General features: G+C 32.1%; 10 protein-coding genes, 2 long non-coding RNA genes, 3 other non-coding genes and 1 pseudogene across 26 annotated transcripts; 10 read left to right on the top strand and 6 right to left on the bottom strand.

Moving 5' to 3' along the window:
* Positions 1-3392: 3392 nt before the first annotated feature.
* On the bottom strand, positions 3393-14957 carry LOC118043507 (protein ACTIVITY OF BC1 COMPLEX KINASE 8, chloroplastic). 5 transcript variants are annotated; one of them, XR_012170296.1, is made up of 22 exons: positions 14339-14957; positions 13444-13579; positions 13046-13215; positions 12775-12895; positions 12540-12640; positions 12337-12435; positions 10874-10984; positions 10689-10768; positions 10463-10532; positions 9210-9283; positions 9040-9109; positions 8837-8925; positions 7817-7941; positions 7240-7320; positions 7096-7156; positions 6928-6982; positions 6707-6805; positions 6481-6570; positions 5829-5888; positions 5608-5729; positions 5182-5396; positions 3393-3860 (listed from the first exon to the last, which is right to left on the bottom strand). XR_012170296.1 is itself a non-coding variant. In XM_073410400.1 (21 exons), exons 1-20 carry the CDS (start codon positions 14828-14830, stop codon positions 5613-5615), a joined length of 2301 nt encoding a protein of 766 aa, XP_073266501.1. In that variant the 5' UTR covers positions 14831-14957; the 3' UTR covers positions 3393-3764; positions 5608-5612. The 5 variants fall into 5 exon arrangements, 3 of the variants coding, with proteins under 3 accessions (XP_073266501.1, XP_073266500.1, XP_034907411.1); XR_012170297.1 differs by having other exon boundaries at positions 3393-3764; XM_073410400.1 differs by lacking the exon at positions 5182-5396 and having other exon boundaries at positions 3393-3764.
* An 11754-nt stretch (positions 14958-26711) lies between these two features.
* On the bottom strand, positions 26712-34437 carry LOC118043508 (somatic embryogenesis receptor kinase 2). The gene is made up of 11 exons (XM_035051522.2): positions 33924-34437; positions 32851-32983; positions 32682-32753; positions 31493-31636; positions 30468-30539; positions 30302-30373; positions 30099-30211; positions 29585-29716; positions 29165-29506; positions 28514-28908; positions 26712-27335 (listed from the first exon to the last, which is right to left on the bottom strand). The coding sequence occupies exons 1-11, from the start codon at positions 34015-34017 to the stop codon at positions 27021-27023; spliced, it is 1884 nt and encodes a 627-aa protein (XP_034907413.1). The 5' UTR covers positions 34018-34437; the 3' UTR covers positions 26712-27020.
* An 8362-nt stretch (positions 34438-42799) lies between these two features.
* LOC118043509 (somatic embryogenesis receptor kinase 1) lies at positions 42800-46242 on the bottom strand. The gene is made up of 8 exons (XM_035051523.2): positions 45996-46242; positions 45581-45713; positions 45387-45458; positions 44623-44766; positions 43826-43897; positions 43656-43727; positions 43501-43571; positions 42800-43044 (listed from the first exon to the last, which is right to left on the bottom strand). The coding sequence occupies exons 1-8, from the start codon at positions 46087-46089 to the stop codon at positions 42968-42970; spliced, it is 735 nt and encodes a 244-aa protein (XP_034907414.1). The 5' UTR covers positions 46090-46242; the 3' UTR covers positions 42800-42967.
* Positions 46243-54752: 8510 nt separating this feature from the next.
* On the top strand, positions 54753-55726 carry LOC118043594 (nuclear transcription factor Y subunit B-1). The gene has a single exon (XM_035051615.2). It carries the CDS (start codon positions 54842-54844, stop codon positions 55514-55516), a length of 675 nt encoding a protein of 224 aa, XP_034907506.1. The 5' UTR covers positions 54753-54841; the 3' UTR covers positions 55517-55726.
* Positions 55727-62384: 6658 nt separating this feature from the next.
* LOC118043503 (protein CPR-5) lies at positions 62385-66926 on the top strand. The gene is made up of 5 exons (XM_035051513.2): positions 62385-62850; positions 64302-64358; positions 64718-64753; positions 64867-65592; positions 66145-66926. Exons 1-5 carry the CDS (start codon positions 62509-62511, stop codon positions 66667-66669), a joined length of 1686 nt encoding a protein of 561 aa, XP_034907404.1. The 5' UTR covers positions 62385-62508; the 3' UTR covers positions 66670-66926.
* LOC118043504 (protein HEAT INTOLERANT 4) lies at positions 66882-72873 on the bottom strand. Its single transcript, XM_035051514.2, has 14 exons — positions 72439-72873; positions 71959-71997; positions 71819-71872; positions 71639-71702; positions 71424-71482; positions 70542-70666; positions 70371-70430; positions 69367-69425; positions 68989-69068; positions 68747-68785; positions 68254-68316; positions 68121-68168; positions 67911-68039; positions 66882-67372 (listed from the first exon to the last, which is right to left on the bottom strand). Exons 1-14 carry the CDS (start codon positions 72610-72612, stop codon positions 67325-67327), a joined length of 1041 nt encoding a protein of 346 aa, XP_034907405.1. The 5' UTR covers positions 72613-72873; the 3' UTR covers positions 66882-67324.
* Positions 72874-74110: 1237 nt separating this feature from the next.
* On the top strand, positions 74111-74192 carry LOC118043624 (small nucleolar RNA snoR64a; annotated as a pseudogene).
* A 221-nt stretch (positions 74193-74413) lies between these two features.
* Positions 74414-74501, top strand: LOC118043626 (small nucleolar RNA snoR20a). Its single transcript, XR_004686672.1, has one exon. It is a non-coding gene; the product is annotated as a small nucleolar RNA snoR20a (small nucleolar RNA).
* An 855-nt stretch (positions 74502-75356) lies between these two features.
* Positions 75357-75441, top strand: LOC118043630 (small nucleolar RNA R38). The gene has a single exon (XR_004686676.1). It is a non-coding gene; the product is annotated as a small nucleolar RNA R38 (small nucleolar RNA).
* A 570-nt stretch (positions 75442-76011) lies between these two features.
* Positions 76012-77076, top strand: LOC118043511 (uncharacterized). Its single transcript, XM_073410336.1, has 2 exons — positions 76012-76333; positions 76559-77076. The coding sequence occupies exons 1-2, from the start codon at positions 76012-76014 to the stop codon at positions 77074-77076; spliced, it is 840 nt and encodes a 279-aa protein (XP_073266437.1).
* An 11402-nt stretch (positions 77077-88478) lies between these two features.
* Positions 88479-101263, top strand: LOC118043506 (E3 ubiquitin-protein ligase RKP). Of its 5 annotated transcripts, XM_073410417.1 has the most exons (12): positions 88479-88796; positions 89094-90364; positions 90593-90738; positions 91772-92596; positions 93896-94056; positions 95624-95861; positions 96468-96551; positions 98309-98593; positions 98699-98830; positions 99191-99390; positions 99903-100107; positions 100537-101263. In XM_073410417.1, exons 2-12 carry the CDS (start codon positions 89236-89238, stop codon positions 100837-100839), a joined length of 3708 nt encoding a protein of 1235 aa, XP_073266518.1. In that variant the 5' UTR covers positions 88479-88796; positions 89094-89235; the 3' UTR covers positions 100840-101263. The 5 variants fall into 5 exon arrangements, with proteins under 5 accessions (XP_073266518.1, XP_073266517.1, XP_034907407.1 ...); XM_073410416.1 differs by having other exon boundaries at positions 88479-88751; positions 89094-90738; XM_035051516.2 differs by having other exon boundaries at positions 89094-90738.
* Positions 101264-103923: 2660 nt separating this feature from the next.
* LOC118043589 (uncharacterized) lies at positions 103924-105926 on the top strand. 2 transcript variants are annotated; one of them, XM_035051608.2, is made up of 5 exons: positions 103924-104408; positions 104512-104562; positions 105038-105171; positions 105304-105395; positions 105485-105926. In XM_035051608.2, the coding sequence occupies exons 1-5, from the start codon at positions 104091-104093 to the stop codon at positions 105661-105663; spliced, it is 774 nt and encodes a 257-aa protein (XP_034907499.1). In that variant the 5' UTR covers positions 103924-104090; the 3' UTR covers positions 105664-105926. The 2 variants fall into 2 exon arrangements, with proteins under 2 accessions (XP_034907499.1, XP_034907500.1); XM_035051609.2 differs by having other exon boundaries at positions 103926-104408; positions 105496-105662.
* A 2869-nt stretch (positions 105927-108795) lies between these two features.
* LOC118043590 (uncharacterized) lies at positions 108796-111608 on the bottom strand. Its single transcript, XR_004686668.2, has 2 exons — positions 111120-111608; positions 108796-109543 (listed from the first exon to the last, which is right to left on the bottom strand). It is a non-coding gene; the product is annotated as an uncharacterized lncRNA (long non-coding RNA).
* A 10444-nt stretch (positions 111609-122052) lies between these two features.
* LOC118043567 (uncharacterized) lies at positions 122053-122973 on the top strand. The gene is made up of 3 exons (XR_004686656.2): positions 122053-122462; positions 122563-122603; positions 122714-122973. It is a non-coding gene; the product is annotated as an uncharacterized lncRNA (long non-coding RNA).
* Positions 122974-133166: 10193 nt separating this feature from the next.
* Positions 133167-141777, top strand: LOC118043608 (4-alpha-glucanotransferase, chloroplastic/amyloplastic). 3 transcript variants are annotated; one of them, XR_012170389.1, is made up of 17 exons: positions 133167-133620; positions 133704-133766; positions 133977-134065; positions 134166-134226; positions 135153-135231; positions 136278-136414; positions 136503-136661; positions 136762-136838; positions 137571-137710; positions 137782-137813; positions 137900-137974; positions 139418-139490; positions 139609-139697; positions 139967-140011; positions 140105-140257; positions 140509-140749; positions 141591-141777. XR_012170389.1 is itself a non-coding variant. In XM_035051632.2 (16 exons), the coding sequence occupies exons 1-16, from the start codon at positions 133273-133275 to the stop codon at positions 140611-140613; spliced, it is 1725 nt and encodes a 574-aa protein (XP_034907523.1). In that variant the 5' UTR covers positions 133167-133272; the 3' UTR covers positions 140614-140886. The 3 variants fall into 3 exon arrangements, 1 of the variants encoding a protein (XP_034907523.1); XR_012170390.1 differs by lacking the exon at positions 141591-141777 and adding an exon at positions 141096-141521; XM_035051632.2 differs by lacking the exon at positions 141591-141777 and having other exon boundaries at positions 140509-140886.
* A 93-nt stretch (positions 141778-141870) lies between these two features.
* TRNAL-AAG (transfer RNA leucine (anticodon AAG)) lies at positions 141871-141951 on the bottom strand. The gene has a single exon. It is a non-coding gene; the product is annotated as a tRNA-Leu (tRNA).
* Between the last annotated feature and the right edge of the window lie 2228 nt (positions 141952-144179).

Here is a 144179-nt window from a genome sequence, read left to right as displayed (position 1 = left end):
ATAGATCTAGTAAATTGTTAAACTTGTTTCCCTTAGACTTAGCTACATAACAAACTAAAATGGTTTAGAGGTTGTTACATATCCATATTATGACCATAAGTTTCTGACTTAAGACTATTAACATGAATTATTTATGTCATAAATAATCATCTCCCTACATCTAAAGATGTGCACTCTTAGAGGACTACTATATTTTTATCTCATTAATGATCTGTAATAGATATTTGTTTTTTATTAATGATATATAAAGAATATTTATCCCTCATTAATGTCATCAGGAGAAAATAATTATTTGGTCTCTCCACTCTATCAAAATAATAAGGTTCATGAATTATAAATACCTGTTTAACCACTCATGTAAAAGGTTCACATTTTCTACTCTTCAAACATTCATATCTAAACTCTTAGAGCATTAATTAATCATACCAAAACAAATACTTTTGTTCTTAGAATTTAATTTTTTTTCATTTATTACAATTTTTTCTTTAACAAAAAAATCATTGACCTTATCATCAAAAAATCTCTAAACCAAAATGGAATGTTTTAAAGGTGTCATAATTTCCACCATTAATCATATACTTCTTGGGCTATGAAGAAAAAAAATATTAATATGAATATATGACTAATTACTATTCAAATATCAAATAACATAATTTATATGCATACTAGATTTTGTTATATTATCATAATATAGAATATAATTAAAGCAGATGATCATAAGTAAGAAAACATGTCTATGGCTGGGGAACGTAAATAGCTGACTAATATTCTTATGCGCTTAATTAGTTAATTTTATCGATGCTTCATATATATATATATATATAAAGTTAACGTTCAAATTAAATGATTTACACGCTACAATCCTTCTTCTTCTTCTTTTTCTCATAAAACATGTATATATTATTTGAACATGAAATCAATACTTCTGAATAAGTCATTTTGCAAATGGTTCATGGAATCTATAGCTAGAAGGAGCTTTCCTGGCTTATTTTACTAACTAGCAAGAGAATATATACAGAGAGATAATATGGGTCCTAATATATTATTAATTGGAGCTGTAGTCAAAACCTAGCTAGGAAGCAAATAACAAAAAACCTGACTTAATTAGGCCCAAAATGGAAAAAACCAACCTTGAGGAGACCAATGCACCAATACATAACCTAAATTACCTGGTGCAGAGATGTGAAAAAACATCAAACTTTTACGCTTCAAACATATTTTTTAAAAAAAGCACTTTCCAACGCATTGTAAACGCCTTATCAAACACCGTTTAAAATCTCTAGTAATTATCAATGTTGTTAGAGCTTATCCTGTTTAAAATATAATTATAATTGTTTTTTAAAATATTTTTTATTTAAAAAAATCTTAAAATAATATTTTTTTATTTTTTAAAATATTATTTTTAATATTAGTGCATCAAAATGATCTTAAAATATTAAAAGATATTAATTTAAAACAAATAAAAAAATAAAAAATTTAATTTTTTTAAAAATATTTTTAAAACACAAAAACAAATAAAATTACATGTGCTCTTGAGACCTCAATCACCATCACTTGTAGAGGTAGCCGTTGGGGTTAACGTAGGGTTATCTTTTGTGGTTGCATCGATTGACAACGAACACTCGACTCCTTGTCAAGCCTCAAATCTGGGGCGAAGCATTTGCACAATCTAAAACAACCGTGAGGCAATGCAATAACGAGTTAGGCTTTTGCTAAAATAAAAAAAAAAAAAAAAAAAAAAAAAAACCCTCCTCATTGCTCTTAGGTATTATTACTTACATCTCATTCCAATTTTTTCGTAACTCAATGTAATATGCTAGCACAAATAATATTGAAAATAGAGTATCAAAACAAAAGCTAAAAGATATCATGTATTCACTATGCACAATCTTAAAATTTGATATAGATTCGCATAGTCAAATGATTGTTTTCCAAATAATATTTTAATATTATCTTGGGTATTTTGTAATTAGCAAGTAAACTAGAGGGCAACTTAGTATTTTAAAATATTAAATATTATAAATAAATAAAAAAGTTATTTGCAAAGTGCATAATACGCGTAAGTGCATACGAGGCACCCATGCTCTTAGCTAGTAACTGCAGCATATACCGGCAACCAAACAGTCAATTGCCATGTCATCTAAAGTGTCAAGTGGTGGGCATCAAATGGGATGGCATGTGTCAGGTGGTTCGCAATGGTTGGTTTTTTTCTCTCCTCTCTCTTCCTTTCTCACTCCTCGAGATTCGCAAGGCCAACTACAATTAAAAGTATCCTCCCATTTTTTTTTATACGATGATTCTAGTCATATCACCTGACTCATGGATATGAAATGTTAACTTGGCATTAGTCTTTTTAATTTTTTTAAAGTTGATTTTTTTTTTTTTATTTCAACCTTGAATATTAAGCTTATTAAATATTGAACTTTTTATTTTATTTTATTTTATTTGCTATGAGGATGGCTCCACCTCACGATACGAGTCACAGTTTACCATACTAATTTAAGATTGGCTCAAGGATTTTTTTGTTATTTTTTAAAAAAAAAAACTTAATTTTGTTATTTGACATTGAATTATATTTTAATCAAGTTTTATGATTGTTGTTTTTTGCAAGCGTTTTTTTCCTACATATCATCGTCAACACTTTTTAAGTTTAGATTCAATTCATTTACCATCATTGTTTTTTTCTTGTATAATTAAATTAAATCATCTTATTAAACCAAATAGTATCTATAACTCAAGTCGTTAAATTTATTTTATTTTAAAAATGCTACCAGTGCTTAAATATAACTTTTTTAAGTTTAAAAAAATCAACTTATCTAACTACAAAACGTGGAACGAAGAGATGGCTGAAAGCTTATTTCTTGTTACTAATTATACATGTTATAATATTATGTGCTTCATTTCTAGAGTATAACCAAAAGAGGTTTCTAATAAAAAAAGAGATGGCCGAAAGCTTATTTACATTGAACGAAGGTAAGAGTTTGTATTTGATTCTGTAGAATATGAGGAACTAAAGCAAGATTGATCTCAAAAGAACAGAGATTTGTAGTTGATTTCTACACTTTTTACGTTGACTAACGTCTCTGTTTTAATAAATAAATAAATAAAGTTTTTCGTTGATTAGGGTTTTTTTGTCCTGAAAAACACATAGATTGAAAGGTTTCAAGGACTTCACGTGTACAATTGCATGGGTTGAAATCTAGCCCCCATTGACAAATATCCAGATTAAGAGGTAATTGAATGTATGTTTAAGAGTGTTTAATAATAAATTTAAGAGCTGAAACAATTGGATTAACAAGTAAATATGAAAGTTAGAACTTGCTGGATAAGTATGCAGCCAAGATGTGATAGATTCAGAAGAAAAGTCTTCATAAGGACATGAAATTTGGATCGATCGCAAACAGAACTCATTATAACTCATACTTAGCAAAAATGATTACATTATATTATAGTATTATACACGGTTTATGGACATGCCAACTCGTGGAATTATGACAGAATGCTTAACTACTCGCAGCATTGATTGTAGGTATGGCTAATACGCAAATCCCTTCCTAATCCCTCACCATCAGGGCTTAAACTGATGCTTCTAATGGGACGAAAACTTACAGCAACGTGGCTTTGTTGGCGGCATGATAAAAATTCAGAATGAAGAAGATACATTCTTGGCCAACTTCCGGACAAACACAGCACAGGTATTCCGCCTTGATGTCTTCATCACAAATCTCCACACTGGAGGTATTGGCTCATCCATGAACTAGGAACTGAGAGCATCAAATAACATGTTCATCAAGCTCCATCCTTGAGATGAGGAAACTTGCAATCAAGAGTTTCAAATGAGCTGACTCTCTACTCTAAATCTGCAAGGATTCACTGAATGAATCAGCATCACAAGGAAGTGTCCTTGAAGGTAAAAGTAGAATCTGATGTGATGTGGTGGAGAAAAAATTATGATCATTTGTCTTTCCACGACATTGTATCATCACATTTGGTTCTAACAAACATATCTAAGTGGAAACATCCACAGAACTCCTCACTCAAAAGGTGGATAGCCATGCAAGCAAACTTGATTTCATGGAAGCATGTTGATATACAAATTAGAAGATTCACATTTTTTTGTGTTGCAGCCAGATTATCAAAGATGATAGTGCTTCTAAATGGTAATGCATGCAGTATCTTCAAAATCATGTTGGTATTGTGAGATCTACGGCTAAAATATCATCACAAGAAAATCCATAAACTTATTTATAACGCAAAGGGTAGTGTGTTGCTGGTGGTTCTACAGTTGAAGAGAGAGCAGTATGAGAGATAAAATACAGCTGATCTGAAGTGACCAGTAATGCGCTTAGATGCTTTAGAAGCCTATGATACTAGATTAACTTGGAGGTGAATGCTTGTCTAAAGGGCCTTACAATCACTTATGGATGAGAATCTAGGAGTGCAAAGGAACTCAAAGCTACTCTTCTTAAGAAAATCCAGGGTGTACTTTGCCTCGTTCAGTTTAGAATCTAGTCTTGTCTATATCTCCTCTTAGCAGACCAGAGGCTGAAGATTGTTCACCGCAGATGGTTTACAGGAAAACCTCCAAGGGAAGCATGTGTGTGAAGCAGCAAGCATAGATGTTTCTAGAAACCTATTTCAAAGTTTTGAACCTGGAAAACTCAAGCTGAGAATTATAAGATGCTTTAGGATTCTCACAAGTGTCACTATAGGCTAATTCAGCAGAATGTTTGGTACTTTCTACTAAAAGCTTCTAACACAAGCTACTTCTGATGGCTTGAATTGTATGCTTATCTTGAAGGAATTAAGATCTCTTGAAAAAAAAATTATATAATTTTTAACTACTGCTACACCAGGAGTTCTGTTAACAACATCACTCTCTCAGCTAGCACTCCTAGAGAACATATCATTCAGAGCAAGTTTAAGCAAGCAACATGAGTCATGAAGCACAGCCAGCATTCAAACCTAATTCTTAAGGTCTTAACAGTCAGCTTTTATTTGGTGATTTTCATCATCATAGGAATTTTACTCTCATGTTCCGCCACCTAATTTGAGATTGATATAAGATAACCAAGAATACCTGTGAATATATTTATATAGCTGGAGAGCTACAGACAGTATTTGGTGTAATCTATATGCAGTCTCTTAGCTGAATAGACAATCTTTCTGTCCTGCACTCACCTCTCTAGCAGCTCTGAATGTTTGTGGGGAATATCATTAAGAAGCACACTGCTCATTGTAGATAATCCCTCACAAGTCACTTGACTATCCCTGTTTTATGGTAATTCCACAAGGCATTTGATGCTTTATTACAGAACAGTATACGCAAAGTTGCTGATCTCACTTGTTAAAACACTTGGGTCATGTACCATCAATGGTCTGTTCAGGCTGTTTCACTAGAAAAAGATGAGAGAGGGATGGATTAAGGGAGTAACTGATCGATGAAGTTAAGGTCCTAATTGTAAAAATAAATCAGCAATCCATACTTCATACTTATGCAACTCCTACTCTGTGTCATCCGATCTAGTCTCACACATTATACAATTCTGTATCAAAGAAGTAGAAAAAGCCAAGAGAAAGGTGCATAATACAGGAATATTTACTTACTCGAGTTAAGCAGTTCCTGTTATCAACCTTTCCTGTTGATCTAACTTTTTCACCTTTAAAACGCCAAAGAGGACTTGGAAACTGAAGAATGCACAAAAGATGGATGCCGCAATGGCTGGTACCTATCAAAGATAACACATTCAAACAAATGACTGGATGAAAATCAAGAAGAAAGATGCAAAATGATGCATAGCAAACATAAATTAGAGCTGGTGGCTTACTCGAATGGAATTGAGATATAAAATAGTTGCAAGGTTTACTAGACTTCCAACAGCTACAGCCTGTTGATTGGTCAAAGAGGATGTTAAAAAGAGTATACATCCAGATCCGCACCAAAACACATTGAGTAAAATATTTCTATTTCTGAAATATAGGGGGAAATAACCAAATAATACATATTACGCATACAAGTATGCTCCTCATGTTTCAACTAAAACATGAGGTGGCAAGCCTGACAACTCCTAGAATACTAGACATGCTAACATGCCATAAATGCATACGATCATAAATTTAGATTTTTTACTATACATTCAACAATTAAGTTTCCAGCATGCAGAAGCAGCAATGATGGAGAAAATGTAAACGATGATAATCTTGTTTAAGCTTCTTCACAAAAATACATAACCAAGGTTAATCTTGTTAAATTCTTCTATCCCTATTTATAAAAAGTTTGACATGACTGGAATAATGTGTCATGTCCTGAATTGAACTTGCAAATTTCAACAGAAGTTTAGTCTGAATATGTCAAAAAATTACTAGTATACTCCGTGATCAAGAGGAAAATATAGCATTGCACTCAATTGAACCTACAAGAAAGATAAACCAGAATATGACAAGATCGACTTTATGAAGTCCTAAGATAGATAAACTCACACTCCCTACTGTCTTCTGGACAGCTGCAACACGCTGGAATGCCCTCTCAGCCTCCAGGGTTCGAACTCGGAGCTTCAAATCACCTTGCTCCTGCAATGCAGTGTTGATTGCTAAGTAACATGTTGAAGACATGATGTCGAAGACATGGATCCACAGGCCTACTATAAAGCACTAGAATTATTTAGAACACTCAAATTAAAAGACACCAAGGATTCCTGAATCCTACCAATTGTTGGATAGTATCAGCAAGCTTTTGAACTCTATCAGCCTGTCTAAATAAGTTGTAGAATGCACGAGACTGCCTGTCCCACCTTTTTCTGAAGTCCTGAAACATTTACAGGATTGGTTATGAAAATGAGACTTACTATTATGTCCAACATCAAGGTTAGAGCAGATTAAGATGGTCCTATTTTATCTTCAAGAGAACTAAATAAATAAAATCTCTACCTTCAAGAGAACTTCAACTCCAGCTTCGCGAAACTTTAGCAGCTCAAGTGCATAGCTGAAATATATCGCATGCAGGACAAGTTAGACATATAATTTACATAGCCAACCTAATTTCAGAAATTTCCAGAGAATGTTTAGAAAACTGTAACAGCAGCAAAACAAACTCACGGTTTTGCAATCTCCGTAATATCAAACCGAGGGTCAAGGCCTTTCCCAATGCCATCCAATACTGCAGAGAATAATTTCCTTGTCTAAGGTTAATGTTGCGCATAGCATTTCATACAATGACTCCTCCAAATTACAGTACTTCACCTGAAAATGCTCTCACAACAAATGTGAAAGTGGCAGGAAAACGGAAAGGTTGATCTGCTGCAATGGATAATAAATCTTCCCCTGTTAAGAGAACATAAACACATGAGATGCAGTTATCTAAATATTCACAAAAATCTTGTGAAAGCTATACAATTTGCAAAATCTTATCATAATTAGATAATTTGCACAATATGCTGGGCCATTAAGTTCAATAATAGGATAAGGCTATGCCATAACAAGACTTGAACTTAAGTATACCAGATTGCGAAATAAACTCATCTCAGCTAAACCTCAATCCAAAACTTGCTGGGGAGGGCCACAAGGATCCATATCCTAAGATTGAGAAATAAAAACTGGAAAATAAAATGAACAAGGACAACTTGAACGGAGGAGTGTAAGTGACTAATAGACACTCACGTATGGTATGCATATCTTACAATAGTTGCTTTTATGCAGATGCCAAAAGAAGGAGAAATGATCTCACCTCTTGCTATTTGGAAACAAAATGCACTATAAGTTAAATCTAGAAAAGTGTGAAACCTCATACATATATATAGAACCACACTGCAGGAGTTACCTATTGCAGCCAGACGTTGCTTCTTTTTCTCTATTTTTTCATCCTTGCTCAATGGCTTTTTAAAGCCGAGTTGTGCTGTTTCCATTTCTCTCTCTCTTCTTTGAGCAGCGAGACGCTCTTCAAAACTGCCAAAGTTTGAAATTAGAATTTGGAGGTTATAAGAGGTTGAACAAAGAAATATAGATCACTTATTAGATGATCCAAAGGTAGTTTCAACATTCCCACTTTGGTCCAATGTGCAAGTCAAAACATCAGTACACTGTCTGGCTTTTCTATATCACTGTATGCATGTTATTCAAAATGAATGTCAGCTTATCTCCTTGGTCTTTAGTAATGACTATTCCTGGCTCTTCTTCTTCAGAAAATTCCTCAATCTTGAGAACCTCTCTTTCAATCTTTCAATTGAATCTCAACCTTGAGACTTTGAAGTAAGAGCATGATTGAGTGGTTATGTCATCTTCCTCCAAATGAGACAATTGTCTGTCATTTACACTCAGATCTCTGATTTTGCTCATACCCGTTGAGCATCTAAACCTCAATAACAGTAAAGGCAGGAGCAATACTTCAATTAAGATCCTCTTTCCTTGTTCAATCTGGCTAGAGACTAACCCTTGATCTATCAAAGCTGCCAGCCCAATTCCCTTCTTCTGTTGGGCAGTTGAGGCTCAAACCTAAATTATCATTATTATTCATTTTCATTTTCATTTTCATTTTTCATTTTTCATTTTTCAATGGGAATTATGATGGTATGACAACTTTGAGCAGAATTCCTTCCTATCAAGCACAACTCAAATGATCCCTATGAATATTCTGTCTTGCATCCAAAGGTGTCTACAATTAGTAACAGCCTTATCCTTCCCTCGTATTTATTTTTTGACTTTGAGATTGTTCCAAATTCTACCCAAACCAGCAGTAGAGGATTAGTCAAATCTGACCAATGTCTTATGCTGAAACAATAATAAAGATGGTGATGACAATCAAAGCGAGAACCCAAACAGTTATCCCTTTCTTTCAAAGCACCTATTGAGAAAGAATAGTGCAGTTCGTCTGACAGCTGTCATGTCTCCAGTAGGCACAAGAACACCCATTTGGATCATTGCCTCAAGGACCTGCACTAGCATAGAAAAGCATCACACCATGTGAACTGTGACATGTTAAGTTTGTATAACAAGAATAAGGACACCTAGACATGGCCATGAGCCACCATTCTTAAGCACAATCACCTTATCCGGATCCCTTTCATAAATTCCATAGAATGCTTCCAGCAACCCTTCTCGAATGTTTGGACTGATACTGCAATATACGAAGACAAAGGACAGTCATAATACAAAACTTGATAATGGACTTGTTTGGCATACTAATTGCAGATAGCCAGCAGAGGATTAGACAGTACCTTCCCATCATTCCAAAATCATAAAAGATCAACCTTCCTCCATTGACATCATCAACAGCAATATTTCCTGGATGCTGCACAGAAAGAAACAAGACCTGATCTCATACTTGTGAACTTTAGATGCCATTAAGGAATCATGATACGAAAGGACCACATCTTCCTCATCTCCAAAAGGAAAAATAATCATAAAAAGATAGTAGGAAGACTTTGAAGACAGTACCCTGCCTATGAACACATATCCAAAGCTGTTCGATTGGCACAGATGACAATATGGAGGGGAAGGATATCAAAACAAATAATTCATTCAATTCATATATTCCAGAATCCAGATATAATCCACACTTTCCTTTACTGTTCAAGAGGACAACTTCTTTTTCCATTTATTGGGCTGGAAATTTATTGGCACAACCAGAGGAATGTAGCTTCAAATATTTAAGAAGCACATGTCAAAGGCTACGTTCACTTTTGATATTTACCACTCTCTTCTTTTAGGCTTCAGCTGAAGTTCATTGACTTCTCCCTGTCCCACTTTCTTTGAAATTAGATTGTGAAATCAATTTCTAATTCTAGCTATCTCTGACCTCCATATTTCAAATAAAATCTGGTCTACACATAGGATGCACTAAACCAAAACAAGTCCATTTCATGATTCAACTAGATAAGTTATCCAAATTCATACAACATTTAAAAAATAATGATGCATTTATTTTGAATTTAAGGGAAAAAAATGCATAGTTGAAGAAACTGTGTTATAATTAAAGGACTCTAAATTCCTATAAGCATCAAGTAAGGTAACCTTTAATACACTGTGCAGTAGGAAATTAAAAAGAAAAATAAAGGTTCTCTCTTCAGATGATTAATCGAGCATCACCTACAGACATTTCGAAACAATAATAAATAGGATTGCTATGTAAAGTTTCTCATGAAAAATGCAATTATAGATCAGTGCATGTAAATCACACCTCAAGATGTGGAGGCATAAGATCAATCATGCCTTCATTTAAGCCATCTAAAACACTTGCACCTTCAGCATCTCCAGCAGAATTTTCTAGATCTTTTTTTTTTAATTTATGAAGTAAGCCTTCCAATAAAGGCCTAACAAGCCCCTGAACTACTTTCTGTGTATTTCCATATAAAAGTACACTAAGCTCAAATTAAATGTTCACTTTCTCAAACAATTTTGTCATATTGAGAATCCCAAATAGCAAACATTTCAAGCACCACCAAAAATCGGAAGTGGCAATAAAACTCACAGGGTCGGCATGGAAGAATCCATGAGATAGAATTTGTTCCAAATAAGATTCAACCGCATATCTGCCCAATCTGCAGGACATTATAAAAGATGACAATCATTTCAGCTGACAATAAAGTAATTTTTCACAATACTAAATTTGACAATTACAAGCATTGAAAGCATAAGAATTAAAGGTAGCATGAGACATGATTTCACCAGGTTCAATAACAGGAGATTATCTTAACCTTTTGCGATCAACACCCAGTTGATCTAATGCTTGAATTTTGTTTATTTTGATCCCTGGGACATATTCCATTGTCAGAACCTACATTCAGATAAATAAATAAAGGAGCAAGCGGTTACAAGTAACTTTAGAGATAATGTTTTTATAAGAAGAAAAAAAATTAAGTTCATGAGTACTAATAGGAACCTGCGCCGTGGTGTATTCCCAATATATTGCTGGGACTTTAACATACTCCATCTCTTTGAAATTACTGGCAAACAGTTCTGCATTAGAAGCTTCCATAGTATAATCAATCTCCTGAAAATGTCAAATATTATTAGCCATTGCAATTATAAAATGGTAATCTGAAAATTGAACTAGAATGCAGCTACATAATAATTTAGGTCAGTGACCACTTAGACACTAAGACCTGCAAGTTAAATCACAATTAAAGTTTAGAACTTAAATTTACAATTTTATTGAATTTCCTTAAAACACAAGGAATTAATCTAAAAAGGCATTTCTAGTCATTTTTACGTGATTGCATATGTTAATTCTCTGTGATATCCTAGCTTCAAAAGTTTGATACATTTCCAACCCATCAGCACTTTTTTGGTGCAAGTACCAATCAACTTGAAGTCCTCACGGTATTTGTTTTCATTTTGCACCAACCATGTGCATCTGCCTATGTTGCACTACCATTGAAATAGTCCTACAGATTGCCATAACTAAAGTTGTACTCAGTAATACCTTTTTGGCTTCATCTAGCATAAAAGCAACTACGCAAATTATGTTCTCTATGTTCTGTTAGAGCTCATTTATGTGGTTAAATCATAGGCTGCCATGTCTTTTGATGCAGGGCGCAAATTTCATAAATTTGGACATAATTATTGTTATTGTCATATTTATTTAATTGTTAAGGTTTTCTAGATTTCGTTACCTATATTTGATTAGACAATTGGTTTATTAGAACATTAGTGATAGCTCTAGAGTTCTATTTTTTTATTATTATTATTTTGCTTTACTATTAAGTTTTATTAGGGTTTTCTAGTTTTTTTGTTTATAGAGTTGTATTAGCTAATTGACACTAAGAATTAATGAATAAAAATTAAGTTATTTTACAGCTCTGTTGTGATTTCTTTTTAAGGATTTTTTTAGAGCAAACAAACATATCCATTTGAATCTTTGATCACTCATTTCATGAGGCCTTTCTGCTGTCTTACTGCTCATGCATGTCAAACATCCTGACTTTAATAGACTAAAGATTGTAAAATTTTTGTTTCATGAGCATCCTAATGACCATTTAATTTGCAACTTTATCATAGCCATGTCTTTTATTACAACCACAACCAATATTGTAGAGGTCTTCCCTTCTGTCTTCCTATCCATCCACGTCCCACATCCTGATTTCAACTTGACTAAGATGAGTAGGATGTTGTTTTATGAAGCATGACTGTCCTAGTGCTCATTTCATTTGCAACTTTATCATTGGAAGAAAAATTCATCAAAAACCTCAAATGAGTGAACTTACTACACCAACTTAACTGAAAAACATTAATTATTGCAAAAAGAAAAAAGGACTTGGGAAATTGGAGGGAGTAAAAGAGTAAATGCCACTTGTATCTTTCTAAGCAACCAAGAAGATGAGCCCATAAAGGCAATATTGTTACCTGGTACAAGACGTTCGCACATTCATCATATATTGCAACCCAGTCCCTCTTTGCACCATCTGACTTTGGGTCAACCTTTTGAAGGTATTCAGCTATTACCTGGAAAAAATCAGCAACTTTTCCATGCTCCGTATATCAAAAGACTCATGGCCTCACCAAAAGTGAAGTACGTAAATAATTTCTTAAGTATAATGGAAACTAACCCTCAGGTTTTTTAGGTCAATATCAAAAAGATCCTTGAGACCGGGTCTTTGGACTTTAATCACAACTTCCTGTCCTTTCAATCTTGCACGGTGAACTTGGCCTGCATTAAGAAACAGAGGGAGAGAAAAAGGAAAAGAAAGAAATTGCAACGTTACAGAAATGGTCGAGGAATGTTAATCAGCAAATTGCAAGAGTTTCCCCATCAAAAACCAACCAACATGAAGAAAATATTACCAAGACTTGCAGCAGCTATGGGTTCGTAGTCAAACCGATCAAAGATATCATCCACTGGAGCTCCAAGCTCTTCCTCAACTATAGAAACAGCAGTCTCTGATGGAAATGGAGGAACTTGATCCTGCAAGAATACATCAATTTAAACCATTCCAAACAAATCATGAACTCCGAAGGAGGAAGAGGTAGACTATAGAAGAAAATTGAACCAACTAAAAGAAAATACAAACAATGGGAAGCCGTTTTGCTAAATATTATAAGAAAGAATCTAGACCTGAAGTTCAGACAATTGATCAACGTATTCTTGAGCAAGAATGTCCACTCTTGTGGAGAACTGCTGGCCAATTTTTATGAATGTTGGACCTAATCTTAATATGCTTTCCTTTAACCACTTGGCAAGGGCCTTCCTCCTCACCATTTTTTTCTCCTCCGTCATTCCTCCTGCTAATTTCATTTGTATAATTAGACAGGCCAGAAAGTTAAAAAGAGGGAAAAGCTTAACAGGTGAAATTTAGAGGCCAGTCATCCTGAAAAATTAACCATGACTATGCATGAAAAATTAACCATATCTATGTGTAAAATCATGGGTTATTGAGAACGTCAGGCACATAAATGCAACATGAAGTATAAATAACAAGAGCAACCAATACCAATCAATTAGAGATCACTGACCTCGATAAGAGAATTTCTGGTTGTTCAACCAAACCTTGAAGATAAATGTTAAAACAGATCCCCATATTTCCAAAGTCCTTTGTATCGTTGAATAGGTCTTGAATCTACTCCATCTCCCACCAGGTGCAACAGAAACCTGTAAGACCCATGTATTGTCATACAAAAAGGGCAGTGTTTCAGAACCCATATTTCATAGTAAGAGCACATGTGCTCAGACAGGATGTGATGACATCATAATGAAGCCTGAAATAAATAGGAGAATATAAATGCTATCCAAATAACTTTCAATGACCACTACTAAGACAATACAGGACTAGATACATGCATAGAAAACATAAGCAGAAACAAAAAAAGCTCGCAATCTTGCTCAACTATAGTTAGTGTAATTCTTCTATCACAAAGTCTCATATCTAGCATAACAACTAACCACATGCCCTAAAAAGTATCAATCTGTTGATAAACAGCCAACTGGTGGGGCACATTTCCTAAAATGACCATCAATCTCTACTTCTCTGGTAATCCATCCATACTTGTATCCTATTATATCTGTGATACAGAGGATAAACTCGAACCAGGCATACAACTATGACTATCTAGTCCAATGGCAAGCATAATTACAATGTACAACGCACAATGATTGTAAATACTTTCTCTTTCGTACAAATTGAGAGATGCTTGTTGCTTGCTCTTCCCTTTCCTTCACCCTCTCAACCCAGGTATGAGCTAAATTTCAAGCCAGATTGCGCAGTAAAATGCGACTTTAGCAGTTAAACTAGCTAGCAACCTGGCAGGCATAATTTCTATGAACCACCAAAACTCTAAGACCCATTTCTTTCCTATGAAACAAAATGATCAGGCACAACTTCTCTTAAATGATCAAAAAAGGAAATAAAACCTCAATCTGTTGTTGACCGGCACGCTTAAACCAAGCATCTTCTTTCCCGATTTCCTCTATCCTCTTCTGCCTTCCTTCCTCCTTCGACCCTTCCTTCTTCTCCTCCACCAAAATCTCTGCTGTCGCCACGGCTGCAGCACCATTTCCATTCACATACTTCACCAAACTCTCATTACTACTACTCTCTCCCTCTTCCACACTCACCAATCCACCATTTACATACCTCTCCACTGATCCATTCACTCTTCCGTTTCCATTTCCATTCAGTTCCTTCAAAATTTCTCGCTCTCTCTCCTCGATCACTGCAGTATCCTCCTTCAAAGCTCGAATTACTGGAGTTCGAAGAGGAAGGTTGAATTTAGTTTTTTTAACAGAAAAGTTAAGTTTAGAGAGAGAGTGTCTAGAAAGAGAAAGCAGGTGGTGGTGATGTTTTGGAGTTCTGGTTTTTGGGGAGAGAAAGATGAGCTCCGGTAGAGGTAAAGAAGAAGCCATTAATGCAGATTTTGATTTTCTTATTTCAAAACCCTAATATTCATTTTTTAGAGAGGGGGTGGGGGAGGGGAGTGTCCTAAGAGAGTTTGTGGTGTGAGAGTGAGGTAGAGGGAAGCTGGAGAAGGAGAAGAACAAAACACAGAGACTGTCTTTGTTTTTTAATCATAGAAATTATAGTGGTACTTAAAAGTTTGAGAAACTACATATCAGTCTTCAACTTTATAAATAATTCATTTGGGTCCTAAAATTAAGCAGCATTGTCCTAAATGAAATGGAACCGGTTGTATTGGTTAAAAGCAATTAACAACTTTTAGGGTTGATTTTTTTTTTTTTTTCATCCGAATTAGAACATCTCTTGGAAAAAATTAGATCATACATGGAAGTAATTTCGAACCAAAATCTAATGTTTGGATGTAGATAAACTTCAACATAAAAGATCAAGTTATGTAGTTAATTTTATATTTTATTAGGTTATGTATGGTTTTTGCTTTAATATTCATAATTAAAAAATGATTATGTTCTGTTTATACTAAAGTATGCATATGATATTTACATTTTCATGATTAAAATAGCAAATTTAAAATTTATTTTTATTTTTATAATTTTCAAATATTTTAATTAAAAATTAGAAAAACATTAGCTTACAGGGTAGTGCTACGCTATAAATCAAATAAAAGAATAAACATGATAAAAATTTCAGATCATAGAGAATTATTTAGCATTGTTATTAAACTCGATCTAATATATCAATCTTAAAACCTCATAATCTGATTATTTGTCTAACTTAGTTTTAGAATTAAATCATGTAGGTATTAGTCCAATATAATTCAATCAACCAATTCAAAAACAACATTAATAACTAATAAAAATAAATATATGGATAAAATTAAAAAAAATAATGAAATTGACAAGAAAAAAAAAATAACTCAACTTCTTATCTAATTTGAATTTCAAATAAATCCACATGAGAGTTTTATCTACATAACCTAGAATAAAAATTAAAAAAAAAAAAGGAGTTTTACTGTAAGCTCAATTAAGTTTCCAATTTTTTCCAATATTTAGATAGTAGGGTAACAAGAATTATAAAATAAATATAAAATTATTTGTTGCCGCTTGCAATCGGAGGAAAACCAATCAACTAAGGTAGTGCTCGAATAGAAACTTTTAATACCTAAATGTAAGCATCTATACAGTTAGATGGCTGTTTTGTAGTTTTCCATGAAACTAGGAAATCATGTCAAGACGACAGCAACGAAAAGAGAGAGGGAGGGAAAGGGGTGGAGGCAGGGAGAACACGTGGCAAGTGGGAAGATGGAGCAGGAAGATTGCGCGGTTCTTACTGGGTGAGGGAGTTCGGTTCTAAGCCACACAAGGATAGTTTTGGCTTTTGTTGGATTTTTTTTCGACGCTTTTTTGCCTACGTGTCTTTTGTTTAGGATTTATTTTAAATGACAAGAATTATTTTAGGGAGTAGAGAGGCTATCTCAAAAGATATCTGGTAGGGCGGTATCTTCTTCTTCTAGTTTCGCAGACACCAAAGAAAATACCAGTCTCCACCGTCATATTATATTATAACTTTTCTCATAACTTATTTTCATTAAGGTGTGCAAGAATTTAATTTGTTCTATCCAGTTTTTTAATTTTTTTTATTTAATCTCTATGGTTTAAAATATTTATACTTCAATTTTAAACTTTATTTTTTATTATTATTTTCAGTCTCTAAATGTTAAAAAAAGAAAAAAAAAAGTCATTAGAAAGGGAAAAGAAAAGTAAAGTTTTCAAACAATCACATTACACTGATAAAAAAAAAAAACCAATTTTGATGTTGATTGGTTCATCTTCAGGAGAGGTATTCAATGAAGTTGTTTTGAATCTATAATCATGCCAAAAAATAGATCGAGAATCTAAAAGATTTTTTTATTCAATTTTATTTTATTTTTAAAACTAATTAAGGGTATTTTGGAGTTGTAAATGTGGTTATTGAGGTTTGAAGTTTTGATGTTCCCAAGTTTTTATCATAGTGGAATCTTGTACATATTAGATGAAAGAAAAAGAGTTGTAGCCATTTCATATAATAATAAACAAGAGTTTATATATATTTGATAGTTCAAAATGAAAAAAAAAAAAATCTACATCACCACTCATAAAAGACATTGTCTCTATTGATTATATTTATAATAAAAACAGTAATTGTATCCAAATACTCTCAGTACTTCACCACATTATTTCTAACCTAAATAGCCTATTATTACAACCTTTCAGCTTGATGAATTACTCGTTTAATTTGCTCTATTATTGGTATTATCTTGTCATGAAATAATATATTATCGGTGATCAGGACATCATTATTAGAAGTTAAGGCCTTGTTACTTCTATTAAGCACTTATAGTTCCTTTTCTAACTGATTTACTTTAGTCATTGCCCTTTACAACTCTTCCCTCTCAATGTCAAGCTTGACTATTTTGAAGTTAATTTGAACATTAAAACTTTTAATATAGTCTTAACACCTTTAACAATCATGTTTGCTCCCTTTTTATCTTGAAGTATAAGCCCTTCAACTGCTTAGCTCTTCCTTTTGAATCTCTAGTTCAAATTGCACCACCACAAACTGCTATTTTGAAGATTCAACCCTTTTTTTATAGTCTTTAGTATCATATTTGGTAGCTTTTCTAGCACTAATCTCTTCCTCAACCCCTATGTATTGCGATCAAACTCTTTTTTCTTCCTCTATATTAATCCAATCCAACCAATTTTTCTCATTTTCAGTGTTTAACTTCTTCCTTATGTTCTCTCTTTCCTTTTTCAAAGAGGCTATGATTTTCTTGTTAGTATTTATCTTCCTCATTTTATCTTTCTCTTCCAGTAGTTTTTTCAAAAGTTATTGTTGCCTTTGGTTGTTGTAGAGGTTGATTCTAGATTTTTCCAACTGTTCTTTCAGCTCGTCTTCATTACTAACCATTTTTCTCTTTAGCCCTTCCTCAATTATCTGCGAAAGCCCCACTTCAGATTCAAAGGTTTGGGATTCATGGCTTCAACAATCATAGAAAGTCTTTCATTCCTCCAAATAGCATAATTTTGGTTAAATATGAATTCAGTCATATTCCTTTTTTTTTTTAACCATAAGAAACCTTTTTTTAATCTAGTCTAATAAGGCCCGATTCTTCAAGAGACAATTGATTTCTAAATAAAACAATAAAATTAGCTAACTCTAGAGTCCTAAGAACATATTGTATTCTCCTAAGGTGTTTGGTCACCAATGCATGTGCATAATAAATATAGCTAGTTACCTAGATCAAGGAGACCTATATTTTGCTACCACAACTTATTATTCATGTTGTATTATTCATTCATGGTGTTTTTTATTTGAAGTTGCTTTGTGGCAGTGCAACATATTTCGCTACTTGTGCTCTCTCATCCAAGTCCTTCCAAGATTCATCTATAATAATCTTCAATAGTCTTTAGATCAAACCATAAGCAAATATTGAAAATATCTTTGGGGGTTTTAATGTGGCTAACAATCCATAAATATAACATTGGAATACAACTTCTTATGACTTCTTTTTTGCACATCCCATAATGATTAAGTGATAGCATGATTTTTTTCAAAATTGCAACAGAATGGTTGATTTTAGTATGTTTATATTCTACTAATGCATTTACAGCTCCTAGACTAGTGACTCTAATGTCGGATTAAAACAAAATTAGCTTAAATATGGCAAACGCTACTACTATCTTGCATCTTTTATTTCTTAGTTTTCCTATTTTTATGTTTTTCTTCATTTTGACTTCAATATTTTTCCATCTAAACCCTTCATTAGATATTCTACACTAGTTAACCTTACCTAAACACAATAATCTAGTTACTTTAGAAGCAATATTCTTAAATCTCTATCTGCAATAAACTTTACAACTATCTTTTGAAAAATCTAGAATCCTACTATATTCTTCAAATGTATGTGTCATATCAATGTTTTCAAAGGTAAAACACCTATATTTAGGATCCCAAAAATAAAATAATGATTTTATGGTTAGGTTTGCTTTAAATGCAATATAAATATTTAGTATAATTTACCTATAAGCAGGTTCTAGTCATTAAGTGAAATATGAGTAAGTTTTCTACCTTATCTAAAAGTCTTAAATCTATCCAATGGCGGTTCCTATAAGAATAGTATAGGGGTATTGCTATAAATAGTTAAGGCACACATGTAAACCATTACCAAGCAAGCATTCATATATGAGTTAGTTGTTTTATGAGCTTGAACCTTGACCGATGGTCATAAGACAAACCGTTAATTCCCTATCTAAGTTGGAAAATTATGTGTGCTATAACAAATTAAAGCATGTTATACATGAAGGTATTAATCTATATCCAATATACAATGCATGAACAATATATGTAAAATACATATTGAAAATAAATACACTAGCCAATCAAATTAATATACAACAAATAGACAAGCATAAAAGCTTAGTCCATAAAAAACTACACAATGGAGTTGTCATTATGTTGTACGTGTATAACATCATGACAATTATCCTTCTAGATCAAATTTTGGTGGCGTGGGAAGAACAAGAAATTCTTGTCCTTTTTATAGTTTAAAAGGTTTGGAGTCGCCACCTAGTATTTTCATCATTAGAAACCTTAATTGGTCTTTAGAGTCTAGATAAGAGAACTAGTGGTGTATAAGGAAACAATATCACCTCTAATACACCATACTTAAGGCATCATTGTGTTGTTATAACATTGGTTTGTCTATTGATCAAAGTAGATCCACCTCAATAAGATAAACCATGATTTTATAGATCAAACATGACCATTCTAAAACCAAAACATAGTTTTGTATTTATTTCTTTTAAAATATCACGAATACATCTTACGAATAAGTTTGTAATCCTTGATGTTAAAAATAAACAAGGTGGTGTTTTTATATTTTTTGAAAATTAAGCCAAGTCACCATGGGCTTAATAAACAAGTTACTAAGTCCATGATGCATGCAAAATATAGAAAATATTCTTTTGAATATTTTTGGTATTTTTTTAATTAAAATGTTAAATCATACAATGCATTTTGTTTTTTGTTTTTGTTTTTTCCTTGTATTTTTTTTTTAGATAAAAATGCTACATATGGATTTTTTTGGAGTAACTTGGCCATATGAAATTTTAAAACATAAATGTATATATTAATTTTTTAAAAAGATATATTTTTTTATAAAAAAAAAGTTTATTTAATACTAGAAAAATGTCTTACATAGATATTCACAATAAAAAATATTAAATACAAAGGAGGTAAAATGGTATAAAATACCTAAAATTAATTACAAAATGGTTCCTAAAAAAATATGAAGATTGATTAAAATTAAAAGAAGGGCATGTTTGGAAAAAAAAACATTAAAAAATAAAAATACAAGGTTGAAAAAAATGGTAGGGTATGTTTGTCAAATACATCCTCAGCTAAAAATCACTAACTTAAAAAATATCCTAAGGGTGTTTTTCGTAAACACGCTTTAATGACCCAAAAATATGTTTTTCCCTTGACAAATTTTTTATTGCCAAACATAGTCTTATGTCTTAAAAGGTTCAACCCAGTCACATTGATTAGGCTTCCCAGCCTGGCCCATAAATCGAAGGCCCAAATTAATCATATGGACTAGGCTTTTCAGTCTAGCCCAAGCTCATAAACAGAACCCATAATCAAAACAAAAATAGAAATGACCAAACAAGAAATATTGGTTGAATATCCTTATGAACACAAAGAACACAACATGAACCCAGAAATTCAATCAAAGCTAAAGACTAGATTGTATCAAATCATGAGCATAGAGAGATAAAATATGGATAAGTGAAGCCAAAAGACTTATTCAATGAAAATATATGCCATAGATTTCAAGAGTTGAATCTCAACAGCCTTAAGCCTAACCCAAATATTCAAATTCATTAAGGATCAGTTGATCCAAACCAAACCTCAAATGGATAAAATATAAGCAGAGAATAATCATGTATAAGTTTAAGCTTCAATAAAAACACATAAGACAAGCCAAAACTTTATATTGCAAGAAAATCAAATTGACAACTAATAAACACCAACCTAGAAGCCCAGAAAAACCCAGAACATGCTCTAAATCCATAAATTGACTAAAATCCCAAAATAACAGCTTAAACATAACAACTTAGTTCAAACATATTCTTAATGACTTGTTTAAACCATAAAAAACTCAAGAAAACAAACAAAAAAGCAATGTAATAGTTAAATCAAACAAACCTTAGATCCTCAAAAATTTATTTCTAAACACTGTTACTATATTTTGACAACACTTGTTTTCAACTATTATTATCATGAACATAGCTTATTTAAACCTTAAGTCTCATAAAAAATAGCCAATGATCATATTTTTGGTAAATCACTTGCCAACAAATGAAATCAAAACAAATCTAGTGATTGACTTAAACATCAAAGCATATTTAGCTGTGATTTAAATCATCTTTACATTAACAATTCTAAAACATCAAACTATGCTTTCAATACCATTTTGAACATACATTTCAAAACAATGCATATTACTTAAAAACATGATTTGATACATTAAAAAACTTATATTGTCCTTAAACTAATAACTAACCACAATAAATGAATAATAAACATTCTATTAAGAATTTAAAAGACGTTAATAAGGAGTGTGCTCATTGAGCTATACCCTCTCATTAAAGGTAAGTAATATACATTAAGTCATAATGTTGCTTTCTTTTCTAGATTGTGTTTGCTTCTTCTTCTTGTTTCCAACTCCTTTTCAACCTTTTATTCTTTTGCTCATTTTCCTTTCTTTTTTCTCTCATTTTCTCACTTTTGCTAACTATTTTTTCTAGAATTTCTCTCTTGTTATCCTTTGGAATCTCTCTCTCCATCCCTTTTTCTTCTTTAGAAAAACATAAACTAAAAGAGGTTGAAACAAAATCAGGAAGTTACAAAACCATTCACCATTTTCATGGTTTTTTTTTTCCAAAGGTAGGTTGTTATGGAAGATTCCCCCCTCTCTTCCCCTACAAGTTATGGTGCCTGGTTTCCTTTTGTTCTCTATAAAATAAACCCTATCAAGAAAAAGCAACCTCAAAATTGGTTGTTTTATGGGTGACTTTATTTTTCAGTTAAGGCTAACTAGGTAGGATACTTTGACAAATTAATCTTGGAGATTGGGATATAAACATGTCATTAACATACCTGAAACATGTAGATGAGATTTATATCTATTACTGAGAATAAACCACGCTTGATTTAGAGGTCTAGAATTGTATATCCATTGATTGGAAGATTGTCCCTCAATCAATTTGAATATGTTAAGGCAGAGGAAACTGACTGGGGACAAGATATTATCAAGTTCATCAAGATATACAGGATATAAACGCTTAATGAAGATGACTAATCCTTGTAGAGAAAGTGTTTCTCATATATCATCATTTTGCACTTGAAATGGCAATAAATCCTTAGCTAGAGTATGTTTTATAATAACATATCTAATAATATAAGATACCTTTAATTTATGGTAAATATTCATCTTAAGTGCAGGCTTATCACATAAATAAAATGATTGATTGATGAGTTTAACTACTAAAATTGAGAAGACAAAGAGAGGGCTAAGCTTAGAAAAAAGATGTTGGTTCAGTCCAAACTGGAACACTACTTAGTTATTGGATCATAACTAGAGCTATAGAATTTGGATTTAGGTCTGCTATATATGGATGGAAAGCTAAGACACATGTCTAAAACTTTCATGAGGAGTCCAAGATTCAAAAAGGTCGTTTTCAAGTTCAAATTGTAGCAACAACAGAGAAGTCTAAATATGTCATGTAGCTCAGACACTGCTCAGCCCATATCTCGAGTTATAGAAGTCCTAATGCACTGATTTTTTTTGTGTTAGAAAGCTGAGACAATTTCCTAGAACTTTCATAAAAAAAAATGTGTTCAAATTCTGATGTTAGCAATGGTGTTTTGTTCAGACAATAAGATAAATATTGTCACCAAGTCAAAATATAGCCACCCACTTAACAATTAGTCATTAAATCAATAGTTTCAAATTTTAGCATATAAAAAAAGGTATTTTCCATGCATTTAAGCATCTTGGTTGTTAAAATCAAGATCTTGCTCTTGCTCTTTTTATTTATATTTTTGTAATGTTTAAGTTTTATTTCATGTTATATTTTCCTTTACTATACTTATGTTCTTGTGTTGTTTATTTATATTTATCTTCTTCATTATGTTTAGCTAAGTTTATTATGTCAAGGTAAAAAGGTTTCACTAAATATATATATAAACTCAACATGGATTTCAATGTTCATATCCAAGAAAGTTTGTTATTAATATGTCTTATCTTTTTATCTTACTAATTCTTAATACCTTGCTTGTTAAATGGTTAGTCTAAATTTGTGTTGTATAAAACTTGATACAGTAAATGCTTGGCACTTTCATAGCCCACCGTATGGTATAACCTACACATGTGCTATGAAAGAAACTTGATTTGTTGTTAACATAAGTTAGCATCATGAATTCCTAACAATATTTAAAAGTTTGGTGTTACTTAAATAAGATAATTAATATGATCATGTTAACAATTTATAATGAACTATTAAGGATAAATCATCCGATTGGAACCTTCTTTGTGTATGGTTTCCAGTTAATTAATAAAAAAAATTTATACTATACTTATTTATAATACCATTAGTGGATCCTCTAACCTTGATAATTGTTTTATCATTGTTTAATCCTTACATTAATATCCCATAAAATTCTCATAAACTCTTTGTTTTATTAAATATATATTATTTTTAATTTATATAGTTCGCCTCCCTGTGTTTCGACCTCGGTCTTGCTGGATTATTTATTACTTCGACACTCTTGCACTTAGGATCAAACATCAATTTTTTGGTCATGTCACTCATCAATCAACCTTCTCGGTAGAAAAAGAAAAAGAAGAAGAGCAGTGCTTGAATGAAGCATTACTCATTCTTTTTATTAAAACCCAAATGACACGTCGCCTATCCTAAACCCTAAAAATTAGGGTTTTGAGAATTTCCATTCTAGTCCATGTACTTTGATTTCTTACGTATGAATTCTCTATTAACCTGAAAACTTTTTAATTCATACAATCGCATCCTTAAAAATGTTGATTGGAATCCTCTAAGTCGCGTGCCTTTTATAAATGGGTCTTTGGTTTTTATATTGTGCAACTTGGCCCTCACTTATCCATTAAATTTTAATTTATCTTAATTTGACCCTTGATTCCGTCAATTCTAGTCCCTAAATGTAAGCATGTTTTATACCATGGTCTTTGGTTTTTAATTTTTTTAATTGAATCCCTAAATGGCCTTCAAACTTTTTTTCTTCACAATTAAGCCCCTAAATTGATTGATTAACTTATTAAAATTCAAAATTGGTCCCCAAAACTTGTAACTTAACTAAAATTAGGCCTTCAAACTTAGTTTTTTTTCTCAATTAAGTCAATTAAATCCATTAAAAGTTTAATTAAGTCTTAGGTTACATTACTTTTTTTATTTCAATTTAAATTAGTACCCTCTCTTTATGATTTTTTTTAAATTGTATTGTTCTTTTTTTTAAGTAATAGTTATTTTAAAATTTATTTTGTATTTTTATAATATTTAAAATATATTATTGTAATTTATATTTTTTTTTATTAACAAAAACTAAAACAATTAGGAGGCAACCACCATTCATATGAACAATGAACCTCTTGCCTATTTTTTTTTAATTTTCAAACTTTGTTTTTTTTTTTTTTTTTAATTTCATCTTTTTACAGTCTAATTAACTAGGAAACAACTATTGTTCAGATGAATAGTGAACCTTTTGCCTAGTTTTGTTTTTCTAATTTTCAAACTTTGTTTTTTCCTATTACCCAATTGTTTTTCTTTAATTTTCAAACATAATTTTTTTTATTTCTTTCAATTGCATCCTCTTATAGTCTAATTATAGGAAATTAGGTTTTAAATTTTAATAAAAATATAAAATTAAATGATAAAGAATTGAAATGTAAAACACAGAGAAAATACATGGCTCACCTCAAATTCATGACAATTTTTATTTTGGTTCAAAAATTCATTTGTTTGTTTTTTAGTCATTGAGTTAAAAAGAAGAGAGAAATTTACTGGAAAAATGTGAAATAGAGAGATAAGGATTGGTTATTGTGATTCCAGTCCATTTGATGAGGGGAGTTTGATGGTAACAGGTGTTTTTTGTAAACATGAATGAAAAAGGAGATTGATTTTCATTTTGGTTTTCTGGGTTCAACTAATTTTGGTTTTCTTGGGTGATTATGGGGCATTTGTTTTTAGCTTAGTAGGTGGTTTCTAAAGGCTTTTATAGTGTTTAATAGATCTTTTTGTTTTGTGAAAATGTATTGAAAAATGCTTTTTTAACCCAAAAAATCCCACCTTGTAATTTTTCAACTAGTATAGTGGTGGCTGAATTTTGAGCTGGACAGTAGTTGGCGACGCATTGTCTATTTATATTTTTTTTCAAAAACTTTAAGGTGGACAACATGTTGTGTGCCTCTTAAAAAGGAAAAATAAATAAATATAGCCTAGGAGCACGGGCCTAACACAAGCCCAAACACCTCAACTTTTCTTAAGGCTCTAACACGTAGACTCACTTAGGCTTACACACTTGGCCTGGCATGTTTTTTTTTTAATAAAAACTTCAACATTAGGTTTATGATGAGGTTTTTTTAATTTTATTTTTTAATATTAAATTGATTTTGAATTGGTTTTTTATTTTTATCATATAATTAAAAAAAAATTATTGAATCTATTGAAATCCAAAACCCAACTTACAAGTTTAACATGTTAGCTATAATCAATCTAATGTGTCATCATCTCTAGTATTTAATTAATATTAACAACTCTTTCACATTTGATAATTCATTTATTTTTAAAATTTATATTATTGAAATTAAATAGCATCTTCACATTTTCTAATTAAAAAAACTTTATATAATAAAACACATTTGTAATATTGATATATTCTTTTACTATGTTAAAAACTAATCTAAAATTATATCCGCGATGCAAATCACTAGAAATTTAAATCCAGTGTGTTAGAAATTTAAAAACAAATTGTTTTATGTCTTAACTTATTAGGTAATCAATAAATAAAAATAAGCACTCAATCGCTAGACAAACCACTAGAATAAATCACTAGCTACAATTGGATATTCTTATGAAAGCACTTTAATATAATTTTTTATAATTATTTTATACCAACACCATGTTGCAGCCGGAATGGTGTTATTTTAAATAGCTAAATTAATAAAATAACATTTTAAATAGTATAAATATAGTTTTTTTTATTATGTATATTTCAATATAAAAAAAACATTTGAAAATAGAAAGAAATAAATGCTTTATCTTTTTTTAATAAGTTTGTTGTCTTTTTTTTTTTTTTACATGACTACATTTAATTAATTAATTTTTTTTTTTTAGCTTTACCTTGTTGGTTTTGATTTTTAAAAAAAGATATGAAATAAACAGTAATTTGTTTTAAATAAAAAAAACAACATTTGAAGATTTCATTTAACACACCCTTGGAGTAGCTCTTAGCGCAGGCTATACAAGACTTGAGGTCATTAGTTCGATTTCCTCTGGGAGCAAGCACATCTACTGCATTGTGACAGGCAATATCACAATTTTATTTTAAAAAAAATAAAATAAAAGGGTCGGACGCAGGCAACATGTCGTTTGGCCCCTTAATACAAACAAAAAAATAATAAAAAGGAAAGAAAGAGAGAGTAGAGCCAGGTGCATAACTTCAAAGATTGAAAACACCAAGAAACTTTAAACCAAGGAAAATTTCCCCGGATAGAAGAAGAAAGGAGAATGTGCGGACAAAATAAAGCATTGCTTTCCGATCGGTCATCATACGAGCTTTTGCTATCGATTAACTACATTAATGTTACAAGAATAAAAGAGCACAAAGCATTCAGTACATTCATACTTTCTGCCCTGCAGTTTGCCTTGTAAGATCCATAAACGTACCCCAGAAGGATTCATATGCACAGATTTTTAATATATATTCCTAAGGCGACAACATTGGGTTAACTTGAAGATTAGAGACAAGAATGCAAAAGGGGGCATAGCAAAAACAAAAAATAAAAGTAAATCATGGATTTTCTTATCTATCGAAAAGGTATGATCATCTCGGACCAGACAATTCTACAGCATGAAGGTTGTCAGTGGAATCGAGGAGCCATTCGGAGTTTCGAGATGGGGCCAAATCAATATCCTGGTGGACAACCTCTACCTTCTGCCATTCCTCCCATCTCTCTGCCAATCCATCACCTTCAAGCATCCTCACCACCTCTGACATCTTAGGCCGCTCCATAGGGGAGCTTTGGGTGCAGAGCAATGCTACTTGTATTAGTTGTTCCACCTCTGAATCGACATAATTGTTCTGCAGGTCTGGATCCACCAGCATTTCCAACTTCTTCTCTTTTAGAAGTGCTTTAACCTGCAAAACTTGCAGAAGTTTTGATCAGTGAACGAGCATTCGAGGCATAGATAAGTCCAGGAGAAAGTATGAGAATTATCAAAGAGGTGCACCAACAATCCAGCAACAAGCAGGAAGTTTGCATCTGTTAAAAGATATGCACCCACACATGCTGTGACTCCGCAGCCAAAGTAATTATTAAAGGCATGAATTTTTCACCAATTTATACGAGTAATGAAACTCAAATAATTTATAATCGAGATGAGCTATAGTCAAAGCCCATTTGGATGTCATATGAGAATTAAGTTCATACTGTTCTCTTGAACAAATCCCTCGGTGATAGGTATGGATGAGTCAGTTCAAGAGCTAGCCATCATTGGAGAGGAAATAAGAGAAAATGCAGAAATAAGAGAAAATGCAGAAATAAGAGGCATTCTAGGATGACAGTTTCCAAAACTAATAGCAAATCACCATATGAATGATGATGATAGCACCAACTACCTTTGAATCAGCTATCTAAGGTAATAAGTTTACGCCCTAGATGCTATTTAAAGACTAATTCCATGAGATAACCAAATAAACTTTCCATAGTAGAGTTCAGGCAGAATGCCCAGTCTACAGGATATAAGGTTTCTCTTATATCATATGGTGAAATATAAGGCTTCTCTTAAGGCAAGATAGTGAGTTCAAGCAGAATGCCCAGTCTACACATATGACATGGAGAAGAGTCTCCAAACTTTCCCTCAAGCCTTACAGGAATTTGAATGATCAAAGCACCCCAAGGACAAAAAAAAAGAAGAAGAAATTAAGCTAAGAGATAACAGGTGGTAAGAAACCAAATCCTGTTTCTTATCAACTCAATAAATTTCAGAACACTAAAATTTTTGGGGATATAATCACCAGAGTAACTAGGACACAATGAAAACATTTGAGTTGCAAAACTGGGCATGGTTTTCTGAAAAAGGAGAAGGGAATAAGCAGAGACAGCACAGCAATGTGAAACAATGATCCAACTGACCGAAGCCATGAGCATTATTTAATGCATCCGTGCACAAAACAAGATATATATATATCCAAAGCTAACATTGTCAAACCAAGATTAGAACATCATTAATCACTACAAAATAAACTCCTGCAGTTTGAACACTTGTACAAGAAGCATCTGATAAATAACAAGCGGGAAGGCGTGAATTCATTACCCAATCGAGTAGCATAACATCATCATCATTGGCAAGCCTTGCAAGATCAAATGCCCGCTGTCCAGTGATAAGCTCTAAGAGCATGATTCCATAACCAAAAACATCAGTCTTCTCGGATGACTTTCCCGTGGAAAGATATTCAGGGGCTATATGCCCAATGGTTCCACGTACAGCAGTTGTGACATGGGTATCTTTGTAGTCCATGAGTTTAGCCAACCCAAAGTCACCAACAACTGCCTCAAACTCCTCATCCAATAATATATTTGCAGCTTTCACATCACGATGAATGATCTTCGGGTCGCAGTGATCATGCAAATAAGAAAGACCCCTTGCAGACCCCAATGCAATTCTCTTCCTACTCGACCAATCAAGAGGGGCTTCTGATGTTGGACGTTCTACAAGAATACATAAAAAAGGATCATGAGTACCAATTTCACATAGTAAAGGTGTTTTAAGTTAAAATCCCCTTTGATATAAATGAATTAGAGTGGTAATAGAGATATGACAGCAGCAGAAGCTGGAATGAGCATTAAAGCTTAGCTTTAGTGTAAAAATCACATAAACGAGTAAACCAAAGCAGTTGGATGAGGTCTATAGCATAATGATAGCAGAGATAACCTAAATGAATGAGAAACAACCAACAAGTAGTACCTCTTAGACAGGATGCAACACTTCCATTAGCCATGTATGGATAAACAAGCAGCCGTTCTGTAGGTGTCATGCAAAACCCACGCAACCGCAGGAGATTTCGATGCACAGCCATGCTGATCATTTCTACTTCTGTTTGAAACTGCAACTCCCCTCCTGGCGTCCGCTCCTCTTTAAGTCTTTTTACTGCCACCAATGTTCCATCAGCCAGGCGTCCCTTGTACACCTTACCAAATCCACCTCGGCCAAGAATGTTCTTGTTGCTAAAACTATCTGTTGCAACCAGTAGTTCTCGCAAAGAAAACCTTTTGAGCTGTCCCAAGTGGACTTCTGGATCTTCTTCAGCTGGAGAAAGAACAGAGTTAGAAGAACATCTCAGATCCAAACATTAAAACTAGTCTATTTTGAAGGTGAGGCACAAACCAGGTACATCAAAGAAAAGCTCTGGTGGTCTCCTTCGCCTCCAATACGCGAACCAAATAGCTGGCGCTGCAAACAGTAAGGCAGCACCAGCAGCCACTCCTCCAGCAATTGCTCCAGTGGGGTTGCCTTCTCCTGAAATTATAATGTAGTTCAGTCTCCTAAAGCAAATTTGTCAGAACAAAACACACTTCAACACATTGATTTCAACATAAACACCATTACAACAATAATTTCCACTTCCCAATAATAGGAATAGTCTTAAAAGAAACACTTATTTTTTAGAATTGGTAATTACAACAAGGCTATTAGTGCAACAAGTGGCAGCTACAACATAAAATAAAGCAAAAATCTTGAAATGCATGAGCAGTTATAGAAATGATGGTAGTGGATTAAAAGTAAATCAAACGCCAACTATTCCCACGGTAAGACACAATACGAAGATGATCAAGCTGAAAATAAGAAAAATATAATAATATGATATAATTGTATATTCACTGTGAGTGAAAGTGATTACCAGGATAAGAATCAGTTGAAGGTGGAACAAAAGGAGGTGGTGGGGCAAATGGTGGAGATCCAGGGCAAGGCTTCCCCGTAACTGGGCCACATAGGTCCAAGTTATTTGCAAAGCTGTTTAAGGCAATTACTAATTAGCTAATGGTTCAATATTAAACATCCAGAATTCCAGATATAGGACATTTCAATTGTAATCTAGAAAACCTGATGGGAGTAAATAATGAAAATGAGCCATTATCTGGTACAGGTCCTGAGAGACGATTATTTGACAAGTCCCTGCAACCAAATTTGCAAAATGTTGGTATCACATCATTATAACCAACACAGTACTGATGGCTGAAAAAGAAGAGAGTTCAAGATGGGTGCTTACAAGACTTGAAGGGCAGTGATATTTATCAAGGACAAGGGTATTGAACCTGACAAGCTATTGTTGTTGAGTCGGCTATCCTTACAGAGACGTGCAAAACAAAAATGTTAAGTTTCATTTCCACCACTTTAGTATATACTCATTATTAAAATCCTGCTGGAACCAACACATGTGCAAACACGCACAACAGAAGTTAGAATTTAATAAAATTAGGAAAGAAAGTGGAATGGCTCAGCCCTGAAGTTCTAATCTACTCAAGCAGAAAACAGAATCATGAAATCACCTGAAGGACAATTTAAAAACTACACCAATCACGATGGAGACCTTTGCTGATTACTCATATGCTAACTTGCAGCAAATGACACATACCAAGTTCCCTAGTTAAAAATTAATAAATGGACTATTTCACTGCTTTCCTTAAACATAATAAACCTTCAAGTTAACTTTCATAATTACAAGTGAGGGTACTCCAATATCAAGGACGGTTCACTTCAATCTGCAGAACAGTCTCACATGCATGGCAACATTATACTACTTGAGTTAACACTGCCACGTGCCCCCTTTTACTATTGGCAAGCACAATCAAACAGGAAAAAAAAAAAGGAAAAAAAAAAAGAAATAATTGAAGTTCATGTGTACTATTGCAAATGTGTAAGACAATACATGGCATCCTAATTATGATGCTTGATATTCATAAACAAAATTAATCTTTGTCCTAACCAATCCTTTCTAATAAACAACCAAACTATATATATAAAAAAAAAACTAGTAATGAATTCCTTTGTGTTAAGCAATAATGGCCACTTCCTTTCACTATTGCTCATGGATGAAATACTTCATCATAACATAATTATGATGCTAGACATTTGTCAACAGATTAAGCTTTGTGGCTCAAAAAAAAGAAAAAAGCTTTGTACTAAGCACTCTTTTCCAAAAAACAAAGTATATGAAGTTCTAAAAAGTAGCAATGAATTCAGTAGAGAGATAATTAAATAAGACAAGGCAAGGCCAAGGATGCTGATTCATACAGGAAGCGTAGTTTTGTCAGTTTGCCCAATGTGTTTGGAATAGGACCACTGAAACTGTTCAGGTATAGATCCAAGCTAACCAAGTTTGTCAGATTCCCAAGATCACTAGGAATTGGTCCACTTATGTTGTTACCATAGAGTTCCCTGACAAAAAAAAACGGATCACAAATCAATAAAACTTAAAAGAAAACATATGATGTTAAAGCAATACAAACTAATAAGATGGTTCAAGAAAAGAATATCATTCAGCACATATTAGACACACTCTCTCTCTCTCTCTCTCTCTTATATATAGGATATTATAATAATTATGCTAAGTTCCTTCATTAAACCAAATAATCCAAAAAGAAGTCAAGATTCTCAAGAATCCTATGTGGTTTGTATTTTGCTATGAGTAAAAAGAATGTACTTCATACTCATCAAAACACACCCTATCCAGCTGTTGTTTGAACTTATATCTTCTTCAATGTTGTTATTAATAATGATCATTCAAAATTTGCCATAATTCAAAATTTTAAATCTAATTGTTGTACATAGTGATGACCTCCAAATTTATGCAAAATACAGAATAGAACATTAAATACATGGAGATAATCATGCTCTGGGTGGGCTAGCTAATTCCTTAAATTCACAGGATCCATTTCTCCTCTAAAATCAAAGCAACCTTAATTAACAACTAACTCAATAGTTAATTCAATTAGATTAAACAGGTAAGCTATGTGATAACTCAGTACCATGTTAAAACAATTAGCTAAAATAACTTTCTAAAAAAAAAAAGTATTTGCAAGTACAATATAAAAATTCCCCACTCAACAACTTTATATCAGGAAGATTAACTATGTTTCCTAAGACTTCATTTTCTCTATCTACCCATGTCCATTCCCCCCTCCCCTCCCCACTTTTAGAACAGGTACAAAAGTAGCCATTCATACTACGGCAACTGGCATATTAACAGGCATCACCGATTATGTATATCTACAGATAACAATATTCACATAGAAGAATCCATTTCAAGAAAGTAAGGATGATTAGAGAGGTAGCAAACATTGAACATAAAAATTGTCAATCAAGAATGCACAAAATAATGTAATTCAGAGTTAACAGAAGCATAGAGAGAAGAAGCAGTTAACCACAAGAAATAGACACAGCATTAGAATGCAGATAATAAACACTCTTAAGGATGACTTACAGGTACTGTAAATTCTTAAGCTGGCCAACCTGCGGGACCAATTGACCAGATAATGCTGCATTTCCAAGGTCACTGTGGGAGACAAGAAATGACACCTTTAGCATATCGAAGATCATAAAACAAGCAGAGTCTCTTTTAACAAAGTGATTCATTACACAAGGTTGCTTACACTCTAATAACACTATTGTCATTGTTGCATGTAACATGAAACCATGTACAGGGGTTAACAAGGGTAGGATCCCAGCTCTGCAGGACATTGTTAGGATCTTGTAGATTTATCCGTAGATTATGCAATGCATCACCTGCGTACAGATGCAAACAATTTTAATCACAAAATTGTGAGATGAAGATCAACCAAAGGAAGAAAAGCAACAATGAGATAAAGCACACTTCTAGAGCTTTGAGGCACAGTCACTCAACGTCACATCAGCACTAGATTTCACCATCTTTGATATCCTCTAACAAGAATTAAATTACCCATTACACCTGACTATGTTCTACAGAATTTGGGAAGATGTACTCTTTCAACCATCTAATGCCATGAGAAGAGGATCACTTTCACAGAAATAAATAACAAGTCAATTTCTTCAGTTGCCTAATCTAGATACCTCAATTAAATCTCCGTATGCTACAAGCCCATCTCCGACTGCATTAAAACTCCTCTTTCTTATCTAACTCAAAGCAAAAGAACCTCGCATAGCACTTTGAAGCAAACAAAAATTGAACCGAGGCAACAACTAACTGAAATTTTGGAACATTCAGCCCATTCAAAGAAAATGAGTTACCAAATCCTTCACTGTAAAGCTTCTCATGTAAGAACTTAACCTCAAAAGGGGGGAAGGTATTTTTTAATGACGGTAATTAACAGAGTCCCTTTGATCTGATATGAAAATGACATCTTAATTTAAAACACACACCATAACAAGTCCTAAAATCCAAACTTATTACACATAACCTGTCACAATCCAATAAAAAAAGTTTCTTAATCGCACATCCTGTCACTGAAACACCATGAAAATAACTCACAACTAATCCAATCAATCTCCATAAACAGAATAACAAAGCATTAATTACGCATTCACTTTTCAAAATAATTCTATATAGCCTGCAGTCAACAACCTAGCAACATAAAAAAGCAAACAACCACACTCAATAACTCCGCATATTTCCTAGGGCCACAACAATTAAATTTCAAAACAAGAGAAACCCACAATTAATATGAAAAAATAAACATGTAAGAACCTTCCATATTGGCAGAGATCCTTGAAAGAGGGAGTACGAATAGCACCAGGATCATCCACAGGGTAACCACGGAAACCCCAGTTTCTCTCTCCATTAAACTTGACAAAATGAACACTGACACAAACCCACATCACCAAAAAACCCAAATCTTAGTACCTCATTTTAAAAACACAAAAAGAAGTAAAATCTCACACTCATAATCCTCCACTCCCCACCCGAAAAAACCATTATTAACGAAGACTAATAGAAGGGTAGTTTTCAAAAGCAAGTCTAGTAGTCTTCATGTAAAAAAGGAGGTTTAGATTAAGCAGAGAGGATTTTTTGTTAATGAGATGAAAGAAGATTCTTGAAAATCTTCTTTTTAAATAAATGCTTCAACTTTAATGCACTTTTTGGCCAAAAAATAAACAAGGAATTGGATTAGTGTATCTTTTTGTTGTTGTTAAGCTTTTTATGCCTATGGAGAGAGAGGAGGGGGAGAGAAGGTGGCGTGCAGTGGTGCAGTGCCAACTTGGGTCCCAGTCAAAGCATGCAAATGGTAGGGAGGAAGTGCAAAAGGTGAAAATAAAAGTATCATTTGATCCTTTTTGTTCTTACAAAATAGTTAGTTGACCCCTTTATCTTTAAAGATCCAATATTGCATCCCTCTAAGATTACCACCCCATTCATTTTTTGCAGTTGGAAAGTGCTTTTAAAAAACTTTATATTTTTTATTTTAAATAAAAAAATTTTTATTATTTTTAGATTTTTTTGATGTATTGATATCAAAAATAAATTTTAAAAAATAAAAAAAATACTATTTCAATATATTTTTAAATAAAAAATATTTTAAAAAGAAATTGTTATCACAATATCAAATAGGTTGTATATTTATTTTGAAACTTATTCCTTTAATTAGCTTTGAATAACAATTTCATTGTTTTTTCCCCTCCAATAATCCTTGATATTTAGTAAATTAAGCAAAAAATACCTTAGGATTGGTAGTCTCGACATTCAAAAAAGAATTAACAGTCAATCTGGTGGACTAACATATAATGCTTTAAACAAAGAGTGATTAACTTGCAGAATCGTAAGAAACAGAGGACCAAGCTAGTAATTTACTCAAAGTGAACTCCGTTTTGAAAGTCAAAGGACAAGAAGCTGGGGTCCATGGTGCCAACTCGGATTTGGTCAAAGAAACTCTCATTACATTCTTGGTCCGAATACGCATGATTATCTACAGCATGATATTTATGATACCATGATAATTATAAAACCGTCTCAAGCACTATCTTTCGGTCAGAATTGAAATTAAACAGGAGGATAATTCAACAGAATGAATTTCATGTATAATCATGCGTTGAAGGTGAAGTTTAAAATGTGTTCATGAATAAAACTAATTATAATTGATGGTTCAATTATATATATAACTCTAAAATGAAACATTGAAATGTTTTGAAATCAAAATTTATCGTTACAATAAAAAAACAAAAAGTAACCGAAATAAAATTGACAATTTTTAAATTTAATTGATAATATAAGATTAGAGTTCAGGATAAATGAATAATGACAAATGTTATTGATGATCAACACCAAAAATAACTATAAAATGATTTGAATAAAATGATGAGTTTAGGGTCTAATAACTGAAAATATTTGTTTGTAAATACTTTTGACAAAGGTAATTATCTAATGTTTTTATTGGACTCACTACTTGCACTCTATATCTATTACCTATTAAGTGCTCTCTATTCATATTTTAATTTTATACTTGTTTTTTTTTAAAAAAAAAAAATACTCCTTATAAATTACTTCTATACTAAAAGATTTGAGAATTGTTATGGAGTTTCACTGTTCATATAAACAGTAAAACTTCTATTTTTTCTTCTTTTTCTTTTTTCAATTTAGCTCCTCTTAATTTTTTACATTTTCTTTTTTAAAAAAAAAAAATCATCCTTTTTTTATCTACATTTCATCCTCAAACTTTTTTTTTAACAAGCATTCAAGTTACTTTTGGATTGACTAAATAGACTAGATCAAGTAAAGATAATTTCACATGATTTAATTTTAAAACTAAACTAAAAAAGGGAGTCATATCAAAAGGTTTTTTCCTGTCAATCTCGTCATTGTTTTCTCTTAATTTTATCGTCAGATTTTTTTATTGGCTAGCCATGTTGCTTTTGAATTGACTAAGTTGATTAGGTCACGTCATGATAACTCCCACTAGTTTAATTTTAAACCTAGTTCAAGTAAGAAATTGAGCCAAAGGGTTATTTTATGCCTAGTTCATCCTCTCTTTTTTTCAATTTCATTTTCAAACTATTTTTATTGGTATGGCAAGATGTTTTTTGACCAATCAAGTCGATTTTGTCATGTCAAGGCCCACATAATTTAACTTTAAGTCTAGGCAGGTTTCAAAGTTGACATGATAAAATTTTATGATGATCAAAAAGTAATTAGTGACATCCTATTAGTTACTCCATGAATCTATATTGAAAAAAGAGACAAACACACAAAAAAAAGAGAGAGAGAGAGAAAGTGAAACTCAATCCAAAAAAATGATAAGAATATCTTTACCTTGAATTTTTTCTCTTATGTTTGTATCTATTTTTTTTAAAAAAAAAAAATGGGTTCAGATAATAATTAATAGAATCCCACTAATTATTTCTTGAGTACCATAAAAATTCATGTTGACCCTCTAAGTTAGGTTTAATAAAAATAACAAATAGTTCACCATGTAATTTTATTACATTCAGAATTTTATTAATCTAACCTATAATGTAGCACAAATTTGTAAACTAATCTAATTCTAAATAACTATGTACTAGGATTAAATTCAAATAAGATAAACACTTAAATTAGAGAATTATGAAAACAGGGAAAAGAATATTAAAAGTTAATTTATTGTTACTAGCTACTAGACATAATATCAATTTAAGATATTATATTGACGAAGAACTTTATTGTCGAACCAAAAGATATTAAGGGTTGGTATTTTCATCTCTATTGTATAAAAAAAAAAACAAATTAAATTCACTAGAACTAATCACTTTTATTGATAATTATCATAATTTATTGTATAAAATAAAAAAATCAATTTAAATTTTAATAGGATTCCTTTTCTTATTAAGTTAATTAATAATTTTACTAATTATCAATGAAAATAATAATTTAAATTTCCTTAACTTAATAGATTAATTAAGAAACCATGAATGAAATAGATTAGTTATAATCAATTTAAAATTCAATAAAATCTATTAATAGATTGGTTGCGATCTATTTAAATTTAACTCGGTAAGTTAATTAATGCTATTAAAACAATTAAGAATAAAAAGATGTTAGTTGTTTTGGTAACTAAATTATTTTGAAAAATATTCCTGATAAAGAAATTATAAATGAAAAGCATTAGTTGTAGTCAATTTATTTTTTTAATAAAATCTTTAATAGGTATCAATTTAAATTTTAATAGAATTTCTTAATTTAATAGGTTAATTAACAATTACAAAAACCGCAAAACCTCCATTCTTTTTTCTGCCAAAACCTCCATGTGTTTACCATCTATCCCTCTAGACCTTAAAACTGACTTTTTTTCACCGTTTCCTCACCTTTTTTCTGGCCAAAATCAAGCTCTAATCCACCGGCCACCATCAAACTGGTCACTTTTCTCGACTTTTCTTCTATTTTCTAGCCACCCCACCACCTCAAACATTCTTCAGTCATCAAAACTCAAGTGTAACCACAAACCTACCACTTTTCATCTAAAAATAACACTAAAACCTCCGGCCACCACCACCGCCAAACACCAACTGTGAGTTTTTTTATTTTAAATCTTTTCTTTTTAAATGACTTGCACATGCCCGTTCATCTAAGAGATATTTTTTAAATGAAATTATTCATGTGCAAATCAACTTGACTTTTTTTTAATGATTTTGTCAAAAAAAAACAAAAAACCCTAATATATATATATAATCCTAAATTTTCCCGGTTATTGATTTTTTTCACTTCAATTCAAACTTTGGTCATACCATGTCTTACCAAACCATTGACGAAAGATACTTAATGCATTTCTTTGCTATTATAATCTCATATTTATATTTTTCAAATGAATTTAGCATGTTTGGTTTTGTGTTTCAAAAATATTTAAAAATAATAATTCTTTTTATTTTTTAAATTAATATTTTTTTATACTTTCATATCGTTTTAATATGTTAATGTTAAAAAAAAAAACTAAAAATAAAAAAAATATTTTAATATATTTTTAAATAAAAATATACTTTAAAAAATAATCATTATCGCAATACCAAACATACTTCACATTTAAATCACCAAAAGAGATAAAAGAACCGAAGTAAACCTTATTTTTTTTCCTTTGTTTGGTTTCAATTTCATGTTTGCCATCCAAGTCTCTACATAAACTTTTTTTTTTCCACGTTAGACCAAGAGGAACAAATTACGTTGTTTTTGTAGGCAATGTTGGATAGGATGACATCATGATTGGAGAATGTTCCAAACGAGCCCCTGCTTTTCTGTCAATTCAACAAATAAGCCCTTGTAAAAACTTTCATGAAATTTACACCACTCATAACATTTGATCAATGAACCCAATTGTACTTGGTTATAATCAATAGCCTCTCCTAATATTGGTTACTTTCGTTATTATTATTATTTTTTTACATTTGGGTTAAAATGGATTGAATGTGGGAAATATAGGGTAAATTTGATGAAAAAAAATAATTTACAAAAACTTGTTAACCAAACTGGCAGGAGATAAACTATAGACCTTTTCATAATTATTCCAATAATGTTTTTCTTTCAGATAACCGCAGTACCTCCTTAAAAATCTAAAATGTAAGAATTTTCTTTAAAAAATAAAGATGAATAAATAATTGCTTGATCTAACCATAGATTAGATCCTATTTCTTTTTCAAAAAAAAAAAAAAAATAGCATGTCTGGGCTTGTTGCGCGCCCAGCCTATGCATGCCAGAACGGTAGGATTTTAGATTTTTATATCAATGCAACGTTGCGGGATAATCTTTGAAGTTAATTTTTATTTAATTACAGAGTAATTAAAATAAATATTCCATCAAGGTTTAGAAGATTTTAATTTTGACAGAGAAAATATATTTTTTTAAGTGGAAGTCCAAATCTTTTTTTTTTACAAAAAAATATTTTTTATTTATTAACAATGTTGGTTTTTTTTTTTTTTTTTTACTTTTTGTAAAACACAAGGTAATTAAAATAAATATTTTTTAAAAAAAATTGAATTATTTCTAAATGCAAAACTCCCATTTTTATAATTAATTTATCTTTTTGGATGAAAACATATTTTTTATCAGTAGCATATTATTAAACAAAAACTTATCATAATTTAAAAAACAAGTTTCAAAAAACAATTTTTAAAATAGTGTTTTCATAATTTTTATATTGATGAATTAAAAAAAAAAGAATAATTAATTTATAAAAACTATATAAAAATAACAAAAAAAATATATATGGAGTCCATTAATTTTGTATTGCGTGTAATTTATGTAGAACTTTATTTTGTTGAACTTTTATGTAAAAATCTTTATATTCATCATCTAAGTTATATGATGCATGAATGAAATTGATGTAAGTAATTGACTAATTGTTTCTTTATTTAACTTGCTTTTTAAATTTTATAAAATGAAAGTTTGGAAAAGCGTTTGGTTACATGATAACTGCTTTAAACCCATAAGGTTGGACTTTATAATTAGTAATCAAACAATATGGATGGTATCAAGATAATAGTCATATATATATATATATATATATATATATATAAAATTAGGTTTTCTTCTTATTATTCTGAAATCCATGTGAATAGCGTTTGAAAAGTTAGGGTTGTTATAGCAAGGGAGAGGGAATAAGGGCTATCAAGGGTTCTGTCCTCTTTTTAATTTTATTTACTTTTTATTTTTATTTTCATCTCTTCTCTTTTTATTTTATTAATGTCTATCACTTTCTCTTGATGTTGTTTTTTTAGCACAATGGTTGTGGGGGGTTTTTGATTGTGGTCCCCCTTAATTTCTTAAGATTCATTACTATTTTTAGCACAAATTTTTTGTCATTTTCTCTTTAGTTAATTGGCATCAAGTAACTCATTTTATTTGGTTTCTCATTTCTCTTCTTCTAAACTTTAGCCAATTTGATTTTTCTCATTCTTTTTTATTAATTACTTGTCTCCCAGAACCTTCTTTTTATTATTTTTATTGTTTTATACTTTAGCCCCTAGTCTATTTTGCTTCATATTTTATTTTTCATTTTTATTTTTTTTTATTTGAAAAGAAAATGTAACATCTATTTGATACGAAAAGCAATCAAGAATTATAAAATGGAAGCGAATGAGTTGAAAACATATTTTCTTGAGTTTGTTTTTTTTGAAAAGAAAATTGAAATTTATGAAATGGGAGCAAATGCATCAAAAATATATTTTTTGAATTTGTTTTTTGCTTTTTTTAAAATATTTTGAAAAAAATTGTGATCTAAAATTGTTTTTAGGCAAACCACATTTTTATTGATCATCTCGATTGTTTTTAAACTCATTAAGTTAATCGGGTCATATCGAGTCAATCCTTACATGATTTAATTTAGAAATTGGATTTCATGATTTGTTATCATTGATTTTCTGTGGGTTATCATGGTCTTAAAAAAATCTCGATATTGGATTGATTCTCAATTTGTTTTTAGAAAAATCAATTTGAAATCGAGTTTCATGATTTATTTTAAATTTTTTTCTATAAGATTACTGTGTTATGAAAAAAACATCTCTATTTTAGATCGATGCTCGATTATACAAAAAAGGATATGATTTTATTGTTTGTAGGTATTTTTTTTTAGGTCCTTTGATTTTTTTAATTAAGTTTTTTTTTTATTTCCATGCTTCAATATTGCGTTAATTTGAAATTAAGCTTGATGATTTATTTTAATTTATTTTTTATAGGGTTATCACAATTTAAAAAAAAAATCTGGATATTGAGTTCATGCTCGAATTTGAAAAAAAAAAATTATTGTTTGTAAATATCTTTTTTTTAAGGTTGTTTTTCTCTCTCTTTCTTTTTGTAGATTTCTTTTTTCATCTTCATTCTTTGGTATTATGTTTATTAAAATATATACTTCATAATTTATTTTAATTTACATTTGATTTATAAGTTTTTTAAATGTAAAAAGATGAATTATCTAATTCAAGGATTGGATTTGGAAATATCCCCCGCGTGGGCGGGAAGCAAATAATTGTGCATGTGGACATATGATTTAGCTAATTTGGTTGTTAACTTGGGTAATGAGGTTATTTAGTTCACAAAAACACCAAATTCTATAAAAGATAGAATGTGAAGGGATTTTTGTACAAGGAAAAGTAAAGTTGCAAAATAAACAGATAGATTATTTAATAAGCCTTTTTTTTTTTTCATCATATTTTTTTTGTTTCAGTTATTTTTTTTTAATTTTCTTGATATAATTAATTTTTTGATTTTTTTTCTTACCCCTAACACAAACACAAGGTGCTGTATTCATAAAATCTTAATAAATTCTCTTAAAAAAAAAAAACTCCTTAGAAACCATACTAATTCCTTGAGGCTGTACTGAATTGGCCTGAGGGCGCCCAAAATTCTTATGAAGAAAAAGGAATATAGTAGAGCTAGGCACTTACTGGAGGCCCACAGCTTTGTGACACAAGAACTAATCGGGCAAGGAAAAAAAACTAAGGAGCTCAACATTGCACAAACTTGATCTCCTTGAGAGAAAAAAAGAAGAAGAAGAAGAAGACAAACCTTGCTCCTTGTTTCTCCAATGCATGAGAATTTCCAACGCCATGAGAGGAAAACTCTTGTGCCTTCTTTAGGCCGCAGCCTATATGGAAATCCAACTACGGGGGCAGAAACTAGGAAAGCAGCCTCTCCCCCTGCTGTCCAAATCATCCCATGTATATTTATGATAAAACATTTTTTGTTTTTTGTTTCAACAGGCAGAAGGCAAAGCAAGAACATTAACTTGTCAGGAATATGAATAACAGAAGCAATGCTAGAAAAGCTCACTGTTGCAGCCATAACATGCAGAAGAGAAGTTAAAAGAGAAGAGAGTGGTAGAATTCAACGAGGAACTCACAGGAATCTTAGGGCATGGAGGTTTGTGAGTGGCATATGTAGGTATTGAACCTTGCAGACTGTTATCGTTGAGGCTGCTATATGGAGTCGGGAATGCAACAATTACAACAATGATCTTAAGTTCCATTACTATCAGTAATTGCAGCAGAAAAAATCGAAAACTACTAAAGGAACAAAAACAAACACACTGAATTTAGGAATTAGGAGGCTGAAAAAGGGACCATATCGTCTGCAATATCATTTGGACAGTGGAATGCATTATTATCAATTTATCTAGGTTAAAGACTTTTTCAAGAACCTGCATCATGCAGCGTCTCTTACGTGCTTCGACGAAGTTCCTTTCTATTTCTTAGCAAATGTTTAAATCAGTATTTAATGTTCGCTATAAACCAGACCTTCAATTAACATTTCGCGTATTTCTGGAACGATAGAGATGCATTAATATGTGCGAGATATTCATCATTTATCATGTTACTACTTTGCAGATAACGAAAAGACCTTCTGAAAGAGTAGTTTAGGAGACAGCAAAGGTGGAGGTGTGTTCATACAGGAACCGCAATTTTGTCAGATTTCCCAATGTGTCTGGAATGGAACCATTGAAATTGTTCTAGTCAAGATCCAAGTTCAACAAGTTTGTCAGATTCCCAATATCACTAGGAATCTGTCCACCTGATAAGTTGTTGCCAGAAAGTTCCCTGTCATAGAAATATTGTTCTAATTCAAGCACAAGCAAATATGGCTTTCATGGACCTGTCTCCTACCATAAATAAATAAAAAGCAATTCTTGACTTTTATTTCTCAAATGTGGGGTTCTTTGCTCTCAACCCAATCACATGAATTTCCGCCGATGAATTGATCAGCTTTCTAGGTGGACTGTAAACCAGGTTCATCAAAGGAATCCTTCTGTGGTTTCCTGTGTCCCCGCCAGCATGCAAACCAAATTACCAGAGCAGCAAATAGTAATACCACACAGCAACCACCCCTCCAACTATTGCTCCAATATTGGGCTTACTGTCTCCTGAAATGAAGAACAAGAGCGTTATATAGTCAGTTTTCTCATGCATATTTTGTCATAAAAGCCCTCCTTGTCGTTTAGGTTTAAACAGACAGAAGCGACAGTAAAATCTCAAGAACATTAATAAACATAATGCCGATAATCTTCTTCTTTTTAACTCGTCTTGTCCTGAAATGTCAAAATCTTGCAATAAAAAGTTAGTGCTCAAGGAATTTGATGGTTCATACTTCTGTACTCCACTCAGTACTCTTGCTATACTTTGGGAAACGGTTTATGGCTGTCAAGACAGAAGTTCTTATTGCTAAAAACTTGAGAAGTTAAACTATACTGGTTAGGAAAAAGAGAAACAACAGAATACAAGCAATTCCGATAATCAAAGAACAGTGAGTGGTTCGTGGTCATTAGGCTAATTAATCTGGGATCACATCTAAAATTAATAAATCAATTAAGAGAGCATACCATCCGGACTAGAAACTCCAGGGCAAGGCTTCTCAGTAATTGGCCCGCATAGATCCAAGTTATTTGTATAACTGCAAATATAAAAACCATTGACTCGTCAGTCCTCACTGGTGAAAAATAAATCCACTTTACATCACTTTTACTTAGCTCAAAACCTGACGGCAGTAAACAATGAAAATGAGCCATTTTGTGGAACAGGTCCTGATAGGCTGTTACTGGATAGATCCCTGCATTCAATATTCAGAAATGTTAATCTTGAAGCCAAAATAATGCTAACTGCTACGAGAAAAATGGAAATGATTGTAAATTTTTTCCAGAAACTCACAAGACTTGCAAGGAGTAGAGGTTAGTCAGTGACATAGGTATTGAACCTGACAGGTTGTTGCTGTTGAGTCGGCTATTTGAAGTTTGGCATACAAAAAGATAGCAATCTTGAGTTCCAATACTATCAGTAATCGCAGCATAAACCTCATAAACTAATACAATGAGAAAGCAAGGGAATAAATTCGCAAAATCACTTGGACAATTAGAAAACAACATTGTCAAGGCTAAAGACCTTGTCAGGTATCTGCATTATATAGCCTTCCTAAAGAGCGTGTTATTTCAGATCAAATAGTGGGGCGATTGTGTTGGCAATAGTTTCTTGAAAACCACACCTTCAGTTAACATTTTGAGCAACTTGATTCATGAAAATTGAAGTCATTAAGATGCCGTAAACATCACATCAATTTGTTTGCAGATGCTTTGGCATTCTCGTGCTAAGGGATAAGAAACATCTAGAGATTCTTGGTGTAGCTAGTAGAAAAACAATGTCCCAATTGTTTGGAAATTTGAAACACTGAGTCACAGTTATGTTTGAACAGCAGTTCATCATGTCTAATGGTACAGGAAAGAACTATTTCCCCAGTTTGTAGCTCCAAGTAACTTTTCTTTAACAACATCAGTATAAGCTAGCAAAGATTTAGAGCTAATCAACATAAATATCAGTACAAGATCTCCACTAAAGATTAATCTTACTGGAGAGTTATGGAAACTAATTGCATTTTTTTCTCTCTCACTACTTTGCAGGCAGGCAAAAAACAAGAAGTATTTGAATGTGCAGTAAAGAAATAATGCTCTTACAGGAATCGTAGTTTGGACAGCTTTCCCAATGCGTCTGGAATGGGACCATCGAAATTGTTGGTGTAAAGTTCCAAGCTCACCAAGTTCGTCAGGTTCTCAAGATAAACAGGAATATGTCCATTTAAGTTGTTAGCATAAAGTTCCCTGACAAGCAATGAAACCAAAAACAGATAAAACACCTAAACTATAAGATAAACAAGCCTCCCCGGACCATACAAGTGCACGGCGAGCCCATGAAAAGGGTTTGGTTAAGTTAGCCGGATTCCACCAAGTATACAAATGAAACCTAAACATACATCCCCCCAATTATATCTTTCAAATCATCCACACTAACAATCCATCCTTCTCCTCCTCTATAAAGAGATTTTAGTAAATAACCAAAAATAACACTAGGTGGTAATTTTTCTTATATCTCCCCCCCGAGCCCAGGTACCATAAACACCCCCAAGATAAAGAGCTCTGAATACTAGAAGAAAAGCACCTATAATTAAATGAATACCTAAAATTGTAATAATTTTATTTCTATCTTTCCATACACAACCATAAAATGGAAAAGATGAATCTCGGGTTCTAGAAGAGCATGATAAATACCGCCAAACCCAATACTGCAAAGGAAATTAAATGAAATACGCCAGATACAAAGCATGGAAAGGTGTCTATGACTTCCTCGCCAAGACCCACCCCAAATGTTATTGCAGTTTAAGATGCAGGGATCGCGAAGGGAATTTAAGATTTAACAGATGGTACAAAAACAAATGACTTACAAATACTGCAAATTTGAAAGCAGTGCAAGCTGTGGAACCAGTTGACCAGATAATGATGCATTTGCCATATCACTGCAGAAGAAGAAAGGTTATGGTCTTACATAATGAATTTCTTTTTACATATGAAAGATTGCAGGGTTCACATGTATATTTGAAAAGGTTAATTCAGGATTTGCCAAAACGAAGTTGCTTACAGTCTGACAACACTATCCAAGCTGTTGCATGTAACATACATCCAGTTGCAGGGGTTCTTGTCTGTACGATTCCAACTGGCCATGATATTGTTAGGATCTTGCAGATTTTTCCGAAAGATATACAGAGCATCGCCTGCTTATAAAGCCAAACAACAACCACAGAAAAACTTGGAAATTAAACTATGTACATAACCATACATGCTTGATAAAAATGTCCTAACAGGATGATGATAAATTTCTCTGCTAAGTAAATAAACTTCCCAATTACAGAACAATTTACTTCCAAAAAAAAAAAAAGATTTCTTTTATCTGGACATTATTCTTCCAAATAAGGATCAAAAGAAGAAACAAAAACCACAAAGAATAAGATAATATAAAGCAAACCATAACACAAGCCATATATATGAATACACACCTTCCTCATTGGCGAAAATCGTTGACAAGAGGAATGTTACTAGAATCAACACAGCAAGACAAGTCCTAAACTCTCTCCCCTTCAGCCTCCACATAATAATTTCTATGAGAATCTCTTGACTTGCTAGCTTAAATCTTTGTCACTTTGTAATCAATGGGACTGTAAAGCATAACTTTTTTTTTGTTTAAGAAGATGGGTTTCCTTTGTTTCGTTTTTCCAATAATTGATTCAAATTCCTCCATTGTAGTCTAAAAGTCAACGGCTTTATGTATATGTGTGTGTGGCGCGCGTTGTTATGGAAATGTTAAAATTGTGATAAAAATTATTTATGAAATAAAGACTTAATAAACCGGAGTATGGTTGAGGCTATCATGTTGAATTTAAATTATGATGCTGGTTTTTACGCAGGAAATAATATGATAAAATTTTAGATATGGTTCTGTATAGATGAGACTATGCTGGAATTGTATAAAATTGTGGTAGGATCGCCATTTCTATTAATGCATGAATAATTGTTTAAAAATGTTATATAAAATGTTTAATTGTCATGACTTTAAAAAGGAAAATTGTGTGAGAAAAGTCTAAGTGTCTGGCATTTCATCCTGAAAAGAGTATTTAATCCAAATATTAAAAAAGAGATTAAAAAAAAAGAATGACAAACAAATTGGAAATAATTATATATAAAAAAACACCTCATTTTTCATGTACATTATGTGGAAAATTGCATATGAAATCACTAGGTGTTACAACCATGACCTAAGTCAAAAAGTTGTGATAACTTTATATAAAAGAAAAAATAAATTATATTAAATAATTAAATTGAAGAAATAAATAAATAAAGGACAATAAATGACCCGAGTCAGAACGGGTTAATCTATCAAACCCAGGGCAGGAGACCAGGATAAATCCATAAAAAGCCAATAAAAAAATATATAATCTAATTTTTAGTCATCTCATTGTTGGAGGATGAAATTGAGGAAAAAAAAACATTCAATTAAGAAAAACAAAAAAAGTTTGATTCATGATTAACCCATAAAACTCGTGACTCGGGTTATTGGGATCATGAAAATCCCATAGAAAAAAAAATATGAAGCTCAATTATCAATCAACCTAATATTCGAGGATGAAATTGTAAAACAAATAATAAAAAATAAAAAAATAATTCTAGTCAACATGACTAAACCCACAAAATTCGCAACCAGATTATGAAACCAAGATAACACCATAGAAAGCAAATTAAAATAAATTATAAAGTCTGATACTCGATAAGTTCAAAGTTGGAGGATGAAATTGAAAATAATAATAATAATAATAATAATAATAATAATAAAAAAATAATAAAAAAAAAGTCCTAAAACATTTTAAAGACCAAAGTGAAAAAGACCTTAGCAATTCATTGTTCATTATTGCAATGAAATACCAAGACCTACTAGTACATGTTAAATAATTATGTGACTTATACTCCACCACAGGTTGGATAAAAAAAAATTGAGAAAAAAAATGATGTTCAGGCGACACGGTCACATTTGTTTTTTTTCAAAAAAAAAAAGAGAAAAATCAATATTCGAATGAGAAAAAACTAATATCAAGTGATGAAAACAATTTTTTTAAAATTAAAACTATGTAATGAGATAAAAATAAAATTAAGTGAAAAAACGATGTGAATCTGTTATAACTCATAAAACTCGTGAACTAAACCATTTGATTGGAAACAGCAAACCTTGAAAAACCAAGAAGCTCTAAACTCATTAAATCGAATGTCTAATTGAAATTGAAAAAATAATTCAATCACAAAAAAAGATTCAAAAGAAAAAATAGCAATTATAATAATGATGATAAGATTTGGAAAAAAAATGAGAGGATGAATAATTTTGGATTAAAAGGCTAAATTGAAAAGAAAAATCAATACTTACAAAAAGGTCTACGACAAAAAATACAAATTAAAAGAATGATGATTAATGTTTAAATATCTCAAACTAAGGGGATTACCTTGAAATTTTCAATGTCAAGCATGAATTTCGAGGGAGGAGAGAGGGAAAAAAAAGAAAAAAAAAAAAAAAAGGCCAATAGAGGCAAATTCAACGGTCTTTGGATACAAACATTGACTTCCCGATAAGGTGGTACCAAGACCAATCAAACATGGTCGTGAAAGACACTGATAGGCCCTGCACATGCATGTCAACAACCTTTTTTAATAATTTATGTATAAATTAAATTATATAATTGCCCCTAAATGTAAGACATAAAAAATCCACTCTTAAGGGCATTTAAGTCATTTTATATTCATTATAAATGTAAAAGACCAAAACATCTCTGATTGTAGATTTTTAATTTTTTTTAATTTGACGGTATAAAAGTCTTTTCACTGCACATTATAAAATAAAAAGATATCATTGTCCCCTTTAAATTTTTGAATGTAAAATGGACCATTGCAAAATTACTTAATTACCCCAAATAGAATGATTTCTTAGTTATTTTCTAAAGGCAAAATTATTTTACTCAATCTAGAAGTTTACGCAATTTATTTACATTTCATGTACTGATTTTATTATTTTATCTCATCCAAATAATTAAGTTAATTTATTGGAGATGTTCATCTTAATTCACAACAATTTTCCTTTTAATTTATCATTTTTCAATTAAAAATTACTTTATTTAACTCTGATTTATTAATTTTTAGGTCAGGGGTTTATAGCTGGTTAGGTTGATTAACTTGAGGTTTTTTTTTTAATTTCATCCTTTAATATTGGGTTGATTGATAATTAAACTTCATAATTTATTTTGGTTTGTATTTTTTTAGATTATCTCAGTCTCATGACTTAGATTACGAGTTTAGTTGATTAACTTAGATGGTTTTTTATGTTATTTTTTTAATTGATTTTTTTTTTAATTTTAACCTTTAATATTCGGTTGATTGAGAATTGAGCTTCATAATTTTATTTTGTTTTCAAATTCATCCTTTAACATTGAGTTGATCTAATATATTATCGTTTCAATATATATATATATATATATATATATATATATATATATATATATAAAAGTTGTCTTGATTTTGTTTTTTAATCGAGCTATATTTTTTATACATAATAAGTCGATGAGATCAATCTTTATATAATTTAGATTTTTTTTCAAATAAAAAACACATTAACATTGAAATTTTTTTTTACATCTAAATTTTTTTTATCTGACCTATATTATAGCGCTCACAATGATCTAGTAAAGTACATAGGTTGGAGTTGCATATTATTAAGGGCTCATAAGTAAATTTTTAATTTTGGAGGTGCCACTTCATATAAAATAGCAAAACGTTTTTGAAAAGCTCATTAAATTTAAGGGACCATCTCCAACTTGGGGATGACAGGTCACCCTCCCCCGCAGCCTACGTATATAAATAATGAAAATGTCCTTGTAATATATCAATTTAATTCACTATATCCTTCTACTGTTATTTTGATTTATTACGTCCTTCTATTTTATTTTCTTTGCTTCTTATGTTTTCATTTAAATAGCATACTGAGCATAATTAAGGTTTGATACATAGCACCCAGTTAGATTGCCACATGTCAAAATTTGAATTTCATTTCTTTTCTTTCCTTTTCTTTTTACTATCAGATAACAAATTATTAAAAAAAAAACAAAAAGGTGGTTAAACTGGAATTTTTTGTTACATATTTTGGTTTATTAATATCTTGTTATTTGACAATAAAAAAAGAAAAGAAAAGAAAAGAAAATAATTGAAGTTCAAATTTTGATACGTAACAACTGATCTTTTAATAAACCCAGACCGATCCAGCCACTGGATCGATCTGCCGGGCCAAGTTTAATAACTATAATCTTAAATAAAATCTTTAATTAATTAGAATCAATCAACTCAAATTTTTGCGTAACATCTCAAGGAAGATCCGTGTGTTTTTAGGTTAAGAAGGAAAAAGAAAGCAAATCAAGGTGTGGTTCAAGTCACCGTACCATTGTACCAAATTGGTTTTAGCCCCTCCTCAATATATTTAGGTTTCTGTGCCTTTGCGTTCAATTTTATTTTTTTTTCTTCAGAAAGTGTTGATTCAACATATTCTTAATCTAAGGAGACATCAAGACACGGAATAAAAGAAAATTGCCCAACTCACATGTATAAACCTTACAAGTGACATCGTATATTGTTTGTATATATGTTCTTTTAGCAGAAAGTGATACGCATTCAAAATGGTCAAAATAGTAGTAATATATTCAGCAAAAATGGTCATAATTTTCTTTGAAACATCCTTAACGTGCAATATAATAGAGTCAAAGCTCAATCCTATGATCATATCATCGCCAATTAAAGCCTGCCTTGTTGAGATTCTAAGATTGTCTTAGGTGATCAGTATCTTTTGTTTGGATGCTTTCGCTCACCAATATCCAGACAACTTTGGGCTTTTCCAACAACATATTTTATGTGTTTCAGCATGTTTATTCAAGCAAGATCATTCAAACTGATTATTAAATCAGGCCCGGGATTGAAACGAAGCTCGCACCGCCAGTTTATGTCAAACCCTAGCTAATCTTTTAATCAATCAAGGTTTTTAAGACATAGTTTTCATTCAGATAACATGCTGTAAGCCCATATATAATTGCATGTTGACTGCTGGACTTGAGACTTTAGTTCTTACTTTATTGAGGAGACAGGAAGTTGGAGACAGTCCATGCCATTTTTAAATCATGTTCTAGCTGTGGAACAGGTAAAGGTAGGTGCTAAAGAAGCCACTTGTCATGATCCTGCTACAGATGTTATGAAACATATATTTATATTTGAGTTTATATAGTCAATAAATTAATGCGAACTGTGATTTAAAAATGAAATTTAGAGGTTTGGTTGATGTGCTGCACAAGCCATGGCCATTTGAAAAGATCATATTCAATTTGCTAAATTGGAATGGGTGTGTGTGTGTACAGCTCCAGGTTTCAATTAACTGGAGTTTCAAACAAGATATCATGGGATTTTAAGAGAGAAAACAAATACTATATTTTAAGGTTCAACATGAAAATTAGGGTAGATTAATTTTAGGGACATATTGAATATTTGTATCCTGACAAAAAAGTTTTGGGTCAAGTTTTATTCCTCGATAGCTTGTGAATTTCTAACTCTTATAACTCACTTGGCACAAGACTTTTTCCTTGAAGAAAAAGAAGGTAAACAGGAACAAAAAAAGTTTAGAGCTTTCAAAATTAGATTTCTTCTTTCTTTGTACTAAGAAAAATTAGCCTAGAAATGTGATTTGTCGATCAAGGAAATGACAGGGAAGAGCTCGAGGCTTCCATTTTTGTTTTCAAAATACTAAATTGCTGACATTTCTTCCTACCAATCATGCATATTGAGGATGACTTGCATACTTGAAAATTAACAAAAAACATTAAGGAAAAATCAATGGCTGCCTTAAGAGAGTAACTGTTGATGTTTTGAAGCATTTCATAGATGCGATACAAGAGAATCTCGAGAAACATAACAGGAACAAAAGAAAAGCAAAGTGATTAGGCATATGTGCTAGAGCCACCCTTGCCACCTTTTGGCCTTTGCTTCCTCTCTTTTTTAAGCCGTGCAAAGATACCATGTCCATTGATATGAATTAAAGGCTAATATTATTAAGAGAACTCTGATCCAAAATCAGAAAAGAAAAAAAAAAAAGGAAAAAGATAGAGCTTTCATATACGAATATATGTGTGCATGAAGAAGGAGGGGGGAGGGGGGGAGGGAAGTTTGCTAGCTTCCATGGATGTCCAATCCATAGGTAGGATTTATTCTACCATTTATTCATTTGGTATAATTAGGGTGGCTCAAATAGCATACATTTCATGTTTATCAAGCAAAATGTGAGAGGATGTTGCTAGCTTTATCTAGCTTAATTGGGAATCAAAGTCACTTAAAATTGTATGTTTGTGTGTGTCTAGTAATGATAAACTGTATATTTGAACTAGTTTACACGTTAATTAAAAAAAAAAGTTTGTTTTTTAGACGATTTTAAACACGCAACTTTTATATCAAATTGATATAATTGAAATAAATTTTTCTGTGTTTGAATTCAAGAAATTAAGAAAATGAAAATATTTCCTTGACAACCAGGCCAATTCCTCGAGATTAAATTTTGCTTGCATTTTAGGAGGAATGAATACTACTCTAATAAATGGCTTGTCAACAGTCAAATAAACTTTCGTGTAGGATTAACAACACACTATGACATGTAGGGTCTTTACTGTAGTAAATTTCACCTTGCATTCTTTCCTAAATTAGTGTAGATTGAAATAGTTAATTTTTAAAAAAAAATTAATTTGATCCTCAAATTTTTTTTTACATAATTAAACCTTTTTTAACCTAAATTTGCACCCAATTGTATATTTTTTTTAGAGGAAACGTTGGATTGAAAGTTAGAGGATCAAAATGAAAATGATGAATAAAATAGGATGGAGGATTTGAATTTCATACAAAAAAATTTATTTTATTCCCCCATCTTTTTCAATTTATAAATGATCGGTCCCTTTAGTTTTCAAAAATTCAATTTTGATACTAAAATTTATTTTTCTTATTTTTCAATCATTATTTTCTATGAGAGTAGAGAGTGAGGGGGGGCTCGCCGAATTCTAGCTTGGAAAGGGAAAATCATCATTTACACCTATTTCAGCCACTAAAGTGGTTGAAATTGATATCAGTAGGTTACACTCGGTGAGGAGAGAATTATGGGTGTTGTTTTTTAAGCCTTGATATTGCCAGATTAATCATCATTTTTACAATGTGTCATTATCTTGGCAAGCAACATGTCATCATCCACCCCTTTAAATAAGAAAAAAAAAGGCCTAGATGTGCAAGCCTAAACCCCTTGACTCGGAATTGCAAGTCGATGAGTGGCGAATAAAGTCATAATATCTAGCCTATTGTTTCTCAATATCCTAAATTCTTAAAAACCAAACCAATAAAGTTTATTCATACCTTAAAACAAACTATGAATCAAAGAGAATTTTTCAATGAAAATTCAAGTTTTCCTTCACCTTTGCTTTCCTCTCTCTATCTGCACCAAAACCTCTTTTCCAAACCTTATAAACCCTCTAAATCACTCACTCATTTTCTCTCTATAAGCACTCTTTAACCTTCTTGATTTCTTAAAATCACTTCTTTCTCAATGCATTTGTCAAGAATTTGGAGGAAAAATCAAGAGAAGAAAGAAAGTGTATTTATACCCTTTATTTTGCTTATTTACAAATTGGTCCCTAAGTATTTTAATGTCCTTAAATTGGCCCCTTCATTCTTTTAACCAATTTTAATTGTTACATTAAATTTTTCATTGTTCAATTGACTCCTTAATACCCTTTTAAAATAATTCTCATTGAAATTATATATTTACATTAATGCTTTTTTTATCCCTCACTTTAAGACAAATACAATTTCATCCTTTTTTTATCGATGATATTTTCTTATTTAACTCAAACCTAAAATAATGCAATTTCATATTTTATTGTCAATGATGTAACTTTGATATGTCAGCTCCACTCCACGTGTCTATCATGGTTTTTTTACTTTTAAAAAAAATATTGTTTCGCACAAAAAAAAAATATATGCTCTTTATTGTCATGTAATTAAATGAAAAAAAATCTTTGGGATAAAAAAAAAATTAATCTAGCAACATGCATAACTTTCATCACGTGTTTGTTTGATTGACTCAAGTTCATTCTTTTTTTAATCAAATGTTTTTTTCACTGATTTTATCTTTCAATATTGAGTTGATTCGGGATTGAGCATTCTAATTTATTTTTCAGATATATTGTTTCGCACAAAAAAAAATATTATGCGCTTTATTGTCATGTAATTAAATGAAAAATAATCTTTGAGATAAAAAAAAAATTTAATCTAGTAACATGCATAACTTTCATCGCGTGTTTGTTTGATTGACTCAAGTTCACTCTGTTTTTTAATCAAATATTTTTTTTACTGATTTCATCTTTCAATATTGAGTTGATTCAGGATTGAGCTTTCTAATTTGTTTTTCACGATTATCCTCACGAGTTTACAGGTTAGCTCAAGTTAATCCAGGTACATTAAATATTTTTTTCACCTAAGTATTTAATCAAAATATCTTTAGTTAAAATCAATATTTCTTTTTTTAAAAGACATATATATTATCAATCAATACCTGAACATTTTCTTTTATCCTCAGAAGAAATTCTATTACTGCCCGCAGTGAAAATCTAAATCAAGTCATTATATACTACCTTACTGTTGAAACAGATGAAATTAATTACTGAGAATTACAAGAAAAGGAACATGTGAATGTGACATGATGCTCGGTTCACCTTTTTTTTTTTCCTCTCTAGAGCCATACTTTGTTCGCACGCATGCACTTTTCTCTAATGATTTGGGTTGATAACTAGAAATGTTTGTTTGTGGTCCAAAACATTACCAGTTAAACTTAAGGTTCAGTAATTTTGACAAAAATCAATGAAACCTACAAGGGTAGCGTGTAATAAAAGTAGAGAGTGGCAAAACTAGGTAATATGCCCTTGTTCCCCATGAAACACCTTGCACAAGATTCCATACTTTTAATAGTTCTTACTTTTAATCAAGATTCCATACTTCACAAACCATTCTTTGCAATGGTTCTGATCTCTCAAGTGCTTGGTTTCTTTCCTTTTCTGTCCACATCAAGACCGCCTTTCCACTTTTTTATATTTTTGGCCTCTTTACCCTACCTCTCCTTGCATAAAAGCCCAGACCCCTATCGTTGGATTCTACAACCAAAGCTTCAAGCAAAAAAAACACCTGTTCCCTCTCTTCTCCAGCCTCATCATCATCTTCTCTTCTCCTGTATATTTGGTTGCCTAAAATGAAAGGAAAAAGGACCCAGATCAGCCCAATTGGAAGCCCCTTGTCTGAGAGCATGTCAGAAAGCTCTTCCAAATTAGAGCAGGACCGATTCCTCCCCATCGCCAACGTAAGCCGGATCATGAAGAAATCCCTCCCAGCAAATGCAAAAATATCCAAAGAAGCCAAGGAAACCGTCCAAGAGTGTGTCTCTGAGTTCATAAGCTTCATCACAGGCGAAGCATCCGACAAGTGTCAACGAGAGAAGAGGAAGACTATAAACGGTGATGATCTTTTGTGGGCTATGATCACGCTAGGGTTTGAGAATTACGTTGGACCCTTGAAGGTTTATCTCAACAAGTATAGAGATACTGAGGGAGAGAAAAATTCCATGGCTAGACAAGAGGACCAGTTATCTCCCACTAACCATGGTTCTCTTGGTACTCATGAAACTATCAAAGTCAATGGTTCTCCTTCTCTATCAACTGCGATGGATCTTCAGAGTTGTAACGGCGCCGGACTCTACTCACTCGGCACGGAAGTAACAGCCAAGAGCTATGGACAAAACACAAGGTTCCTTGGCTATCAAGAGAGTTTGATGGTTGGTGATTTCAACATGAATAAGATACGCGATCATGGAGACAGGAATGGCAATATAGCTATGGCTGGTCAGCTTCATCACGGGGTTGGCTGGTAGCTAGAGAGATGTCACATATATACACACACACAATTATGTAAGCTTATTTCTTTCTTTGTTAAGTTAATTAACTATCTACATCTACATGTCCACATATATAAAGTTATTGCAGATTCTCTTGTGCTCTTAAAACTATGAAGATCGTAGATCTTCGAAGAATCTCCATGAAATCTTATGTCTGTTCATTCAATACATAATTCAATTACTACACTCTGTTTGTTTAGGACTGTATTATACTTGTGGTAACACCTTTTTTTTTCAATCGATCAACGTCATATATTGATATGTAAAAGATGTTAGGCATATGCATGACGACCTCTAAAAATTCATCAAATATATATGTCCAGTTGTATATGCAGACTATAAGGAATCAAAGAATTGATCTGATGAACATAACCTCTTAGTATAGGAGTACAGCAGTCTATTTCTAAACTCAAGCTATCACGCAAGCTAGAAACAGGTCGCAGGGACTGTGAAATCCGCCCTACTTTCGTTTCTATAGCTTGTGAGATCAAAACTGCAGTGGTTTATCCTCTCAGCACTCCAAACATGAAACACCAGCCCATGAGTGAAGCTGAAGACCAGGATATAATGATTTTGCAGAGTCAAGTGAACCACAGCAAGTGGTAGTGAGTTTAAAGGAGAGTGATATAGTTAATGAGGTTAGTAACAATTCCAAAAACAGCTGAGCTAGCAAGTCAACCTCAAAGAGAAGCGGTGCACCACCGGAAAGACAAAGCAAAAGCCAGAAGCAGCGATTGTGTAGGTGGGAATTGAGCCTCTACCCCAAATGCTCAAGTCCAACGATATTTCATCAGGGATGACTCCTAGCATCATCCTTAATTCCAAAATAAATCCAAAGAAGAGTCGAAGATCCAAGCTGAATTGGAAACGGGATTCTGGAAATGCCTAACCAAGAATCAATCAGGTTTAAAGTCAAAATCCCGTTATTAATCAAACAGGTTCACTAGCCTCCTCATCATGGGTGCTTCCAAAACTGCTTCACTGTTTTAATTCATTTTCCTACCCATTAGTGTCGCGGACTGGAGCTGTTTAACTTGAGAGCTAACAAGGGAAACACACAAATTGATGGTTACTGTATTGCTACCTTGAAAAAAGGGCCAAATTCTCCACAGGGAGATTCCAGCTCGACGTAAACCCCAAACTAAGATCAATCAAGATTCTTCTAAAAATAAATTCATCCAGTATCAGTTCATTTCATCAGTTCATCATTTTAAAATATTCCGGTGGTGCACGATATTTTATCAAGAAAAATAAAAAAACACCTTCACGAAGCTTGCGCTCACCCCATACTATTCGGGCCAGGCCTGAATGTGAAGACTGCGTCGTCTTCTTTCTCCTGATTCCACCTCGAAACTTCTCGGCCCAGCATTATAAAAAATTCTCAGCTAATGGCAGTGGCGCATTACTTTCCTCCCACTTGCTCACCACAAGTACTGTCCAATAAGCATCCATCGAATATTTTTCAAGTTCCAATGACTCAAAAACTCAACACAGAGCCACACACAAACTTTTTTATACTTTCAACGAGAGATTCTCTTTTTTTGACCTTTGGCTATTCCAGCCAACAAGTTACTAATATTCATCTACCTTTATCTTAATAACGGTGCAAGACACATAATTAACAGTATTCATCAACATTTCCACCGATCAACTATTATACAGTTCTTTACTTTTCAAGATGAATGTAAACCAGATGTGTAAATACATTGAGTCGCCATATAAATAAGGAATAACTTTCTTATATTGAATATTTTTAAATTTAATATATATATTTTTTTAATTCTCTTACACATCTACCGAATTAAATATCGAAAAGTCTCTCATTCTATAAGAAACTTGTGCTTTTTAGGATTCACTAAGCCCAAACACCAAGCTCATATTTAAGCCCACATTTCATAGCTCATGATTATAGCCCCTAGAAAGTTCAATTCCTGTGTAAAACTTTTTCATGACTTCAATAATGACATTATCCATGAAAAATAAATACAAAGTCAATTCATTCCCTTTCACTACTCACTACAACTCTTTAATGGTTGACAAAACTCTAGGACAAATAAGAGTAATTGATCTCTCTACCACAAGGACTCTGACTCCCTTAAATCTCCAACAACTCTTCCATTAGGTGCAGATGTTTAATGAATATTGTTGTAACTATTCAACTATATTTTTGCATTCTTTCTCCTAAATAACAACAAGATCTATGCATACACCACTTAATATGTGAGGACAATTGATTAAAAGGAACAAAATGAATTGCAAACAAGTAACGCTCACACTCATACTCTCAAAATGAGTTGCATCCATCGCTTTTATATGGGATGCTTCAAATGAGGATTTAGCCATCATCGATCTCTATTTGAGTCACACTTATTTACCTTTTATAAAAAAAAAAAAAAAAAAAAAAAAAAAAAAAAAACCTATGCATGACATGAAATTCATGACTTTACAGCCTTCATAGCCCCCATCAAGTAAGAGAATCTCCACTTTACTAGAACACTCAACTTTTCAAATTGTCTTCATAAAAGCCAATGATGCTTGTAAAAATTTCTAAAGACAACAACAATATAAAAATAGCAAAGTGCTTCCCGTTCTCTCTTTTTTACATCATTCTTTTGTGGTTGTTCTTTATAAGATTTGATAAACAAAAAAGGTTGCAAATGTGAACCATAAATTCATAGTTTTATTCTTTTAAATATAATTCTAGTAGCATTTGTCTTATTAAAGGTTTACAAGATCTTTAAATTAGCCATAAAATCCTACCTTTAAAAAACAAATAAGAATCTGAAAGCATAAAGAAAATTAACACAAAATCTAAATTAAAATAATAAATATGAAAAAACTTAGAAAAAATAACAAAATTGACATAAACAACAACTTTTGGACCTAATTTTGGGAGAACCAATGGTCCAATAAAAGATAAAGTCACTTTGAAAAGGAAAATTATCTATAGAATCACCTGGAAAATTTTAGCTTGGTTTGATGGTCAAATCTTTTATTATTGTCATTTTAAGCCGCTACCCTAGTTTGGCATGATCAGATCTCCGCTAAGGTCTTAAACTATCTTATTGGTCCATAAAAGCAATTGTTAGGCCATCCATATGGTTGGTTATGGCAAATCTTCATTTGATTATGGCAGACTCTCACTCAAATGCTTAGAACCTTTAGTTTCCATAAGTTCGGCTACATCATCCATCTTAAAAAAACAATAAGGGACTTACAGGCCCTCGATAGAATATACAAAATATGAAAAGCATCCCAAAGCTTCTCACACAAGACAACAGTGTTATATGCAGAGTTCTTCCATGGTTTAGAGCTTGACTCTATCCTTTATTTTCATGATTTTAGCTCCAAACTCATCTCTCACTTTAGTGCAAGCATTTTAGCCAAAAATAGTACCACTGAGTTTTTTGCCATCACACAGCAAAAAAATGAGAGCACCTAAGTCTATTTCTAAAGTTTCAACTAAGAAATGTTCAAAAATGAAAGACTCTTAGAACTCATCACCACATAAGCTCTAATATATAAAGTATACAATTATTCTCTATGGAAAATGTTACACACTCTCCTTGAAAGAAATCTCCTCAACATCTAACAATCCATGAAAGATAATATTAGGGTGGAAGAAGTCAATATGACTAAATAAGGTCACCCTCGTTTCCACTCACGAAGAGAATCTCTCTAACATCACCAATATTCAACTAAAGCATTTAAAAAGAGCATTAAAGGACACATTTGTTATTGCCTTAATTCCTCGAGCTCTTGACTATCGCTCTAGCCACCATATAAACTAAGGTGTTAGTTATTATTAGAGAGATAATTTTTGCAATATCTTTCTCCCATGAAAAGTAATGTGAATACAAGGAACCCTAATAGGTTGTGTCTTTCACACCTATAACCATAAGCATGGTATTGAGGAATGCCACACCCTGGAAAAAAAAAAAATAACAGTGATCACCAAAAGTTACCTTCCTAGTTCATGAAAAAAAATGAGCATGAAATGAAGAAAGTCTACACATTTGATAATCTACTTGAGATCATATAATCTTCAAATTATCTCTAGGAATTTCTCCATCTTTTGAACTTTTCAATAAAAGAAATAATTTTTCTCTATATTTCAAATGTTTCCAATAAAAATCTTTAGCAAAATCTCCACGACAAGATCTTCATGTCTCCAAACATTTCTTTATGAAAATTTTCATGTCTCTAAATGTGTTTTCATTGAATCTCCATATCCAAAATTTCATTCCTTTTGACAATCTCAAGTGAGTCATCCCTATATCCAATAATGTCTTCATCAATAGACAAAATAAAAAGATCTAGCCCATAATTATGGTAGCAATTCAATCCAGATAAAACATAAGCAAGCATTGTCAAATCTGCAATAGACAATAAAAAGCAAAACAAACTCACAAAACGAATACAAAAGAAACAAACATAATAAAAAAAAAAAAAAACTTTATTTTTTATATATGACCTTTCCCATTGGACACGCCAATAGCAATCCGCTCAATGAGCTTAAGCAGCTGGTTTTCCACAATCACCTTATAAGTCTTTTTCTCAAATACCTCAAAGAAACACTCCATGTATATCTTCCTTCTTTTTTAATAACCAAAAAATAAAAGAAACCAAACTAATTTTACTATCGGTTCATATTAGTTATCGCTAAAAAAAAAACTAAATATAAATAATATTTAATGGGGATGAATTGTCTCTGGAATTTACCTGCTCTAGGGTTTTAGGTCTCTTGAGTGCAGCTTTCCTTTGGTTACAAAGGAAACAAGCCGACCCCCAGCTTTCTTGTGCTTTCCCTCCATAAAGTTGATAATAACAACCGCTAATAGCAACAAAAATTAAAACTTTATATATATATATATAATAAAAAAAGATAAAATTTAGAGCTTCACTTAAGGAAATCAAGGGTGTTTTTGTTTTTGATGTAGTTTTGTGGTTGATATTTGAAAAAACAATTAAAAAATCAATTTTCATTTAGCAAGTAAAAGTGAGTTATAGTTGAAAATGTGTTAGAAGTTGCCGTTAACTATATAATTACCAAAAAATGACATTACTTTATTTATTCATTTGCATCATAAAACTTACATTATCAAAAATAACAACTTAATAGATATATTAATTTTTTATTCATCCACTAAATTTGTCGCAATGTCATCACATATATAATCCATACGTGAAGGTCTATCTGATGATTGTGTTTGATAATTTGGGACGACTTTGAGTAATATATCTTGTGGAACAAAGTTAGAATGACGATCAAACTCATTAAACACCATATCTTTCTGAGACTTCCTTCTAATATAATTATGCAACGCCATTAATACAACAACAAGATCTGTTACGAGTGTTGTTACAAGGTAATAGATATGTTGTGAAGTATTTCAATGTAGAAATATGGTTAGGTCAGGTAAGAGTGTTGTTATTTTTTTAGAAAAATGATGGAAGATCTAGGTAGGAACTTGAGAGAATAAAATGAGGAGAGAAATGCATATATGGGAAAAGAAAGTTAGTTGGAGAGGATGGAGGTAATTTTGAGAGTGTAAAAATTTATGGTCTACATAGTGAATTAATATTTTTGTCAATGGACAAGGTTGATGACTTTTGGATCTCTTAAAAAGCAAGTTATTGGTGTTTTTTATAAGCTTGCGGTTTAAACGCAAAAAGTATAGGTCCTACAATTTCGAAACTAGATTTCATTATTACCAAAAAAGTGTTTGGTAACAATACAAACAAACATATTCTAAAATTAGTATGTTGATACTTATTTTATTTCAATTGAATTCTCTAAGTTTCAAAAGTTCTCAATTCATGTTTATCGATTGATTTCAAAATTATACTCTTTTTTATTGTTTTTAACAGCATGCCACATGGATGTACCATGAGTTATAATTAAATAAAAAGTAGTGAGTTGAAAAATCCAAAAGGATATTTATATAATAGTATAGTTTGCCATATTTGGTGTAACGTGATGATATAATATACTTTTATTTGGTGTCTAGCCTGGAAATGTTTGGGCTGCCATGAACAAGCTTGCTATGATTGTTCAACAAATCACACCATCTTACAACTATCTGACTTTTTTATCCATTTTCTTGGATCTGAAAGGCCTTTGTTGCAAAGAATTTTGGTGATTTTTTCGATTGAGTTGTTTTGATTAAGAATTTTTATATATTTTTCATCCTTCCCTGGTGTTTAATTTTTGCTTGGTAATTTTGAGTTTTTTGGATAGGAGGCAGGCACATACACCACTTCATAGCGTTGACTAAACAAGAAAATGGCCAGGACAGAGACGTTCTGCAATGTGACATGCGACCCATTTAGCAATTTGATAACATGTTTAAAATTATATTTTTATAAAATTTAAATTTATTTTTTTTATCATTTTAATATAAGGATAGTAAAAAAAATAGAAAATAAAAAAATATTATTTTAATATAATTTCAAATAAAAAATATTTTTAAAAAAATAATTAACACACTCACTAAAAAAATAAATATATTTAAATACATACATGAAGATTAATCAAAACAAAAATAAAAGTACTAGCGAGTTTTTTTAAAGTGTGATTATGGTTGTTTTTTAAAGTATTTTTCATGTTAAAATGTATTAAGATAATATTTTTTTTACTTTTTAAAAATTATTTTCAATATCAACACATTAAAATTATTTAAAAATATTAAAAATATATTAATTTAAAATAAATAAAAATATAAAAAAATATTTTTAAAAAAAATATTTTTAAAACCAAGAAACAAACATTCATTCAGGTACTAAACAGTACAGACAGTCCAAACGATGAAAAAACATCCTTGGACGTTAAGAAAAAGCTAACTCAACCCCCAACACACGCTCTGTTGTTTCCGCTACAACTTCTAATAGCTTCACAGTCCTCTCTCTGTGGTAATAATTTTGAAATTTTTAAAAGAAGCGGTCGTTGAGGCCTCCTCTTCTCTTCCATGGACACCGATCCATCTCCTTCTCCTTCTCTAACGATCCAAGAACCAACCCCCACTGATCATTCAAATCCAGCGGTGGAGAATGGTTATAACCTTAAACCCACATACAGAAAGAAGAAAAAAAGAATCTTTAAAGACACAACCATAAAGCCGCCGCCGCCTTCGTCATCTTCTTCTTCCTCTGTTACTGCCTCTATGAATAGAATTTCGAACGTGGCATACAAACGACGAAGCCCCAAGGTGGTTTTTGCTCCGCTTAGGCACAGGGGCGGTGTAGGTGATGGTAATGTGGAGGCTATTGCATTACATCTTGGGATGTCTTTTGCTGCTGTTGTTGCTCAGGTTTCTTCAATTTTCTGTTTTGCAAGCAATGCGATTGAAATTAGTGGTTTTGGTTCATAAAGTTTGGTTCTTTTTGGTGTTTGTTTAGTTTCTTAAGGTGATATGCTTGGGTTGGGAAATTTTAGGGTTTCCCTTTTTTTTGGTTATATGTTATTCAAATTTGTATGCTGTTGGTTGATTTGTTGGAATTGAGATAGATGGTTTTGGAATGCTATGGAGATTGTTGGTAGATTTTCTTATGTTGTGGAGTGTTTAGCTCCCTGAATGCACTTTGAGTTTATGTATTGACTTAGATATGCAGCCACGGAACTCCAACATGGGTTACAAACTTTTGGAAGTTAGCCTTTGATTAACTATGTTTTTCACGAAATTCAGTAATTGACTTGAATTGTGTTCTGCAAGCTGGTATTGCAATGATTAAGGGTTTGGTCTGTGAATAAAAGGTTTCTAAGCAACTGTATCAAAAATGTATGGATATAATGTACAATTGAAGGTCATTAAGATACATGTAAATTTCTTAGAGACAGATATCTGCCTTTTATCCATTGTTTTGGTGCTAGGGGAAAGCAGTAGGGGATTGAGACAGACCTTTCATGCTGTTATTAATGTGGATGTTCTATTGCTATTTGCGTACTGCATGGCTTACAGTTATTTACATGCTTTTACTTGTATGCGCGCATATTGTTAGTTGCATGTTTCTTATTTTGCTTACATAAATCTGTTCAAATCTATTAGTCTCTTATGGCTTACTTTGATTTGTGCATTGATATGTATCTAATTAGTGTATCCCAAGCAGTGTCCAGTATTTTATTCAACACTATGCTTGCAGTCTAATATCATTTGGTGGTTGAATTAATTTTGATATTAGGTTTACAGTTTACAGTTACTCATGCAATGAAAAGTTTCATCCTTGCAGGATGTATGTTTGTGGCATCAGTTGTATTGTTTTAACTTGTATTACTTGGTGAATCAAAATGTGAACTGGACTCTGCCTTCTCTTAAATATACAGAATAGATTGGTGATTGGTTATGAAGTTAACCTTTAACATCTTCAGAGCTGTTTGTTTGAACCTGAGATCTTGACATTTTGTATTGAGTCATGACTGCTATTTTTATCAATAGCCTTTCATTTTTGTAAAATAAAAGCATTAGAAAAAAAAAATTAAATTCCATTTGTCTTCCTTTTTAAGGTTTTGTTTTCACTTTGTAATTGTCGTATGTATACTATTAGCTTTTTCTCCCTTTGGTTTCATTCAGGAATGTTCTGTGAGATTTCTGATCTTCCTAATGAAATGACTTGCCTTGTGAAAAATCTCATTAAAAACATGCCGATGGCTTTTTCACAGTAATGTTGCAAGGATTAAAGCATCTTTATCATTTGCGCCTTTTTTAATGATTAGTATTTGTCAGTTGATATTGTTCATTTGTTGCTTTTTTTTTTATTATTGTAGGTTCTGGAGAGGAAAGATGCAGCAGGTGAAAGATTGTCTGTTGATCATCTTTCAATGGTAAAGTTTTTGCCTCTTTCAAGACTAACATGTATTTTATATTCGCCTCTCAGAAATAGAACTTTGAAGTCACTATTATGGTTTAACATCCCTTCTGCCGTACATTTTGTTATTCTGCATATGGAAGAACATATTAGTTATGTCACTCAAATGGACCGTTTGTCAAACAGTTCATACTTAGATAACAAGGCAATCAGATGCCCATCTAGTAAATTTTTCACTGCAGCTCTGTAAAATCACATGAATTAGACAAATTTGCCTTTGCATGCTTCCTCTTTGTTTTGGAGTCTGTTTGTTCTAATTTTATTGATGTTTGGAATGTTGGGAAAACCGAACTTAATGTGTCTGCTTGCATGCAGATCTGCACTTCAGCTGTCAGAGAATCTTTAGCCAGTGTAAGCCAGACCTTAACTGCTCACTTATCCATTGACTCTGGTCAAGTTCCCTCGTGTACTTGTCAACATCAGGCAGGCCACAAAATGCTGACCTTACACCCTATGTGCAACAGGTCTTTGGTGACAAATTTGATTTCTTTGCAAGAAATTTTCAGAATTCATTTGGGAGCACATTGAGTACTCTTAGATTGATTGATGAATCCTCTATCAACAAGAGACCACCTGCCTTAATCCACCAGAACCTAGATATTTCTGCTCCAGGCAGGACTCCCAATAAAAGTGTTGGCTGTGCCAGGAGCACCTGTATCAAAGATTGTGACTCAGAAACAGACTTGCCCACTACTTTGACTGGGGATCAAACACATGTACTTGAAAAGGTAGAAGAGAACATATCCATGGGTAGCTTGGGCCAAGAACTTGCCCTTCACAGACAAACCAACCAGCTAGCCTGTGCTCCTAGCTCATACCCTGTAATTAACACGTTTAGCGCTATTGAGAGATCTGTTGTCGAGCAAGCCCGTTCTAATGACCTGAAGGAAATAGAGATTGGTCTTGCAATGAAAAAACTGAAGTTGGAAGAGGAATTGTTGAATCTCACCTCAGAATCAAATTATCTGGGGAGATCAAAATTAGTAATGGGCATGTCAAAGGCATCCTTTGAAATTGACAAGTTCAAGACTCAATTAGAAGACACAAGGCATGCCGAGCTGCATAGAAAGTGCTCGGACTGTCTTGTTGCTGGTTTGATCATCATGTCTGCCTCGCTATCATACAGCGCGTATGTTTATTCATACAAAAGGATCAAAGAAGCTACTGAATCCTGCTCTCTTTTGCACAAGGCAAGGACCATGTCTTCTTGCTAATGCCATTTGATTTAGTTTCGTGAGATGTCTGTAACCATCATCTTTGTTGGTATGGCGGTCTGGTTCTACATGCTCTTTTTCTAGTACTAGGTACTAGCGAAGGTGCTTCCCCAAGCAACAACAGAGACCACAGAGAGGCTATTAAAAGAGAAGTTTTAAATAGAACTATAAAATCAGGAGCATATTAGCTCGGGCCTTGAGGTAGATGGTAAAAGTAAGGACTTGGGAGTTGCTTGGGCAGGCTTTATAGTCAAATCATTCCATAATGTTTGAAACTTGATGAGCAGAATGGAAACTGTGACCAAATTCCCTTTTTTTCAAACTTAAACATGATTTAGCAATCTCGATCTAAAACAGAGCCCTAACCATTGTTTTATCTCTGTCATATGTTTTGAACAATTTCTATTCCATTCCTTGAGCAACAGATGAGATGATTTTTTATTTTCTTTGCTATATATTCTTCTGCCTTAGTTACAATCATTCCAGATGTCTAGGAAATATTTATATGTTTCTGGTTATCTGTTTCAGGAGTCCAAATTCGGGTGGTCCGTCAAGCCTTTTTCATCCTTTAATTCCTGGCTACAGGTACTCATGTGTCAAGTTCAAGTTGTGAGCCAAATGGCATTTGGCATCCTAATTATCCTTGCAGTTGCTTTTTTGCTTGTTCAACGCTCCTCATCTCAACACCGGACAATGCCAATAACTTTCATTCTGCTGCTGTTGGGAGCTGTCTGTGGTTTTACTGGCAAACTTTGTGTGGATACACTGGGAGGGAGTGGATCGCACTGGCTTCTGTATTGGGAAGCTTTATGCGCGCTGCAGTTCTTCTCTAATGTATGTCCATCGACTTTGTTCTGTCTGCTTCACGGGCCCGTCACCGTCACGGCCATCGCCCGAGGGACAAAACCTAGCACAATATGTCCATATTGGCTCCGGCGATCACTTTTCTACGCGACTTCCCTCCTGCTTCTACCATTGTGCTGTGGTCTCTTGCCATTTGCTGGCCCTGGTGAATGGGCAGATCATTTTTTCTCTGGTAAAACGGATGATTGAGCCAAGAGTTAGAAGCCAAGGAAAGCTCGCTCCCATACATATTCACAACTGATCAAGCTTCCGTCTTTCTGTATGTAATTTACCTGCACTGTATGCCAACCTGCCCAAGAGTTATGTTTTTGCTGAAAATAAATAAGGTGGGCTGCTGTGTGAACTGACATGTTACTTTATCCACCGATGTACCTCAAACAACCTGGAAAATTCAGAACTGATTACGAAAATAAGAGCTACAAGGGCATCCAGTCATTTATTATAAATTCGGTCGTTTATTGTAATGTTGAAATACTGTAACTCGTTTTGGGACTAAAACTTCTGGTCATAATAACTAATATGTGGATGAAATGGACGGGAAACCAAAGAGAAATCCAAGCGACAGGTGGATTTCACTGCCGGCCGATACCTAGAAAATTTGAATAACCTCAACAATGTATCTTACAAATGCCTGCTAAAGTAAAAATGTGCGCCTGACTGACTCTCAAAAAGTTTTGAAACTGCAAAGTTTGTATCTCCTGAGACGCCGAGAATGATAAAGTGAAACTGTGGCACCGGAGGCATGCCTCCTCCCAGCTTCATGGTAAGCAAAACCTTTAAATTTGATTCTTTGCAGCCGAAGCAGGCTTCAAACAACTGTCATCCCTGTCCTAGATGTATCCACTCACAGAACCTCATGAGCCTTCCCATAATACCTGTTTATAAATGATGCCTGCAAGGGAAAATCAGCAAACATCACAAGGAATTCAGAAATTCACTTCGTGGAAAAAGGAAAGTGCAAGGTCTGAAGATTCTACTAATACTTCATGGTCTACCCTCTTTGACCAGGGAAAATCTACTAACACTTGGAAATCGAGTAACACTTGGAAATCAAGGACTTAAGGAAACAAATCTAGATGTTCCCTTGAGAAGGTAATCATAAAGGTTGCGAACTGTCTGAACCACAATCAGATTTTTTTTTTCTTTTCTCTTAGTAATTCAAAGCATAATACCAAGGAGTCAAGGCAGGGCATCATATGCTGTACACTGGAAGTACATAAAGGACGTCAAAACTGCCAAGCTCTCTCCAGGTGACATTTCAATGATAAAAAGTCGGAGGTTGAATATTCAACAGGCTGTCCCAGGGTAAAATGTCTCTACTGCAATTAGATTTCCTATTCTTAAGAAAAATTAATAGCAACTATAAACAAACTATTAATCAAAAGCTGCTTTCACAAAATGATGTCCTTGTGGATATTGTAACACTCTACCTTCACTTTTGATATGTCAGGTGTATCGGGCGTTTGCACAGGATAGAACTTGTAGAACCTCAGATTTTCTATCGCTCTTCTAGTTTCCTCACTCATTTCTTCCAGGGCCTTTCTCCTGGCTTCCCTAGCCTGCACCAAAGGAAACTTGTTACAAAGCAGCTAAAGACCTCCCACTTGCACTTGCAAACCAAACAGAACCAAACAAGTTACCTCTCTATTAGCTTTCTTCGCTTCTCGAACTTTCTCCTTGACAAATTCCTAAGAAAACAAAGATACAAGGTTCAATTATTAACAAAAATAGGATGAAACAATGAAATATTTGAATATATTTCATAAAATTCACCTTAAAGGCATCCTTTTGATCTTCAGATAATTCCTCCTCCTGGATCAGCTTATCAATGAACTCCTGCAGGTTAATAGATAGATCTTAATACAAACTAGTTGTTCTTTCTTTACAAGGGTAGGGAGGTGGTTCAGGGAAGAATTTTGTCAGAGTTGAGAAATGATAGGACAAATATATTCCCCAAGAACTCCTGACAGGAAATATCAAGGCATGGTTTGTACTTATCAGGTGAGGAGAGTTCAGGAATATGTTACTAGGCATACACCATTTCCACATAATTCCTTCAAACATGCAGGAGACAATCCAATTCTACACACTGAAATGGTAGATTTAGAAGATGACTACCATAGCCATACGTTCAAACCAATTCTTCCATAAGGCCAAATGTCATAGTGGTTATCAAGCATTCAAAAGAATGAAGGAATGAATAAAGCAACTTCATGAAAAACCATCCAAGTTAAACCAAGACAAGTATCAGAAATAAAAATCATACCTGAAGTTCATCTAATTCCCAATCAAATTCACAAAAAATCTGCAATTACCAATGCTAAAAGGTCAATTTGCAGAATCGTATATCAGTGCTACACTTATCATAGCAACTAAACTAAGCAAAACAGTTTGCTTAACTGACAATATAAACTATAATTTCTAAATGAATCTCAACTCAAGCTATCTGTCAACATCCAAAGGTCTTGGTTTCCATCAATTCATTTCTTTTACATGCTATTCACTTACTGGCTTTGGTTCTGATGGGAAAATTATTTGAACCTCGGTGCTCTGCTCAAGCTCATCTTCTTGAAGAGGGTTGTAGAAATCTGTCAAAAGAGGAAGCATTTCAGAGGAATAGAACAGTCCCCCGTACATTGGCAATAAGAGATGACAGAATGCTAAAAGCTGATACAGGCAGGAGCTGTACTATCATATGCTCTGATTAGTCAAGCAAGCAACCAAACATGGTTCAGCAAAATTTACATGTTGTGGTCCACAAACTTTTGGTGCTCGTCAGAACTTAAAGGGCACTTTTTTCCATTCTTTTCACAACACTATTTTAGTACAATGAATTTCATGTGAAATACAGCAATCTAAACATCATAAAATTTCCTCAAAACTTACAAGGTAAGCAGTACTCGTATTTCTTGATCCGATCAATCTTCAAATGTTTCAAAGCAGCCCTGCAAGCAATCCATATGCATAAGCAACGGGAATAGGAATAGGCACATGCAAAGATACACACACATCATAGTATCTGAAAATTTCAATGAAACACTACAAACCTCAATAGTGCTCATAAAAATCGTATGCTTGTGTGTATTCAACATCAGATGATTAACGAATCAGAGAAAAAAAAGAGAATTACTAAAGTGAAAATGTTACAAATAGAATCTGCTGAAGGAAGATCTAACTGTAAGTTTTCATGTCTATTGCAATAACATGCTCGCTGTAAATTTTCTAACAGATCTATGAACATAACAGTGTTGAACCTTCCTCTTGCTTCTATTTTGTTCAAATTCAATCCCTGATGTGTCATTATGTGTCATTATTTTGTTCAATAGATATTGAGCAGAATGCCATCCAATTGCCATATTAGAAGGTGCATATAACCAAGGAAAAATGAGAAATTTGAAACCAGAATATAGCAAAAGGTTAAGTTATTTCTGTTAAAATGAATAATATGATAATAGTTCTCAAAAGCAGAAACATAGAACTGGATTATCCAGCAACAAAAGTACCAAATCAGTTGTCCACAAATGCCCGTAAGTAATTTGAATACAATGTAGGATTGTAGTATATATTTAGTGAAAATGGGAAGCAATAAAGAAATTGAAGAGCAGTCTGTCCTGGCAACTAAGAATCTGCATACAAAAACCAATGGATAACTAAGAATCCACATACAAAAACCAACTTCCTATCAGAACAGTGCTCCATACATATAGCTCAAGGAACTTTAAAATGCAGATAAAAATGTAAATAAATAAATAGTCAGGAAGATTGAGGGGGGGGGGGTTAAGTAATAACCATAGAGAAAGAAACAACCTCGTACAAAATACTAGAAATTATATGATATCTATAAATATAAATAAATAAATAAACAGGAAGATTGAGAGGGGGGGAGGTACCTTCTCTGAGTGCAACTCAAAATAAAAATCTGATGTCTCAGTCTATCAACTCGGCTTTCTCTGGAGAAGGATTTAAGTTACAAAGAGACATTGAACAAAAAATGCAACTTGAGAGATTATTTGAGAAGAGAGAGACTCCATGAAATCAATTAGAAATCTACTTTGGAATACCTGTCTTCCAAAGGTATATAAGGAACCCAGTCCATTTTCATTTGCTTCATGGGAATTATTTCTTCAACCTCCCTCTGAACTGACTTAATTCCAATCTTATTAGAAGGAGGGAAAGGAGACACGACCTGTAAAATAAAATGTTTAACAAAGAGAAATGCAGCAAAAAGAAATGACATACTTCCACTAATTCAGAGGATTTTTTTTCAGGAAAAAATAAAAAGACTAGAGGCACTTGTCTTTACAACAACACCAATCAGCAACTGTAATTCTGAAATTAGAACAGATGAAGAAACATGTGATGAGGCAACTCTTAGGAAGAAAAAAAGTGTTGGAAAAGTAACAATACGAAACACAAATGCTCAAGCTCTTCATCTCTAGCCTTGAGAAGCACACAAAGTGGATGTCTTCATAATAAAACATAGGCCTTCTTAAGTTCATTTTATATGAGGTTTGACTACGCGTAAAGGTGGGGACAATTGCAGAACCAGCATTCTCACTTCCCAACTTTGAAAAGAGAGTTCTATGATCCTGCTATTGCCATAAAGGAAATATGAGAAATATAGTGTATGGGTTCTATGACCTTTCACTCCCACAACGTGCTTTAATGCAAGGAAGCACTTCTTGGACATCTATATCTAGAAACCTCAGATCCTTATCATACAAGGTTTAAGTAAGTGTAAAGGTGGGGACAGTGTAAATGTCATAACCAGACGCAAAGTTAAACCTTGTACAAAATGAAGCATGTTGCTTTTATCATGAATAAAAAACAAATTAAAAATATACGATGATAAGAAGTTTATAAAGTCCGCTCCTTAAAAAATTTCACAGATGAACACATGTACATTAGATTACATGCAAAAGCAACTGTTTCAATAAACTTACCGCCACCACTGCAGGTATGTAGATTAATATGTTTTCATCCTTGAAAGGGACCAGTTGAGCTGAAGAAACACAAGAAACAAAGTAAGATTCACATGACAAATGAAAAAGACAGGACACGGGAAAACCAAGCAAAAACAATGCAATGTCCACCCATTTAGAGAAGCCTGTTTAGACTTTAGAAAAAATTTAGTGTTTCAAGTTAACAAGAAACTCACGCTCTGTACACCCAAAAAGGTAAACTGTCTTCCCATGTAGAACACCTCCTTCTTCAAATGCATTCTGACCAGTAAGAGGTGTAATTTCAGTTTACATACATACTAAGAATTATCTGCGCCGCTACTCTACCAAAAAAAAATAACAAAAAAGAAAGGCATGGGTTATTTGATGACATCCACCTCTAGATTAGAGAAATTCCAGTTAAATCCGTAAACCTTGTCCAATTGATCCCACTGTAAACCAAAAAAAATAGAACCATAAGCAACATAATTAATTCAGCCAACAAAGCAAAGAACAGAATAAAAAATCAAAACCTAACCTCTGTACCGACGGGGAATATTTGCTTCCATAAATCTTCCTGCATAAGAAAACAATTTCACAATGCTTACTTTTGAGTTCCAACTTCAAAACAACACCGCACTCTCACAAATTCAACCAAAAAAAAAATGGAAAATAGCCTTGCTATAAAAACACTACACAGTTTAAGAATTTTAACCTAACTGAGCCAGAATTCGGAAAAAAAAAATGAACTAACAAACTGCATCTATTGACCTTAAACTTAACACTAAACTTTTTCCAGTCTTTTAATTTATTAATTAACAATGTGAATAACCTAAGAAAAAATCCGATTTTATTTTTTAAAAAAAAAAAACCTGTTAAGAAAATCCGATTTTATTATTTTTTAAAAAACCTGTTAAGAAACAGAAATTCAACAAGTTATCCATGAATTCTTCAACAAAAAAATAAATAATTAATTAATTGAAACAAAATAATGCGAGTGAGTGAAAGATTAGAGCACCAAGTTGCGCTGGTCCTCGAAGTATTCAGGTTCGGGTTCGGGTTTGGATGCCTTGACCCGCTTAGCTCTAGTAGGTGGCTTGGTCGATTCGGTGGTTTTGTGGTTGTCAGGAGCACGAGCAGGAGCAGCTTCTTCTTCTTTCTGGCTTCTCTTTCTCTTGGCTCCTTTCCTCATTACTGATGGATTGATTTTCTAGAGAGAGAAAAATGAAGTTTTTTTAATTTAACGGATCGAAATCGATGGATCCGGATTCAAATTTTAGAGATAGAAGGAAACAGAGAGGGTATCTTGGTATGGTTTTTTCAAAAGCGTGGAATTGACGCGGGGAGACAGATAGGGTTTTCTTTCAATTTTTGGGTTTTAACAAATCACTGTTTTAAAGGATGGCGTACGGACAACGCCGGGCAAATGTGGTGAAAAAAATGGGAAAACAGGTGGCTAAGAGCGTGTTTGGTAGTGTGGTAGCGGTTGCTTTTCAAATAGCTTTTCATGCCGAAAAGCATGCCAATGATGTTTTTTTATTTTTTAAAAATCATTTTTGACATCAGCACATCAAAACGATCCAAAAAGTACAAACCGAACTCAATTTTAGCAAAAAAAAAAAAAAAATTTCAAAATTTAACGAAACGCAGTTACAAACGCAATGCCAAACACTCTCTAAGTTTGAGATGGTGTTTGGCAATGCTTATACGGTTGTGGTTGGTTAAAAAGCAGTAAAACACCCGTTTGGTTAATCACAAACCACAGTTTAATTTGACGTGGGTCCCATTAAAAATCACGTTTCAATTGAAAAAAGTGAAAAGCAGAATGAATTTGCTTTTCATGCGTCTGTACTCTCTCTCATCACCGACAATTTACATTTGCTTTTGCAATTACTTCCCAACTTCTCTCTGTCGTCCCTCATCAATTTGCTTGTCCCTCATCAATTTGCAAACCATTTTCCAACGGTTACAAACCCACATCACAGATCAATGTTCTGACGAGCTAAAAACCTCCAAAACTTTCCCCAAACTTCGGTTCCTTACCTTCAGTTCCTTACCTCTCTCTCACCACCAAACTTTCCCCTGTAAACAACCTCCAAAACGGTTGCAGATCTGACGAGCTAAACCCAAATTTCCTTCCCCAAACTATTTCTCCTCTCTCTTCTCCTGCTAACCCCGTTTCTATTTTGCCCCAAAACCAACGCCAGAACACTTCTTCCCCTCTGTCCATCAAACACAAACCGTCACTCGATTGTCCCTCCATTGTTACAATTGCAGAAAAAAAACCAAGAGATACCGGTTAATGTGCGTTCCCCTTGTCAATTTTTGTTTAACGTGTGTCTCAAAATCTAACGGGTTTCTATTGTTTTTGATTTTGCAGAACACAGCTGCTACACCGTTTTGGGTTTGCAAAAGACAGAGACTGAGGTAAGTTCCTCCCTCATTTCCATCTTCATTTTCAGTTTTTTTAGATGAAGTATTTCATGTTTGTGCTGCTGCATGCTTGATTCCAATTTTTTTTTTTGTAAATCTTTATAAACGGCACAGTAATGGCTTTCTGAAAAACTCAGCCCTAAACCGCCGTTCACCTTCTCCAAAAACCCCCTCTAATCTTCCCCTCTTCTGATTTTTGCATTGCTTTAACAATTCCTTGAATTTTTTTTTTTTGAATCTGGAGAGGCAAATGATGAATCTTTTGAATTGTTGAATGCTCAGACTCTTATTTGGGTTTGGGTTCTTATGATTAGATTCTTGAATAGGAAGATCTGATGCTCTCGGCTTTGTCTTCAAGTCTCGGCTTCAATGGGTTTTTTTTTAATTACTGGCAGCCAATGATGACAATACTATCTTCATGGTTTTTTTTCAATCTGGAGAGGCAGATGATGACAATACTATCTTCATGAATCTTTTGAATTGTTGAATGCTCTGCCTCTTATTTGGGTTTCGGTTCTTATGATTTGCTTTCATGGGTTTTTTTTATTATTGTGCTGGCAGCCAATGATGACAATACTATTTTCCCTTGAAAGCATGTCTATGGATCTGCCTAACTGTTGAAATGCATGAAGTAGGACGGTCTGAGGCTTGAATGGTTTTAGTTTTTTTTTTTGTTTTTCAAGATTTTGTTTTCTATAGCATGATGAGAAAACATAAAAAATAACAGTGTTATTTTGTTTTTCAAGATTTTGTTTTCAGCTGTTTTTTTGTATTTCCTATGCTGCTATAGGTTTGTTTTTTTTAATTTGTTTGTTGGATGGGATGATCGTTGCATTGTAGATGAAAACAGCTGCATTCATGGGTTTAGTGCGTGCATGATGCATATATAAAGATAGGTGTAGATGTAATGGATTTTGTGATTCTGGTCTTTTATAAACTGAGATGAGAATGGCTAAGTTCCTGCAGTATCTGGTCTTCGTACTGTCGGGAGTTAGCAATGCTTTGCTTGTTTACTAGAGCTCTAACTGATGTCTATGAAATCTCAAAGAATAAAATTCAGTAAATGATAACAGCTATTAGTTTCCAGTTCTGTTACTAGTCTAAAGGAACTGCAAAGTGTTTTTGCTGGAATTACTTGATGCTCACAGTTTCTTGTTTGGTATTTGCAGCTTCAATTTATCCGGCATGTCTCAGGCAACTATAGTTTGAAAAAGAAGCGTTCATTGAAAAAGATTGCTGGGTCAGAATCATAAAAAATGTAAGGATCTGCGCCTGACCATATCTTGATTTCTTTAGATATTATCATTGTGTCAAGTATTTTGTTTCAGTGTACTTACTAGCTCTCAGTCACAGATAAACATGCTTGCTTGCCAACATAGACAAGTTTGTCATTTCTTAAGCCATGTTGAACTAGTTGGTCTCTCCATTTTACCTTTGCAATTTTGCATAAACAAACACATGTTTTTGTCTTCGAAGGCTAAAAAATGGCTCTGAAGTCTACTGTTTTGTGCATGATGAGAAACATAAAAAATAACAGTTATCCATGGCTGATGCATTAGTGCTGATTATTGTTGAATCTGAAACTGTAGAGTTCTTTACAAGCTTTTTTTATAATTTGTTGTAATCCCATGAGTGGTCTGATTAACTGGGAAAAAAAGTAATTCTATGTGTGTTTGCTTGATTCCTTTACGTTAGCCAGCAGATGAGTTTTTATCATACTTTCTTTTTCGCAAAACTTCCCATGTAATGCTGAACTTTAGATTTACAGATCTCAATTGTTTTGAATTTAGCAAAATTTAATTGCTTCTATATACTGCTTGTCTGTTGTTCTTTGTTTATGTACTTTAGCAAATATATTCTGTTCTATTTTTTTTTCCCTCTGTTTTTGTCAAAATAACAGCATGATGGCAATGAAGTGTTGCTTGATAATTCAAATTTTTTATCATGGTTGAAACTGAGTTTTCTGAGCAGTTAAAAATTAATGGGTTGCAATTAACATTTCATTACAAATGAACGTGAACATTCCCATTCAAATACATGTATGTGCTGAACATTTACTGTTATATTATTGTTATAGTCCACGGTTTATGTATGTGCCACTATTTATTTGATATCATTTATTGATTTCAAAATTTTTTTAAATGTGTTAAAAGATATCATGGAAGGTCTTGAATCTTTTGATAAGGCTGCTTGGACAAAAGACATGTTGCATATATTTTGTGATATATGCATTAAGGCAATTGATATGGGAATGAGACCTAATACTCATTTCGATAAAACGGGGTGGAAATTTCTTATAACATCATTCAAAGAACAAACTGGGCATTCATTCACTAAAACACAATTGAAAAACAAATGGGATGGATGCAAAAAGGATTGGAGGATATGGAATAAGCTGGTTTCAGAAACCGGTGTTGGCTGGAATAGTGAAATAGGCACAATTGCAGCTAGCGATGAGTGGTGGAAAACAAAAAATTCAGGTACATTCCTTGTCATCCTAACAATTTCTTTTATTATTGTCAAATTCCATCCCTAAAATTTTACTAGTATTGATCCTTCATTACTTGATTTAATTTATACGCAGGAAATTAGAGGAGCCAAAAAATTCAGACATGTCGGTATTGAGCCATCTTTGAAGAATAAATTTGACCGAATGTATTCCAACATTGTCGCAACTGGAGCGTTTGCATGGGCTCCTTCATCAGGTGTACCTGCCGGCAGTGGTCTTGATCCTGGTACAAGCAATGCCGACATTGTTGATGATGGTTTGGAAGAGGGCAGCGGTGATTCGGAGGAAGATGTCAATCCAGATTTCCAGACTGACATGGCTCGAATGGTTGGAGAGATAAATATGTCAACCAGCAGCAATACAAAAAGCAGCGGCAAAAGAAAAGGACGAGATCATGCCGATGTGCGATGTAGAAAGAAGAAAACATCTGGAATTGGTGTTCAGCTGATGACAAGGTGCAATCATCTTCTTGAGAGTATGTCGACTAAGAGTGATTCGACGTCGATTAATTTGGATCGCGAAGGTTGTAGCATCCCCGAGGTGATAGCTGAGCTGCACTCAATTCCTGGAGTTTCAATTGAAGATGACTTCCACGACTTCACTACGGAGTTTCTCATTTCAAGAAGGAAAAGAGAAATGTGGGCCAGTATGGGCGATAAGCAACAGAAGTTGAGATGGTTGCAGCGAATGTATGCACGAACTAAACGTGCTTAGCTGACATTGTATGATTTAAGTAGCTTAAATGTTAATCAATTAAAGTATGTTCAAGTGCTTACGATATTTATACATGTTTATTTTTTTGTTGCAGAGTTATGGGATGACGGTTTTTAAAAGAGTAGTTTCCATTTGCCGAAGTTTGTTCGAGGCATTGTATTATTCCACATTTGATTTTAAGGCATATGAGCATATGCGTTTGCGGTAATTTATGTACTTTTATATTTATTAAACTGCTTTGCGGGAGTAAACAAACTTGTATGAGAAATTGGTGGTTGTAATGTTGTATTTTATTTACGAATTACAATGTTCAATGGTTAATGTTAAATGGTTGACCCTTTAATGGAATTGGTTGTTAATTTACATGAAATGGTTGTTCAAAATTACCTTAACTGTTTTGTTAATTGTATATTTTTATTTGCTGCCGTGAGGTCTGCTGGGAATAATACTACATGCTGCTGTGTTTCTTTCCTTAGCTGTAATTTTTTCAATTGGTTAGCTACTGTGAGATTGACATGCTGCTGGTCATTCCATCCTTGGCTGTATTTTTTTTTCCATTAGGTAGCTAGCTAGATGCTCATGTATGTCATGTGCTGAATTTTTAACTTGGTGTTAAATATTACCAATCAAGGGCCTCCTGTTTCATACAAGTTTAGTGAAAATGATGATGTGCTTGCTTATTTAGGAAGCAATTGCATTTAAGATTCAGTTTATGCATCCCTGGGGAAGTCACTGATAAAATCTTAAATGTTTGTTGGTTAAAATATTTTCTTAACATGTAGGTTTGAACTCATATGGCTGGGAAACAACACAGATGGAATGGCCTTGATTACTTATTTTTGAAGTGCGACTTTTGATCTAGATATTTCTATTCGAGCACCTTTTTGTTGTGCTTTACATACATTATCAGCTTCTGTTGCAGCTGTTTACTTAACCTTGGCATATTCTACAACTAAGAGTTTGATTGGTCAAATGAAAAGTTGCTTACATTGATTAATCACCATTCAGAACAAGTTTTGTGTAATTAGAATCATTGGATGCATACTGTTTTTTTGTCACAGCCTGAAATTCAATTGGTTTCATCTGTATGTCAAAACTCCAAAACATCATTTACCCAGATTGATTTTTCAAGCTATGTGGTGAAATCACAGTACTGTAACGATATCATGCCTCAATTGAAGTTTGTTATGAATAGCTCCAGTGCAAGTTGAAATTCAATGTTTTTGTTGCCTTAACTATTCTGTGTTTTCGTACTGATGCTTTGCTTTGATGTTGTTTCTTACTTTTCTTTGTTGCTGGTCATCCTACTGCTTCAGAAACTTGGAACTCTGTTTTTATTGGAAATGACATGCTGCTGTGTTTCTTTCATTTACTAGAATTTAGCTACTTGTGAGGTCTGAAAAAGCAAGCTCTTTTGCAGTCACTGTTTGTGTTTTTTCATTGTTACCGTGAGGTGATGGGACAAATGTTGATGTTGTTTCTTACTTTTCTTTGTTGCTGGTCATCCTACTGCTTCAGAAACTTGGAACACTGTTTTTATTGGAAATGACATGCTGCTGTGTTTCTTTCATTTACTGGAATTTAGCTACTTGTGAGGTCTGAAAAAGCAACCTCTTTTGCAGTTACTGTTTGTGTTTTTTTCATTGTTGCTGTGAGGTGATGGGACAAATGTTGATGTTGTTTCATACTTTTCTTGGTTGCTGGTCGTCCTACTGCTTCAGAAACGTGGAACTCAGTTTTTATTGGAAATGAATGGCAGGATGGTGTACATATATGAGATGTGAACTCTGTTTTTGGCAGGATAGTGTACATATATGAGCTGTGAACTTTGTTTTTTGCAGGATGGTGTACATATATGAGCTGTAAAAGTAACATTATATGCTACTTTTACAGCACATGCATACATGTGAATGAATGTACTTATGTTGAAAGATGAAAAATTGTAAAATAGACGTAAAGAGCATTGAAATTTTCTATATAAAGAGGAATGTTTGCATTATATTTTTCAATGAAATAGCTTTCTTCATAACAAGCTTCAAAAAACCTCTCAATTGCACCAAATACAAGCAAGTAGAATACTTCTTTTTTGTTGGCTTTACAGGTATGGAAAAAACTTATGTTGAACTAACTTTTTGATAGTTTTTTTATTGAATGATATTTAATTATTTAATTTTTTTTTTTATTAACAACATATAATTTTTTTTCTTTTTTACATGTAAATGAAGTTATGGCTGATCCACGATTTAATGACATATTGAATGAAGATTTCGATTGTAATTATGATACTATAATGAACCGCATTGTAGATCAAATTAATTATCCTTGTGAAGGTAGTGGTGCCTCAGTTGATGGTGCTGGAGATGACAGTAATGGAAACGATTCCGACGATAGTAGTGGCAGTGGCAGTGGCAGTGGCAGTGGCAGTGGCAGTGACAGTGATGGTGACGATGCATTTATTATAAGGAGGCATCTTGATAGGAAAAAATTAATTATTTGCGTAGCTGGAGCTATAAATTATTATTATTATAATTATATGTTTAAAGAACCATGTATGGTTTCATATAACACAGGGATGCGTTGGTTGACAGATGTTTTAAAAGGGCATTGGAAACGAAGTGTTAACATGTTCAGGATGGACGCAACCACTTTTTTGAGTTTGTGCACCGACTTGGAAACGTGCTATGGCTTAAAACCGTCAAGAAGAATGAGCGTTATTGAAAAGGTAGCAATGTTTCTATTTACAATAGCAGTTGGGGCGTCAAATAGACAAGTGCAGGAAAGATTCCAACATTCAGGTGAAACTGTTAGTCGATGTTTTAAAGAAGTGCTTAAATCATTACGTTTGTTTGCTGTGGAAATCATAAAACCAGTAGATCCACAATTTACGTGCACACCAAGAGAAATTGCTATGAATCCAAGATTTATGCCACATTTCAAGGTAAGATTAATTTTTTTATATATATAATTAAGTAGTTTAATTAAGTTGTTCAGAGGAGTATGAAATATATTATAAAAGTTTATATAAGTACTATAAATGTTTTTGTGGCATGTAGAATTGTGTCGGTGCAATTGATGGAACACATGTTCGTGCCTGCGTACCAGCTGCAAATCAAATTCCATTTATTGGAAGAAAAGGTGTACCAACACAAAATGTAATGGCCGCTTGTAGTTTCGACATGCAATTCATGTTCGTGTGGGCAGGATGGGAAGGCAGTGCACACGATACTCGTATTTTTTTGGAGGCTATTGACAATAGCAATATCAACTTTCCAAAAACCTCCAGAAGGTTGTGATTTTGACTAAATTGAAGATTGGGTAATTGAAGGAATATAATTATTTTTTTAAGTTTTGTTTAAAATTACAATGTTATTTTTTTCAGGAAAATACTATTTGGTTGATGCTGGATATCCAAACGAGTATGGATATTTGGGTCCCTACAAAGGCGAGAGGTATCACTTCCAAGAATTTAGACGTCGTGGACAACCAAGTGGTCGGAAAGAAGTGTTTAATCGTGCACACTCGTCACTACGTAACGTGATCGAACGTTCTTTTGGGGTATGGAAACAGAGGTGGAAAATTTTGCAAAACATGCCTGCTTATCCATACAAAACACAAGTTGAGATTGTAGTTGCATCAATGGCACTACATAATTATATTAGAAGGAGATCGCAAGATGATGCAGTTTTTTCGGAGTATGATCGCAACCCCAATTTGATTCCAGATGACTTTTTGCCTGATACTGTTCAGGCTTCGGCCGTTCAAGGCTCACAGAGGCCTTCACGTATGGATTTTGTACGCGATGGAATTGCAAATAGTTTGATGGAACAATAAAAGAGTAAATTAATGTATAACGATTTTTCATTTTGTTATGTAATCATAATTACAAAACACCTATGTTTTGGAATTATATATATGTGTCTATATATATATGTCCTTTTAATTAATTCCAATCAAAATCCTTTTAATTAATTCCAATCAAATATTTAATTCCAATCAAATATAAAACACAAACCATAATAAAATTAATTTTTTTTTTGAACCACAGTTTTTACCAAACACAAAATTGCTTTTTTTCCACCACAATTGTTGAACCACAGTTTTGTAACCAAACACCAAAAACTGCTTTTTTTAAAACCACAACTTCAACCACAGTTTTAACCAAACACCAATTTTTTTTAAAATCAACCTCACAAAAAGTACTTTTTAAGAAACTACTTTTTACAAACCGCAACCACAAAAGCTACCACAATACCAAACACACCCTGAGTAGCATATCACCGGCTATATTACCCGCCCAGCTGCAAGGCACTTATGAAATATATTTTTATTCAATTATATTATAATAATAATAGATATTGCTATACAGGATAATGAGTAGAATTGTTGAGAAATTTATTTGTTTTTTTTTGTCAAAATTGTCTTTTTTTTATTCATTTGTTAGCATCATTGTTTATTGAATAAAAAGTAAATGTAATCAGAAAAAACAATATTCACAAAAAATACTCTAATAATCTAAATTAAAAAAGAAATAAATGTATATTTTTTATTAGAAATTTCATTTCTTTATTCAGCTTCTTTCTTAACAAAAACATGGCTTTTTTAATGAGAAGCATTGTCTTTTAAATAAAAACTTGTTATGATAGTGGAAGCAAGTTTTAATTAAAAATAAAAAAAAATAACTATGAATTCATCATTTTTACATGTTTATATAAAAAATATTAGCAGATTAAATATAAGAAAAACATTTTAAAAATTTAAAATAAAAAAATGAATAGATATTTTATTATAATTCAATATTAATGCGCTGTATTCTTTAAAAAATTCATTTTAGGTTAATACATAATTATTCATAAAGTAATTACTATTATTATCATAAAAATAATATTTTTAAAAATAATGGCATGATTGGATAGCTACTAAAATATTATTTTAATAAATTCATTTAAAGAGAATTTTATTTCAAAATTTAAAAAGAAAAAGGAAAATATGTTAAGGGATATTTAGCAAAAAGTTCAAGCATATTTGTGCTTGAAAGGATCAATATACACCTCCATTGAATTTTCTTTTTTTAAAAAAAACTAATTAATACAAAAATTAATATTTTTTGTAGTTGAAATGTGATCGAATAAAATCTTTTTTTTTCTTTTTTCAATTACTATATTCTCTATTAACATCTAAAAATTAAAACATGAGGAAAATAAAATTTTAATAATGAAACATAAATATTTGAAACTATAAAACCAAAAGTGAAAAAATAAAAAAATATATAGCTCAAATTGAACTTTTACAGAAAAAATTAAGGAATAAACTAAACTTTTAAAGATTACATTGAAAGAAAACAATACAATCCACAATAATCCACGTGCTATAATGAAATACCTGTCTCTTTTAATTTATGGTACAATGCATAATAATAATAATAATAAAAAAAAAAAAGTTATCACATGTGATGCGACATTTAAAAATTATATGAAGAGAAAAATAAAATAACTAGTGGTAATTAAATAAAACTAGAAGTTTTAAAATTGACATTAATTCTAGAGATTTAGGAACTTAGTTAGTTATGTTTGAAGAAAAATAAATATAATCCTTACCGCATTTTTTCATATGAAAGGTTACTAGGATTTGTGTTTTTCTAAATTATTCTATGTTGTAACATTCAAAGTTTATTCGCGATTTATTTTGAATGTTGATATTGATCTCTAAAAATAAAAGATTCATTGAAAAATGATGTCGAATCCTAAAAATAAAAGACTCATCAAAATATGATTTTTAATGAAAAAATTAACATTAATTCCTAATAATAGGAGATTTCACCCATTTGAAAATTTCAAAGAAAACTTTGACATTAATCTTTAAAAATAGAAGTTTTCATTGATTTGAGGTAATTTTGGCATCAACACATTTAAAGAACGAGACTTGTCACTTATTTAAAAAATATTGACTTTAAATCCTAAAAAAGATTTCATTGAAATTGTTAAAAATAAGTGTTGGGTCTATATTTGATTCGAGGATTTTGAAATCGATCACTTTAAAGAATGAGACTCGCCAATTATTTTATAAATATTAATGTTAAATTCTATAAAAAAAAATTGTTTAAATTGTTAAAAACAAGCATTGAGCCCATATTCGATTTGAGAAATTTAACATTGTTCCCTTTAAAGAAGGAGACTTGTCAATTATTTTCAAAAAATATTAACATTAAATCCTAAAAAATAAGACTTCATCAAAATTATTAAACATAAGTAAAAAAAAAAAAAAAAACTAATTATACAGATAATTTCAGTCGAGTAATAAATAATAATATAATACAATTAAGACAAAAGTTAAATAAACAATACAAAAGTTATAGCACCTTAAAATATATAGTTCAAATAAAGATTCATATATAATTTAACTTAAAAATCCCTAACAATACAATTATATCTATAAAATTTCATTAACATTATTGGCGTGTCATGTAAACTAAAACCAACATTATTGCCTCCAATCCTTGTTATTTCTAAAACATTCATCAAGATCATTATCATCTAGAGAATTATTAGTATTATTACTAGTACCAACATTAATATTCTAAATATTAATGTTACTATCAATACCAATACTAATATTGTCAACAAGTAATTACTAATAGTTTGAGTAATAAATCCTTAAAAGAATAATTGATTGACCTAATTAGAAGCCCTAAACACCATTGTTCGCGTCGACTAAAAGAAAAAAGCTATCATGAGTATGTTTTTATAACATTCACTAGTAAAAAACCCATCACAAAACCAACTTTACAAGATGAGCAAAACAAACTTGTGCGTGTAAGCAGCAAAATAAAGTAAACAAATGTTGATAGTTTCATATTCTCGATGCCTTTATTAGTAATGAGATAATACATTGTGTTAAATAATATTTATGTAGTCTTATTTATTAAGGGTAGAATAGTACTTTCAATTTAACCTATATATACTTCATTTATATTTAGGTTAAGACTATGCATTCATAATATATAGATTATTTAGAAATCTAGCCTCATTTTTGTGTTTGATCTCAATTATTTTAATATGGTATGAGAGCTAGTTTTGCAGACCCAACTAGATCCAAAATAGAGTAAAAATTAATTATAGAAAAAGAACCTAAAAAAGATTAAAGTCAGATAGAGCTAAATTTTAAAACTTGTAACCCGGGTTACGAGACAAGGTTACTCTATAACAAGCCTAAAAAAATCATGAAGAAAAAATTCCAATCATCCAATTTTTTTTTTAAATAACAATAAAAAAATAAGAAAATCAAAAGCTAAAAGATGAATTGGAAAAAATAATTCAAAACAAATAAAAAACCTTACTCAAGTCAGCATACTAATTTTGTGGCCCGATTACAATGTCATGATAACATTGTACAAAATAAATTGAATAAAAAAAACATAGGTTAATTCTGAAGCAAGCTAAATAATGAAAGATGAAAATGAAATAAAAAAATTGACTAAAAAAAACATAAAAAACCCCGAGGTAACATGGATTAACTCGACTAACTCGTGGAATGAGATGTAAGATCAGGATAATTCTATAGAAAGAAAAGCAAAAATGATCACGAAGTTGAAGGCCTAATAACCTAATGTTGAAGGATGAAATTAAAAAAAAAAATTATAGAAAAAGAACTTAAAAAAGATTAAAGTCAAATAGAGTTAAATTTCAAAACTCGTAATCCGGGTCATGAGACGAGGTTACTCTATAGTAAGCCTAAAAAAAATCACGAAGAAAAAATTCCAATCATCCAATTTTTTTTAAAAAATAACAATAAAAAAATAAGAACCAAATCTGGTATAAAAGTCAAATGAAATAAAATAACAAGGGATGAAATTAAAAAAATAAAATAAATCAAGAAAATAATAATAATAATAGCAATCAAAATAACGTGAATCAAATCTAGTATAAAAAATAAATGAAATAAAATAATGAGACACAAAATTGAAAAATATAAATAAAGAAAAAAAATTAAAAAAAATAAATTGCAATCAACTTAACAAAAAAGGCCACAAGCGTTTCTCACCTATTACTGTGTGCATCAACCACTTTTCCTTTGAATATAATATTGTGTATTTATTGAAATATCAAAATTGCTCATTTTCAACTTGATTATAACAAAAAAAAACCAAGTAAAAAAGATCAAAGCTCCTTTGCACACCATCTTAATGATTTTTTATATAATGGTTATTTTGTCATTTTACCATGTTTGGAAAAAAATAAAAAAAATGTAAAATCTCTTAGGTGTCAATTTAATATTTTTTTGTTTTAAGAAAACTTAAATAATTTTAAAATTCTAAAAACATATGAGAAGACTATATGTGCTAATCAATTTGGTAGTGAGCTGGTGTAGAGATGATGCTAACCCCATCACCATCAGGATAAAAACATAAAAAAATATCTTTCAACCTATATTGTTTTGTTGTTGGTATAAAATGGATTCTTGAACGTTTTTAGTTATGTGAATTTGTCATGTTTGTTGTTTTGCATAAATTTTGTATTTGTTTTAATTATATTCATTCATTGAAAAGGGAATTTTTTGTGTTTACTAAAAAAGTGTTTGTTTTGGTGATTAAACTCGATTTTTAAAATTTTAATTGTTTTTTTGTTTGAGAAATTATTAAATTAATTTTTTTTAATTGTTTTAATATACTAATTTTAAAAATAAAAAATTAAATCCAGTGTGGAACTTTATTTTTAAACTAAAATCACCCACCTGTCTTTCCCTTTTGAAGCTCCATGAACCCAACAAACGAAATAATTATTTATTTAATTATAAGTTAATCTTGCTTGGACTCGTTTGTTTGCAGGAAAATATTTTTTTTTGGAAAGTGGTTTCTTTAGAAAGTGAATTCCAAAAAGGTAAATTATTTTTCGATGTTTGGTAGTGTCATGAAAAATAAGTTGGAAAACACTTTTTAGTATTTGGTTATGTTATAGAAAACGAACTGGAAAATAGCTTATTAATATTTTTTTTTCAAGTTTATTAAAATAATAAGGAACAAATCTTACAAATTAAAAAGTTGAATGGGAATTGAATTGAAAAAAAAATATAATTTTATAAATTATCTCAAATAAAATAAATAATAATAAAATAATAGAGATCAAATCTAACAGATAAAAAAATTAAAAGATGATAAAATTAAAATAACAATAATTACAATTTCATAAATTATTTTAAATAGAATAATTAATAATCAAAAGAATGATGACTAGATTTGATAGATAAAAAATTTCAATTAAAAAAATAATAAGAGAAAAGTAAATAACAATTATAAAAATAAAAACCAAAGATAATATAAAAATAAAATTAAATCAAATTTGAAGGGATGAAATTGAAAAAAAAAAGTAGATTCAAACAAAATATAAGCATTCAAAAGTTTGATGATCAAATTTGATATTATTAGTAAATAATATGATATTTTTATTTTTTTATAATTTCTGGAAAGTATTTTTTTTATTAACTGGAAAGTTTTTTTCAGTGATCAACTTTTCTAATTATAAATAAATATAGGAAAGTTTAAAAAGTAATTTTTTAAAAACTATTTTAAAAAAAAAAACGTACCATAGATCCTACTACGAGATTGTTTAATGACTTGCTAGTTAAAATGTAAATTAAACGAGAATTCTCTAGAACCGAAAAGTATATTAAAAATTATTTTCATGTAAATTGACACAAACACTTGAAAATCACACTTTCGTTTTCAATATCAAACCACGCATGGCCTTTGAGGCTTTGAAGTTCAACAATTCACTAAATAACTTAAAGTCAACAGGTTCATTACATGACACCTTGGTTGAAAATAAGCAATTATTGTAATAAATTAATTCTAAATGTAATAAATTAGTTCGACAAAATCCAAGTGATGACATAACGAGATGCATAAACAGAGATCCTCGCTTCTAACAACACAATCCTAACACATCCATACCCTATGCTTTTTCACGGTATATGTAATTTTATTTTATATTATGATAACGATTGTTTTATAAAATATTTTATTTATTTATAAATATATTAAAATAATATTTTTTTAAAATTTATTTTTATATTAATATATTAAATCAATTTAAAAATATAAAAATTAATTTAAAATATAATTTTTTTTTTGAAAAGTAAAAAAACAAACATAATATTTATAAAATAGAGGATAGCATGTAAACATGGCAAGATTGGTATCATTGTAGATAATCTTTTGCCATGCTATTTTTTTTATAATTTAAAACTTAAATCTTATCACAGGTGATATATAAACACACACACAGAGAGTCAATTCAAGCACTAATAAATGTTTTAAAATCTAGCTAAAATAAAATATTTTTATTGATTAAAGAGATTGAAGAAAAAGATCACGCACACTAGAAATTCCCAATCATTGACCGCGATATAGGAACCCACTGTACAATATGGAAAAAGTCTTCCATCAACTACCGACGGTGCAATTCAATTTGGCGGCTGTGCTGAAATATTAGGTTACTGTAAGTCTGTAATTTCAATTAATTTTTAAAGTTTTTTTATTTAAAAATATATTAAAACAAAGTATGTTTTAATTTTTAAAATTTATATTTAATATTAATATATTGAAATGATTTAAAAATACAAAAAATAAATTTAAAATAAAAAATATTTTTTTATAAATGTTTTTGAAATAAAAAAACAAAAGGTGCACAACAGCATCATCCACCACGTCACTACCCACGGAGCACTGACATGCATTGGTCACAAAATTCACCTGTACTCAGGATCGAGAAAACTATTATATAGTTCCTTGGTTTTTGAACATTATTGTAATTTAGTCCTTTATTGCTTGAACACTTATAACCTAGTTGCTTATAGTAAAAATTATTTTTATTTGAAAATTTATTAAAAATAATATTTTTTATTTTTTAAAATTTATTTTTATACCAACACATCAAAATAATCAAAACACATAAAAAAATTAATTTAAAACTAAAATAAATTCAAAAAATTTCAAAAGTACAATTATATATGCTAAACACCACCTAAAACATTTTGGTTTTTTATTAAAATAAATATTATACATAAACCATCACACAAAATCACTCATCGTTTTCCATGTTTATTATATAAAATATTAGTAGATTTTTTTATACGTTTTAATTTCATTCTTTAAATCTCCATTATAGTGTTTTTTCTCTAAAAAGTCTAAATAGTCAAAGGATGTATTTAGGATATAGGAAAAATATATTTAAATAAGATATGATTTACAAGAAGAAAAATACTAATGACATAGTATATTTAGGATATAGGAAAAATATATTTTATGCGCTTTTTCTTGCTTTCCTCAAACTTTGGAAAAAAGAAGAAGTAATAAATACGACTCTACTAGAAAAAGAAAGAAGGAATTAAAAATCGCCTCAATGCTTCTTCGCTGTCTCTCTAGTCCCTACTAAGTACTAACAGAATTCCGTTTTCTACTCTGTCAAGACTGCTCCAAGCAGTAATAATAAAATAAAACACTCCCTCTCTCCCCAACAAACCTTTAAATCAAAACTCTACTCTTTCGCTTCTCTCTCCACAAAAAATTTAAGAAATGGCGTTTAATAACCCTAACATCAGCTCGCTGCCTCTGCTATGTGGAATGACACCAGCATAGTTTCATCACCATCCCCATCACAATCACCATCACCATCGTCAATCACGTACTCTCTCCCTTTTAAGTTCCTTCAATTTCTTGATTTTTACAGGTACGTGTGGATTTGTGTTGTTGCAGGTGGAACTTGTTATGGTTAAGGAAAAATTTTCAGGTTTTGTTTGGTTCCTGAGAAACTTGAGGCAAAAAACGTGAAATTTGTATTGTTTTTGTGTTGATTTGTAAGTGGTTAGTGAATTTAAGTTACTTGATTGAATTTTGAGTGATTTTTTCTAAAAATGGAGGGAAAAATTGGATGTTTTAATTTCTTGTTATTGTTTGCTGCATTTTCTGTTGTATTCAATGGTTTTGTGTATGTTGTTATTGAATTGGAAATTTTTTGGAGTTACAGGGATGAGAGATGGCTGGGGTTTTGTTGTGAATGGATCAGTGTTACAAGAGGGGAAATGAAAGTTTGACTTTGGAGCGGTTATTTTGAATTTGAAAAGTGTTTAGTGGGTATTGCTAAATAGCGTCTTTTCTTTTAATCACAAATGGAAGAAGAGGGAAAACGGGTTGGAGGGCTTTCTTCTGGCTTGGCTGTTTTATTAAATGGCGAAGATAGAAAGGAGGATTCGTCGAAAACCCGACTTGTTTCATCTTGTGATGATTTTGGTAATCAGCCTGTGGAGCGAGCTCTTGAATATATCTTTGGTCTCTCAAACAAATCACTTGGTCCATTGACTGGTCCAGTTGACACTAAATTAGTTCGCTCTATTTTAAAAAATGAGTTTTCTAAGTTTTGTACCAAATTTGGTGATTTGGTTGATAATAGAGACGGGATTCATATCAGTAAAGATAGTTGTGAATCTCAGGTGGTCGGGCTTGAAGAAATGAGCATCTGTGGTGATATTAGAATAATTAAACACCGTTTGCATATAGAAAGCTTAGCAATGTTCAGTAGTGCTAGGTCCAATGCTTGTGTTTGGAAAGGGAAATGGATGTATGAAGTTCTATTGGAAACTTGTGGTGTACAGCAGCTTGGATGGGCAACTCGTTCTTGTCCTTTTACTGATCACAAGGGTGTAGGTGATGCAGATGATTCATATGCATTTGATGGGAAAAGGGTTAGTAAGTGGAACAAGGATGCTGAGCCATATGGTCAGCCATGGGTTGTTGGTGATGTTATTGGATGTTGCATTAACCTGGATCATGATGAGATATTGTTCTATAGAAATGGCGTATCCCTTGGAGTGGCCTTTCGTGGTATCCGCAAGATGGGACCTGGATCTGGGTATTACCCAGCAATCTCTCTTTCTCAAGGTGAACGCTGTGAATTAAATTTTGGGGCTCGTCCCTTCAAGTACCCCATTCAGGGGTTCCTTCCCCTTAAAGCACCTCCTTCCGCAAATCTTTTGGCTATGCAGTTGCTTCAATGCTTATCAAGGCTGTCAGATGTGCAAGGTGCGGAGGGTGCTGAAAGTTCTTTAGTTGGTAAAATGAGAAGATTGAAGAGGTTTGTGTCACTTGATGAAGTATTTTATCCTGTCTGTCATGGGATATGTGAGGAATTCTTCTCTGCACTTGTGGGAGATTCTGGAAGTACTGAGTTTGTGGCATGGGGTCCACTTCTTTCATTCATGATGGAGGTTTTCAGAGTGCAAGCACCACATGACTGTTCAGGTCTGGATAAGTTTATTGATGTATTTCTAGAGTTTCAAGAATCACGTCTGTTGTTTGAGCATATCATCAATGCCCTTTCAAGTGGCTGCAAAACTGCATCTTTGGTTTTAACAGAATGCCCGTACTCAGGATCTTATTCTTATCTTGCAATGGTATGCCATATCTTACAACGGAAAGAATTGATGGCTCTCTGGTGGAAGTCAGCTGATTTTGAATTATTGTTTGAAGGTTTTCTATCGCAAAAGAGTCCAAACAAGCAGGACCTTCAATGCATGATGCCTTCTGTTTGGTGGCCTGGTTCAGGTGATGATATCTCCAATGATGGAAGAAGCATGATGCTGACAACTACAGCTTTATCGGAAGCTATCAATAAGGTATATACTGTTGTGGATCCCTGATATTTCACATTAAATTTGTAGATTATGAATCCTCTACTGTTGTTCCATATATATTATCATGATGAGGGGAAAAAATGAAAAGCCTTCAAAATCTTTTTCCCATGTGAAATTAATTGTAATCAGAATGTGGTATACCTGGTGAAATACTGTCAAATACAAGTGGCCAAGCAGACTTTCCACTGATGGAAATAACTTTTCTATGAGCCTTTGGACTACAGCTGTTGTTGTTACCTTTCTATTAGATAATATCTCTCCCCATTTGCATATAATTTAACCTCATCAATTTCACAAATAAAAGCATTCTGTTAAGGTTTGATTGTTCATGGATCATCAAGAAAAAAATTATTCAAATAAAAGCTCCAAAAGAAAAAGAGGAGAGAATTCTTTCAGTTGAATTGAATACCCTGAGTTTGATCTCACATTTTCCTTTTCTATTCAATTCATGCCCACTGAATAAAAGATGATTGCCTGAATCAATTGCTACTGTTTACTTGATTATTGACATATCTTATATTTATGGAGCCTGCACGTGTACTTATATGATGAGGTCAAGGGTGAGTGTAGATTGGCTGTTTACGAGTGACAACCTGAAAATACACATTTCTTTTTTTGTCATTGAAACCATTAATTTGTGTCCCTGCTATATTAGTTGATATCAATTTTCCAGTCATTCCATCCGTTGTGCTGAAAATCTTTTTCTGGACTTGAGTAATGAATTTCCTATTTCAGCTCCATGCCAAGGGAGGTAGATGAGGAGCAAAGTGCTTAAAACGTGCTGTGAGCTCTGATAAATACTAATCCCCAAAATAAACAGTCACATATGGAATTCGTTGCTAAACTCAGTTTACCTGTTTTGAACTTTTTCCTTATTTTTGTTTTGCAGTAATTTATCTTGGCAAACAATTATTGACTTAATTCTCTCTCTGGTTTGCAACACAATGAGTTTGTTTAGCTAACTTCATGCAATTTAATATTAATTCACACCCTACAAATGCTGATGTCTTTGTAGATTGAGGAGAAGCATAGGGACCTCTGTCTCTTGGTCATGCAATTTGTACCGCCTACAACACCTACTCAATTACCTGGCTCAGTGTTGAGGACATTTTTACAAAATATTCTATTGAAGAATAGAGGAGCAGATTGCAATGCGCCACCTCTTGGAGTTTCAAGCAATTCCGTTCTTATTTCTTTGTACTCAGTTATACTTCATTTTTTATCCGAAGGATTTGCTATGAGGGACATTTGTGGCTGGTTAAAGAGGTGTGAACCCAATGGTCTTGATGTTGGATTTCTTCACAGAGGTGGTGAACAAAGTTTCCCTGTAGATATTTTTCTCAAAAATGATCCTCATCGAACTGACATTTCTAGACTTGGGGGATCATTTAGTCATATCTCAAAATCTCATCCTGTACATGATCAAGAAGCAGAAGTAATCCGGTGGGAGGAAGGTTGTATGGATGATGAAGAAACAAGAGTAACACATAAAACCACACAGAAACCATGTTGTTGTTCAAGTTATGAGATTGAATTGTCAAAAATCTCCAAGCATCAAATTAGATACAACACTAAAGATTCTCGTGTCCATTGTAGTGGTATTCCAGACAGGTCTGCTTATGTGGCTGCAGAATGCAGTGAAGGAAGTTTGAATGATGAGATAGCCGACAAACCTAGTACAAGTGATCAATCTGAATCTGATTTTGGTTATTGTCCAGTGCGAGATATTAGGATTGTGCACATGGAGAGTGATATGTCTTCAGCAACACTGAGAGGAGAAGAACTTCTAGATACATTGCTATTGCTGTATCACATAAGTGTTGCACCAAAGTTTAAGCAGGTAAGAGAATTTTCATGATAAAATATGCTCTTATTATTACTTTCACATTACTGCAAGTTTTTGTACTTGGTATCTGGTTGATCTTATTGGTGAAGGGACTTTGTGCTGCCTGAAATGAATTTATTATTTTTTCCCATGGAAATTTAATAGGAAATGAGTTTTGTAGCAAACACGGACAGACATTAGGAAGAGTGAAGTGAACAAAATTTTAGCCCTATCCTGAATGAACATGATTATTGAGTTCAGGTATTCACAACTTTCAGCTAGATTAACTATAATAAATAAATGAATGAATTTCCTGAAGCCTGAAAAATTGATAACATCTGAGTGGAGTTGGAGAAACTGTTTTAAGTTTTTTAAGGATCCATCATCGAATCTGAAAAATAAAACCAAAGTCAAATGATCATACCAAACATCTGAGTTCCAACAGTTCTTGGTTTCTCTAAAAAGACAAAATCTTGAGCTCAGGTATAGAAACAATGAAGTCAGGGTTAAATCACCATGACATGCTTTAATGTGCCTTGTCTGTTAAAATAAGAAATGGTTGGTGATAAAAAATTATGTAATAGGGGATAATTTATGAGTAGTTTCATCAGTTGGAAACTGAATTTTCCTATGCCAAGTGCCTATTAATCTCAATGTGCTTGTGTATATTTTCTCTTAAGGTCCAAGGCAGTAACCGTAACCACAAGGTTTTATGCTTGAGTTACAGATTGTCAGTTTGATCATAAAATATGGTATCTTATCATTGTTTACACCAATGCAAGCTAAGATGCCTGTAGAAGATATATACATTGGTATATAATACGAAACAGCTGTCCTTCTAATCGTTTTTTTGTGATACCTGAAGGAGAATTTGATAAAAAGTGAGAAAGATATATGCTGTTTTTAAAACAATTGCTGCATCACGTTATTTTATTTCAATCTTTTCACTTCAGCTCCAGTGTTTAAAATATGCGTCACATGTCTTTATGTTCTACAAATTGGGGTTTGTAATTTCTGAAGCATTGTAGCGATGTCAAGACAGTGGCCTACTCATTGACTGAACAGTTGAAGACTGTGTCCTGCTTGCTGACTGTTGTCCAAAGGGAACACCATTTCCTGGAAAACTTGTTCACGCTTTATGTTTTTTCTGGGATTACAATCATATTGTTTTTCTGTGGATTACAATCATATTGTTTTTCTGTGCTTTTGGGACGTTCTGTTTAGTGGATGAACATCATTTTGTGCTTACTGATGACAAGCTTTCTTGCTGCATTTTGTTTTGCAAAGGTCGTAATATGTCTATCTTGATTGTAGGCATCATACTACATGTCTCATCAGGCACAGTCAATATCACTCCTGGAAGAAACTGACAAACAAATAAGAGAACGTGCTTGTTGTGAGAAATTAAGACACCTGAAAGAAGCTCGTAATAAATACCGTGAAGAAGTAATTGATTGTGTAAGACGTTGTGCATGGTACGATGTCCCTGAACTATATTTGTCTTGTTTTGTTTTGGAACCATATTTATCTTGATCTCAACCATATGAAACATTGAATGAATGTGTGAAGCCTGATGCACCCTTTTGCCTTCCTTTTCTATGTTTAGAATGAGAAATGGATATCCCAGATGGAGCGGTTGGATAGGCAGTCTTAACAAGCAAGATGCATAACTGTAACATTGGTTTACAAAATTAGGTTACTTGTTACTGGCAACCTATGCACTTTGCAACGATAAGAACTGTTTAAATTTGTTTTATGATATTTCTCTGTTTCTGCATTTCTTTAAATATGTTTATAGTTCTTCCTTGCTGTGTCCTTAATTGTCTAGTGGCCTGAACTTTAAGCACCTGCAATTATTGATTTTTGCTCAGTTGCCCAAGCTTGGCTTCCAAATTCAATGCCTAAGGAAATATATCTGACACAAAATGTCACAGAATGTCTTTTTCTTGTATGATAAGAATAAATTGCTTTGATTTTCTGGTAGAAACAGGGAGAGTGAGAAGCCTGTTTTCCCAAATCTTTATAATAAATTATCTTGTAGTTCTAACTGCTGGATATGTTTCTTCTATCATAGTATATCTATTTATTGTAGTCAGATGCGACTTTCTATTTTGGTCAGGTTCGTTATGGGTCAACATTCTAGCATTTTGATGTATCAAATTGTAGGCAAAAACTTCAAAAGCTTTTAGGTTCTGTGTCTGCCCTTTCCACTGGTCTTATTGGAAAGCATTGATATTGCTTTTGTGGGAGTATGTTTTTTTTTTTTTTTGGTCGCCTTGCCTTTATGTGTTCCTGCTGCCTTACTTCAGTGTGATGCTACTTAGCCTGCTCATTGCCATCCATATTGCTCTACTGTTCCCACTGCTTTGGTTCTTTAATTCACTAATGTTGAAGACAAATAGCTGCTGCTTCCTCAGATCTCCAGACCACCGTTTGCTTTTTAACTGCTTACGATGTGTTTGTTATGAGGGTAAAGGGGGTGAAAATTTATGCTTGAAGCTTTTCACCCCTTTTATGTTTGTTTGGTAGAACTTTTCGAAGAGGGGTCATTTTTAAGGTCTTAACTCTTAACCCCCAAAATGGGGTTAAATGTTAACTTCGTGAGTTGAGGGGTAAATAATTTTTTGAAGGAGACAGATTTTGGACTCTGCATTTTCCCTCATTTTTTTTAATTGTCTCTTCATTTACTCCCACTTCTTATTATGGGCCCACAATTATAGATATTTAATATTGCTATATTTATATAATCAAATCAAATGTGGTTTGTTGTGGGCCCACTAATAATGCTCATGATATTTTCAGTACCCTTAAAACTTTACCCCTCAAGGGATGTTTTACACCCTCAACACTTTACCCTTAAATCTTAGTAACATTTTACCTCCAAATTACTTCACACCAAGCACAACCTTAGTTTTATCACTATCTTTGTATGGTGCTGGTTGCTGGTACTTGATACTAAACAACACCAGCTACATGTATTGCATGCTTTATGCTAGCCCATTGCATCTTCTGATCTTTTGTTGGCCATTTTGTTGTGGACAGGTATCGCATCTCTCTTTTCTCACGGTGGAAGCAACGAGGAATGTATGCAACATGCATGTGGATAGTCCAACTACTTCTTGTTCTTAGCAGAGTGGATTCCCTATTTATTTATATTCCTGAGTTTTATCTTGAAACCCTGGTAAATAAATACTTCCCTTCAATCACTGGCAAGATGATGTTGGGTGTATTTATCAACCTGTGTCTGTCTGAAATAGTGTTTATTACAGCTTGTGAGCAGGTATTTTAACCTGTACACAGAGCATAAATAAATTTGACCTTCTTATTTAGAGTTTTGTCTTGTGTCAAGATTGGCATCTCTTCGGAACACTCTACATCTCTTTGGAACCCATCGTTCTCTTGCAAATATTCTTACATCACTTCTTGAAGTTGAGCTACCACATGCAGTATGTTAATGTGCGTTTTAGGGTCATGTTTTGGAAGTTCACCAGGACTTTGTTGATTGCTTGATAAAACTGCAAGTTTAGATTCAAATATATCATGAAAGCTCATTTTTTTTTTTATCATCTTTAAAATATCAATGCTAGTAGTGGGCTATTAACATCCCATTCCAGCAAAATCTTGTGTGAAGATTTTTGGCTGGTGAAGTGTTCACCCTGAGGTGCCAGTTTCTTTTTGTTTCAAATATGATCTAAATATTTTCTATAGCTGTTAGAACACATGTAATTGGTGCATTTTTAATCTATCTGTTTTATCAGATTTCACTGCATCATCTACCTGTAGTTTTAAATTAAGCGCTCTGCTTGTGGAGTGTGTCATTGATGTGGTTCCCAAAGTTAACTTGTATATCTAGCTGTTACATTATGCTGTTCTATTGCCGTTGCAGGTTGATTGCTTCCATGTGCTGCGCAAGAGTGACCCCCCATTTGTACCCCCTGCAATATTTATTAAGCAAGGACTTGCTTCATTTGTAAGCCTCACTTACTGTTCATTTTACTGTTGTCTCAGGCAGATTTTTATTGAGTTGATTTTTGTGTAATCCGCCGTTTGGGTTTTGGCTGTGGTTTAAATTTGTAATCAAATCTTGGCATTCCCTTGCTTCTTTCATAGGCAGCGGCTTTCACCACTGCTAATTGTTCCGTTCCTGCATTGCTCTCCATTTTGTCTCTAGATTTATATATCAGGAAGTATGCCATTATGATAATGTCAAGTTGTTATTATTGAAACTGACGATGTTCTCAACATATGAATTATTTTAGCATGTGTTATTGGTTAATTACAGCTCAAGCACAATTGTATCCTTGATTGTGCTGTCAATGCTGAATCCATTACACACGAGAGGTGGGGAACTGTGAAGTGTGAGCCCCCCTTTTGTATCAACGCAACAAAAAAGTTTCCTGCCATGTAGTGGATAAGTTTCTTTGTAGCCCTTGATTGAAGAGGTAAGGGACGGGAGGAGCTATAGCTGCCACCATTGGCGGCTTGCATTTTGCATCTTAGAAACAAATACTAACATAAAGGGAATGATGGCTTAAAACTCTTTTTTTGAAAATTTGGATGGTTAGTAAGATTTAGGTAGGATTGCTACCACATTGAGCACTGATCTTGAAATAACCAAGCTGATTCACAAAGAGTTCAATTCCATCAAATGTTTATCTCTCTACATTCCGGAATTCTCATGCCGTAAACCTACTTACAACAGTATGCTTAACCACTATTCTTGGCATTACAACAATTATTTTTCCTCCCCAATCCTTTGGTTATTATATTTTTCTGATTGCATATGTTCAACTAATATTATTTTATGCATGCTGAATTACCCATCTCTCAAACCTTCCTGTTGTAGTGGTCAACATATGTCTGTAATTGTTCTTGGTCTCATCAAGAGCCCCCGTATAAAGACTAGAGATCCTAATGCTCTAGGAAGCTTATTATATTACTATAAGCCAAGAAAACTTACCTCCTATCTGCTTTTTGCTGATCTTTCTTTTGCTGTATTACAAGCTACAAAAGTAAATAAGCTTCCTACATGGATAATTTTAATGCATCTTTTCTGATCTACTGCGGTTCTGTGTGCATCTTTCTGAAGTCTGATGGATTTATTGCTAGTTTGAAGTTTCAGTTGATAGTTGCAAGTGTACCCTTTTGATTATATTTCACGAGAGTTTAATGGTCACAATTGATTATTGTCAAGAAGTTAAGATCTTTTGCATGTATGTGTAAGAATGGTTTGATTGTTTTCAGTTATAAATGTAGAACTATAATAGTACTTGACTCCTCGGTGTTTGTGATGAATAGTTCAACTTTAAGGATGGAAGAATATTAAAGTGATTACACAATGTATTGTTCCAATCTGATTTAATTTGCGCTACATGATAGAGAGAAACACAAGGAATTATTTTTGCACATTTCTTTTACAAGTAATACAAAATCTTCCATCCAAAGTTCCAAACAACAGGCAGCTAATTGCTGACTGCTGGCTCATTTTCAGGGACCAGCGGGGTTTTTATATTTGATGTTGTGACTACTTTTGTCCTGTGATTTGTACTTTTCCAACTGACACTTGTAGCTGCCAGAGAATAGACTTATTTTTCCTTGAACTTCTAGAGTCGTGACATTTATCACTGCATGCAATCTGGTGATTTCCTCAATTTAAAAAAGTTGAATATATTCAATGCTTGAAGTCAATGGATTTCATAGGATTGATTGATTTCTCCTGTACATCAGGTAACTTTTGTTGTTTCCCACTTCAATGATCCGAGGATATTGAGTGCTGACCTCAAGGATCTTCTCCTCCAATCTATTTCAGTACTGGTACAGTATAAGGAGTATTTGACAGTGTTTGAGAGCAATGAAGCGGCCACGCAAAGAATGCCAAAAGCACTATTGTCGGCATTTGACAACAGATCTTGGATCTCAGTGACTAACATTCTTTTGCGGTTGTGCAAGGGTTCTCGTTTCAGTTCTTCAAAGCATGGGGAGTCATCGTCATCATCGTCATTTGTTTTCAAGGTAAAAAATATCAATCTTTTCACATAATTTTTAAATCCTTTTTTCTTTCCCATGGAACAATTTGTGGGCATGGATTTATCTTCTTTTTTGGCTTAATCTATGTAGAACTTGTTGCGGGAAGCTTGCATCAATGATGAAGAGTTGTTCTCAGCTTTTCTGAATCGACTATTTAATACACTCAGCTGGACGATGACTGAATTCTCAGTATCCATTCGGGAAATGCAAGAAAAATACCAGGTATGATTTATTGATACCAAGTATTTGATGACTGCTGTTCTATGGCTTTCAAAAGGTCTGACCTAGAGTTTATGCTTTGCACTAGTGCAAATAGCCCCCCCTTGCCACATGCACATGTGGTTGCGTGCTTATCTATCTATATCCTGGGGTTTCACTTTTCTTGGTTCACATTTATATAAAAATTGCTTTAACTTAAGTGGATCACTTGTCTGGGTCAATCATATTACTGTTATGTGGGTAATACTAGTTATGCTGGTTTAAGTAGTTAGTAATAGGTTTTAACTGTATCGAATTTTCTGCCCTCATTTATTCCCAGTTTGCTTCAAATTATTTTCTTACTAGTATTAAACATCTTTTTAGGTTTTGGAGTTTCAGCAAAGAAAATGTGGTGTCATATTTGATCTCTCGTGCAACCTTGCAAAGGTTTTGGAGTTCTATACTCGTGAAATCCCTCAAGCATTCCTATCTGGAACTGAGATGAACCTTCGGAGGCTAACTGAACTGACAGTCTTTATTCTCAACCACATTACCTCAACTGCGGATGCCGAGTTTTTTGATCTGTGAGTTTCCATGCTTTCCATTCTGGTGAATCAAAATCATGTTTCTCTACCTTTTTCCCTCTTTTGTCCTTTTTCCTTTTCTAACTGTAATAAGTAGTGTTTCAAAACATGGTATAAATGCGTTGTGCCATTTGAGATGCAATATGAGTCTTGCTTTTCATTGAAGAAGCACGCAAGGGAGTTGGGGATGATGACAAGTTAACATTTAGGATTTCTTTGGTTGGTTTGCTTATGTTATGACAACCACACCCAGATATAGCGTTCAGTTTTTTCAGATTTTTGAACTATTCAACTTTACTGGAGACTTGTAGATATTGTCTCTGGACATTTTTAAGGTGGTTTTTTTGGTGGTAGATTTGGCATTTCTATTACCAATGATAAAGGCTTTACCAGTACATAAATTACATATTTAATTAAAGAAAGAACTGTGAATTGTTACAAAGTCCATATTGCGACTTCTATGCTTCCTCAATGGTTAAGAAGTTCATATATTTATGCCACTGTATTTGCAGGTCACTTAGACGACATGGTCATTCTCCAGAAAAAGTAAATCGAGGCATGATATTAGCACCTCTTGTAGGGATCATCTTGAATTTGTTGGATGCAAGGGTGGGGACGGAATGTGGACAACAGAATGATGTTGTGGGTGTTTTTGCAAGCATGGGCTGCCCTGATGCTGTGCACTGTGGATTCCAGTATCTCTTAGAGTACAACTGGGTTAGTTTTGTCTGCTTTAAGCCCTGTCTCTCTCTATATGCATGTATAAACTTATCTATCTTGTGGATAGCAACCTCATTCTTTATTCCACTCTGCATACGAACATCATAATCAGAAGAAGATTAATGTTCATGGTTGGCATAAGGGTATTGTACTCATGACTAGAATTTTAATTTGCATCTTTTTGTATGTACTTCCATGGAGAAACAAAAGTGCTGCCATTCAAGTAATTTTAAAGGGGCTACAAGACGAATAAATTAAATAGGTGTATGATGGTTGTCTAGAGATGACTGATGTAGAAAAGAAGAGTAAAAAAACCTAACAAAATAGAATTCTCAACTAATAATAAAATGGGAAAAGAAGAAGAATCAACGTATGTACTGTTCATCATCTTTTCTTATGCAAATTACTCTGCTATTGCTGTGACAGACTAGGTCCGCAAGAGGGGATGCCTACAGTGGAAAACTTCAGCAGCTAGAGAGTTTCTTGAGCCTCCTTGTTAGCAGGATTGAGTTGCAACAAATTGAAAGAAGGAAACATGAGGAAGAGACAGAAGCTGATGATAATACTTGCTGCATTTGTTATTCTTGTAAAGCTGATGCAAGGTTTGCCCCTTGTTCACATAGGTCCTGCCATGGCTGCATAACCAGGCATCTTTTAAATTGTCATAGATGTTTCTTTTGCAATGCAACAGTCTTGGAGGTTATCAAGATTGATGAAAGCAGAGCTTAAGTCTTAGTCATACTTTTTCGGTTTCCTAGACTCATGGAACCTAAGCTAGTCACGAACTGATTATCGGTTTCGCATGAGCTTTGGAACCAAGATTTGTCGAAGAAAAGGCAGAAAGAAGATAGAAAGAAAATAGGTGGTATATATTCAGGGTTAGATGGATGGGGGTTAGAAAGAAACAAGTCTCGTGGAGTTGATGAAGAATTTTGTCGGGGAAATTTGAGGGCATTACTCTGTAAATATGAGATGTAAATGGCAATGGAAATCTTCTCTTCTCTGTTTCCTCTGCGTTTTTGTGCTCCACATCAACTTGAACTGAGCTGAGCGTAGCTGGAATGGACTTCAATGCCAAAAACACATTTGGTAAATCCGGACCCGTGTGAAATGAAATGCTCAATAAACTAAAAACATGGTATATTGTTAAATTTTTTTTTAAAAAAAAAAAAACACTAAAAGGGCAGATGATTATATGGTAGCTTGTGAGGGAATTTGATGTGAATTTGCAGTGTTTTCTTCTTTCGTTGGTTTATTTTTTTCCGGTTACTTATTTGATGTGAATGGCTTCGGATTACACGACAGCCTTTGAAGGATTGAAGGAATTCATTATGGTTTTGCACGGTTTTTTTCATTTTTTTTGTCCTTTTATTTTTGTTTTGGTTAATTTTTTTGTTTTAAAATATGATTCTCTTGAATTGATAAGGTTTCTGGTAATGTTAAAAAACATTAAATTGATATTTAATTTGATAAAATTAAATTTAATTAAGCCTTTGAGGACCAAAATTGACATTAAAATAAACTCCTAGTTTTAAGTTGAAAAAACCATTGCTTGATTTTTTTTTATCCCCTTTCATTGGTCAAAATCTGAAAATACAATAGTATGTCGTCTGTATTAAAAAAAAAAAAAAAAGGCTTAACAGGAGAAAGAAAAATGGAGGCCCACCTAGAGCGCAAACCTTTCTTTCTTTGTTATTTATTTTTTTTCTTGCAACTTTAATTTAAATCTAAATCTATTATTAAAATAGATTAAGAATTTATTTAAGATTTTTTTATTGGATAAATTCATATTTTACTTTTTGTTTACTAACGTTATAGCATTTTTATTATTATATTCACAAGCAGTCTTTTGTATTGCTCCTTTATAGTATTTTTTTTAAAAAAAACTTATTTCATAGTTTTTTTTAGATATCTCTATTTTTATTATTGCGTGATCAAATAAAAAAATTAATTTAAAAATATAAAATTTATTAGACCGACCAAGTTATATATTTGATAAATTAACTCGGATTGGTTTAAGATGTTATTTTTTTAATATTTAAAAAATGATGTTCAAATTTTATTTTTAAATCCAATTAAATATTTGTTAATTCGACCAGGTTATGGTTTGATTTGCTTAATTCGATCAGGTCATATAAAAATCAACTTTCAACTCTGGTTTAGTTAAAAAACTGGGCTAGGAAAGAGCCTAACCTAACAAGTTTTTTAATTTTAATTAAAATTTATTTTAAAAGTTAAAAATACCTCCAAATATTTTTTCTTGCAATCAAAATTAACTTTTGATCTTACGAAGCATGGGTAAGTAAATTGTGGATGGATAATAATTTTTTATTTATTAGAAAATGTATTAGCAATGACTATATAAAATTTTCTTTATGTTCAATTTTTTTTTAATTAGTAACTCACTAAGGGGATAATATTGGAAAAGCCTAGAAAAAGGTGAAAAGGAAAAGAAAAGTGATCGTATTGTATGCCATGTAATTCCTCCTCCTTTGTTCTTGACAATTCACGTGGCACCGAATACGTACAAATCAAAGTAATGTTGAAATCAAATTATAAACAAAATATAACAATAATATGCTATATCCTTGAAATCCAATTATAATTATAGGAAGTTGCGGTTCTGATATTGTATTTGCATTATAAGAAGTTTTTAGATTTATTCTTTATATTGTGATAAATTACTATTAGTTTTTATTGGAGACAGTGTTTCTTTTGCTTTTGTAGATATGAAAACATCAACAAAACAACTAAAACAATAAAAATATAAAGTGTGTTTGAACCATTGTGCTCAAAAATTTTATTTATTTTTTGTTTAAAATATATTTTTTTAATATTTTCAAATTTTTTTAATATACTGATGTCAAAAATAATTTTTTTAAAAAATAAAAAAACTTCATTTTAATGCATTTCTAAACAAGAAATGCACTTTGAACTGCCACCGCTACTACAATCCCAAACAGGCCTAAAAATCAGTTCATTTAAACAAGTGAATCATGTGATTTTTTTTTCACTTTTTTTTTCAATCATACCCTTTTATAGCCTAATTAAAAAAAAATTAGGTTTGGAATTATGATCAAAATACAAATTTCAAAGATAAATAACTAACATGTAAAACATAGAGAATATATATGGCTAGCCGTACTTTAGAGATAATTTTCATTTTCAGTCCAAAAGCTTTTAAATTTTGATTAAATACTAAATTGACCCTTAATTGATATGATAATAAACAAAAAAATTATTGTGAAAATACAAAAAAAACCTCTTATTACTAGTTTTAAAACTTTTAATTTCAATGATATTTTAATTGTTTTAGTGGGATTTTTAAAATAAATAAAAAAAACTTATTTATATCTGGTGAATTTTATAATGACGAATAAATTTTATGGAAAGTTTTCAATACTCTCAATAGTTTTTTTTTTTTTTTGGTGTGAAGGTTAAAATTATAAAAACACTATTCCAATTAACAATGTTTTCACTCACATTACCATGTAGTATTTTTCCTTTGGTTTTTGTTGAAGTTTTTTGGGTTTTCACAATAATTTAAATAAAAATACATTATTTACTCTCATTATTTTTTTTTCTGAATTTTTACATATTAAAAAAATTATTTCCTTAATAACTTTCTAACTTCGCCACTATCTAACATCTTTGAAAAGAGATTTAATCTCAACGGTTATATAAATTGATTTTAAAAAACTATAATCATAGAATTTTTTTTTTTTTAAAAAAGGAAAGCAAAGGGAGCAAATACGGTTTATGCACCGTAAATATCTAACAACCTCTCAATAAATAAATAAATAAAAATTAAAGTACCGAACCTCCTCTCTGCTTCCGTCCGGTCTGTCCGAAGCTAGAGAGAGAGAGAGAGAGAGAGAGAGTGTGCAGGCCAGGAAGGAAGGAAGTTGATACTATCGTCTTAATTAACAACTTGTAGACTGTAACTACAGAGTAAAGTAAACCCCAAAGTAATAAAGAAAATGCTGTTGAGGGCACTCCATTTCTCTAATCCCTCAATCAACCACCACCGATACACATCGTCCCCCGCCACCTCCACCGCTCACTCTCGTCTCTTTCCGTACGATCTCCGCATCCCAATCCAACGGTTCTCGTCGATTACCACACAATCACACTATAATTCAACAACAACAGCTGTTGCAGAATCAGAATCGCCTGAGTCGTCGACTTCATCTGAGTACATCGAGACCGTCGGATTACCGTCTAGTTCAGTGCTTCAGCTCTCTCAGTGGAATCTCACTCATCGCCACGTTCTCGCCCTCAATGTCATTGCTTGCGCTGTAATATACTCACTCCTTTACTTAATTTCTTTCCTTTACGACTTAAAAACTTTGCTTCTGATTGTTAATAATGTTTTTATTTTTATTATTTTTTATTTTGCAGGCAGCGGTTTCAGCAACCTGGCTATTTTTGTCTGCAATCCCAACTCTTCTTGTATGCCATTTCCTTTCTTTTACATATTGGTTATTTTTTTTCTCTTTTGCATTTGGCATGATTTTTCAGTCATAATTAAAAATACTGCTGCAACTCATTATCATTAAAATTATTTACTTTGAATTGGATAATATGTTTAAGGATTTTTCTATTGTCACATTGAGATGTTATTATATTTTTGTTTTTAAAAAATTCTCTTTCCTAGAGCGTAGCAATGATAGTAATTGAAATGATTTAAATCACTCAATCTTCAAGATTGAATGAATTCCCCGACATGCATAAAATCATTATTATTATTATTATTATTATAACTTGTGCCTACAAGGTTAGCTCTGACCAAACAGCCTTTTAAGTACTTTTTATATGGTCAAAAGTTTGAAAGCAACTATGATCAATGGTATGGTACTGCAAGAACTGAAAGCGATTCATTCTTTTCTAATCAGTGATTTTCTTTTTCTTTCTGTGGTTATTAAAGGCTTTCAAGAGGGCAGCAGAATCACTTGAGAAGTTGATGGATGTGACGAGGGAAGAACTTCCAGATACAATGGCTGCTGTTCGGTTATCAGGCATGGAAATTAGTGATCTTACTATGGAGCTCAGTGACTTGGGGTTAGTATTAGTATTTAGTATATTGAAGCTTGAAGCCTTGATTAAAGCCTTAGACACTCTTAATTATGCTAGTCATTTCATTTGGGGTATTGTAAATTGGATTGAATTGTGACAACCTATCATCTGTTATAGGCAGGAGATTACACAAGGTGTTAGAAGTTCCACCAGAGCTGTTCGTGTAGCTGAGGAGAGGCTGCGCCAATTGACAAACATAACTCCAACAGGTAAGCTACATTATCTTGCAGTGCTTTGATTTTTGGCTCAGGTTGTTGGATTTGGAGCAATGAGTTTTACTCCATCTTTACTTGTTTAGCTTCATTGCAGAGAGTAGCCAGTCTGAAAAATGAGACAGGAGGACCAGCATTGGCGAGGACTGCACGGGGAATGAGGGAGGGGATTGTCAAGGGTCGTTCAATCTTGCAAATATTCTTCACAATCATGCAATTTTCCAGGGTGGCCTTTAACTATTTTGCTAAGCAAAATAAGAAATAGATCCAAAGATATGAGCTCTGTGGTGAGAAATATCAAAATTTCCTTGCGTACATATATCCATTTCTTTTATAAATTTTGCAAAAAAGTTAGTGTGTTGTTGAGTTTTAACATGTTAGGGTTTTATAACTGCCACTTCCAGTTGAGCTAGCATGCAAGGAGACAGAATGGACCTTTTGTTTTCCTTCCATAGTTTATATCTTCTGTGCCTTACGATTTGATCATTGTGAGAATTTTACTTTATGTACAACTGGTATGTTCTTGTCTGTCAAGGATCTCTTAGACATGTTAGATGTTGAAAGTCTGTCTAAGTTTCTTGCTGGTTAGATCGATTAATCTGGCATAAAAAAAGCTTGGTGTTCGGTTTTCAGACCATATCTAATTACAGAATATTTCCGAAATCTTTAGAGATAAAAAAAAAAAAGTAAATGTCCAAATGTTTCAATTGCACTTGGCCACTTGCATGGCTAAAACTTTCTCCCTTTAGGCGCTTAGGGTATTGAGAAATTTGGTGATGAAGGTTGTATGCCTTGAATTCAAATGGAATCTATCTACAATGCCGTTGGTTCATATGTGATGAAGCATGGTCGTGTTATAGCTTGTAGAGAGGTTAGCTGTGGATTTAATGATGTTGCAGATGAAAAGAAAGATCATCAAAACGAATTACACCCAAGGGGTTATCCTGTGATGGTTCTTCTTGTTGAGATAATTAATAGGGGCTTGTATGAGGCAGTACAGAAAGAAGATGGGTGGGGAAAGAATGGCGAAGTAGTTGACAAGCAATGGAACACGAATTTTGAAGTCCAGGTTAGATGAAGAAGTTGGCTTGAGTTTTTCTTGCCTTCCCTGATTTGGAAGGTAAAGTCAGTCCTTTTTGCAGAAATCTAAAATAATACCGATATTTGTTATCTCTGGACATTGGTGTGGCAGGTCCAGTTCCTTCATAAGCTTACATGAAGGTAACCAATGTGCTGATTGCTTAGCGCGTACTGGTTCTTCTCAGACCTCCACTTGCGAACTTTGGGTTCATCATCTTCCTGGCATGGATCAGCTTCTCCTAGCCACTGATATAATGGGAATTGCCCTTCTCTCACTGTTAGTTTTCGTTTATACCATCTGTTGCACACAAAAAGAAGGGGGGTCCCTTTTGCAGAACTTTGAAGTTTGATTAATGGCATGGTCATGTAACTTGGTGTGGAGAGGCTGGGCTAAAAATCACTCGAAGTCCCTCTTCTACATGAATTTGGTCAAATCAATCTCCATACAATAAATTCTGCCTCACACTTTTGATTTTGGGTAATATATATCAACCCCCATGTCCGTCTATTCGTCAATTGACGAATCTGATGTGCTCAATTTGATGACGATGTATTTCCTATTAAGAATTTTTTTGTTATTATATTTTAAAAAATTAAATTTTTATTTATTTTTTTTACTTTAAATTAATTTTTTTATATATTTTTCATATAGTTTTAAATGTGCTGATGTTAAAAATAATTTTTTAAAATAATAAAAAAAATTATTTTAATATATTTTTGAGTAAAAAATATTTTAAAAAACAACTATTACTACATTATCAAACACCTCCAAAAATATTCATTATGAATGTTAATGCTATTAAAAGTTAAGCCACTACTATAATGTGTATTGTGCTAGTTTGATTAATCATTTTATTTTAAAGGTCTTTCAATGGTTAATAGTATTCAAATTTATTTTTCAAACAAGTATAGCAACATTAACATAACATTCACTATCAATAATCATTCTACATATATTGTTATTTATGTGGCATGTAATATGGAATATGTTCTTTCTTGTTACTTTACATCATCCTTTTTAATATGAACATTAAGTGTTCTTTTATTCACCAAAATCTTTTCATCAACGGGATACCCCAACATCATTATAGTCCTTAAATGGTGGCATCTCATCCTCCTTAAATTTGTCACTTTTGGATTTAATTTCATTCTCTCTTATAATCATAATCTTTTTGTTTGGACATTATGGAGTTATATATAAACTCCTAAAACTCTTAATATCATGGTTACAATTAGATGAGATCTTGACTTACCTTTTATTTCAGTGGTTGAATCTTTTTTCAAGACTTAGATTGTTCAACTTTGTTGACCACAATATTCGACTTCAATGTGATAGCTTTATCTCTCCTATAATTTAGCTTTTAAGCTAAAAAAAATCCAAATTACCTCTTTGTTGTTTACAATTATTTATCTTCAATTGCTTCTCTATTTTGGGAATTATATGAACTATATCTTTAAGCTCAACATAATGCTGCAACTTAACCACATTGGTTATCTTTATATTCAATTCATTCAAGAACCTTGTCATTGTAGCTTTTATATCATCCATAACATTAGCTCTAACTATGGTATTGCCTATTTTTTTATGGTAATTCTCTACACTTCTAGAAATCTAAAAAAAAAACTCTTAATCTTTGATACAATTTTCTATAATAATGACTAGGAATGATTTTTTTTTTTCATGACTGCTTTTATCTCATCCTAAGTCTATAGATCTCTTTTCATTCCATTTTTTTTTTTTGAATAAGACAAGTTGATCCTACCAAATAATAACATAGTTACTAAACTCAATAATAAATTTTACTTTCTTTCCCTCATATTATTGGTGATAGTAAAAAAATCAACTCCACTTTCCTTTTCATCTCCAAATAATTTTTTAGATCATTTTTTTCTTGAAAAGCTAGAATCTCCATCTTAATACTTATTAAATATCTATTCAAGTTATACCAAACGCTCCATAATGTTTTTTTTATTTTTTAAAAAATTATTTTTAAAATCATCATATCAAAACAATCCAAAACATAAAAAAAAATTAATTTTTAATAATTGTTTTTTAAAATACAATCACACATTTCCAAACACTCTAAAACTACTTATAAACCACCTCATGGTTGTACTGGGGACCGATGCTATGACCTTTTGAACAAAGTTTTGCGCCTAATAATCTTGGACCGGCCTACAGTTGCACTGGACAATCTTATTTGCCTCCTAATCAAGTTTTTGCATGCACCTCTAATCCAATCTTACAACCCACATAATTGTAGGCAAGCGTACGATGATTAGGGGGCAACGTTGCACTCCTGGGAGAGATCTTGGATACCTTAAAATCAAGTTTTTTAATTTTTTACAAGGCCTTGACCTTGAAAGTTGTTTACAAGAGCTTCATCATTCTATTCTAAACTGTTCTAAAGGGAAATACGCTGCAGAGTTTATTGAACTGCTCACAGCCTAACAATGCAGTTCATTAGAGACAAAGAATGCAGTTTACCATTTTAACACAGTTGCAAGATCAATGTCTAAACACATGTAAGTTACTGGGTAATCAACTTTGCTCCAATCAACATTTTCGCGGCCACATATTTCAGCCTCTAATCTGCTGATTGACATAGCCTGAAAACACAGCGGTCTCACCTTCCATGATTTTACCTGCATACACCAGAAGAACAAGCTGCAACCTGATCTCCATTCCCTGGGATCAATGGTTCTAAGTTCAACCTTTGCTTAAAAAAAATGTAGTGGAGAATTTCCTGTACAACTTTCCCTCCGGGGAGGTTCGTCTCCTGTACAACAACTTCCGAAAAGCTGGATAGATGAATTCAAAGTGATAAGTTAAAGAGAGACACAATAACACTACGTTATCTTTCTTTTTTCTGCTCTGAGTTTTAAGAATTGTCCGACAAGAAGTCCAAGCCGAAACACTTGAGAAATGCAAGTTTCGCAAGCCTAAAATAGTTGCAGGGATGGAAACAGAAGAAGTCAGAAGAATTTCCGATGTTGTCTTCACTAACTATTCTTCTACCTGTGTTCGTTGTTATTTCCCCTTTTATGCTTTGGTTCTGCTGTGCCTGCAAGAATCTTGAACATTGTTAGATATCTCGAAGGCAGCCTATATATCTCATACCTAAGCTTTTTTCATGAAGCAACAAATAGCTTGGTAAGATGAATTCCTGTAGCAAAAAATCTTTTTTTAAAAAATAAAAATAAAAATTAAGACTAAATATTCGAATCATTACTGCAATTTAAAAGAAAACAAGATTCTAATTTACAGGGGTTTGGTTAAAATGGTTTGGTCGTATCCACAGCCAACCCAAGCACGTCACCATGGGAAAGATTGATTGCAATGTTGACAGGGGATGGGAGGATTAGGGCAGAAATGACAAAGGATGATAGAGCATAATTATATTAAATTTGGGTGATTAAGTCACCGAACTGTTCTTAGCCACCAAGATTTATATATTCCTTTTCTTTTTCCTTTTCTTTTTGGATTCATTTACCGACTATATGGGGCGGTGCCCAAAGAAAAAAAGAATTGGCCCATTATCAGTTCTTGCACGACGACAAATAATACAGATATTGTCGGCATTTGATTGTTGTTATTATTGAAAATAATTACGCAAATCGATAGAGATATCACACAATAAAGTGACCCATTATTAGTTTTTTTAGCCTCATCAGCAGAAGCAGTTTTTGTTAGGATGCGCCTGTTTGCCTGCAAAATTGCTGGCATTTGGGATTCCCGTGGTGAGATTGGTTTAATTTATTTATTTTTAATTATTTTAATGTATTAAAAACAACTACTACCGTAATTCTGAACATCCATACTACTTAGAACCGGAGTCAGGTCAAATTTAAATACAGTAGACCTGATAAATTTGTCGTCAGTTAAAGTCACAGAGATTCACCATAGATTTTTACAATTTAACTAGACTTATGCTATCATTAGAGGCATAAAGCATTATCAGCAGTTTCTTCTCTAACAAAACAACCGGAGTAAAGGAAAAGGAAAGAAAAGGGTAACACTTATTCGCGAAAAAGAGAGGGGAAAAGCATAACCAAGTACAATGCTTGCAAGTTTCCTAATTATTATCTTAAATAAAGTGCATCAACAGCTGTACAGCTTTACCAAGAGATTTTCTAATTTTAATGCAATTAAGCCGTTCTACTGGTAACATTTTTTTTAAGGTGGCAACATCAACATTCAAGTCAGGATCCCTAATGATTTTAACTAGTCAGGATCCGCTACATGGGTCCTTCTGCGTCCTCTGCCAGTCCGCATTAAGGCTTGATGGCAAGATGAAGGAGGATTTTCATGGGCGAAAGTGGTTCGAGAGGGTGACAGTGACGGCAATTGAAAGTGTCTATGGTGGTTAGGAGATGGGCCCCTAATGATTTTTACAATATTCGGTCGGTCCTTCGGTGTGAATTTGTGGAAAGGGGAGGTCAAAAAACATGATGATAAACTAAGGAAAACATTGAGAACAAGCAAAAAGAAGTCAAGAAATAGACAGACAAAAAGCAAGAATAATACCTTAATGTTTAAGTTGTTTCTAAGCCAAGCCAAAGGAGTTAGATTTTACCAGATGGGGTTTAAGAGTTCTTAAAGCCAAAGCACAGAAAACTTAACAAGGACTGCGTACATACCTGGCTGTGTTGCAGGCGGTTTGAGACATGATCATTATGCCTGAGGATTTGGTTGTCCAAATGGGAATTAAGGGGCGTGAAAACACCAAGAGCGGGTGGTGAGGCGGAGGAGGAAGTAGTGGTGGTGTCTGGGAGATCTGCAGGAAAGAAACTGAAACAAAAAAGGAGGAAGATGAGGAGGAGCAAGACCAGTACTTGGATCCATATTAGCCATGAGACTCGATACCCTTCTATTGTAAGGTCGTCCCCAAACTCAAACATGGGTGAAAGAAGAGGAGGTAGGCGAGGAAGTGGCTGCGAGAGAGAGAGAGAGAGAGAGAGAGAGAGAGAAGGGGTCCGGGGTAGGAAGAAGATAAAGGGAGAGGTAGGAGGCAGGAGGTCAAGGAGTTAAGGCTTCAAGAGAAAGAGGTGGAAAACATAAGAGAAAAATGATTTAATTTATTTATGGATTTGTCGGGCTGACTTTAACGTAAATAAAAAAAATGACATGTGATTGCCGTTCCCAATCCGACGCGTTTCGGTACTCGAGTGTGTCTACCGCGCGTGTCCTGTGTTCATAAAGAGAGTACCGCTACCACCACGCATTTAAAATTAAGAGTAAAAAAATAAAAAACACACCTGAAGTTAATTTCTTCATATTCCAAGGTTCCAATATTCTAGTTGAAGGGGAAAGACTAAAGAATAAAGAGGCGGGAATGGAAGTTGCTACGTCCATTATACTTGAGTTTTCAATTTACTTTTTATTATTATATTCATATTAAATTATTGATAATTGTAGGGTGTTTTTATATTTTATATTGTGACCAGAACACTATTTATTAAAAATGCTCATAAAAAATACATTAACTTTGTTTTGGTGAGATTTATAAAATATATTTTTATTAAATTAGGTGGTAATCATAATAAATATTTTTAAAAATTTAAATTATAGAGAAAAAAATATATTTTTGATATAAATTTTACTTTTTATAAATGCTTTTTTCTTTTACGAAAAACACATATTTTTTACAAGTACCATGAATTAAAACTTGATATAATTAAAATAAATATTTGCAATAATTCAAATAATAAAAGAAGCTAATGTAGAGTAGTAGTTTATTACTTGCCTTGTGCCATCTCTCCTTTATTTTAGATTCTTTTACACACACACGGTTTATACACTTTTAGAGAAATAAATTGAGTGTTAGATTCTATAAGATAAAACAAAGGTTATGGAGATGGATCTCCGAATCTGGAGGTGATAATCTTTTGCATTCAATTTCTTTTTCTACTTCTGCCGGTATATGAAATTATTGTATTTGTGTGTTTAATTTTACAAGTTAAAAAAGTTTTGCATATATTTTTTAAAATATTTTTCACTAAAAAATATATCAAAATAATATATTTTTTATTTTTTATATTAGCACATCAAATAATCTAAAAATATCAAAAAATATTAATTTGAAACAAAAAAATAAAAATTTTTAAAAAATATTTTTGATACACAAAAATAAACAGAGACACTAGATTTTCTGACTCTAGTATGGTAAAAAAATTAAATTGAATAAAATAATATAATTTAAAAAATATTTTAAAAAATAATATAATTTAAATTGTAATTGACATGTGACTTGTAAGTTACAAATATGATGTACAACTTTTTCGTATGATATATCATCATTAAAAGTATTGGTGTATTTTCAAAAAAAAAAAATTACTTTTTTTACCCGTTGTGTGTGATCTTTTACAGCTAAAGGAAGTTTATTGACTTCAATTCACAGTGACTCTGCGCCATGACAGCTGCTAATGATACGTCAACTGGATTCTGATATTCGTCTTATTATTTGATTGATAGGGACTCTCATCTATGCGTGTTTTTTAGTTTTTAATTCTTCTCCTTTTGTTTTTATTTCATTAATTTCACTGCGGAAAATAAATTGCATCCTTTTACCGTATACTTGTAATTCTTGTTTATTTTCCCGCCAACTTTTTTCACACGTGATCATTACTTTTGATTAACATTTTGCTGTGTCGACATTTCTTCTTCTTCTTCTATTATTATTATTATTATTATTATTTACGTCTAATGTCACAGGAAAACTTGTGTACACACTACCCTTTTGATATCGCGTGGTCAGGGTACTTTTATAACGCTTAAGATTTTTAAAATGAGTTGAATTCAAAACTATTTATTTTTATAATATTTGTTTAATTATTTTTTTAATTTAAAAATTAAATATTTCTATAGATGACATAAAACTTCTTGATCACTTGTAGTGTGGATAGAGAAAAGATTTTTTATCATTGGAATGTAAAGATGGAGCGTTGAAATTATCTTCTCAAAAGAATATTAAAATATACCTAGTTTGTTTCTAGAATAATATTTTTCTAAAAACCATTTTCCTTTTTTTTTTTAATGTTTGCTTGGTTTTAAAAAAAGTAGGTCAATTGAAAAGTGGTTTTTGATTAATGAAAAAAATAAGCTTTTACAAGAGAAAACTAATTTCCTTATCTTATATATGGAAAACACTTTTTTTTTTTAAACCGATTCCTTTTTTTTAACTGAAAATTATATTTATAAGGTTTTATAAGAGGAAACTGATTTCCTTATCTTATATTTGAAAAAACACTTTCCTTTCTTATAACCAAAAATTATATCTACCCAAAAATATCTCTAATTGTCTCAAATCTATTTCTCCAGCAAATCATTTTTTACAAAAAACTAATCTTCTTCCGAAAGAGATCTTTCTCTTTCATTGAAATTATCTCCTTTTTTTTTGTTCTATGTTTAAAAGATTTGTCTTCTTATTGTGGATCATCAATCTTTATAAAAATCAATAGAGATTAGAGACATTAGCTACTAGGCTTTTAGATTTGAAGAAGCCTAGATTAGAAATGATTGATTTTTGAACTAGATTGCCATATATTCAGATTTGTTATACCCTAATTGGAAAGTTTACATTTTGTTGAGATATTTTGCAAGGTTAAAAGAAACCCACTTTAGAAAACTTATTGATTTGTTAGTAAAATTTGTTTTTGGGGGGCTTTCAAGTTGAGCCCAGGTTATATAGTTTTAGTTTATAGGAATTAATCGGGTTGACACTTTCAAACAAATGAATATTGAGCTATAGACCTCTAAATTAAGTAAGGTTGGATTCAAAGGAAATGTGTGTACCCTTTCTATCAAAATTAGATGGTCTTTAGCAATGATGATGTTAGAGTTGCTTTAACAAGGCCTTTAGAGTATTTAACCTAGTCATCGATGGCCATGATACCCATTTTACAAAACCATTAATTTTTTTTTGTGTTCACACTTCAAGCCTTATCAATGAGTTCCTATCAAAAGTTGATAACATTTCTCGCAATATCAAAAGGCCAAAAATAAGTTCATTGGTTTCAAAGTTTGCAAAACCACCGAAACCTCCAAAGACCAAGTTTGTTGCATAACTATCATTGCAAAACTAGCACATATACAAAGCTCATAGCTATAAAACGTACTCCAGAACCCTTTCATTTTAATGAATGGGCTAATCTTTGATCAATCTATGTTTGAACCTATCAAAAACCCTAGCAAAATCCTAAAAGTACCCCGTTAAAAAATCATAGCAGAGAGGAGAAAAAATGGAGACAAGGTTGATAAAGAAACTCTAAGTATGTTGGTTTAAGAACCTACCACAAGGATTTCTTAAGTTTTAAAAGGACAACAAGCTTGTGGAAGCAATACTTTACAAGGAAAGCAAAGAGGATAACAACTATTATAGGAGCTTGAAGGTATACTTTCTAACATAAAAGTGGAGTCTACATGGCTTACTTGAGTGTTTTTTTATTGTTATTTGGTCTGCATTTATGCTTACAAGCATGGAAATGAGATTTAAAATTCTTGGCAAGTAGTGTTGTGGTGACCCTTTTTATTACTATGATAATTTGATTCTATTTTCTGAAGTTTTTTTTTTTAATGTTTTAGATGTAATAAAAGTCTTCTATTTAAGTTGTTTTAGTTTAACTTAAGTAATGCATGTGGAAGCAATGATGTTTATTCTTGATTTGCTAGTTCTATTCATGACCAAAATGAGCATAAAAAAACCAATTTTGAATCCATATTGCATGAACATGTAAGTTGTTTTAAGTTTATAGTTTTTTGGATTTGGAACATCTTGCATAATCTAGATGATTTGATGTTGTTTGTTGGTTCTTATAATTCAAATATGCTTGGTTATGGTAATGTGGTTTATTGAGACTAAGAAAGCATGTTTTAGAGACCTAAAATGCCAGTTCTGAGTTTGATAATGGCTGGTTCTATGTCCTGGCATTTTTTAGGTTTTAAAGTGGTGTTCTTCGTGTCCTAGGAAAAACATTATCTTAGCCTCTTGATTTAGACCATTTTTGGTCTAATTAATTGCACATAATCCTTCAGGTGAATTTATTAGTCAACAAACTAGGATTTATTTTCATTAATAACATGTTTTGAGTAGGTTTTAATCATAGAATTTTGGTTTTGAACCAAAATTTATTTTGACAAAATCATGGTTTTTGAGTGACAATCAAAGTGCATGAATGCCAGATTATTGATCTTTGCATGATTTCCAACATGTTCATGTTTTTGGTTTGCCCATATTTGGTCTGATTTGAAATGTACATTGATGGGTTCATGTTGAATGTTCTTCGGTGTTCTTCATTTTTCTGGGGTTTGATTCGTTTTGATCAAAAGATTTGAGTTTTTATGCTTTTTAGGTTTGATTTTATTTGCATTATGGTTTAGGTTTTGATTTATTTTTCGGGTCAAACTAATGGACTTTCGATTTATAGTCGAACCTAAAGTTTTGGGTCAATCCAGTGAGTCAAAATCGGGTCAAAGGCTAAGACCCTGTTTGGATAGCAATGTTTTTTATAAAGGTTTTCTTTGTCTTAAGTGTGTGTTTGGAAAACACCACATGCGCCTATTTTTACCGTTTCAGCTTTATAAAAAAATGAGTTTTTGTCAAATATAACCCTTAAATAAAGTATTTTTGTTTGTTACATACAACCCAATCTTTATTAAAAAAAAAAGCATTTTATACAATAAAAAAAAGAGAAAAATGTTTTTTTAGCATTGATTTAGTTTTTTTTTTTTTTGTGTTTTTGAAATTTACAATAAGTTTGTAAAATTTTATAAAGATTTGGTCAATCGTTCAATAATCCTAATTTTTTTTTCTCTAAAAATTAATGGTCAATATTTTGGTATAAATACTGAACCTACAAATAAGCTATTATTTAAATATCAGGAGTTGACTAGAAAGTTTTTAGAATCTTTTTGAATATTCATCAATTTGAATTTGGAGTATTTTTTACCAAATTATACGAGTTGTGAAAAACATTTTTGCTTTCCAGGATAAGTGAACTCTGGTAGAGCACCTATATGAACTCTTTCTATAAGCTTTTATTTGGGTATATGAGCCCATAATGACTCCAAAATGTCAAATTATTCATGAGCGTAAATCTTTGTTATGAGTCATAAATTGATCATCGGTTAGGAATCCATCAACACCTTTAAACCACATCCAGAGCACATAATGCAACTTACCTCAGGTAAGGTGTGCTAGGGGTGTTAATATCTTTTCTAGCCACAATCATTCCCTTACCTTGGAATTTCAAATAAGACCAATTCATCCGGGTCTTATAGTGACCCTAAACTAAACAAGTAGGTGGCAACTCCTTGACCCCAACACCCTACCACACTGCGCGCGCACATATGACAAAATGATGACTATGTGGAATGATTATAGCATTCAAAGAAACTAGTAATTAAATCTAAATATTGTATGATTATATTTTGTATAAATTTATAATTATTTTGTAGAAATGAGTACCACAAAGAATGAAAAATGTAAGGTTAAGCACTTCACACGGTCTAAGCCCCTGTCTCACATGTTATTTAGTTATTAGTTAAAAGGGAACTTAAAGGAAACAAGCTTTCTTCCACCTTTAAAGCAGAATCTTTTGTTAAGATGGCTTCAGAAATTAGTCAAAATTATAACATGCAATGCGAGCCTAATCATGTGGAGAATCATCTTAGAACTATGAAAAAGAAAAAGGGATCAATAACCAAACTTAAAAAAAAAAAAGTGGTTTTAGTTGGAATGATTGTTTGAAGATGTTTACAGTTTTGAAAGATGTATATAATGAAAAAGTAAATGTATGATAAGATAGTATATTGTTTGTAATTTATATTTTTACTTTTTTTCCCAAAACTTTATACAAGCAACTAAAAAATTGTATATTCTAACTTTATGAACAGATACATCCTGGTCATGACAAGTAATTCAACAAAAAACTTGATATGTATGAAGTGGTGATAATTGTTGTTGGAAAAGACATGAAAACTAAATATTATGTCAAATCATATCCTGACATCAACTTGGAAGAGAACAACGAAATGCAATCTACTTCAATTGAAAATGAAGGTAAATATGAAGAAATTTCAAAAGAAAAGAGATATCTTCCTCTAGTGCACAAAAGAAACAATATAGGAAGAGAAATCGTATGTATAAAGATGATGGTGTTAAAAAGTTGTTTGAAAATGTTGAAGATGTAGTGTTTGTACTTCTAAACCTAAGCAAAAATCAACTTGATGTTAACGAGCTATATGCAGAAGTGATGAAAAATGAAGGTTTTGATGAGATCACTCTTAGTGATGCTTTTAATCACTTGGTCCAAAATGAAATTTTATAAAAAATATTTATGACAAAAAATGCTAATTTAAGAAAAATTTGGGTTTAAAATTTTGTGAACCACCATTGCTATAGGCTTGATTGCTAATATGATTTTACTAAGATAAAAAAGTTTATGTTTGTTATTTGATAAGTATTTTTATGTTTGTTAATTTGAACTAATATGTATGAGTATGACACCAAAACTTAGTATTTATGCATGATTATGTTTTATGTAAAATGTTTATATTTATTTATTAATGCTTAAATGATATATATATTAAAGGGATATTAAAGGAATAATTGTCTATACCCCTTTGAAAAAAAGTTTTTCCAAAATATCTATCAAAATATTTTTGAATCCATTTATTTCTAAAAAAATCTTCATACAAAAAAAAAATATCTAACTCTTTACTTAATACCATTAACTAATTTGGCTTTCTTAATATGATTTTTTTTTTTAGGTTTTAAAAATGAAAAAAATATTAATAGATTTTATTTAAAAAATATTAACAAGGTTATATATTCATAATATTATATTTAAAATATTTATATTATATATATAGTTATATTTTATAAAATTAGCGTTACACTTTTTATAACTCAATATTTTATTGTAAGTGGTCAAATAGTTATATTTAATGTTCTATATATGCTATATAAATTTGAAAAAAAAATTAAAAAATTATTTTTCATGATACTGTAAAAAATCAGAATATAATCTACTTTCATGGAATTTATTTTTTTATGAAAATATTTATTTTTAAAAAAACTACTTTTTAGTAAACAAATAAAGCTAGTAATAAGATTAAATTGATTTTATTTAGGTGTATATATTTTTTTATAATATTGATATTTTTCAATTAATTTATCCAAAAATATTATAAAAATAGTATTATTGGGATATGTCGCAATCGAAAAACATATTCAACTGTAATACAGATATAAATTCATAACATTGCAAAAACAAATGACAAGTAATTTAACATGAAGATAATACTGCTCCAAAAAAATAATAAAAGCATTGAATTTTTCTGTTTTTTTTTGTGTTATTTTATTTTTATTTAATGATAGTAATTGATATGCGGTAGAAAGGAGTAATCGTATATAATGTGTTTTATCCTCTTTATTTTTTTTTTGTTTTATCCTCTTTATTTAATTAATCTTGGCCGTGTATGAATTATTAAAAAAAAATAATTAAAAGAGCGGGTCCACCCTTGGTTGACAATGATTAAAAGAGCAGGACCATGTGGTGGTGGTGACTGATGAAAAATAAAGGTCACCCTTGGTTGACGTGGTGGACAAACCAATGACCACGCTGAGTTTTATTTATTACCCAATCAGCTTCGAACAACAACGTGCAAATATATTAAGAATGATTCATAAGTTCTTTATTATTAATAATTAATATAATTATCTCTAACTAAAACAAACTTGATTATTGTTTCACTATAGTATGAAATACTGTTTATTGTGACTGAATTTATTGTGAATTGCACTGTATTGTATGTGGATGCATTATGAGTGCTTTTATTGAGGACTATACTGGTTGGGAGGGATGTAATTAATAGTATTGGAACTAAAAATATTTTTGTTTTTAGTCTAATTAATAGTATTGATGTCAAAACTTTTATTAGCTGTTCTATTAATATTATTTTTAGTATAATTAATAGTATTCATCTCTAAAATATTATTATATTTGGTGTTATAAATAATATTATTTTTATAATAATTCATATTATTGGTACTAAAAATATTATTATTTTTATTAAAATTTATAAGAGTATAAATATTATTATCATCATTAATAAATTTTAAAAAACTACTATTACTATATATATATATATATATATATATATATATATATATATATATATATATATAAACCACGTTGGGAATGTGGCACTTGGGTTCCCTCTTGAGTGCGGACAAGCTAAGCAATATTAGATAAGAAGCTTATGAAAAAAGATAACGAAGTTATGGTAGTGGGATTGAATCCATGGTCAAATTCCTTCCCTAAAGATGCCACATGGAAGGAGCTAGAGAAACTTCAATTATAATTTCCAAAATTTTACACAGATTCTTAAGGTATTTCCATAATTCTACAGATTCTTAAGGCCAACAATATCTTAAAAGGAAGAATATTTTACATTCTGCACATTCTACACATGTTATAATTGGATGTACATATTATGGAATCAAAGAGAGCAATAGTAATAGCTAGCGTGAAGAACAATAACAATTACAGCTGTTTAAGGACTTGAAGATTGAAGAACATGTAAAACACGTGATCATATTGTTAAGCTCATTTAGTTAGTTAGTTGGAATTATTTGGAAGTTAGAGATTTAGTCAAGTTAGTTGAAGAGTGCATATAAATATATAAACATGCATTTCTTATAAGTCAAGTAATAATACAACAATACAATTTCTTCTTCTATTCTCTAGCTCTTTAATTTCTCTGTATCTTTCTTTACATTTTTTGTTAAGGCATTAGCTTAACACAAACTTAATTCGTCCACCACCATATGAAATTATGCAAAATTTATCTTTTCTATGGCCTTCTCTAAAATTCCAACAGAGTAATAATACCAAGAGGAAATAAAATCACATATTAACGAGACTAAATATCCTAGGATCTTCTCACATTCTCTTGATGGAAGAATTAATATTATTTATGGGTATGTAGTATTCTTTAATTTGCTATCACGAAATAAATGCATTTTTAAGCTGGAGGACAACTGAGTAATTGAATTTTGTCCCATTTTCATTTTTAAACTAGCTAATTAGCATGCATGGGACATGTAAAGATAAACAAACTAGAGAAAGAACTTAAAGATACGAAATCCATTTTTAACCATATTTTATTGTTTATGTAATCAATGGCGTGGTTAGTAGTTTCAAGGAAGAAGGGGAAAACGGTGTAATTGATAACGATAAGATCTTTACAAGTCTTTTCTAGAAGAAATTGTTTAAAAAAATAGGGGTGAAGCTGTTGATGAGTAGTTTTTATCATCAATAAACTGACAAATAGTCTAAAAGGGTGACTCAGTGTCTTGAAACATACCTAAGAAATGGTGTCTATAGTTATCTTTATAACAATAGTGGTACAATACTGGCTTCCATTCAACCATTAATATGACTCGATTCCAAGTTGTTTATGGTTAAGAACCACCAGCAAGGAAAATGGTCCATACTGGGGTTACTCAAGCTCTTTATTGATCAGTTGTTGAAAAGGCAATTGAAAAGGGCAATAAATAGGATGAAACAATTAATAGATAAGAAACCGTATGAAAAAGAATTTACAGAAGGTGATTAGGTCTTTTTAAAACTGCAGCCATATAGGTAGGGCAATGTCTCCCTCAGGAAGAATTTCAAGTTAAATCTTAAGTATTATGGTCCTTATCAAGTCATTAAAAGGATTAGAGTTGTGGCTTACAAGCTCATATTGCCAGAAAAAAGTTCAGTGCATCCTATTTTTCATGTTTCATTGTTGAAGAAAAAAGATGGAGATGCAGCTATAGTTTCATATACACTACTAGAGGTGGATGAAACAGATAAGATCATAATTTGTCATGTTGTGATATTAGACATAAAGCTTATGAAAAAAGATAATAAGGTTATGGTAGTGGGATTGACTCAATGGTCAAATTCCTTCATTGAAGATGCCACATGGAAAGAGTTAGAGAAAATTTAATTGTAATTTTCAGAAATTTACAAAATTTTAAGGTCAACAATCTCTTAAAAGGAAGAATATTGTTACATTTTGTACATTGTACACATGTTATAATTGGAGGTGTACGTGATGAAATCAAAGAAAGTAGTAGCAGTAGCTAGCATGAAGAACAATAACAAATGCAGTTGTTGAATGACTTGAAGATTGAAGAACATGTAAAACATGTGATTCATGTTGGTAAGCTCAATTAGTTAGTTAGTTGGAATTATTTAGAAGTTAGAAATTTAGTCAAGCATATAAATGTGTAAATATGCATTTCTTGTAAGTCAAGTAATAATACAACAATACAATTTCTTCTTCTATTCTCTATCTCTTCCTTTCTCTCCTTCTTTCTTTACATTTCTTGTTAAGGCATTAGCTTAACACAAACTTAATCCCTCCACCACCATATGAAATTATGTAAAATTTATTTTTTCTAGGGCCTTCCCTGAAATTCCAACAAAGTAGTAATAGCAAGAGGAAATAAAATTACATTCTAACCAGACTAAATATCCTAGGATCTTTTTTAACCATATTTTCTTCTTTATGTAATCAATGGCGTATGAAATCTTCCTTGCTAGATTCTAGCAATACTTTTCCAAGATAGTTTCGATTATTTCTCTATACAGGTTAAGTTGGTTTTTACTATTATTTAGTTGATATATTATTTTCAAGTTTTTTTAATAAATTATTGATTTTTCAGAATATATCATAATTTCCTTCGCAATTTAAAAATGTGATCTTACACCTTAATGAACCCCGGTTTCCGCTACCCGCTTTGCCAAGCCCATCCATCAATTTTCTAACAAGCAAGCCATGTATAAAAAGCTCGCACTGGTCACGCTAGACATCTTTACTGACTGCTGAAACCAAGAGAGTGCGTGGAATGGAGAAACTTGCACAAGATCTGAAGAAAGGATTCCTCAATCTATTTGAAGCTATAAGAGGTAGCAGAAACTCTCAAGGTAAACCCATCATCTGAAATTAATGAATAAAAATGATTCTACTGTAGTGTCATGGAGAATGTCATTGATTCAGTCAGCCCCCCTTATTTTCTGTTTACAGGAAATGAAAATGGGGAAGAGGACAAGTCAGAATCCGTGGAGGTTTATTCTTCCTTCATATTCGTTTTCACTTTAGATCATCTGATCAGTGATTAGGAGTAGGATACTGTCAGCGGGTGCTGAAGTATACGTCTGTTGTTGTTCATCTGCAGGGAGGAACTGTACAAGAAGAGGGCATCAAAGTCACAGCCAGGGGTCCAAAACTCCCAGATGTGCCCAAAGGTCCACCCCCTAAGAATGCTTGAAGATTCTTATATACTAAAACACACAAGTCTTGTACTCAATCTTGATTTCTGCTCTGTTTTTTCTTTCCTCTCTCTCTAAAAAGTAATTTCTATGGGGTTACCTGTGTTGTAATCAACCATCCATGTCCACTTCTATTTGTTTCATTGGGTTTCATCGACAAGTTTGATTTTGGATGCTTTATTTCCTAAATTCATTCAAGTAAATAAAGTATTATGGTTGGATTTTGTTTTGATTGTGAGTTTCTTTCTGGTTTTCTTCCCTGGATTTGCTTTTCCAAAAAGCTAAAGTTGACAGCAACCTTATAATAAGATAAAGCTAATGCTTTCTGATGATAATAATGGCTTGAGAATATACTTCATTAATTAATTACATAAGAAACCGAAACTTCCTTTTCTTTTCGAATAATCAAAATCCAGAATACATGTTCCTCTTTGTTGTAGCCTTTTTAAAGAATGTGCAAACTGACTCTGCAAGATTACGAGTACAATTTTGATTGCTGGCTACTTTACAAAAGCTTAAACCCCATGACATGCCATGGTATAAAACACTATCAGAGTCACCGTGCGGTGAGTTGAAGGCATGTACTTCGGTAGTGTTTTTCGTTGTGGTAGCGGCGAGGATATGTTTTGTTGCAACGCAACAATGTTTTAACGGGCAATTTGTAGTTTTTATCTGTGTTTTTAAAAATCAAACAGAATGATTTTAAGAAATTGTGATACTAATTCTACTTCAAAACAAAAATGGAAACTGCAGATAGCACCAAACCATTCCTAATGAAAGCAAGAATTCATTTCAAGTTGGGTGAAGATTCCGTGCTAGAACCAGATGTTTTCAGCAGAGAAGCTGGTGCGGTGGTTCCGGTTCCAGAAATAAAGGCTAGCGAAGCTGAGAATGGTAAGATGGTGGTTCCGGTTCCAGAAATAAAGGCTAGCGAAGCTGAGAATGGTAAGATGGTGTTGCAACCAAGGTTGTGCACACTGAGGTCTTACGTACGGTCAGGATGGATTTGGGGCGGTGACGACGAGCACAGGAATGTTGTTTGTAAAATTTATTTTTTTATATTGAGTTGATTGGAAGTTTAGTTTTATAATTTTTATTTTTAAAAATAATATGGATTATTTTAGTGTTTTTTTATTTGATTTTTTTATTATAAATTTTTTCTAAAATTTTCTTTGTTTATTTTATTATTTAAATATTAAGTTGATTAAGAATTTTGTTTTATAATTTTTTTTCATAAAAAAAAGTTTTCATATAATTTTTTTTTTTATAAACTCACACAGCATACACACATGCTACAAGCCCAGTGATAGTGCAGGCATGGCATCTAGATTCTTCCTAATTCTCGTAGGCATTGCCCTTCTGAGTTTGAAGACTCTCTCTCTCTCTCCTGTCCACCAGAGACACGGAGAAACTTGAAGAAGAGAAGTTCAATCTGTCTCTCCGTTCGATAGTTGTCATCTTAGTGCCGTAAGCGCACAATGGCTTAAGCACTGGATTTTGAAGGCCTAGCCTGATAGATTATAAAAGGGTGTTTGGTAGAGTAATAATAGTTGTTTTTTAAATAATTTTTTGTGTTGAAATATATATTAATAATATTTTTTATTTTTTAAAAATTATTTTTAATACCAACACGTACAGAATAAACCTTCCCGCTGGGCTTGATTTTTTATTACCCCATTTGCTATAAGAGAGAGACAGAGACAGAGAGCTATAGCACAGTTTGGAGGGGAAAAGAAGAATTAACTGTGTAAAATCACGGATGTGTTGAATAAATGTGAATACGATACGTACATAATTCTTTTATCATAAACTTCAGCGTGCACGTTTTCTCCAAAATGATAGTGATCGTTTTCATATATGCAAGTAATCTGAAAACAATTGATATTCCTTTTGTTTTCTTTTAGATTCTTTAGGTAGCAGTAGGGGTGTTCAAAAAAACCGATCAACCGATTAAACCGAGAAAACCGAGAAAAAATTAACCGAAAAAACCGAACCGATAAAAAAACCGAATAAACCGATTAAAAAATTTAAAAAAACCACCCGGTTCGGTTCGGTTCCGGTTTTAAAAAAGCTTAAACCGATTGAACCGGACTAAACCGAACCGGTTTAATTGAATCTAAAACAAAATATAAAACCTTTGCACCCGGCCCCCACTCCAATACCCGCCGGCCCCCACTCACCATCCCCCTTCCCTTTTCTCCAAAATCTTTGCACCCACTCACCATCACCATCCCCCTTCCCTTTTCCCCAAAACCTTTGCACCCCACTCACCCTCCCCCTTCCCTTTTCCCCAAAACTTTTCCAACCCACTCACCCTTTCCCTTCCCTTTTCCCCAAAAGTTTTATTTTATTTTATTAGTTTCGGTTTTTCTGGTTTTTAAGGCTAAAAAACCGACCCGAACCGAACAAAATCGGTTCGGTTTGAACCGGTTTTCGGTTCGGTTCGGGTTATATTAACAAGAAATGATATTTTCCGGTTCGGTTGAATTTTTATGTTAAAACCGAACCGAACCGGACCGTGAACACCCCTAGGTAGCAGTACACTCTTCCCGCAGCCACTGGCCAGTTGCTCGCCATCAAATCCTCCTGCAGGATCTTGCATTAGTCTGTTTCCCCTGTTCATGCATTCTTTAATTATTGTTTGTCTTCTATCCTCGCTGAAAGAAAAAAAAAAAAAAAAAAGATTCATTTGGTGTCAAGAGCCATAGATGCAGATTTGTAAGCTTCGTCGTTAAGAATTGCTTTTTTTTCATGGAATGTTTCCTGCAGATTGTGTTGCAGCAACAGTGACAACAGAGGTGGTTACTGGGAATTCTGTGTTTAGAAAGATGGATTTACAAGGGATTGCTGAGTAGTAAGAATAAAATTTAAAACATGCATATATGAGTCATAATAATATCATATTAATAATTTTATTTGTTCATAAGCATCAAAATAAAGTTCGAACATAGTTAATACATAATTAAGTAATATTACAATTAATTTCAAAATGATAGATATTTATTCCGAATCTATAATAACAAGACATGATAAGTGGGAAACTACAGTAAATGATAAGAATAAAAAGGTCCTCCAAAACAAATATAGTTATTATAAAATTACAATGAGTATATAACTATTTAATATTTTAAATTATGAACTAACCATGCTTATCATTTTTTTATTAATGTTTTTGAATCAAGTGCAATTATATTGTTATGCTTATCTTGATATGTAATCCACATGATTTCTTTTGACAACCCATGCTCTCTTAGTATTTGGTTATATATTTTACCGATTCTAGTGATATTACCAACATCATTAGTGTCCATGGACCGACTAGTCAAAACTAATAATTATTGTTATTATCAATATGACTTATTTATATTATTAATCAACATCTTTCCAAGTATTTTAATTCTATTGTTTAGAAATATCAATATGAAAAAAACTCTTGATGTAATTAACCTCTCTTAGAAGTAACTAATCAATTTTCAGATGAAAATATTGATATCAAGAAAAATCTTAACATCATTAGCTTTCCTTCAGGATAGCTAATCAAGTTCTAAATGAAAATGCCGATATCAATGTAACTCATTGATATTATTAGTTATCTAGATATCCGAAATAGATAATCAAGTTTCACTTTAATGTTTTACATGTATCTTTTTTTAATTACTGATGTTAAGATCATTAACCTCTTTTTAGTAGCTAATTAAATTCACTTGTTTACTCTCTTTTCTTCCATAATTCATTTATTTGCTTATTTTCATGATAATATAAGAAAATGATTTAATTTGTACATTAACTTAATGTAACAAAATTATAAGTGCGAAACACCTATACCTATTATATCTACTATGTTAGAATCTTATCCTCCGGCTCGGGTCAGTGAAACAACTATCAAAATATCTCTTGCAAATCAATTTTTTCATTGATTAGCATTGCCCTTAACAGACTCCAAATAAAAGGTCAATATTATATTTAACTTTTCCTTATCAATGTTTTGCTTTGTTTTTTTAATAGAAATGGTTGTATTTACCATATAAATTCATCATTCAAATTTCCCATTAATTTTTCTTTATAAAGGTTGTGAAAACATATATTGGTTTATTGAAGACATTAGGCTTGCAAAAAATTTAAAAAAGTCCAGTCATTAGTTGATTGAATTAAATTTAGTTCTAATTCTTTTAATTGTAATGTATTTTGTTTTGAATTATTTATTGAATTTATATTTGTTTCAATTCCATCTTTTAACATTTGATTTTATATCAAGTCTGGTCGTTATTCTTTGGATTATGATTTTGATTTTGATTTTTTATTTTCTTATCTTTTTCTTGATTGAAATTGTTTTTTTAATTTCATCCCTCACTATTCTATTTTATTGTATTTTTATGTCAAATTTGATCCTCATTCTTTTTTATTCTAGTTTTTTGTTTTTGATCTTTTTTAGTTGTTGAATTTTTTTTTTAATTTTATCTCTCGTTTTTTGGTTTGTTTGGAACTTGACTTTGATATTTTTTCAGGATTGACTTCGAGATCCCTATGTCATAGGTTTGAGAGGTTATACCGAGTTGGCTTCAGTATTTTTTAGGTTTTTTTTTTAAATTGATTTTTTTTTATTTCATCATTTAGCATTAGGTTGGTTGGAGATTGACTTTCATTATTTTCTTAACTTTTTTTTCTATGAAATTATCTCGATCTCATATCCTGGGTCATGAATTCAATGGGTTTATCAGGGTTGACTCTAGTCTTTTTTGCATTGCTTTTTTAAAATTTTATTTTATTTTTTGCCCTTCAGTATTATATTGATTTTAGAATTGAATTTTATAATTTTATTCAATTTTCTTTCCACGGGTTTATCTCGATATCAGAACTAGGTTACGAACTTGGCATGCTAGCATTAAATAGATTTGGGTTAATTTTTTTTCCTTTTTAAAATTGTTTTATTTTTAATTTCATTTTTTGATATTATATTTGCTGTAAATTGAGGTTCAATTTTTTTTTCATTTTGTTTTCTATGCAATTTTCTTGTTCTCATTTAATTTTTGTTTTGTTAACAAATAAGATTATAGAGACCTTTTAAAAATATTGTCAAGATAAATTTACATAATATTGGCAAATGTTCATCTTTTGCATTAAATTGTTGTTGACTTTTTTTTTTTTTGCTTTATTTGTTGTCGATGTCCTCTTTTCTAATTATATTATTAAATTAGTCGAGCTTATTAAAACCAATCAAGTCAATAAACGGGGTCTCAATTTTTTTTATTATTATTTTTGCTTTTTAATAATATTTACATCGCCTTTTATATTTTTTTTATGTTGAAAAAGAATTTTGGCCAATCTGTTGCGTAACGCGAGCTACCCATCTAGTATATATCTATGCAAAAATCAATTGTTAATATTACCATAAAAGACATTAATATTATTTAAAAATAATGACATGATTGGATAATTATTTAAACATCATTTAAATTAAAAAATGAGAAAAAAAGAAATACAATGAGAAAAAAATTGAAGGACTACGTGTGCATGGGTTAATGGTAACCGAAGTTTGACCGTTCGAAAGCTTTCTCTCCCTCAATACTCAAGCTCTAGGGCTGAAACATAAAATAAATAAACTTTGGGACTTAAACAGATATTCCAAAAACATAAGGGATCAAACTTGAAAAAAATAAAATTGAAGGATTAAATTGTACCTCTTGTAACAGTAAACATGAAAAAAAGCTTTTTTTTTACCAAATATCAATTTTGTTCATTGCGATTTTATTTTTACCTTTTCTAATAATTCAAAATTTTCCCATGTAAAATCGGCACGTGATTCAATACTAAAAACTGTCATAAACACTTAAGAAACGAGATAAGAGACAGTTCAAAGAGAATAAAAAAATCTAGGACAAAAACAAAGAAACATTTTAGGATCAAATTGAAAGAATAAGAAGTTGGATGATCAAAACTAATCAAAATCAAAAGGCGAGAGACAGAGGGTAGAGAACCGCACAACAAAATAGTGCTATGAACAATGTTCCGGGAGAGGATGAACAAGGTTTTATGCAATAAAACCCTGTCCTCGTTTTCTTTTTTTTCTTTTAATGGCCAATACTTGAACGGTTAATTGTGGGGTTATCCACGGTAAATATGTGCGAGTCTTTTATAAATATTAATGTTTGGAAGTGTAATAGGAGTTATTTTTAAAAATATTTTTTATTTAAAAATATATTAAAATTATTTTTTATTTTTTAAAAAAATATTTTTGATATTTATACATTAAAATAATATAAAAAAATATTAATTTTTAAAAAAATACAAATAAATTTTTTTTTTATTTCTTTTTAAAAATACTTTTAAAATATAAATTTAAATAAAATTTCAATATAGAGCGAGCGCACCAGCACTGCACATGGAGCAAGAGTATGAGCACTGCATCAAAGATCATAAACTGAGCCCTTCTTGCCCATTATCGCAGCAAGTGCCAGAATTTTGTTTTTTGTTATTCTTATGGATTCGCCTGCCATGTTCTTGGATTATGGTATAAACGGGTTCCGGTCACAAATAATGGATATGATGATACCCGCCGGGAAAGTCAAATTCCCAGAAAAATATGGCATTTCTTGACAAACTTTATTTAAAGAAATAATAATATCTTTCAATTGATTATTGATTTGTGAGGCGTGGAGCGACGGGCCGGAAGGAAACTGATCTCGAGGTTCCTTGCAATGGGACAGAGAACTGATCTCACGTTTTCTTGTATTTTGATACTGTTCCCTGCATCTGCTAAGCTCCTCGTGAGATAAGTGTGTAGAACACGTCGCTGCTAGTGGCAAATAATTGTAAAGATTTTTTTTAGAATAATATAATTTTAATTTAAACCTTGATAAATAATTAAGGAATGAGAGAAAAAGAATGAATAAATAAATAAGAAGAGGTAGAAAATACTGCGTTGATTTTGGTTTCTTCTACTAGTAGCAAGATCACGCATATTTAAAGAAGATGATTGTACTTTCATATATTGTTTAATTAAGTAAAAAAGTTTATGAATAAAGATTTAAAAATACCTTAATTTGAGAAAAAGAAAAGAAAAAAACTCCATAGATTTGTTAATATAAACTTACTAAAATATTTTGCATCAATATCGTTACATCAGGTCGTTGCAAAACCAGAAAATAAGGAGAAAACATGCCTATATTTTCAGAATTTCACTGAAAATGGAGGTAAAGAGTTTGAAGTCGTCTCTTGCTCGAGGACCTGCCCTCACCATTGTCAATGGATATCCAGATGAAGGACAACAACCTTTCCTTGAGAAAACAACATGCCACACGTTGTGTTGTTGCGGCGGATAAATAGGCTGCATACATGTGGAAATGGATCTTGTCGGCGTGGTTAAACTCCAAATTAGGGGTATTTTTTTCTTTCTAAGATCGGTGATGTTTTGGAAAAAGAGTACAGGCAAGAAAAATCCAGGGAAATAATACAGTTTTGTCGGAGACAAGAATGAGTTTTATGTCTTTGACTTAAAAACACGAATGGGACTTGCATCTTTTAACTAAAAGTGTGTTTAGCCGTATAGCAATGGTTACTTTTTAAATAATTTTTTGTGCTGAAATATATGTTAATAATATTTTTTTATTTTAAAAATTATTTTTGATATTAACATATCAAAACAATCCAAAAATATACAATTCATATTAAATTTTAGCAACAAAAAAAAATTTGAAATTTTTAGAAACGTCATGCCAACCACATTCCCAAACGGTTTTCTAAAAAAACGTGAATCTCATTAGTGTTTTTATTCCAAACCCTAAACTAACAATGTGTCGCGTTCATTTACCTAATGAATTTATACACAACAATGAGTTTTCTTATCTTTTGACACAACATTATCTAGATGTGATATCTTTCCGAGCAATGTAAGTATAGTTCGACGACTAGAACCAATAAAACGTATAATAATGAATAAATTCATCATTTTTAAGATCACGAAGATCAATAACAACTTCTCGACCATTCCGTGACAAATTGTCAAGCTAATATTCAATAAGTATAGTTATTAATCCATTAATAAAACACATTTAATGTCATATGTTAACTACAAGATATCAAATACTTACAACATTTTGAATCGATTATGTATGTGGTTCATACTCAATGTTCCTTCGTGGAGGAACTTGTGATGTGTTTGGTGTGATGAGACAACATGTTATACCAATAGTTAGCAAACCCGACCCGAGGGTTGATCCTGCTAAAGGGCCAAATCTCGGGTTTCATGGGTCAACACGGAAAAATTAAAAAAATAATTAAAATTTTAATATTTCATATGAAAAAATTAAGAAAAAATCCATGTGAATATAGGCTATAGATGTTATAAATAATGAAGTTTAAAAGAATATTTTTTTAAAAAAATTATTCCATATTAAAAAAACATGAGTTTTTTTCTTGTAAACATAGAATATATATATTAAAAGGTTTAAATTCCATATTGAAAAAATAATTTCTTTCTTGTGAATATAGAGTATATATATTAAAGGGCTTCAAATCTTATATTAAAAAGATATTATATTATGCTTTTAAGTTGAAATATTTAAATCAAAAAGTTTTTTATCTCACATCTAAAAAACATAACATTTTTCTTGTGAACATAGAGTATATATACTAAAGGGCTTCAAATTTCACATTGAAAAAATATAACTTGTTCTTGTAAACATAGAATGTATGTACAAAAGGGCTTCAAATCCCACATTAAAAAAATAAATTTTTTTTTGGAACATGAAGTATATATACTAAAAGACTTCAAATCCCATATTGCAAAAATAAAAATATTTTTTAATATTTATATAGTGAATTTAAAAAAATGTTAATAACCAACTAAAAAAATATGAAAAAAAAGGAGTATAAGAGAAAACCCACATTTAAAAAAAAAGGTCCCGTCTGGGTTTACTTGGGTCGTCTAGGTAATGGTTTGACCCTCCAGATCGATCGGGTTTTGTCGAGTTATTGCACCGGGCGGTCTTTTAACAAACCCGGACTCGTCTAACTACCAGGTCCCGGGTCGACCCACCAGGCCGGGTTTAATAATTGTGGTTATACCCCAATACCACTTCATGTCTTGATCCTTTGAAATAATAGGTTGCATATCCATTAAAGATGTCATCTCTCTATATATCTCACTACATTATATAATAGAGTAATTATAATCACATCATATAATTCGGGCAACACAACTAGACAAGGTATAAAAAAAATGAGCGGGATCATTGTTGTTTATAAGTCTTTGTTTTGTGTGTAGATAGGAGAAGCAACTAACAAGTCTTCTTGTGAACAAGAATTTCACATAACTTAGAGATCCATTAATAATGCAATCAGCTATATATATTTTTTATATAAAAATAATTAAATTGATAATTTTAATTATGAACTACTAATGGGCATAAATGATAATAATGTTATCAATCCAGCAGCCCACCATTGTAAAACAAAAAAATATGTGCTGGGTTATATTCATCGTTCCTGCTCCCACATCACCTGAAACTTTAAAGCTAATAAACTAATTAAATATGTTAAATAAAATTATTTTAATTTAAAGATACAATTATAAACAATGTATTACAAGTTATCCAACAATACTATATAATACAATCGAAGTTATCCAACAATGAAATATAAAATAATGGCATATGTGTTCTACTGAAATTTGTGAATAAAATGCTGCCAAACATATAAAATATGGGCGCTCTAGCATATCATATAAAATATTTATCATATTATATCATCATCATAATTATAAACGCAATATATATATATATATATATATATATAAATTATTCGATAATACAATTAACATACCATCAAAGGATCTACAGAGAAATTTTACTGAAGCCGTTCTTTCTTCAAAAGGAAAGTCAGACCTGATTCCTTGTGATCATGATTTTTTGGATGCTGATTTATAACTCTATTTGTCGTTTCATTTGGACTCTGCCGACAAAAAGAATAAGTACATATTTGGTAGCATATAGTGTCATTCTTTTTTAAAATATTTTTGAAATATATTTTATATTTTTAAAATTAATATATTAAAATCATAAATAAATATTTTAAAAAATATTAATTTAATATTTTCTCAAACAAAATAATCTAAAAAACAATTTAAAACCTAATTTTTTATTAAAAAAACATTTGTTTATAGATACATTAAAAAAATAAAAATAAAGGAGTTCAGCGCACTATAACAAATAAATAAATAAATCGATATACCTTATTTATATATAAAAAAAATATAGAGGAAAAGAAAAAAGTTTTTACAGTGTGATATAATTAAAAAGAGATTTATCTTTTTTTATTATTAAAAAACCACAATTTTATTTTATATGAATGAATCACGGGAAACAAACAGTGACAGACAAGTTGCCTTCTGCCGCCTCTCGTTTACAGTAACTCTACACACCGTTATATCATCCTCTATCAACTACATTACAAACCAGTATCTTCAACAATGGCAGTCCTCAACTCACTCTCACTTCTTTTCTCTCCAAAACTCACTCACTCTTCTTCAATTCCTTTCCCTCTCTTCACCTCCCAATCCAGCCGTCTATCTTTCAATCTCACCTCCAAATCCGTCGCCCTATCCGCCACTCCTTCTCACTTTTCCGTCGCAGTTGGCGAGGACTTGCCTGTAGATTACGGCGAGTGGTTTCCTAAACGTGATCCTGGTGATCGCAGGAGAGCTGGCATTTTGCTTCACCCGACCTCGTTTAGAGGACCCTACGGTATTGGAGATCTTGGTGACGAGGCTTTTCGGTTTATCGATTGGCTTCATGATGCTGGTTGCTCTGTTTGGCAGGTCCTTCCTTCATCGAGTTAAATAAAAATAATATTTTATTATTATTATTGCTTGCTTAAAAAAAAGTGTGAATAAATATACAGGTTTTACCTCTTGTTCCGCCGGGAAGGAAGGCGAATGAAGAAGGATCACCTTACTCCGGCCAGGTTATAGTTTTTCTTTGTTATGTATTTTTAATTAGTCATCTGTTCAATTCAATAGAAATTGACCAGTCCGTGATCGTTTTTAAACTTGATTGGATGCATTGAGCTTTACGACATTTTACTTATGATTTTTATATAGTGGAATGGAAAAACTAAATGGATTATTATGCTTAATTAAGTGAATGAATCTCTATTGCATAATTGGCTTTTCAGGATGCAAATTGTGGTAACACGCTTTTGATTTCACTTGAAGAGCTTGTGAAAGATGGATTATTGACAGAAGATGAGCTTCCTAGACCAACGTGATAAATCTTTCTTCTTAGTAGTCTTTCATAAAATGAGCTAAATATGATTATATATATATATATTCCCTGATTTATTGCTCTCTCATTATTCGTGTAGAGATGCTGATCATGTGGACTTTTCTGTTGTTGCTGACTTGAAGGATCCGTTGATAACTAAGGTAAATTATCCGGTACATTGCTGTTGATAGTTTCTTGTTTCACATTGTCTTCTAGATGTATTCAGTTAAATAAATAAAAAATGCATATATCAAAAGCAATGACTTTCTAGCTGTCTCCATTACTCCTCAAGATGTGTTAGATATTGGCCAAAGTATCAGGGGCAGCAAAAAAACTTGGTTGAGTGAGGTTGAAAACATAATTAAATGATAATGATACTGTGGTCTGAGTTGAAATTGAAGGTATTGTTTAATGCGTATGTTTTATATATAGAACATTGTGTTGCTGATTGAAATAGGTTCTAATAACTGGAAATTGAATTGACATGCAAGTATAGCAAGAAGCGCAAAGGTTGTGATTTCCCATTCCGAAGATCTCTACTAGGATTAAAACATTGTGGTGTCTGTATAGTCCCAAAAGGCCTTTGCTGACTGTTGTTGTTTCAATAGTGGAGATTTTTATGATAGCAAAGAACTTTCAGTTGTTTATCCAAAGAAAAATGGAACTCTATAATAAAGTCATTTGAAATCAACCAATAATATTAACATAAGGATATTGTATATGTGGATCTCCCCCTCACCCCCCCCCCCCTTTGTGCTTTGCGTGTGCCACTACTTTTAGTATCGTTATAACTTTCTCCTTCTAGTCTTTTGATGCTGTTGAGTGCTTTCTTTGCATCTGTTCTTGGATGACAGGAATTTGATTTGGGGGGGGTCTTCATTTTTCTAATTAGGTAGGGGTCTTCATTTTTCTAATTAGGTATCTCTAAAGTTAGAGAGGAGAAAATTCTGAACAAAAAGGGACAAGTAATTTTTTAAGAAGTTTCATCATAATAGTTCTGTTCTAAATACAGCAGGAGGTGCTATTAATTTTAGCCTGTATTTTTTGTTTTTAGGCCCAAGATTATCTTACATCAGTTCTTTCTTAGGCTGCAGAGAGGCTTATTTTAAGCGATGGTGAACTTAAAAGTCAGCTTGAAGATTTTCAGAGAAACCCGGACATTTCAAGTAAGAATCACATTGTCTCGGAGCACCATTCATTTGTGCTCACTGCTCATGGAATCTCATTGCTGATTAAATAGAAGCACTTCCATATACGTATATGTATTTGTTAGTTTTTTCGTATAGGAAGTTCTAGTTTTAAATTTGATGGAAAAGGAGCAAGAATTAGGTAATAAATTGCACAATGACTTAAATGAAATGGAGAAATATTTTCTATTCAGAACATTCACTTTGTGCTGCTATCAGAATTTCAGTTATTAGCGTGATGCTGGATCTTAATCTTATATTCTTGTTATTGCAAATAGCTTATCAATACAACTCAACAAAGCTACCTGCACTATTGATTGGAAAATAATTTAGTTACTACTCAATTAGATACTTACAAAATTTGTTTTTTAAGCTCCGAAAATGCTACTCCCTTAGCTTACTGATTGTTGACTAAGAAAATGGTTAATAACCCAGGATACAAGATCCTATGTGCCCATGTTTCTGTTGCTAGTTACTGCTTTCAATTTTTACAATTTCTAATTGCTTCAAGCTAGGATTCAACTTAGGAAGACTAACATTTAGAGGGAAAAAAAAGAACTACCTCCTCAAGTATCAATGCGAGAGAGGAAGAAATTATATGCTCTGCCTATTTTGCAATGACAAATTTAGCATACAATACTGGAATCATAGACTTTTGGTGGGACAGCAGGATATAATGTTGGGGGGGTTTCTTTGCTCAAAGTCATTTTGCATCATTTCTTTCTTGAAAAACCTTTATGTACAATTTTATCTTTCAGTCATGTGAAGGTTAGTGATACATACAAGGGTGTGTTCATGCCTGTGCACTGACAGAAAATTTAATTTCTGCGGCCATATCTCTAGCTTTTCCATTTACATGTTGCAGCTACTCTTTCCTGAATGTTTGATTTCATTGATCATCTCTCTTGTTTTGCCATTAACATTTTGCAGCATCTCTTTCCTGGACAGTTCATTTTTAGAACAACATTGCTATTTTTTTTCCTTCCCTTCTTTAAGTAAATATTTTATCTCTTTCTGTTTTCTAGGTTGGCTTGAAGATGCAGCTTATTTTGCTGCTATTGATGATTCCTTAAATACACTTAATTGGTATGAGTGGCCTGAACCTTTAAAAAATCGCCATCTTGCAGCCTTGGAGGAAGTATACCAGAGTAAAAGGGATTTTGTAAGATACAAATAGTTTTTCCCCCAACCTTTTATAATCCATTTGGCACATTGTTCATAGTTGATGCTGGAAGCTTCTACTTGTACAGATAGACATATTCATTGCACAACAGTTCTTGTTCCAAAGGCAATGGAAGAAAGTTCGCAACTATGCACGGGAGAAGGGAATTAGTATAATGGGTGACATGCCTATATATGTAGGGTATCACAGCGCTGATGTTTGGGCAAATAAGAAACATTTTTTACTGGTAATCAGTTTCTCCACAGATTTAGGACTATGCTGAACCATCCTGTTCAGGTTGGTAACCCTTATCATTCCAGTTACTAACTTCTGTATTTGTCTCCCAGAACAGGAATGGTTTTCCTCTTCTAGTTAGCGGTGTCCCCCCCGATGCCTTCAGTGAAACTGGACAGTTGTGGGACAGGTATGTACTGATATCACCAAGATGAGCACATCTGATATTTTGAAGAAATAATGTTTGGTTTTCGTTACTTTTTATAAACTCAGAACAGCCTTGTCTTTATTTAGTTTAAAGAACCTTTTGACTCGCACCAACTGCATGGTTTAATTGGTAGTGCACGTACCCCAATCCAAAAAGTTCTCAAGTTCAAGCCTCTTGTAAACCAAAAAAGAAAGAAAGAAAGAATCTTTGGACTCATATGGAAGATCAGCTATTGCTCTCTTCTAGTCCAATCGCGTCTCCTATCATTACAAAATAGCTGCCTGCTGCCCGAAATAGAACTCTTTTGTGCACATTTTTCACTCTTTACATTTTCTCTCCTCTCGTACAACCAAGACAACGATGATGTTTCTGTGGATGCAATTTGATAGTTTCCAGAAATTGTTCCCTTCAGCAACAGGGGATTTGCTATGAGTACTTGTAATGATTGCTACAGCTTCAAAATGTCTACTGGCTTACAAACTATGCTTTTGTAACTGAAACTAATTTGAATTGGTGCTCCAGCTGATGGAGTTGAGTTTTACCTGGAAGTGGTTTGCTGTTCAAGTGTTAGGCAAATAAGATATTGAGGACATTCTATGCTTCTTGGCATCTTTCTTCTCTTGCTTTCATGATATTCCTAAAACATAAACTGTTCAAAAAATGTTATGGAATATAATGGCCACATTAATGATTATTTTTATGCCTGACCTGCAGTCCTTTATATGATTGGAAAGCCATGGAGAAAGATGGATATTCGTGGTGGATACGTCGCATGAGGCGGGCTCAAGATCTGTTTGAAGAATTCAGAATAGATCATTTTAGAGGTTTTGCAGGCTTTTGGGCTGTTCCTTCAGGTAAGACAATCTCCAGTTAGACAAATTGATGTGATGCATTTTTCATGCTATTAAATTGCATTCATTTGCAGAAGCAAAAGTTGCAATGGTCGGAAACTGGAAGGTCAGCTTTCTGTATTTTTCAAATGAATTGTGATATTTCGAGAAGCTTCCTGTTATTAACCCAAGATTTCATTTTGATGACAGTAGGCAGGACCTGGAAAATCCCTATTTGATGCAATCTCTAGAGCTGTTGGAAAGATCAATATAATAGCAGAAGATCTGGTATGTGTCATTATATAGGATTTTAAGAAACTTTTCATTTCCCTTTTCATCATGTTATAGGACGTGATAGCTGCGGTGGGATCATCCTACTTTTGTTTCTCTTTAACATCAAGTGGAATCGCTTTACTTTCTAACAGTAACATTGGAAAGAAGTGTACTCTTTGCATTTTACTGGTCATTTACATGATCCCTTATTTGATTTTCAATAAGGTGATATCAATAAAAAACTGACTTTCACAGAAATGTCACTGATTCCTTAATGATCATCTCATCATCATGATGGATGCACAAGATATATATCCTGTTGATCATAGATTCAATGATTTAATCCAATCTTTGTTTTTCTGTTTTTCATTGTCGTTGATGTTTGGGTGGTTAGTATAAATCCTACACTACTCATACATGCATGTAATATAAAAGATAATTGCAAGAGTCAAAAACGAATGCACATGTATGGTCAATCACTGTACATGGTTCAACAATGAAGTCATACATAGGATATTCATTTTGTTCTGGCTAATATGTCCCCCATTTATCAAGGGTTTTTATGATATTGTTGTTTTTAAAGGTGTGTTCTTTTAATTCACAGTTCTATACCATTAGGACAATGCATTTCTTGCTGAAGCAATAGGTTTGGATGGATTGGTCTTTGCTACTGTCATCAACTTTTTAAGATTTTGGGCATTAAAAATGCAAGGAGTTATAGTGTTCACGTATCCACTTGTCTGCACCTCCTACACTCAATGTTATTAAACCCGGCCCGGCCCGGCTGGTCGACCCGGTGGCTGGACCGGTCCGGGTTTAATAAAAGACCGGCTGTGGCAACAGCCCGGCCAAACCCGGACGAGACCCGGGGTTTTTTTTTTTTTTTTTTTTTTTAAATGTGGGATAAAAAAAAATTTGGTTTAAATATTTCAACTTAAAATGATAACATAGTATCTTTTCAATGTGGGGTTTGAAGCCCTTTCATATATATACTCTATGTTCACATGAAAAAAAATTATATTTTTTCAATGTGGGATTTGAAACCCATTAGTATATATACTCTATGTTCCCAAGAAAAAAATCATGTTTATTAAAAAACCTTTTGGTTTAAATACTTCAACTTAAAAGGATTAGATAGTATCTTTTCAATGTGAGATTTGAAGCCCTTTCATATATATACTCTATGTTCCCATAAAAAAAGTTATGTTTTTTCAATGTGGGATAAAAAAACTTTTTAAAATATTATTTTAAACTTCATTATTTATAATATGTATAATCTATATTTACATGGATTTTTTCATATGAAATATTAAAACTTTAATTTTTTTTAATTTTTCCGGGTTAATCCAGGTTGACCCGAGTTGACCTGGTTTGACCCATGAAACCCGAGACCCGGCCCCTTGGCCGGGTCAACCCCGGGCCGGGTTTAATAACTATGCCTACACTGTTGTTTTACAGGGAATCATCACTGAAGATGTAGTGCAACTTAGGAAATCCATTGGTGCTCCTGGAATGGCTGTCCTTCAGTTTGGTAATGAGCTGTTTCTGATTTTAGTGTATATGTCCAAATAAATTGCTGTTTCAAAGTGATTTCCTTGAAGTTTACATGGATTGTGCTGTTCTTCCACTATTCTTTTTCCTGGTTCCAGGTTTTGGAAGTGATGCAGCTAACCCTCATTTGCCTCATAATCACGAGCCCAATCAAGTTGTGTACACTGGAACTCATGATAATGACACGGTAGAAAATCATCTATACCCTTGGCCATTTTTATCTGCTGCCCCATTCCCGATCTTATGACCATGTGAATGGAGCAGCAGGTTCTGCTTTTCTAGAATACTAGTTATGATATCCTGCTGGACATAGTTTATGGTTTGCAAATGGGATCCTAGTTTTAGTCCTAAAAAACTTGAGAATATGGTTTATTCTAATTCCTTTATCTTAACAATTTCTTTAGTAAATTAGAAGGTGTGGCCTGATAACGGATTTTGTTTGTGTATTTGTAACAGATTCGAGGTTGGTGGGATGTTTTGAAACAAGAAGAGAAATCAAATGTAAGCGTTTTTGGTAGTCTTGATCCCCCTTTTAACATGTGAATTCCCATGCCCATGCATATAATGAGGATTTATGTTTCCCTGCTATTTCAGGTCCAAAAGTATCTTTCGATTCATGAAGAAAATGATATCCCATGGGAACTCATTCAAGCTGCCCTTTCATCAGTGGCCCAAACTGCAGTCATACCTATGCAAGATATTCTTGGATTGGGGAATTCTGCCAGAATGAATATTCCAGCTACTCAGGTATAGGATCACCATGCATTGTTGCACAACTGGCTAGCTGCAATGGGGCTCTAGTTATGTACGCCTGGATATTTGTTTTCCCAAATATCCATTTTCTTTAAACAAAAAAGTTTTGACTAGAGATGACAAACTTATAACCTTCTTAGTATTTTGAAAGTACTTCTTTAAGAATTTCACTACTTTCTATCACATAGCTAGAAATGAAATGAAATGGCTCTTTCTGATAGTAACTTTTCGATTGCTGTGTACAGTTTGGAAACTGGAGGTGGAGGATACCTAGTTCCATGAGCTTTGATCACTTGGAGGATGAAGCAACACGACTCAAGGATTTACTCTCGACATATGGCCGGTTGTAGATGAAGAAAGCTAAGATCTCTCTTTGAGGCTACACATAAGCCGTAGACGAGAGATTCAGTTAGCTGTACGAGTTTTTCTAATCACGAATGACATAGAAGCTACACTTGGATCATAGATCAGCAGTCCATGTTAAAGGTGTGTGTTTTTGCCTTCTTAGACATTGCTGGCTTGGTGTGTGTTTTTGCATTAGCTTGCTTAATATGTTTTTGGATGGTTTTAATATGTTGATATAAAAAATAAAATAAAATAATATTATTTTAATGTATTTTTAATTGAAAAGTATTTTAAAAAAGTATATTTTGCATCACAGAACCTGCGCTTCATTCATTTATTTTTAATGAGAGATCCGGCAAATAAAACCTGCATTACTTTCTCCCAGCATCAGTATATATACCAAATGTGTATACGCATAGATGTATAGCTTACAGACACGCACGCGCGCACGCCCTAACATGCACTTTCACACACAAAATGACACCAGGAAATGCTTAGAATTTACCTCAGCAAGCTGGGCAGCAAGGACGGTCAAAAACCCCCTGTTGTTCCCACCGCCGTGAAAAGAGAACCTGCTTGTATTGCTGAAAGGTATTTACTATATGAGTGGTGGTCTAAACCTCATTTTTACGTGGGGAAAAAGTTGAGACTTGCAACAAAACTAAAATAAAATAAAAGTGATCAAATTCCAGTCAATATATAAAACTAGCCGAGGAAAGATCGGCTGCCTAAGTTGAAGGCAAGGATGTTCAATGGCATAAGTTGTTTAAAGGAAGCCACGCTATATAGTAAGTTTCTCAACCAGTTTTCATTATTAATTTGCATATATACCAATGATCGGTCATGATTATTAAAAACAGTGACATAATCTTGCTGTAAAACGTATAAATTCAATACAGTCCATTGTTGAATATTTCTCAAGAAGAAAAAAAATAGAAAATCTATGTATAGATGATAAATGGGAGGACCTTAACAAGTGCAGATTCAAGGGACTTGAGGGCAACGCCAGGTGCAGCAGAAGCTCTTATTTGCAGCAGCTTGTGGCGATGGCGAGATTAATGAAAGGCAGTGTATGTTGATGCAGTAGTATTTGATGACAGAAGCCATTACAGTGACCATTTTATTATATTATTAAAGTTTCAGAAATTAAAAAAGAAAAAAAAAAAAAAGGCGTTGTCAAGTGTTGGATAGCATAAATTAGGAAACTGAACATAAGGGCTAAGACTTGCAACTTACAAGTATTATATTAAAAAGATTGAATTTGTTGAGAGTGGGATTTGAACCCACGCCCTTTCGGACCAGAACCTTAATCTGGCGCCTTAGACCAACTCGGCCATCTCAACTCGTTCATGGTTGCTAGTTATGGGTTATTATAATAATTCTATCTCACTCCTTTTCGGACGAGGACCCTCACTAGTCACTACTAAAATTGAACGGGGACAAGATAAACATTTTGTTGTCTTTTTGCACATTAAAATGATCTTAATGCCTTTATACGTAATAAATTATAAGGTTGCTATAGAGGGTTTTTTGTATTTTTATATAAAATTATACAGTAAAATAACACACACACACATACATACATACATATAACAATAATTAAAAAAATACCTTTGAAAGCATTGTTACACTTTTCCACGTGGTGGGGTAAGTGTATATGGTTGCATGATATTGGACTTCGATTAGGTTTTTTTTCTTCTCACTGTTGATTTCTCATCTTTTAGGAATTGTATTGCCCTGAAAAGTTTAAAAGATATTAATACAATCATTACTGTTTATTTTATTTAAAAAAAAATTAGTTTTTTTTCTTTTAAAATTTTATTTTTTAATTTTTTTATATCAAATTTGATCATCATTCTTTTAATTGTAAATTTTTTTATTATTTTTTTAAGTGAATTTTTTTTTTCAATTTTGTCCCTTAACATTTATTTCTTTTATTTTTATATTAATTTTGGTCCGCATTCTTTTGATTGTTATTTATTTTGTTTTGAATCTTTTCTTTGAATGTTTTTTTTTTTTTTCCTTAGCATTTAATTTCTTGTAATTTTTATTTTAAATTTGGTGCTTCGTTATTTTAATTGCTATTTGTTTTTTGTTTTTATCCCTTAACATTTTTTTTCTTTATTTCTATATCGAATTTGGTCTTTATTCTTTTTTTTTTTATTTTTTATTGATTTTATTTTTAACTTAATCCCTTGACATTTTGTTTATAGGGGTTTGGCTTCGTTTGGCTTCGATAAAGCTAGTCTCGACCTCATGATTTGGATTATGAATTTCAAATATTAACCCGAGTTGACTTCAATTTTTTTTTTTAAATTGATTTTGTTTTAATTTTATCATTTCAACATTAAGTTAATGTTTTTTTAAAAGTGTTTTTTATTTGAAAATGCTTAAAAATAATGTTTTCATATATTTTTTTATATCAAAATCATTAAAAATACTATAAAAAAATATAATATTTTCCAAGTCAAACATACTTTTAAAAATACATAAATACAATTCTAAATACAAACACGAGTAATGCAAGGTCATACTCATGTCTTCAATAAATTATTCCATTTTTACACATCTTTAGGTGGAAGCAAGGGGTCAAACTTAACTGAGTTTGCTCTTCAATAGTTATTAATTCGAGTGCTACAAATCTCATACGGTCAATGAAGACTTATCTAGTTATTAATTTTAGGAATTCTGGAAGATTAATTAAGAGGTGCGTATAAGTTAGTCCAAACACCCACAATTATCAAAAAAAAAATTGCAATGTAAAAATAACAATAAAAGAATTCAATATATAAATCTGAATTGCTTATACATAGGCCCAAAAAATACGGCACATATAAATTAACTAAAACTTAAATATCAAAACTTATATAACAAGCACAAGATTAAGCATAAAACTAAAATATTTAAAATTTAAACTTAATGAAAACATTCCAAACAAGTAACTTAAACATTAACAATTAATAAGTTTATTCTAAGTTCTTCAGCCAAGACCTCCTCCTAACAAACGACATTTTCGTAAACATTCTTCTCCGATCAGCATCTTTAAACTTATCAAGAGCTTTGATGTAAGAAGCATAGACACATCATCAAGATTCTCCAACACATTCATACACTCTTACTAAAAAAAAAAACAAAGAAAGAAATTCTTCCTCATTTTGACGTTAACTCTTACTAAAAATTATGATTTTTTTTTAATTATTATTCTAGGCTAACATGACCAAACATCAGTCCAGACCTATACCCGTCCTCACAAATGTATCTATTAGGACATTCATATAATTTGTAAAAATTTCATTTAGTTATAACAAACCGCATCTAATTACTCATAATTACTTGTATGTATGAATAATAAATTCTTAAGATTAATAATATATTTTTTTTAATTTATAAATTAAACAAAAAATATTTTTTTTATTATTTATATAACATAAATTTATAGTTTTATATAAAATAATTGATCAATTATATAACTGTATTTAAAGCCTTGTTTGTTTGCTAGAAAATAGTTTCCTTTTGAAAAGTGAATTGTTTTCCAACGTTTAGTAGTGTAATGGAAAATAAGTTGGAAAAA

Source organism: Populus alba, chromosome 7, assembly GCF_005239225.2.
Source record: "Populus alba chromosome 7, ASM523922v2, whole genome shotgun sequence".
Taxonomy (NCBI): domain Eukaryota; kingdom Viridiplantae; phylum Streptophyta; class Magnoliopsida; order Malpighiales; family Salicaceae; genus Populus; species Populus alba.
Note: the sequence above shows the minus strand (reverse complement) of the source record. Positions and strands in the feature narration are given on the sequence as shown.

Coding starts and splice junctions, on each gene's coding strand:
- LOC118043507 (XM_073410400.1), bottom strand. CDS start 14,830: ATGGCTTCTTCTTTACCTCTACCGGAGCTCATCTTTCTCTCCCCAAAA. Junction 13,580..14,338: donor CCGGTCAACAACAGATTGAG/GTTTTATTTCCT, acceptor TGGGTCTTACAG/GTTTCTGTTGCACCTGGTGG. Junction 12,641..12,774: donor CATAGCTGCTGCAAGTCTTG/GTAATATTTTCT, acceptor TTCTTAATGCAG/GCCAAGTTCACCGTGCAAGA.
- LOC118043508 (XM_035051522.2), bottom strand. CDS start 34,017: ATGGAGAGAGAAACTGGGGTTTCCGTGGTTACCCTGTGGATGATCCTG. Junction 30,374..30,467: donor ATCACTGCCCTTCAAGTCTT/GTAAGCACCCAT, acceptor ATTTGGTTGCAG/GGACTTGTCAAATAATCGTC. Junction 29,717..30,098: donor TTCAACTGATTCTTATCCTG/GTAATCACTTTC, acceptor TTATAATTTCAG/GAGAAGGCAACCCCACTGGA.
- LOC118043509 (XM_035051523.2), bottom strand. CDS start 46,089: ATGTGGAGGCTGAAGGGGAGAGAGTTTAGGACTTGTCTTGCTGTGTTG. Junction 43,728..43,825: donor CTCTACTCCTTGCAAGTCTT/GTGAGTTTCTGG, acceptor TATTGAATGCAG/GGATCTATCCAGTAACAGCC. Junction 43,572..43,655: donor TCATTGTTTACTGCCGTCAG/GTTTTGAGCTAA, acceptor TTATATTTGCAG/TTATACAAATAACTTGGATC.
- LOC118043594 (XM_035051615.2), top strand. CDS start 54,842: ATGAAAGGAAAAAGGACCCAGATCAGCCCAATTGGAAGCCCCTTGTCT.
- LOC118043503 (XM_035051513.2), top strand. CDS start 62,509: ATGGACACCGATCCATCTCCTTCTCCTTCTCTAACGATCCAAGAACCA. Junction 62,851..64,301: donor TTGCTGCTGTTGTTGCTCAG/GTTTCTTCAATT, acceptor TTATTATTGTAG/GTTCTGGAGAGGAAAGATGC. Junction 64,359..64,717: donor CTGTTGATCATCTTTCAATG/GTAAAGTTTTTG, acceptor GCTTGCATGCAG/ATCTGCACTTCAGCTGTCAG.
- LOC118043504 (XM_035051514.2), bottom strand. CDS start 72,612: ATGAGGAAAGGAGCCAAGAGAAAGAGAAGCCAGAAAGAAGAAGAAGCT. Junction 68,786..68,988: donor TCCCATCAGAACCAAAGCCA/GTAAGTGAATAG, acceptor TGGTAATTGCAG/ATTTTTTGTGAATTTGATTG. Junction 68,317..68,746: donor GGGAATTAGATGAACTTCAG/GTATGATTTTTA, acceptor ATTAACCTGCAG/GAGTTCATTGATAAGCTGAT.
- LOC118043511 (XM_073410336.1), top strand. CDS start 76,012: ATGGAAGGTCTTGAATCTTTTGATAAGGCTGCTTGGACAAAAGACATG. Junction 76,334..76,558: donor GTGGAAAACAAAAAATTCAG/GTACATTCCTTG, acceptor CTCCTTCATCAG/GTGTACCTGCCGGCAGTGGT.
- LOC118043506 (XM_073410416.1), top strand. CDS start 89,236: ATGGAAGAAGAGGGAAAACGGGTTGGAGGGCTTTCTTCTGGCTTGGCT. Junction 94,057..95,623: donor TGTGTAAGACGTTGTGCATG/GTACGATGTCCC, acceptor TGTTGTGGACAG/GTATCGCATCTCTCTTTTCT. Junction 95,862..96,467: donor TTATTACAGCTTGTGAGCAG/GTATTTTAACCT, acceptor TTGCCGTTGCAG/GTTGATTGCTTCCATGTGCT.
- LOC118043589 (XM_035051608.2), top strand. CDS start 104,091: ATGCTGTTGAGGGCACTCCATTTCTCTAATCCCTCAATCAACCACCAC. Junction 104,563..105,037: donor CTGCAATCCCAACTCTTCTT/GTATGCCATTTC, acceptor TGGTTATTAAAG/GCTTTCAAGAGGGCAGCAGA. Junction 105,396..105,484: donor GACAAACATAACTCCAACAG/GTAAGCTACATT, acceptor TTACTTGTTTAG/CTTCATTGCAGAGAGTAGCC.
- LOC118043608 (XM_035051632.2), top strand. CDS start 133,273: ATGGCAGTCCTCAACTCACTCTCACTTCTTTTCTCTCCAAAACTCACT. Junction 136,662..136,761: donor ATAAGAAACATTTTTTACTG/GTAATCAGTTTC, acceptor TTTGTCTCCCAG/AACAGGAATGGTTTTCCTCT. Junction 137,814..137,899: donor CAATGGTCGGAAACTGGAAG/GTCAGCTTTCTG, acceptor TGATGACAGTAG/GCAGGACCTGGAAAATCCCT.